This window comes from Astatotilapia calliptera, chromosome 4 (assembly GCF_900246225.1).
Source record: "Astatotilapia calliptera chromosome 4, fAstCal1.2, whole genome shotgun sequence".
Taxonomy (NCBI): Eukaryota; Metazoa; Chordata; class Actinopteri; order Cichliformes; family Cichlidae; genus Astatotilapia; species Astatotilapia calliptera.
The window spans coordinates 13,866,310-13,986,962 of NC_039305.1; the positions used below are offsets into that span (position 1 = coordinate 13,866,310).

General features: G+C 39.1%; 3 protein-coding genes across 4 annotated transcripts; 1 reads left to right on the forward strand and 2 right to left on the reverse strand.

Moving 5' to 3' along the window:
- The first annotated feature begins 36,153 nt into the window (after positions 1–36,153).
- LOC113020724 (ras-related protein Rab-26-like) lies at positions 36,154–106,094 on the forward strand. The gene is made up of 9 exons (XM_026164927.1): positions 36,154–36,743; positions 38,430–38,540; positions 72,640–72,681; positions 73,667–73,733; positions 78,622–78,674; positions 100,167–100,232; positions 101,313–101,369; positions 103,561–103,637; positions 104,153–106,094. The coding sequence occupies exons 1-9, from the start codon at positions 36,558–36,560 to the stop codon at positions 104,250–104,252; spliced, it is 759 nt and encodes a 252-aa protein (XP_026020712.1). The 5' UTR covers positions 36,154–36,557; the 3' UTR covers positions 104,253–106,094.
- LOC113020723 (uncharacterized) lies at positions 42,517–48,150 on the reverse strand. 2 transcript variants are annotated; one of them, XM_026164926.1, is made up of 9 exons: positions 47,938–48,150; positions 46,351–46,401; positions 45,065–45,183; positions 44,577–44,969; positions 44,278–44,497; positions 43,943–44,154; positions 43,683–43,830; positions 43,495–43,604; positions 42,517–43,163 (listed from the first exon to the last, which is right to left on the reverse strand). In XM_026164926.1, the coding sequence occupies exons 2-9, from the start codon at positions 46,388–46,390 to the stop codon at positions 42,852–42,854; spliced, it is 1,554 nt and encodes a 517-aa protein (XP_026020711.1). In that variant the 5' UTR covers positions 46,391–46,401; positions 47,938–48,150; the 3' UTR covers positions 42,517–42,851. The 2 variants fall into 2 exon arrangements, with proteins under 2 accessions (XP_026020711.1, XP_026020710.1); XM_026164925.1 differs by lacking the exon at positions 47,938–48,150 and having other exon boundaries at positions 46,351–46,803.
- Positions 106,095–106,688: 594 nt separating the features above from the next.
- LOC113020725 (arf-GAP with dual PH domain-containing protein 1-like) lies at positions 106,689–120,141 on the reverse strand. The gene is made up of 11 exons (XM_026164928.1): positions 119,769–120,141; positions 117,938–118,068; positions 117,403–117,494; positions 115,562–115,644; positions 110,914–111,026; positions 110,564–110,710; positions 110,160–110,243; positions 109,659–109,721; positions 109,471–109,542; positions 108,949–109,177; positions 106,689–107,848 (listed from the first exon to the last, which is right to left on the reverse strand). The coding sequence occupies exons 1-11, from the start codon at positions 119,857–119,859 to the stop codon at positions 107,820–107,822; spliced, it is 1,134 nt and encodes a 377-aa protein (XP_026020713.1). The 5' UTR covers positions 119,860–120,141; the 3' UTR covers positions 106,689–107,819.
- Between the last annotated feature and the right edge of the window lie 512 nt (positions 120,142–120,653).

Below are 120,653 nucleotides of genomic sequence, written 5' to 3' on the forward strand. Positions count from 1 at the left end.
GGAAAACGCGGGTCCCACTGTTCGTGCAGTGCTTCAGGTTGTTATTCTTTTTTCTAATATGTCATCCCGGTTCATGTGATATCGAAGAAACAACACATTCTGGGTCATTGTGGGTTTCTTTCTTGCTCAGATAACAGTTTGTGTGGGAGAGTGATCGCCATTAGAAGGTGGATCTCTGAAAATGCAGACTCTCAGCCATCTGGAGTTCCATCTCTACACATGTTTTAGAGTGTGGGAAGCTGCAAGAGTGTGTCACTGGTTTATATCAAATCACTAAATATTTCATCAACTCTGTGCTCAGTCGTGGGTGTGTGGAAGTTATTCTTTGAGTGGTTTTCCTTTTTTTTTTTTCTTGTGGCCAATTACTCTCCCATCGCTGTCATTTACCTTCATTTACATCAATTCATTTGTCATATTAAATTTGTTTAAGCCATGCAATCTGTGTCCAACCCACGTTTCTGGAGTTTGACAAAATGAAGCCATATGCTGTTGATGTGGTACTAATCAGATGCATTTAGCTTAGCGCTGTCTAATGTTAACCAACTCTAGGCAGCAGCAGAGGATGAGCCAGCTCCTATCTCTCTTCCATATCTTTGCTATAAGTGTAATGGTCCACACATTTCCTAGTGAAGCACTGGGCCTGATTGCCGTCATTCTCACATCTGCTTCCTGGAATAGCAGTGGGGAAGTCTCCAAAGAGCTCCCAGTGGAGTGTGGGGCATGTGTGCTCACATATGAGGCGAGAGTTTTGAGACGGGGGCTTGCCGGTGTGGTTTATTTTCAAAGGGTTGTGCTGAGGATGTGTTGAGAGGTTGAGGAGTAGAGAGAGTTCTCTGCACTCTGGTTTGGGTTTCACCTCCCCGGGACACAGCTGGGGAGTTTAGGTTAGGAACCGGGGGATGGGCCCGCAAGGATTTTGTGTTTAGACCAAAGCACAAACAATAGAAAATTTTATTTTCTGTGTGTATTTTAGAGCGACAACAAATAGAAAGTGCGCAGCCTTGTTCGTAATGTTATAATCTTACTGTGAAATGATTACCTAGTTCTTTTTGACATTTCTATGAACTGGTACACATAGTCTGAAATGAGAAAAAAACATGCAAACAACTAAACTGAACTCCAGCAGAAGAAGGAAGTAAATTATCCACACCAGTGCTACCTAACTGTCATATTTGCACCATTCATTTCCCTATTTTTCACCAGCCACAGTAATGTGGGCAGTGATAGGCATCGCTCCAAGTGGGCCACTTTGCATTAAAAAAAAAAGCTTTGGCAATATGGAAAATGCACAGAGGTAAACTGAACTTATTTGCTTATTCAAAGCTGTCACTCTCTCTTTTCTGGGCCGCGTTCTCCAGCAGTCATAGCAAACTGGAAAGTTTTGAATGCAAAATAAGATGCAAAACAAAAAAATTTGCATCACTGTACAGTTTCAGTACAGAGCTGCCTAGCCTCATATGTTAAACAGAGACATTATTTAAGATGGTGTATTTAAGTATTTAGGGTGATAAATGTCTAACTGAGTGTTCAGTGCAATCTTGAGTAAGTGGAGCATGTACTCTCATTAAGCCAAGTGTGCTCCCAGAAATGTTTTCTCTGTAGAAAAAATCACTTTAAAGGCGTCACAAGCAAGATCACTGCACGCAGAGCAACTTGTTGACTATAAATTTGAACTATATTAGTTTAAATTTAGTGGGCAGTTACTGAGTGGGATTATTTTAAATGTCTTTTGTGCTCATCGTCTGCTTGTCAGTACTTGTTTTTCCTTTCAGCTGCAATTCTGATTCTTTTCCACACTTTCATTTTTAAACTGTAAACATCCTATTTTACGCCCACCTCTGGGTTACTGCTGCCTTCTTGTACTTTATGTTGAGAATACATATCGGAAAGCAGACAGACAGCGTGTCTGGATTTTTTCCCCTCCCCTTTTTAATGATTCTTACTGTTTCTCTGCATTTGCTGCATGGTGTTGCCTGCCAAACCCCGAGAGTGCCACAGTGTGCTGCTAGCTGCTGGTGTTTTTTCAATCAGGCTGGTGCGGACCTGGGAAGCATTGTCCGTGCCTTGTGGAAATTCAGGTGCCAAGAATATAATTTTCCTTAAGTGCTTACAACTGTAAAAACCAACGCTGAGACTGAAAGCAATTGCAGATCATTTAAATTGGAGAAAAGGGTGAAGCAGCAAGTTCTTTAGTTTTCGTAGAACTCGGGAAACATTATGCAGTCTGTCTAATATATGTTTCATTTAAATGGTTTAATTTTTAACTTGGTAATTTATGTTGGCTGTGTGTGATTCCTCTGGGGGAAATGCCACTGGCTGTGGTTAAACCGAAGACTACAATTTGTAGGTGTATTGGGCTTTCATATCAATACTAATTTACCAAAGTAAAATATGGAATGAAAAGGACAGCAACAATCTAGTCTTTAACATCTGCCTATGGCTGTCACTTGAACTGATTGCCTCTGTTTAAACTAGTCTGTATGACTGTCTATAGCCTGGTTTTTCTTTGCTTAGAGGTGAACTTATAACTATGTTCTGTTTTGGCTCAGCAGGAGTTCATCACCCAGACTATGTGAGCATGACGTTGCACCTGTCAGAGAGGAAGGCTTCAATCATTTCTGTAGGCTGTAGCTAGGGAGAGCCTTCGGTCAGAGTCATCGTCCGGCCTCAGGCACGCCTGAATTTAATCATTTTTATTATTTTTTTAAAATGTTTTAAGTACAATAATGATAGAGAATTTCCCCTGTGATTCCCACGCCTTCTCACTGTTCCCACCGCTCCTTGGAGCTTCCCCTTTCCAACACTTTTCTATCTTTTTCAGACATCAGAATATTTCTCTGTTTTCCCTCTTAACTCATCTGACTATTAGTAGGATGATTACAATCTGATTCATATTTGCTGACTCATCTCTGCTGTTCTTGGGATTAGCTGGCTTGCCATTGGCTCCCTCAGGTCCGAAAGAGTGGAGAAGGTTTCTCTGGTCTCTTTCTTTCTCCGTCTTCCACCGTATGTTGAGTCATTCTCTGGGAAAAGCAAATCAGCGCTCCATAGAGATTACAGAGAATACGCTCTCCAGTTCTGTTGACGAAGGGTGAGGTTCTTCTTCTTCTCACCTCTTGAGGCAGGACCACACAGCATGTGAAAATCTGCTCCGCAGACACACCTCGGTTTCCATGTGCAATAAAACATACATGTTTTCCCACAACGAATTGCATCACATGACAAATGAGAGATGCAGACTCATCCGTGCTTTGTTGTGGGAATAACCTCAGAAATAATTCAATTTGTGCATATCTCAGGAAACAGGTAACAAATGGAAGACGGTGGCACTGCTGCAATCTAAACAACTGAAAGCAAATAGACATTTTTCCTGGAGTTCAGCAGCATTAGTATGTCAATTTTTTCCAAACAGAAAAAAAACTTCTATCAAAATCAGATGTGGATGTCAGGAGCCTACCTCAGTTACAAAACTCGCGAACACCAGTCTTTTTCAGTTGTATATGTTTTCTGATTTGTTTTCAGTTCCAGGAAGCTGCTCCAAATTTATATTACGTCGAATTTGGCCAGGCAGACTCAGATTGAATTTTGTAAAGTCATTTGTGTTTGCGTGTAACTAATTGCATTTGGTCGGCACATTCAGCCGCTTCATGTTTGTCAGTAATGATTCGAAGTGACCACCATGACATTCTTTGAAAATTCAAACCCTCGATTTCATTGAACTAATCTCTTTATACCTTCCACATTGTTCATTTTCCTTAAATAACTGTAACCGCTGAAGCAGCCCAATTACTGCAGCCAGTAATACAAAATCTTAGAATTTCTAAAGGTCTCTTTTTGCAGCTTTCTTTGTTGGAAGAAAACTGAGAAACCAACTTTCTAACAAGCAAAGAAGCAAAGGCCATCTCTGGTGTTTTTAGTGCTTCAAAATAAAATAAAGTCACAGTTTAAATGAATTCCCCATGACACCATTAGAGACCAAAAAGTGTCTTAGCCACCGTTACACAACTTTCTTTTAAAGTGGGAAGTGTAATGGAGGTGGTAAAAAGGAAAATAAGCATAAAAATATCACAAATACCATGTAATTGTGTATTAGACATGATGTACACTAAACCACTGTGGGTGTGATGGTGAAGCAGTGTTTAACATTTGACTTAAAATCCAAATAATGTGATTTTAGTTGGAGTTTTATGGAGTTTTATGTCCCAAGTGAATCGTCAATAAGCAGTTATTTCAACAGATCTCTACTGAAGAGTGGACTAGGCATGAAAAGGAGTGACTGCCATCATCAGGGTGCTTCCATTTATAGCCACCACCTCCTTATTTTTTCACTTTTTCTCTTTCACGCCTTTCCCTGTGTGTCTTTTGACCCCGTCCTTCACCCAAGGGACAAGGCTGAAGTGGCACTTCTTGAGTTTTGTTTCCTAAATGGGCTTGTTTGTTGTGTCTAGTGTCTGAGCTTTTGCAGGGCTGAGCTGAAACATAATATAATGCTGCACTGGGCACATGGCAAGTGGTGGTTTTTGGGATCCTCTTAGTGGCTGGTGGCTTTTTAATTCTGGACACTGCAGACTTCTTGTTATGGGCAAAGACTTCTCATCATGGGAACATGGTTTTCTGGCTTCCTCTACCAACTGTGACCTAAATTTTCCTTAAATACAGCTTACTGTCTTAAGTTTTAGTTAGTGAGATAGAAAACTTGTTGAAACGTTAGTAACAAAGAAGAGCATTATGGTTAGAAACTGACTGCGTGAATAAACATTCTACTACTGTTGGCTTTAACCCCCAAAAATCTATCAGATTTTCTAACTATAGAATCAAGACCTTATCTCAAAGCGCTCATCTTCTAACATCCACATAAATTCACTGGCAAATGCACAATAATTCCTTTTTTTGTTTTTATTTTTTTGCATTTTTTCTTAAAATTCAGTTAAAAATTGGGCTATATCTGGAATCAAACTTGATAATCGCTCTTTTGTGAAGCCCGTTTTAGGGAAAGGCCACATGATTGCAAGACACCTAAATAAAATTCAGTTTGTTCATTCAATCATTCATTCATTCAATAAAGGTGGCGGTTAAGAGTCTGACGCTTTTTTTTAATTCATGAGGAAATGGTATGATCTGCTTGGATCATACCATGTGAGGTTAAAGTGTGTTTCCTTGGTTAAAAAAAAAAAACATTTTCACGAATCTCTGCTGCAACATCCAGATGTTGGGATCAGTATTTGGCATAAACATGAAAGCATGTATCAATGTTTCCGTGCTGCTGGTTGTGGTATAATGTTCCAGGGGATATTTTTTGGTACATTTTTCATCCAATTGTGCATCAATTAAACACCACAGCCTACCTGAGTATTGCTGCTAAAAATGTCCATCCCTTTATGGCCAACATCTACCCATCCTGTGTTCACTGCTTCCAATAGGATAGCATGCCACGTCACGTAAATCATTTCAAAAAAGGCTTTTTGATCATAACCATAAATTGAATGTGCTTAAATGGCCTCCAAAGCCACCAGATGTTGATCCAATAGAGAACCTTTGGAATGCAGTGAGAGATTCACATCATGGATCTCTTGATGGGAAAACCACCAGTAGCTACTTGATGCTACTACGTCAATATCAATATAGGCCAAAATCTTTTATTAAGGCATTAGGGACTTGAGGCAGTTCTTAAGTCAAAAGAGGGTCCGACCCAGTACTAGTTCATTGATCGATGACTGTCTTGAATTGGATTGAGCATTGCTGAATCACTATTTCATGACAGCATTGTATCACAGTGTATCGCTAATCTGTAATTCCTCCTTATGAGTGTTTCCTATGATAGATTTCCGTGGCTGTGTTGTGATGACACTTTAACAGCAGCTTCTTCTGATCGACTGCTACTGTGGCTTCCTCCATCTACCTGATAGGCCACGACGCACACACACAGTCACACAAAATACTGTGGGTCCCCTGGTCTGGCTGGGCTGTGGGTAGCTTGTAACCGAAGTGTTTTATTAGCAACTGGTCCAACACAGCTAATTGCTTCCTGAGGGAACTGCCTCCCTTCGCTCAGTGAATGATGAACGGCCCACATTATGTGTCTCGACAACCTTGACAATTTTTTTTTTCTTCTTGGTCACAAAACTTTTTATTACACTGCGCTGCCACAAATCTTCAGTTTAAACATTCCTTCAAACCACTTTTAATTGTGAAGCACTTAAAGCATTCAAAAATGATTTTGTTGCTCTAATTAATGTTAAACAGTATATATATATATATATATATATATATATATATATATATATATATATATATATATATATATATATATATATATATTCCACAGTATGTATCCATGTAGATAAATCTCACCAGTTTTTCATTGTGCATTACACATCAGCACATCCTCAGACAGCTACACAACTGCACCCTTCTACAAATTTTATTGAAACTTGAAAAGAAAACAAGATCAGATTTGAATATTCGGTTACTACATTGCTTTCCTTGGTCAGTTTTTCTGTTGCCTATAAATATTAGTACCGTGTGTATGTTTCTTGTTTCTAAACTAGGTCATTCAGATTCAATAGAAGTTGTTTTTTGGGTGTAATCATATTTGTCACTTACTTCTTTCAAAAGCCTTTTATCTTCCCTTTCTGGAGTGAATACGTTTCTTTTTTCATAATCACTTGCTCAGACTATTAGCTTGAACAGATATCTTCTCTGTGATTCATCATTGTGTGCGTTTGTGCACGTGTTGTCTCATGACGTCACTATATATTGGTGGGCTAAAACCATGCATCATCTGGTTTTTGACCTGTTACTCCCAAAAAGAAAATCCCCAATATATGTTTGATCATTTAATGCGTGTGTGGGTTGACATCAGATTTGTGAGGGCTGAGAACTTCTCTTCTTTATTTTCTTTGTGTGTGTGTGAGCATGTGTGCGCATGTGTCTGCAGATATTTATTTAAAATATGCCTTTTCATCCTCTCTAAAGCTTTGTTCTTGAAAATCTTAATTACAAATGCCGAATTTCTGGTCATAAAAAAGCTCTTCTTTCCGGGCTCTTCTTGTTGCATGTTCTTGTCTCATATGTGTCTTTGATGATGCCATTGGGAGCTATGAGATGGGTTTCAAAAGGCTGCTTTCCCAAACAGGATATAGATGATGTGTAGGCCCATGATCTCTGAAGCAAGGATCAAATGGTGTTCTTCCACCCCCTGTGGCTCCCTCCATCTCTATAGGGTGGAGTCCGGATGGATGGCCTGAGAAGGAGGAGTGTGCTTTAAGGTCAAATTGTCATAGCTCCATCACCTTTATTTCCTCTGGTTTTCATAATATGTACAGTCATCTGAAAAACAGATGATGAGGTAGTACTGTTAAAAAACAAAGCATACCCTTACTGCTTCCATTGTAAGTTTTAGCCAGATACTGCTCATCAAATGGATTTGATCAACTAATCATCAGCAAGAGTGAGCATGTCTACAAAAACAGAGGTTTGGCAATTTGCAGTGTGAAACATTGAGGTCTATGTAACATAATGTTAAAATATTGATAAAAACTTTACAAATGATCAGAGGTCAGACTGTGCAGTGTTCACAGAATCTGCAAAACACCCAAGAGCTACATGTCAGACTCTACGGACCTCAGCTTACAACTTAAAATGTTAAAGTTCATGACAGTACAGTTAGAAAAAGACTGGTTGAGTAAGGCTTGTTTGGATTGGTTGCCAGGAGAAAGCCTCTTCTCACTGTTTGCATCTGAACAAATGACAAAAGTTTTAGGCTAATGTCCTTTGGATAGATGGGAATCAACTGGAGATGTTTGGTCACAATACACAGCACCATATTTGGTGGAAACCATACACAAGAAACCATACACAGAATTATAGGGGAGGTGATGATTTGGCTTGTTTTGCATCTACACGACCTGGGCACCCTCCCTTCATTGAGTCGACCAGGAACTTTTTATATCAAAGTCTTCAAGAGTCAATTGTGGTGCCATCTTTACAACTGCTAAACTTTTGACCAAAACTAGATCGCGCAACAGCACAATGGTCGCAAGCACGGCAGCAAATCCACAGAATGGCTGAATGAGAAAAGTATTAAGGTGTTGCAATGACCCAGTCAAAAGTCAGGCCTAAACCTGACTGAAATGCTGCACATAAACAAATGACCACGAGGGTCAAAGAACTGAAGCAACTTGACAAAAAAGTAGGCCAAAAATCCACCACAACAATGTGAGAGATTGATAACGTCAAGGTGGTTCTACAAACTGTTCAAACATGGGGTGTACTTAGTTCTCACAGGACTGCATAGATTCCTGTGAAAACTTTCTTTTTCACATGACTATGAAATCCACATTGTCTCATTCCTGATGTTTTTTTTAAAGGGAGTGTTCACTCCAAAATTAAATTTACATGCTTTTCCTCTGGCCTATAGCACTGTTTATCTAAACTGCTTGGGTTGCCTAGTGTTGGATATTTTGCCTGTAGGAAGGAAGGAAGTTAAATGACACTTGCTTGTCAAAGTACAGAATTCTTTTTTAATTAAATCAAATTAAATAAAATAAAATAAACATCTTAAAACCCTTTCAATACCAGGATACTAAAAAAAACTGATTCCATGGATGTAGTTGGTTGGCCAGTTTCAACCAACCTACATTCACCAACCAAAAGAAGTGTGCAGCTTGCTGATGTTACGATGCAGCTGAGAAAAATGGCGTCACTAGCTTGAATGCATGCTTTGTAAATGTGTTAATTTGCAGTCTGACAACTGCAAGATAAGCTGTGTTATTTTAAAGAGAGTGCAGACATCTCCACAGCACATATCCCAAGACTGGGGAAACTCCATTATAATCTAGTTGGATAAATACCACAACAGACCAGACGAAAAACATGAGCAAAACTGATTTTGGGGTGAAATATCTTTGAAACCAAATCATATCATCTTTCTTCATCATTCGGCACCTCGTTTTGACCCCTACACACAGAACTCTTTAATTATTGTCATAGTTGCATATATAATGGTAAATCATGGCTCTGAAGCCATGTTCAGTCAAACTGTGGTGACAAATGCATATTTCTGGTTTGGATTTGGAAGGAGCCCTCCTGTGTCTTTTCTCTGAAGTTCAGAAACGACTTCAAACACAGAAATACGTTATTGACATGGATTTCTTTTGTACCGTTTCTTTTCAGCATTTCTTTCCATAAACATGACTGAATCTGAGACATCTGTCTCAGTGTGGACTCATCAGATGGATCTGTCCTCTGCAGTGCACTCAACATGTGTTTCAGCATTTGTGCAGCTATTGCTTAACAGAGGACAGTGGCACTAGAACTGGCACTGACATCAGGAGCCGTAGAGCAAACGCAAAGACTCATTTGGTTCAGACAGATTTCTCTGCCCAGTGTGGTGGCAACACTTTGGGCAAAGCAATGGGATGTGGCTAATAGGAAGGAGACGGGAGGAGGAGGAGTCACTTTTGCATTAGCAGAATCACATTTTGAGATAGATGCAGCATTCCAGGACCTCTTTATTTGATTACTATAATGTCATAAATGCAAGAATGTACTCTGATAAATGGCAAAAGTAGCTGATGAATTAGTTATTCCCGTCAGCAAATACCCACGCTGGCTTGCCCTCCCTGTCCTCATCCCACGGGCCACATTGCCTCCTCAATCTGCAATATGGAGCATAATTATACTAATTTCTCTCTATTGCATTAGCAAGGGCCTGGAGAAAAGAAAGGCTTTCTTTCTAAGCAGGAGTCTTGACTATGCAGTCAGCCTCCTTCCATGCACCTCAGAGAGCAAGTACAGGGGGAGGCAACATGACCTCTGGTCACCCCCCACCCCCCTCCCAACACACATACACATAACCACCCCTTCATTTGCCTGTACTTCCCTTGCTTGCTTCATTCCCCCCAACTCTTGTCTCTTTTCCTCATTCTGTGTTTTGTTCCCACTGACAGCTTCATCTGATGTGAAATGAAACTTTAATACTCAAAACACAAAAGTGTTTCTGGTACTTGTTAAAATAAAAATTTAGTCTTAGTGTGTGTATTTCCGTGTGTGTATGCATTTGATGTTTCCTTTTCTGTCCTTAGAGGAAGAAATATGAAGTTTTAGTGGCTTGTTTTTATATGCCCTTGAAGACCTTTAACTTTTGTTTCAGCTTGTGTTCAAACAGTCCCACTCCATTAGAAATGTGTCCCTGCTCTATCATAGCAAGGCATTATTCCAAACAGCATAAATTCACATAAATTCATAGCAATCATAACATTAAACTCAAAGCTGGAAAATCTTTTTAGCTGTACAGCTGTTAGGGTCAGTTCTGAAAATGTTCTATTACTTTAAAATTGTCAACTACACCCTAGTCTCACATTAGAAACTATATTTTGAATTTAAATTTTGCTTTAGTGGATAGATATTTATACGAGCAAAAAATGATTTAAAAAGATTATACAAAGATACAATTCCTTCTTTCTGTGTTTCCTCCTTAAGAAGAACCAGTCCACCATGACCAGGTCACATCAGATCAGCCTGGTGGATGAGGGACTCTGGGGGACAGTGGGGTGCTGGTAGTGGGAACGCTGCCTCAGTTATGAAAGACGCCATTGTCCTATCTGGCTCGCCAACATAGAAAATGAATAAATCAAAGTGGAGAGATCAAGAGTGGAGGAGAAGAGGGGACGGTGAAAGGGGGGGGGGGGGGGGGCTATCTGACATCTGCATTTTTAAACTGGGCATTGAGCTCTGGAAGAATGTTGTTATCATCCACCCGCAATTGCTACAATGGTGAAGAATTCTGCATCGCATTATAGCATGTTCAGACATCTGAAAAGCTCTAAATCCCCTCTTTGCCTCACACTCCCTACACCCATGAGATGGGGGTTCTACTTATAACCAGACTGGTATCAAAGTAATCCCTGTTTTGTGGTCATGCCTTTGGTTTTAGGCTTTTTGTAAAGAATAGTCAAAAAAAATAAAAAGAAATTTTTTCAAATGTATATTTTTTTGTCCATAGATGCTATGCATTGTGAAATAATGGAATTACTACAAAGTTTGTTAGTGTAAATAGGTTAAAGTGGAGGTGATTTATATCCACGAGTCTGTAATGATCAATCAGATAGGTCAGCCAGGATGGTTGCAACAGATGCTATTTTTGCCTCCATATCAAGCAGTTGCAGTGATGCATGCAGACACAATTCTATTTCTGTTTATTTGATTGAGGGATTAGATTTGAAATCAAACAGCAGTTTTCACTGATAATGCATTATTTGGCGTTGGTGCTTTTAGTACCACAAATAGATAGCCTTTTCAGCGGATAAAGCTAACAAGACTTGGATTCATCCATTGAGAATCGTGCTAATGCAATCATCAGAACTCAATATAACTGAAAAAATGTGACTTTCTGGTCAAAAGATCAAAGGATGAACATAGTGAAGTAGCAAAGACAATTTCTTTTTTAAACTCTAGGTAGCCATGACTGTAATATATTTCCAATCTAGCTGAAAAATATTACATTTATTCTTTTTTTTTTCAGTCTCATGCCCTACTCACGGCAGTATTTGCATGCCTTTTTTGTGGATTTCCCATATTTAGCTCACTTTAAGCAACATCAGCAGTTGCTGCTAATCCTGGGGTTTGCAGAGCATATGAAATCCTTCCAAGTAAAAAGCAAAGTCCTTGCCGTTAGACATTTATACTGAATTCAAGGTCAAGTTCAAAGGGTTTTTTTTTATTTTTTTATTTTAAAAACTAAAATCCCTTATTTATAGCATGAGTCTACATCTGTGATAGATTCAAATGTGAGTACAGTATATCATTAGATTTGTATGTGTAGCATTTTGGGGGATATATTGGAGAATTGTTCATTTTCTTGTCTTCATTTCTAAGAGGGGGAAAGACTTTATACAATATAAATGGTTACATGTCAGTGAACTGTCACTGTCTGGTCACTCTACTTGTGAGGGGTGCACAGGGCAGCCAGTCAGTCACCCAGCCTCTGCCTGACCTCTCCAGTTGCACAGCCAGTCCAGACCAGTATACTGGTAGATCCCTTTAACAGCAAGACAGCAGCTGGCTTGCTGATTCAATTCAACATTTAACACAGTGGGACTTTGCTACTGCCTTCAGTCCCAGGTGTGTGTGTGTGTGTGTGTGTGTGTGTATCTGTGCGTGTGCATGTGTGCATAAATGATGACCACACAATGGTCGCCCTGTGTGACCCTGTGCATCTGTGTCTGCCCGGACAAGCTCCACTGTCCTGCCTGCCGCTGCAGTCTCTCTTCAGTGTTGACGGCATGCTACAGGTGCCCCGCACATCTGGTGCTTCACACGACCAAACACATCTGCTGAGGCACTGATAAGTTAAATTAGGATGGCCCTCAAAGGAATACACTATCAAAATCGGCAGGAACATAACAGAATGCTTTCAGTTGCTACTCTAAGACGTGAGAGAAGTTAAGTGACTTTTTTTTTCTTTTGCTGGACCACAAACGGATTCATTATTTGACCAGGCCACAAGTTCATGACCAGACCTCTGCTCATTAATGAAAGACTGTGTTTGGGGCGGGATTTTGAACAGTCATCACACTGTTATTTCATCTAACACCCCCCTCCCCCCCACACCACCACCATCTTTCAGTACCAAACACATTCTGCACATAATCAATGCTCTGTCTAACAGCAACCTCTGTTTGCTAACTCTGGACAGGCAGAAAAGTTTGGTTGAAAGAAGCCATTTATAGATGTTTTTGTACGCTAAGAGAATATTTGTGAATCATTTGGCTGCTTCTGAAACACAGTGGCACCCTACAGTTGTAGCTGCTCATTTGTGCTTCACTCTGCATACTGCTGTTCAACACATCTTGGCTGCAAATTAGAATATAAACCACTCGCTGGTCGCAAAATAAAAAAAAAAGCCCAGCCCAGCCCAGCCCAGCCCAGTTATGCAGTAAGCTATGCAAATAAATCATGTAAGTTAGTTTCATATTTCTAACAAATAAATGCAACAGACAGATCATCATCTCTGATGTGTCACACTGAAATGCAGACCAAAGGTTAAGCTGTTCACAGGTGCACTTCCTCCTTCACCTGCATGAATATTTGCATGAATATCCAATGAGGAACCATCATCTGCGCCACCTGTCATAGTGATCAGTGAGCAAAGCTTGTTGCATGCTTGGTGTTTAATCTCTTCCTCATTAACCTGTGGAACAGGTTTCTTTTTTAAGATACCAGAACTGCTCGGAGAGAAACTCTTATCATCATGTTTAAATGATTTGTCCAAGCTCAGATCACTTTAAAGGAAGTTTTTGCAGCATCGGTAACAAAATGTACGTTGTGTTTTAGGTTGTCATGTCGAGGGGGCTAAATATCTTTACAGAGTTACATTATGAGGGTGCTATTTTATGCAGAAGATATATTAAAAGGTATTATTAGGTTAAGATTTCGGTTAGGGTTGGTAAAAGTTAGGGCTAGGCAAGCAGAAGTTATGGTTGAGGTTAGTCGAAGTGTCCAACGAATTCATATCATTCATCATGTCCTGTGAAGTCATGAAAACAAGGCTTTTTATTCGTCTATGTTATTGTAAGTTCCAGGTTTGGTAGGTCAGGTCAAAGGACCTGACAGTTTGCTGGTGGAATACAGCCTCTAGGCTAGTGCAAGCCCCTTCTCACTCTGGGTGGCCTGTGTTTACGAGTTCCAGGAGCAGGTCATCACTGTGCTGAGAACATGGTCTGTGCAAGGGGACTGTTATTGGGTCATACCCGGAGGAGCAACCAGGAATTTTTTTCCTCGCTGTGCACGTCTTAATGTGTGTGTGTGCACACTGACTGATGTGTGTTGATTCAGACTTCCTGTGTGCAACAGTGCGGGGGAACTGGAGGTGGGGGGGGGAGCTGACCCTCGACCCTGACCACATGTCCCAGTCTGTTGGTTGATCATCCACACTTCCGCTGTGCAGAGGCTCTTTGGGCTAAAGAAACCTCCAAACTCATCAGCACCACTGTTATGATAAGGATGATCAGCAGCATTGTGCAAGTTCACACTTCAAAATAGCTAGTGAAATGTTTCATCACACTGAATAAAACTTTAGACTCTAGAGCCAACATTGACAGTCAAAAAGCAAACTGGTTCACTTTTATGTTTTTTAGCTGTTCTCTTTCAGTATTTCTCCACATATCCATCAGTACTGTTTCCAGTCATTCCTACTACCCAAACAACTATATAGTCACAGATTTATAAATTTAAAAAAAGCACAACAAAATGCAAGTATATGTTTTTATCATCTAAACAATGTAAATGGTGCTGGTGTACAAATTTAATGCAGTTACTTCTGTTGGATCAGGGTGTCGTCCTTTATTATTATTTCCTGCTGTCGTCGGTCTGTGATTGATGACACCAAGTCAATAATGGATGTTTCACAAGACTCTTCAGATGCTTCTTCTCATGGAGTTGTTTGAAACTCAATTGCTGATGTGGCTGATGCAGAGAAAAGTTTGAGTGCTTTACTAAAACTTTCTGGGAATGTTTTTCTAACAGTATAAGTGTAAACGGCATGTTGGATTATGGATTTTCCAAATTACCTCTTAAGAGCTACATATGTAATAGCCATTCCATTTTGTGAAGCCATGTTGAAAATCAAATGTTTGTAGTGTTAGAGGTCATGCTTTACAGTCAACTTAAAGGCCCAATGTCGCAGAGAAGCGAGAATGAGAGATCGTCTTTTTAACTCATCTCCCCACAGCTCATGTGAATAAGGTGTGAAAATTAGCTTGACTGGTTCCAAAAGTTAGGCAGTACATAATAAAGCAGCACAGATGTTGGAGGGGAATCTGACAACCTGACATGCAGTTTGGATAGTCCATAAATCCCGCTTATGTTTCAGCTCCCATGGCAGTGCCTGTCTGACAGTTGTGTGTCAGTGCTGTTAGACGGTTTTCCACCAATTTGCATGGTGAGTCACACACACTGTAGCTTGTAGCACAGCATATTTTGTCACTTTTTCTTTGTCACTCCCACATATATATTTTTTACTTTCTTGGGTATTTGTAACTTTAAACTTTATATATTTTAATATTTACCAGCCAGATAGCATAGCAAAGTCATTTGGTGGGTAGTTGGTGTTACAGGTGTTGGACAGATGTTGTTAAAGGAACTGTATTAAAACTGTGCTCAAAACACTTTTGTAATTTTTTTAGGTGTGTAGTGTGTTTAATGGATGATATCTAGCTTGGGTAAAATGGTGCTACTAATAAAAGTAATGGATTTTTAGACTGTTTTAGAAGATACTCCGGGAGATTTTACAGAAGTTTCCAACATATGCAGACAATTAATAATATACTCGAAGCGCAAGGTGGGTTGGGATCTGCCAAGCGAGTTAGCATAGCTTCCTGGCTAGCTTGATCTATTTCTTTTTAGCTCCTTAAGGTGACAACAATTAATCATACTGTCAAATACAGTAAATGTTTTCCAATAATAGGTCTACGTGTTTATTTTTAATTTAAAAAAAAAGTTTTTTCCATTCTGAACTTTTTATCTGTTTTAGCCATTTTCAAACCCCGTGTTGATTTTTCAAATACGAAGACGTTAATAATCAACCACGATGCTTGATCACTGGAGACCTTTTAGCCCCCCGGTTTCCCTGGGAACATGCTCATTCCTGTGCTCTCACTCACACAGCAGTAGTCACTGGCTCAGGTCAAACCAACCACAAGGCTTCCTTTGACTACGCCTAATGAGAAGACTATGGTACAGGATTGCAACCAACATAGAGAGGTTTACATCCATTACTTTTCTGCTTATTGGCGAGTGAATCACAGATTATCCAATTATGTACATCTCCGCTTTCCAAGGATTATGCCCACTCCCATTAGTGCACACTATTCTATTAATGTAGTTAAATACAGTTAAATTGTGTAATCACAGAGGCTGCAATTAGTGCAGTATGCTTGTCAATAAAGGGCCTAGTATGTCTGCTGGCAGAGTGCGCTCCCCCTACGACATCCCAATTACTGTAATTAAATGTAGGGGTCTGCATTTTAGTTTATTCAATTTATTTCGACTTATTGGCCCTGGCATTGACTGATGGGTGAAACAGCGGTGGTGTTTGGCTTAAACAGAGAGGGATCTAGTACGATGTGTGAGCAAATTGTCCTACAACTGCTAGGACAATCCACCCAGAAGGTCAAAGGGCAACACATATACAATCAAATGTTTCAGACACAAACACCAACGTTCATTTGCTTTCTTTCCTGAATAATATTCCATGTTTTTCCTTCAGAGCCTGAAATTTGCTTATGTGCAAAGCCAACATTTGTAGGTTGTGGGAGTGTGTTTGGAGTGGCATTTACTGTGTTTATTTGGTCAGGGGTGTCAGACAGATTAGCTGGTGTGTTACAGGTGCTATAAAAGTTGTTGCTTTGGACACGGCTCATGAACAGCATAATGACTCCGGGTTCATGTTAATCTCACCCTGCCTGGCTCCATCTTGGGCTGCTGGACAGTTTAGTTGCCAGGCTCAGCCTAAGCTAAGATGACGCATAGAACAGGACAGCGCTACAGCATTACGCCTACTGGCACAGGTTGGGGAAAAGGCCAGAGCGGGAGGGAAAAAAGAAAAGCCTGAACAAGGAAGAAGCTGAATACTATCATCAAGGTCCTTATTTTTTGTAGTTTTTTTTCATCCATTACTGTTCTCCTTTTTGTCATATGCTTTCCTGTCTTTTATTTACAGATGTTGTAGGTTCAGTTTTTTGTTTTTTGAAATAGTTTTAGATTTAAAAAAAAAAGAGAATGACTTAGCGCAGAGCAAAGGAGAGCACAAGAATATGGAGAAGAAAAGAGTAAAGGAGAGGGTTCAGTTGCTGTTTTCTGCTCGGGGGGAGGTAAGAGTGTTGAAGAGTACATGCTGTTTGTTTTATTGCCCTTTAGGGGGGGAAAGGAACACAACATTTGTGCTGAATACCAGGAAGCAAATGGCTTGTACCTTGTTTGTGGATGATATTCAACTCTTTGAAAGATCATTACAGGTCAAAGATTTGTTTCTTACTGTCACCCTAGTTTTCTGGTGCATCTGTCTTCCTCCTAGCTGGCCACTGCCTCTCACTATAACTTTTGCAATTGCTGTCTGTATTATCTATCTCCAGCTCATTCTTCAGTTACCTTATTCTGTTTCCCCTCTTTTTATAATCTTAATAAATTATAGCATGATGAGAGCATCAGACATGGTTCCCTAGTGAAGTAGGGCTTTCGGCCAGCCAGCACAAAGTTTGAAAACTTAGATGCAGTTTAGAACCACAGCGTTTATGAGGCAAACACTGGTGTAATCCAAGTAATTGTTTATTACAGACCTCAACCTATGTTATAAGTAATTACTTTCGGGTGCCCCTGCTCTGTAAAAATCAGTTTTGTTTCCTGTCTGGCTGCCTTAACACCAAAATCTAAGCTCCTCCTTTCAAAATGAATGTATTTTATTGCGCCTTGAGAATGACATTACATATAATTGTTGGTTTTCTGTTAGCTACACAGTTGTAAAATACATGCATTTGCTATTAGGGATCATTAGAGCTTTGATGGTGCAGAGCAATTCCTCAGTGACACTCCATCACCTGTGCCCATAAAATTCTGTGTGCCAAGTCAGTGGGGGAGGATTTTTAAATGTGGCATAGGGCTCTAATAGCCACTTCCTTATGTGAACGGCTGGCCAAATTGCAGTCATGAGCAACATGCACGACATAGCTCTTGAAACACGTTAAAGTGAGTTAGCAGGGATAGGGAGCACGTGAGGGAGGATACGAAGGACGGGAGACAGGAGGAGAAGGTTGCTATCACAACCTGTGGTCCTATTAGGCCCTCGCTAGCTCAAATCAGCAAGGCTGATGTCATATTCATGCCACACATGCATGTAAGTACTCCTCTCACATGTATACAGTAGGCATGTGTGCAGGGATAGCCAAACGTGTGCACTGAAACCCACACAAACTGTGATTACAACAATCACACATGCGCGCACACACTCAGCAGGGGGGGCAGATACCGTTCACACTCTGATTCACTCTGTTGTCCTTCTGTGCTATGTGAAACCGACTGCAACAACAAGTGAGCCTTCAAGTTACTGATACCTGTTCGTTTTTTTTCTTCTGTGTTCTGGGCTTAGTTTCCCTTTTTTTCTCTTTCTGCCTTTGTATATTTTCTTTGGCCAGTTTCTTATCTCCTACTCTTTCATGTTCACGAAGTAGCTAATAAACAGTCAGGGAACATTAAATACAGAGAACATCTTGAGTCGCCCTTCCTTTTGTTGAGACACCAGAATTCAAAAGACACACACATACACGGGATCATTCATACACACGCTGATAAAAAAGACTGTATGGATGACTGTGTACAAATACTGTACACAGAAGTGCAAAGACGCATGTGCACGATTCACACAGCTGCACATGCTTAAGCAAAGCCAGCATCTGTCGCAGATACATCCGTCAGTGCCTTCACATCTGTGTGCTCCAGCTCAAACCTTTGGCTCCAGCCCCCACACCCCACACACGTTCCCCTCAACCGGGTTTGGCCTCGAGCCACCCTCCCTTATTTCTCCAGCTGAGTGATACATACACTAACCTCAGACAGCCTTACAGTCGTGTAGCCTATTTAAAGTATTCCTAACGGGAATGTGATACAGTAAGTTTTATTTGAAACATCTTTTTTAATTAAAGGGGAGACGTGACAATTCCCTATAACTGCAGTTCTAATGGCCCTAACATGGAATGCCTTTTTTCCCCCCACTGTGACACATGTTCAGGGATTTTCTGGCATGCGCACTGAAGTAGCAAATGTTGTCCAGTGAAAAAAGTCCTTCATCTGTCTGAAACTTGACTTTTCTTTGTAGCAGCCTCATGGACGGGCATGAGTTAAATCACTGATACTGGCTCCTGAAGCCATTGTTTAGAGACAGTGACTGACATATCATATGCAAATCCAGAGCAGTTTCAGTTGTGAATCTAATTTGGATAGATTTTCATTTTGAGAACCTTTTTGATGTCTTTTCAAATGTTGTTGCTGAGGCATCGACAGAGGCTGGGTTTTGAATCCTGTAATGATGTTATCCCTACCCCGCGATCATCAGTCATGAGAAAGAGGGAGAGGGAAAGATTGCGAACAGTGTAGAGGAAATTGTGCAGAATGGATCCCATTGTCGTAGCCCCACAGGCCAGAGGGTGCTGTCTCATCCAGGAAAGTATCACCATTTGGACTACGCTCGTGGCCAATTGTGTTTTCTTGGGTGTCTGTGCAAGTGTGTGTTTATTTTTCTGTGAATGCTTGCGTTTGTGTGCGTGTTTGGCTACACGTCCATGTACAGTATGTGTTAATGTGTTTCTTCCCAGACATATCACCATGGCAACTGCTCTTTTTGGTTGTTCACATGCGATGTGACACCAGCTGACACCACCACATGAGCATGTGAAGCTTCTTACAAGCTCATTTGTAAACTTGTCTTTCATTACTGTTGCATCTAGAGGTATTTCCATATGTTGGCCGTGCAACCGGGAGCGTATGTGGAATTGCGTATGCGTGTTGGTGGGCGGATGGGTTTGCAAGAGATGGCTAATGTACTTATGTACTTGTGGTGAAATTATTACAGATTACCATAATCATATCTGGCTGTGACGTGACATTGATTTCCGGCCAGCTCTTTTTTTTATGCATGTCAGCAAACCCATTCCCTCTTGGCTCGCCCTTTTAAACTGGTGTCCATTGTGTGATCGTACCTGGTTTCAGGATATTTGAGCCAAGGGAAAAATCAGCCTTTAATAAGTAAAGGGAAAGATTTAAACTGCCAACATGGCAGTACACTGTTCAGCTGGCGAGCTGACAGCCAGCGAAAGAAGGATGGGATTAGAACCTAAGCAAAAATAAGAGGGATTTTTCTCCCAGGCCTCCTGTTGACAGCATGTAAGAATGTACATGTGAGAATGTGAAGACGCACTGCACCAACGCAACCTTGCAAAGTATGGAAAACATCCCGATAACAGGCTTCCAGGTCACGTGACCAGTAGCTACATCAGTAGCCACATTAACATTAGGACCCTTACCTATCTTGTTATTCCCCTACACTTTTGCTGCTGTGCTTTACCGGGTGCTAGTAGTTGTATGTTTTGTTGTATGTGAATCACAAGTCTGAGCTGAGTGGAGCTTGGTAGGGAGGAGGCTCCAGCATGTTGGAAAGCACAGAACTAATGGCGCCAACTCCAATGAGAGAAGAATTATAGCTCCAGCTTCCCTGAAATCAAATAAATAATCTTTCCCTTATTTATTTACTCAGACTCTCTTTCTGATTTGTAGCCTCTTCATTATTCTACTTGAGTAATTGACCGTGGTTTTCTTGTCACACTTTGCTTTCCCTCCTTGTACAAACTTCACTGCTGATATTCAGACACACACCTGTCACCTGTTTCTTTCATTTATATCGACGTCTGGATATTTCGTCATTAAATTAATTGCAACCAGCCGGTCTATAGCAATGTAAATTCATTGTTAGGGCATTTATGCAGCAGCAGGCTTTGCTATTCCTACGCATGAGCACCGACAGAGGCAAAAACATTCAGCCAGCCTATAAACACGCACACACACACACACACACACACACACACACACACACACACACACACACACACACTCACACAGGTCCCAAGTAGCAACAGTGTTGCACCTATCAGAGCCTCTTGGCCATGTGTTGAGTGCAATAATGGTAAAGGCAATGACAGGCTCAGCTCATACTCTCAGTAAGGCTCCCCAAGTGCTAGGTGTGGAAAGGTGTCTGGCAAAACGCCTGACCACAGCACTCAAAGAGCACTTTGTCTGCACACCTCACACCCACCGTACCTGCTCATGTTGGGGTAACAGCCCAATGTTGTCACACAGTTGATTTAATAAAATTGGATCCTCAAAATGAGTCTTCTAGTGTTTCAGGGGCGCAATATTCGTAATGGAAACATATACTCCGCCACCCGTACCCCCACTTTGGCTTTACAGGCACCCTTCCAGAGTAAGAATGAGCAGGGGAGACCCGGGTAAACGGATACTTCCCCACTATGAGCCCAGTAGTCTGGGTATGGCACAAGTAAACCCACATCCATTGCAGGCTCATATCTAGCAACAGTCCTTGGCATTGCTGGAGCTCACAGAGTTGTTAAATGATGATTACTTAAACAGAAAAAGTCCCAAATGAAAATAAAGGTAGCGGCAGTGGAGCTGAGGTGTGGCTGTGGTTTTGTAAGTTGATTTTGGGATTTTCGGGGAATCTGTTTAGTCTCACGTAGCTGAGACTAGTGCACAAGCTTTGAGAATGTTTACAGTAATTACATTTTATAATAAGTCCAAAGCCAAGTTTGATTTACTGAATTTATGCATATTTTTCGCCAAAAGCTTGGAATGCAGGAGGATGATCAAATTGCCAAAAGGGTTGGCAGCAGCTGAGCTTGTGAACACAGAGCAGTGTGACATTATTTCCTGGAAATAAATTTACTTTGATGACGCATTTTTAAATAAGACTTAAACACATGAAAATAAATATGAAATGGAAAATATGTTCTTCATACGCTCTGTGTGAAAAACTTTTTTAAGGTGCAAAGACAAGAAGATGCTACTTTTGTAAGAAAAAAAAATTAGCCTGACTCTGGAGCTCCGAATCAATCAGTGCACATATATGCTATCGTTTATCTGGAAATCTACAATCGCTACTGGGTGTTATTACTCAAAAGGTAATGTATTAAACAAAAACATTATTTTATTTTATTTTTTTAAACTGATGCATTAATGAAATGCTCTTTGAAGAAAATACTAATTGCATTGCTTTTGCATTAACTCATAACATGACCTGAGATGCTCTGTCAGATAATTACCAGGTAACAAGATAAACCTTAGGCTACAGTTTCACACACTAGCACAAATGCCTATCCTAATGAGGACACACACAGAGAATTGTTCTGTTTTAAGTTTTAACACATAGCTGACAGCAGGCCTGAAAACCAGACCAAAGATCCCTTGACAGCTATCACCACGGCAGTTCTGCTGTAGAAAACAAACACTGGTAAAAGTGGAGGCTAGAATGCTACAAGCCTAACATGTTTCCTTTTCTTTGTGTTATGATCCTGCCTGTGCATATGCTTGCAAAGAATCAATCTAGTGCTATCAAGAGTTGGTTTTGGCCTGGACACTGTTTGCACTTTGCGGTTATGTTTTTAATCTTTTGAGCAATAAACATAAAACTATGTCCATAGCTCCAATAGTTTTGGACACTACTTTTCTCCTCCCTGCACAAAAACCAAAATAAGTTGATTGTAACACAAGTGTGTTTGAAACCCTCTCCCCAAAAAAGCATGTTTGATGACTTAAATCATACAGCCAAACAATCAATGAGCATATACAATGGCAAGGCAACCGTTATCTGTCTTTTTCAGTTCAAAGGAGTTCCTTTAAGAGTATTGATCAGATTTTACTGCACATAATGATCACCTAATTGGTTCACCGAAACTGTGCTCAAGGTCACAGTTTCCCTTTTATGGGCATTTTTCTATTGTTTCCTAATTATAACCCTCATCCTCCTGACATAGCTACTAAATAATATTCATTTTAAACCATTTAGCAAAGTCATTAACTTAATATTCTCAATGTTAAATTAGATTTTTTTTTTCCTTGCACAGCATTGTATCCTGTTAGATGAAGATAACGTCCTGTTTGTTACTATCATGGAGAGAGTCATCCTATTCGTTGACGCCAACATTAGAAAGGCTTGAATGGAGCCTTGCTACCAATATAGTCAGAGATATGAAATGCTGATACATTCCTATATTTTCATGGTTTTCTAGCCCTGAAGCCATTTGGAGATGAGCTAGATCTGTGCCATTTTTTTTTTTCCATTTAACCTGTATTTAACCAGGTTATTACCATTGAGATCTAAGATTTCATTAACAAGGGACACCTGGGCAAGAAGGGAGCAACACTGATACACAGAAACACATCATACTCAATTAACAACATTAAAACTCACTCACATAAAACACTTGCACACAGACAAGTTAAACTGTAATGATATCACCAGATCTTTAAACATCTTTACTGTAAGAAGGGTGTGAAGCAAAGTTCAGATTGATATGACAGTCGTGTTGATTTCTCAGCTTCATTTCTCATGTGTGTGCAATATAACAATGTATGAAGTATTTATCTACTTCATACATTACAGTTATCTGTAAACTGCAATGAGCCGGATGAGCTATAGTGTCGTCTACATCCTCTGTTGTTGTTACTGCACCTAATTTAGCGCAGTTTGCATGGCATTTTTCTGTAATCACATTACAGAAAAACATAATGTGACGACAATAACATCTTGTTTTGTAACTTATTACACTGCTTACAATTCAGTCTGCTAATTCAGCAGTAATGGTCCTAAAATGTGGAATAAATTAGGACGCTGCTCAGCATATTTCTGGCCACTGTTAGGATAGGTGGCATTACACATAACAGACTCCCAGTTTCATGTTCTAATAATATAGTGATTTTATCAACAGATGATGATCCATATGTCTTTTCCACGCTATTCTTCTATATATATATATACTGTGTCTTGGAGTGATTTCCTCTCTCTTGGAACACACTTTTGCCAGCAGCCACCCAGCACTTTATATAGCCATTTGCACATTTGACAATGTAACTGCAACATGTTTTTCTTTATCATTTAATCCTTAATGTTACCAGAAATGCCCCTGGTTCCTTCAAGCACTGCTGTGGCTCAGGAGGTAGAGCAGGTTGTTTAATACGGTTCGTGGGTCCATCGCCACCTTGTTTGAGAGAGATCACCTTGTCCATGAGTGCTATAAAATATTTTGGTTATGTTTAGGTTTTTTACACACAGATAAAAAGAGAAAGCACAAAGTTACATTTTTATACAAAGGCCAGTCAATGGAAATGATTGCAGGCAAACAGAAAAGCCACTAGTGGGGTAAACAGTTTTTTACAGCCACCATAAAACATCTAATGTTGTATAATGTTTAATAATGCGTGACATTATTAAAGTTTCATGTGAAAAGTGTCATTTAAATTTGAAGATCTAGAATAATACATACATTGTTACCATCTTAAATTCAGCTCTTTGAGTTTCAGGATTTTGGTTTGTTGCTATTTAATATTCAAAAACAAAGGCAAACGCTGCCACTCATAGATGGCTTCTTTAGGTAAATACACTATGCTTTCTCCCATCTTGTTAAATTGTGCAAAATATTAACACACCCATTTTTTCCCTTCTTCTGTGTATAACAACACTTATTTTTTATTTTCTAGTTTTTCTATTACCGTAATACTAAATATGATAGCAGCATAGGCATTTTAAAAAACTACAATTATTAAGCCATGCAGTCAGATTACTCTCACAGGGTGGGGGTAGCATAATGGTCACTTGGTAAACAGGTAAACACCCTGCTGAAATGTGTATTTGTTTACCCGCCAAGGTGTGTTGACACGCACATATTGCCACAGGGCTCTTAGGAAGGGGTGGGGTGTCACAGGCTTATTTATGCATCCATGTGTGTGGTACGGGGTCGTTAAAAAACACACATTATGGATGGAAAGTGGGTGTAACAGAGACACCTTTTTAAAATGAAGGAAAATGGTCCTTAACTGCTGGAAAGTTTCCTCAAAACAGTGTAATTTCTAAATCAGGTACTTTTAAAAAATGGTCTTAATTTACACATTTTCATTCCAGAAAATTAGGTTGAAGCAGTGAAGAGTCTTTGATCATGTGATTGAGATTAGAAATAACAGGGCTGGCTGTGAGTTTCACACAGCTTGTTCCATAAATGGAAAAACCTTATTCACTCCAGAGCAATTTGCTATCTTTAAATGTGTTCATCTTAAACTCGGTCTCTGTTTTGTGCTTACAGCATGTTCGAATGCACATGCACGTCCATACATCACAGAGCCATCTCCAGCCACAATGATGTAGATGGATTTGTGAGGTTAAATCTTGTGGCCTTCAACGTGGAGGTTTACTTCCATAATTACACTTTGCAGGGTTATTCGTGTATTTTATGGGTCTGAACTTGTGACCCTGGATGCATCGTGGAACAATTTATGATTTCTATTTCTTTCCCCCTGTACATGATAAACATCTGCAAACCTCCCCAGAGCTGGCGACGATGACAGCTTACAGAGAAAGAGTTTTTTTTTTTTTAAATGAGAATAGCAGAAATCTCTCTTTTCCTCTCTACCTCCCTTGTGCCTTCCTTGTCCTCTTATCCCTCTCTTCTTCTTCACTTCCATGTGTTTCTGTAGTCTTTGGAGTCTGGAGACAGAGTGGGGGGACAGATCCTGCTGCACATCTGAAGTTTATTTGGTCTCCCCCTAGGGAGCGTGGTGAATCTCTGCATTTCAAGGAAATTGCCAGCACTTTTTGGTCAGCTTGGCACACTGTCAAACACACAGTACACACACACATTTATATATATATATTCTCACTCCCAGTGGCAAAGTTTCTCCAGCTTTGCAGCCCTCAGCATCCAGTCCATATTATTTTAATATACATTCCCGTTGTTTTAACATTTATGTGAACACACGATGCTTGAATTGTAATTTTGATACCTGCATTTTTTGTTTTTTGTTTTAAAGTTGCACTTTTGAAGGTCATAAGTAAACAATATATACATCGAGTAAGCTGGTGTCAAAGCAGATCTAAAAGCTGCACAAAACAAATGAAATTCAGATTGAAAAGATGAGATGGATGCTACCAAACTGCAGTAGATTGCTCATATTCTAATGTACAAATACTGTATAACCACACAATAACATACAGTACCGCTGCCAGCTTGCCACGCTGCCATTTTTCTCATTTTTCTTTGTTTAAATGAGGAACACAATTAGTTGTTTTTTTGTCAGATGGACACGTTGGATTGTTGCCAATGTTTCTACCTCACTCCTACCCTCATTTGTGCTCCAGACTTCCAGCTGGTGGAGGGTGGACACGAAGACAAAAATTATGCCATCTCCCTGCTCAAACACTGACTTCTTCCATTTCCTGCTATCCTCTCTAGATCCAGCACCCATCCCCCCTCTCCCTGCCTCTACTCCCCACCTGGCTGTCATTGAGGTTTCCATCTACGGGTGGTGGGGGCTTCAAATGCAGAGGCAGACAATCAGACGCAGGTGTCTCCTCTAGTGACCCGGATGTACTTATCCCCCGATGCCTGGTGACCCTGACAGGAAGTGATTCACTGGCCAAGTGACCTCCCCTGGTGGCCCTTCCTGTCCCCGTGTTGCCTCTCAGGAAGGAAGGATGCGGTTTGTTGTCCTCAGGCGCCTCTCTCTCACTCTCCTGTCCTCAGCCTGACGAGAGAAACTCGATTATTGATTCCAGGCTCGTCTCTCCTCGTCCTGTCTTTTTTTTATTCTTCTTTTTCTGTCTGCTCCATTCTTCATCTCTTTCTCTCTTGTCTCAGCACCCACTTTATTTTCTTTTGACATCATCCCTTTCTTCTTTTGTTACTTTTTCCCCGTCCGTACGAGATGTGAGTAAACACTGCGGACACAGGCAAACCACACCGTCCCCGATCCCATTCAATTACACTCAGGGGGCTAACAAGTCTTTTGATTTATAGGCTCCGCTTTATTTTATTTCTGACACTGATTTATTTATTTGTTTTACTGTTATTTTATTGCCCATACATTCACATTAAATATGGCAGTCAATTCATGTGGTGGAGAACTTCCAAGGTCAGGCTTCTGGGTTTAGTCTGCTCTAAAATGAAGTGCATGCACACTGCAGATTAAAGACACCATTTGGTCATATTTAGGACGGGGACTTCCAGGCAGAGACAGAGACAGAGACCTCACTAACAACATCAAACACTGTTTTTGTTGTTCTTGGCTGTAGATTAAGAACAGGAACTTAAACCAACAAGGTGGAAAGGTCATGAAAAATCATTGCCATTGTTTGTTAATCTTGTATCTGTCAAGCAACAATGTCCAGGCCAGGAAAAACCTTATCTCCTGAGGACTTTCACTGCTTTCCAATGTGAGCATAGAGATTAATTTATAATAATTTGTTTGGTGTAACGATGGCGACAAAACCGTTTTTATGTTTTATTATAGTAGAATATTTCTCTTTGTCACTTGTTAATTAACATTTTGTAATTTCTGTCTTCAGCTGTAATAGTTTTATTGTTTTTGGCAATGTGCCTTCAGTATGTTTATGGTTTTAATTATTAAATGCATTAACATCAAAAAATAATAAAGTTAAACCTTTTGTGAGCTTGTCCTAATTGTGTCCTAATTGTGTCTTTTTGTAGTTTTAATATTAAGGGGGGAAAAAAGTAGAAACAGAAAAAGCTAACAGCAGAATATGATTTGTATCAGTTCAGGCAGCTTCAGCTGTAACTTATCATTTATTAGTTAATGCTTCTTTACTTTCTTTAAATACAAATTAAAATATAATTGTCACTCCTGTCATAACAAATACTATAACAACTAACAATTGTCACATAATGAGAATAAATTTGTGTTTCTAAAACATTTGGATCTAATTTTTAAAAAAATGACTGCAAAACCCAGCAAAACTGAATTATGTCTAGTCCATTCTCGTTTTCTTTGTGTTGTTAACGGAGACAATAAATGGATTTAGCTGTTAATGGGGTGCTCGATTCTTTGTTTTCTAAACGGCAACATAACGTGTTCCAAAAGAGACGGGAGAATAACAGGACAGCAGGGAGAGAGTGTGAAGTGAGATGCTGTAGTCCCACAGGTGTTTTTCTCTCCTCTGTAATGTCAGTCTGCAACTTTATTGCCACCTAGTGGGAGTGGATGTTTACTGTTTTTAGACCATGGCGGTTTTAATTCATTTATAGCTGTTAAACGTAGATGGTCTGTTTAAAGTTGAGGTAAAGCAGTGAAATAATTAAGCCCAGAATAAGTGTTCAGATCAGCAGTTTCTTACCATCATTGCCTATGTCAGCAAACTGCTGGTCTGTGACAGTGAATTTTTCCAGCTGAGCTCCTCTGTCAAGTCCTCCAGTAAATCTCCAACCAGTGAGTTCACATCTGGAGTCTGAGTGGGGAGATACACATCAGCGGGCCTTCGGGCGATGAGCTGGGGCTGAGGAGCACATCTCCACAGTTGCAGAGGATCAAGAACACTCAAAATGAATAAATGTCAAAAGGCAGTACTTTTGTAAGAGCGGGGAGGAGAATACACAAAGGAGGGTAAGGGTACAAGGACAGAAAATCCTGTAAAAGCAAGGGAGGATTTATTTGGCTACATTTGTCTAATTGGTTTTACGTTTGTGTCCACTGGCAACTAATGAAGTGTGTAACTGCTGAGTTTTATGTAATTTCTGCATTTTTCCGAGAGACGCAGAATGCAGAACTCAATTGAAAAAAGGAGAGTTAAATCAGCTAATTTAAAACCACACGTAGCACATCCTGCCACTCCTTACTGTATTTAACAGATGTTAGGCAAACTGAATTTGAACCTGTTTCATCCATTTAAAGCTATTTTAGGTTTTCACACTCTAAACGTCAAGCTTACATTTGAAGATTTTTAAAAAATGCTTTCATCTACTTCTTCCATCTTCATACCTATCTTCCATCTCTTTTAACCCTATCAAGTTATAAATGGTCATCCCTCTGACCTTCACCATTCTGTTTTGTACATCTTTCTTCAGCCATAGCTAAGGAGGTATGCAACAACAAAGCTCTGCTGTGGTCAGACGGCATCTGTCCTTTTAATAATCCTGGTTTTATAACTACACATCAAAGCGTTAAAGGCTAACATAATTGAGTTAACGAGTGTGTTTGGTATGTAAACCGATCCATTTTCCCTGTTAGGACTGTGGTCACAGTGTGTTGACCACAGATAGAGACAAACAGAGAGAGAGAGAAGGAGTGAGAAGGCCCTAAAGCCTTGCAACAACTGTAGATTCATGCTGTGGGTCTGGCAAGCTCCACAGCACTCTGGGCCAGCACCAAGCTAATGAAAAAACAACACAAGGGTAATGCTGGTGTGGAGTTGGGATCGCAGCACCGCACACACGGCACAACTGCCCCGGTCAGCACTGGCACTGGCCGCAGCGCCAGTTGTCACGGCCTTAATCCTGCCTGCTGAATGACCTCATCATTGCCTGCCTGCCTTGCTCAAACAGCAATAGAATGACCTCACCGACTCAACACACTCACACAATCACATGCAAAGTAGGCTAATAGGCTGGTGTAATATCCAAAACATGCAAAACCAGAATAGATTAGACTTCTTTTTTCTTTTCTTTTTTTTTTTAGATCATTTTAATGTTCAGCGTGAGAGTTCTACCTCCAGCTGATAAAGTGGAGGTGAATTAGTTTTATTTTGAGTATTTGGGGTAAAATTTATTCATTGTTTTTTATCATTCAATTTAAGCCCATAATAAAGTTTTGGCAGTAAGAAATGTGAACTCATTGAACTAGTAAATGAAACAGGATGAATACATGTTTTTTAAAGATTAGAGATAAAGTGTTGTGAACGAGTGTTTGCCCCCTTCCTTCTTATTTTTCCATTTTTGTCACAGACCATCAACTACATTTTATTAAACAAAGATAACCCGAGAAAATTGAAAATGCACTTTTTAAATGATGATCTTATTTATTTAGAGAAAAACTTTATTCAAGCCTACCTGGCTCTATGTCAGGTAGAAACACATGATGCAAAACACACTCTCCTCTGCAGAATTGTTTTAATTCGGCCACATTGGAGAGATTTTGAGCATGAACAGTCTGTTTAAGGTCATGCCAAAGCATCTCAATTGGATTTAAGTCCAGACTTTGACTTGGCCGGACCAAAACCTTCATTTTGTTTAGCTTTTTTTTTTTCAGTTAGCAATTGAGAGACAGACGTGCTGGTGTGTTTCAGCTTATTGTGCTGCTGTACGTCCTGACATTCTCCTTCAGGTACAATTCTTGGTAGAGAGCAGAATTCATGGTTCATCCATTTGGGCAAGTTCAGTCCAGGTGCTAAAGCAGCAAAGCAGCCCCAGACCATCACACTACCACCACCATGTTTGACTGCTTGACTATCGGTGCGATGCCATTTTTATGAAATGTGAGATGGGTTGCTTTTTGAGATCTTTTAGGCTACTTCACTTTCTCAAACAGGTTCTATTTAAGCAGTTTGTTAATTCAACAGGTCTGGCAGTAATCAAGTCTGAGTGCTGCTAGTGAAACTGAATGCACCTTTTCAAAAAGAATGGAGCTAATCACAGGTAAATCATGATTTAACAACAGGGGGCAGTCACTTTCTCACACGGGGCCAGGTAGGTTTGGATAGTTTGCTCCCTTGAAAAATGAAATCATCATTTATGAACTGCATTTTTGATTTAATCTGGTTATCCTGGTCTAATTGTAAAAGTATCTGATGATCTGATATATGGGCAAAAAAATAAGATAAAATAGGACAATCAGAATCATGGCAAATACTTTTTCACAGCACTCTATACTTGTGCAAACTTTTCCTTGAGCGTCCTTGAAAGTGACAAATACGACAAAACACATGATGCAAGTTTACATTTACTGCACTCGTATTAAATAAGATCCTGTCCTGCACATACAGCCCAAATGATCATGAACATAGCTATTAACAGACATAAACACAGATGTACCTGCTGTCCATGAACATATATCCACACACAGACACACTTGTCTGTGATGAAAATAAAGAGACACTTGCTCTGTTGGCACCTCCTCCAATCACACAGGCCGCCTCCACTCCTTCATCCCAGCTGTCACAACTGCAAAAACTCTACAAATACACACGCGCACTCTTGCATATTCACACTCACCCACACACACCACTTTTCCTGCTCACACCTTTTCCCGCTCACCATGGCTCTCTCCAGTTGGTGCTCGTGTGCCCACTCTCAGCTGCAGCTTGTATGTAAAGTTTATGTTTGTGTGCATGTGCCATGTCTTTTATTGACGTGGTTCCAGCTGCGTGCAGACACAAAGAACCCACCTCTGCTCCTGAAGCAGTAGAGTGGACAAAGAGTTGCCGCCTTGAAGTTGTGAAAAATTACAGCCACCTAAAAGTCAGTCTGCTCTGTGTCTGAAAGAGGGGAAAGTATTGAAATGGCATCGGGTAATTTTGCATCTCCTTGTTGTGAATCTCTGCTTTTTCTCTGCTTTACACACCCTTATATTTTTGCTCCATGTGTCCAACCTGATACAGCTCACCTACTGAGCTAATTTTGGGCCACTGGATCTTATGATTAGTGCGTGTGAAATCACTCCTGTGCTTACTATGCATGTTTTCGTCTGTGTGTGTGTGAGAGTGAGTAAGTGCAACAACAAATGCTTCCTGTTTGACAGCAACACCATGTGCAAGGTCATAAATCTGATCACCAGAGCAGCAGATACAGTGACAGTGTTGCTCGCAGGAAGCACCCTGGATTAGCAAGGATTTATGGATGGACTTTGGATAACACAACCCATCACTTGTGAATGCACCCAGTATCCTGTTTCTTAAGATGGCAGACTGGGATTTTTGCAAGTGAAAAGAAAAGTGTCTTGATACTTCAAATCCACGAAAATAGAAAATGCTCAGACTGAATTCAGCTTTAGTAACTATCTGCAATTGAATAGGGGAACTGAAATAAGGAGCAGATATCTGGGAGGGGAGTTGGGCCTCTGTTAGTGATTATTGCCCATGTGGAGTTTTTTCCATTTTGGTACCCTGGCTCAGACTCTTATGTCTGGATCTTTTAAAGGGTCCAGTGAGGTTTGGGCATGTCTGATTTTCAACACTTCAGATTAAACTTTTCTACAGCTCCCTGAGGCCTTACTAATGCAGGCCCCCTGTTGACTTGCAGCAAAATTGAAAAAGAAAAAAACACAACTGTGAAAACTAGAGGTGGAAATTGCATGTGTGACACTGGGATGATGTGGTGACGTCTTTGGAAAGGTAATAATTATCGTTGTCACCTTCGTTTTTTATGATGCCAAGGAAAGAGAATTAAAACATTTTCAGGATGACAGGTTTGAAGCGGATGCTTGGCTTAATTTGTTTAGCACATTAAAAGAATTGAGGCATTGAAGGACATGATTGTGCCATGGCAATTTCAAGCAGCCTTAGCACATTGTTTCTGCAAAGCACCGTTTCTTTGCAATTTCTCAGCTAAAGTACACAAAGGTTTATAAGTAGAGAAAAGTTAACAAAATGACCTTATCCCTGCAAAGAAACTGCATTAAAATTCAACTGAAATATCAGGATTTCACATTAGATATTCATGGTGTTAGTCAGACTATCCATCTAAAATATTTTCATTTGTAGTGAACCGGGCCAGAATCAGCCCGCCAAAGGCTGTCAAAGTGAAGAAGGGCATGAATTTTAGACTTTTAACTGTATTTTCAAAGGTTTTACAATTTTTTCTACTGATAAAACTAAAACCATTCATGTCACACCAAAGTAAATAACTAATAGATAAACAATGAAATAGCAGAAGGTTCCTGTTTTCTATAATATTATCTAATAAAGAAATGTGTGATTTTTAGAAACAAAGACAAAAAGAGGACATCAACACATCTGTATAATTGCCGGACAGTCAGCACAAATAGATAGTAGAACTTTTTTTTTTTTTTTTTACAGTTTAGGCCCAAAGCAGCATTTCTTTCTCATGTAGAAAAACTGAGATGTACTCCTGAAATTGCACTTGTTTTTTATTTTAGAATATGTCTAAACTTATTTGCACTGACATAAAGAGGAGTTTTTCTGACCGTTACAATGCTTTACTCTGTTGGGAAACCTCAGGTCTGTCCTTGGTAATATGCTAACACACACACACACATAATTATTGCAAACAGTCACAACAGCACTCCCTGATGGCCGAAGCCTCCGCCCTCCTCCAGAAGGGCAATTCACTCCCCCACACAGTGCCCAAACCATTAACCCAGCCTCACTTCAAAACATGATTATGCCAGAACAAGCCTGATCCACAGAGGCTGACACCCCAAAACCCAGGCAGGACCCAAGTGATAAACTTCCAGCTTACTGGTGCCAGAAACCACAGGACATCCTCAGTCGTCCCTGTCCATACTCCAGTGGATCAAAGCTGTTTTCCTGGCATGTGGAAGCGCTCCTGATAGGTGATTTTAATATTGTGGTTTAATGGTCTATGAATTTGAATTTATTTTTGAAAATCAGACAAAGTGTCTTCAATATTTTTTTTAAGAAATCAGAAAAAGAGTCCTAAAATACTGACAGCTAATGGAAACCTGGAACACAGAAAGGATTCATAAGTAATAAATGAAAAAGGTTGGGGAACATCGCTACATAACAGTGTCAAAATAATCCAATAATACCTCTTTTTAATGTGTGTGTCCTGTAAGTATAAAGCTGTTTCCCTCACTAACTTATAACATGTGGCAAATGTCATGGAGTAAAAAGAAGGATAAGACTTATGGAATTATAGTTGAAGTAAAGCATTCCTTGAGTATTTAAATATCTATAATAAAAACTGTTCTGTTCATATTATACTTGTGCACTCTTTCTTAATGTTTTTTATTAAAATATATTTGATATAACCACATACAAACAACTAGCACCCACCCATACTTTTCTCTGAGACACACATATACACTCAGTGTGTTTTTCTCATTTAAGTTGCCTCGGGGAGCGAATAAGTGCCAGGCAGTACCAGTCCACTGTCGGCTGCTCTCGCCAAGGCCTGACAAACAGGGGTTCGGGCTGGCAAGATGCCCCCTGCCCCCTCTTGCAGCACTCAGGCCACAGGCAGCTGACAGAAGAAGCAGCCAAAAGATCAACAGTTGCTGTGACTTTGGTTGAGCGACTGGCCAGGCTGCTGCACGCCACCCAGCACACACTCAGGGCACCTGACCCTGAGTAAACTGACAAATGCCAAACATTTGGGTGTGCCTGCAGAGTGATGTGACCCTGAGGGTTCGATGACCTTACTGCACCAGGTACCCAGACACATACAAAACTACAGGTATTATTTTAACACTTTTCCCCCCTTTTTTGTCTGTCTTTCAAGCTCTCGACCAGCTATATTCCACTTGCAATCTCCCACACAGTAATCATCATGGAGCAAATCTAATGGCCCTTGCACCAGGGAAAGCGTGCTGTAATTTGTGCCTGATTACCATGTTTATGTGACTGGATGCTGTTTTACAGTGCGCGATACTTAAACAAGTGCTTGAAATTAACGTCTGGTTTGTTACTTTCAGCAAAGAAAAAATACACTCGCTTCATTAGGTTTCTCTGAACTGCCTCCACATTTTGCATTCATGGGCCTTGGCACAGAAACTCATAAACATGCACAAGCATATGGCACCCTAACTATACATTACAGCCTCTCGATGTAAAGTACAGTCGTTAGACATATTTAACTTATCTTGACAAGGATGTTAATTTTCCTGAAAGCAGGGATGGATTCCAGTGACCTTCCCTATTGACGTCCCTAATTCCCTCCAAAATGCCCAGCTGTTGCCACAGCAGACAGCTGCTTTGGGGGCAGAAGGAATCTCAGCTGTTGACGGGAGCTGTGCAAAAAGGTTGGTGGATTTTCGGGTTTGTATTCCCCCCAAATCCACTTACTGCCCTGCATGAAGCTGGGTGGAAAAATGCTGACAGACAGCAAACTGAGGGACGGAAAGCAGAGGCTACAGCTGTCCGTGTGTTTACAACCAAACTACTCTGTTTCTACCCCCAGCTCAAAAACGACTGACTTTTGAGTTGGGGGTCAAATTAAGAGACATCCCCAAATAATCTGTGGGATATAATTTGGCTTGATGGGAAATTCAGTATTGGGGATTCAAAAATAAAGAAAGGAAGAGATTAATTTGCCATTTTAGCAGCAAAAGTTTACTACAGTTATGTCAAAACCACTTAGGGATCAGCTAAATTCCAAATGCAGTGATTTCAATACACTGATCCCTCTATACATGTGACTCATAACCTGTTTAATGCTCTGTTGTTTCTTTCTGGGTTGATTTTCAGTTGTAACTTGCATATCTAAAATGTGACTTCCTCTGTGGAAAATTCAGCCTGATATTACAATTACGGACGCACACTGAAAAGCTGAGGGGATAATGAGAGCTCACTTTGACTCCCTGATGTGGGCATCAAATAATGTCTCTGGGCTATGATTGCCATTAATAGACTAATGAGCCTGGACAGTCTGGAAAATGAACGGAAAGAAAACTGCTGCGGAAGCCATGCTGCGGAAGGAAAAACTATTATATGAATTAGAAAGGGCATGGGTTAGTTCAGAGAGGATCAAGTGACCATCATTTACCATTCTTGATTATGGAGGCAACTGAAAAACCTACTGTAGTTTGGACAGAAGCAACCAGTAGTACTGATATATAAGCCAGACTCATGCAACAGTAGCAACTCTTTTTATTTTACTCCTAATAGTGATCTAATATAGTCGTTTCTCAATTTCTAAAACTCACACATTTAAATCAATCATATTCATTTTCTAGAAATCAAAGTATAAAGTGCAACTGTAGGTCTGAGTTTTAAGCTCTATGACTTTGTTTCTTATTGCTATACCGCCCTCTTGCGACGCATTGTTGAAATCACGTTTCAGCTGTTTTTCTTTTGATTATTCATGTATAAGAGAACCTTTTAAAATTATTTGTACTGACCTGCAGCCACACGCCATGTATACAGAGAGAGAGAGAGAGAGAGAGATACATACCAAACAAACAAAAAATCTAAGCTAATCATCAGTATAATACATGGAAACGTTGGCGCACTCACCTTAAAACGGCTTCTGTAACACAAAGTAGGGTAAGCTTCTTACTAAAAAAGCAAAACTAGCTGCTTTAAAAGCAGTTCTGTTTTAAAGTATAATGCAAATTATTATGAGGCTTTACAACATATCACCTTTATTACATAAAAATCAGACTGCTGACAGAGAAATATCTGAATGCTCTGTACTTTAGCACACACTGACCCAAAGTCCTGCAAATATCAAGGTTTCATTGAACGCAAAACTTCGTTTTTAGGTGGAAGAATTCCTTGCACACAAATCTGTAGCAAAGCTGTGCCGCTGATATTTTATTTTTTTATTTTTTATTTTTGTTGTTGTTGTTCCTTCTCTTCTTTTTCAGGACCACGGAGAGCGCCCCTGACCCCGTCGATTGGAGGTTATGCGTTTGGAAGTCACGTGATTGTGTTTAAACCTGAAAATCCCCCCTCCTCTCTAAATCGACTTCAGCTCTGCCCCCTTCGGCTTTGCCGTTACTACGCGCAGTGCTGAAGCTGCTGTCCTGGAAAGAGCAACCTATCAAGAGCAGGAAGCGGCAGATCAACAACGGAAGCGACAGCGATTTGCGACAAATTCACTCCTACTTTGAGTGGAAAGGTGTCGAGGAACATGCGTTTAACGCACAGGTGAAAAAAAATCACCTGATTTAACTTCTTCGCTGCTCCAACTTTTCAGCCCTACCTTGCGCAGATTCCGGTTAGATTTGCTTTTTGTTTGTTTGTGTCTGTTGAGAATAGTTTTTTTTTTTAAAGAAACAAACAAACTATAAAATCTTGAGACATGTCTCGCAAGAAGGCAGTCAAAGGCAAAGCAGCGACCAGCAGCCCGTCCGCGGGCAGCCCCTCCGGGAAAGGGACCGGGAAATCTGCGAGAGGAAGCCCGGGCATCGTTCAGATGAATGGTGTAGTCCATCCCAGCAGACCGTCCATCAGCAACAGCAGCGAGTTTTATGACATCGCTTTCAAGGTAAAGGTGTCCACCGATGTTACTCAGTCAACCCAAGTCACGCAAAAGTCGACTGTGTTGGAGGACTTTGCATGAAAACATGAAAGGGTGCGGTGGGGTATAATTTGGGAAACAACACACCTACGAAGGTCAAAAACTAAATATCGAGCAAATGATATGCATGCTTTTGTGTATGTGTGTGTATTTTAGGCACGATAAACCCGATTGTAGTCTACTTTATCCCTGCTGCTGCCGTTGTCCTGCCCAGCTTTCATTGTCTTCCGTTTTACCACCACCTTTATCATTTAAACAGCAGCGAACCCGCGATAGCAGCTGTGTCAATAAACAATCGATAACCCGGAGAAGGGGCGCATCGCACTACAACAGCCAACCAACAAATTATTTGCTCCTTCCGTGCAACCGGTTAATAGCACGTTTTCCTCAGAAGCAGGATGAGTTGTTGGTATACACAACCTAGTGTGAGGGTACTGGGTGTGAGCTGCCACTTCACCTCAACACAAACACAGATTTACACCCACAGATTCCCTGTGTGTACTCCCAGCGTAGCTTCAAGGGGCCCTTGCCACCTACTCCGTGTTTTTGAAGCAGCTGTTTGATGTGAGAGGAGAGATGGCTTTGTGTTGCTTTTTTTCCATTTGAAAGAATGGATTGTTCCATGTAAGCCACTTAAATGAAGGGCTTCTACTTCCATATTTTCAAAAGGTTGGATTAACCTGTTTCAGTTTGGGCTCAGATTTCTACTGGTGAAAATCTCTACTGCCTGGCTTTTCTTCAGTAGCATCATATGCTGCCACACTGATTTCCTACAGCTCTGACAAGTGCTTTCGAAATTCTCTCTAATCCTTCTCTTTTGATTTCTTTTGATAATTCAGCACTGGATTATAGTCCAACCTGTAGATTCAAGGTTAGCAGCAGGCTTTTGAGAGATTGCACTGTACCTATATCTGATCGTGCTCTAAAAAGTGTCATTTGTCGGGCATTTTGCCATGTTCCATGTATTATGGCTCTCTCTGGTCAATAATCACATTAAATATAAGAGAGACAGAGAATCCAAGCACCTTCTCTTACACACTCCTTCAAAGGTCTGAATATGGGTGAAGCTTCTGAGGGAGGGGTCATAAAAGAAACAAGATTTTTAAAGATAAAAAGAAGTGGGAGCAACTCCTTTTTTTTTTTTATTCTCCTTCCTGGTTCTTTCGTGTCCTCTCTGCTTCCTCTCTACGGACCCAGGAGGCGCTTTTAATTTCCATACTCCAGGTCCCAAAGTGCCTCAGCTAAACTGATAATAGTAATCACATAAAACCTTTAACCTAATCACAGCTCTGAATAAAAAGAGAAATGTACAGCTCGCTTTTCTGCAATAAAGTTAGCCGCGTACGAATACATCATGCACTTACAGAAAGGCTTTAAGGACATCAACTGGCCGCAGCAAGGAGTCACACATTCATCCACGTACACCTTCTTCCGTGGCCAAGCACCAGAATACCAGGACTGATTTAGCCGAATGATTCAGATGCGGCGATGACAAACAATCAGACGCTGATAGTTAATTAAACAAATGAGCAACAGCTCCCTCCTGTTCATGCTAATTATTTCAGTTATTTCTGGCATTTACTTTTTTTTGGGGGGGGGGGGATCATATCCCTCGCATGCCTCTAACTCACTCCTGCTGGAATACCTGTGCAGGTGATGCTGGTTGGAGATTCTGGTGTGGGGAAAACCTGTCTTCTGGTCCGATTCAAAGACGGCGCTTTCCTGGCCGGCAGCTTCATCTCCACTGTGGGCATCGACTTTAGGGTGAGTTTAAATCACGAGAGCCAAACAAAAACAAACATAAACCAATTCCCTGCACACATGCACTTTCATACACACTTTCAGATTGTGTTGTTTCTAAATGGGGCCATATTCTAATGGGATTTTCTTTTTAAAGCTATTTAGTCACTTTACATGTCCCAGAACTCTGACTATCTCCTGTGTGAGATGTCTCACAAGATAAGATATTGATTTCTTAAATTAGTTCGACATGCTTTAGTTTTTTAGTCTCCCTGGGCAATCACAGTGCCTATCATGTGCCAGTTTCATGGTCCCACATGGGCAACTATAGAGAAATTTATCCATGTCTTCATTTGATCACATTCAGATGTCTATGCATGTGACAGAAACAGGTGTTCACTTAGGTGATACTGAGAATCATATTTGCAAAAATGTGCTACTTTTAATCATTAAGTCATAAAATGCTTTGTTCCGTTTGATGCACATAGATTAAAATAAAAGTAGAAACAGCTATATCTTTTTGCTGTATATTCCTTTTCTTGATAGAATCAGACAGATACAGTTGTGGTCAGTTTACTTGTTATCAGAATGATTGTTGTAATAATTTTGGGTGCTTTTAAAAGATTTGAACTGTTCTTTTTCCAGGATGCAATAATTATGCAGCACACATCTTTAATTACTTTTTAAAAAAACAAGAATTGGGTGTGCAATTTGAAATTTTGGGGGGGCTTTTCTCTTCTCCACACACATTTTAAAGTATACATACAGGCTTAAATACACACACTTACTAATTGATGCTGAAGGCAATAAAACATTTTTTAACTTGACAAGGCCCAGGCTTATTAACATCATCGTGATCATGATTGACTGCAACTGGTAGGTTCTCTTTGCCAGCATAAAAGGATTTGTTTGACAGAATTTATTGGACTGATGTACTCAGAACAATGGGAAAGTCCAAGCAACTCAGTGAAGAGCTAAGAAGGAGAATTCTAGCTTTACTTTTGGTCACAATGACGAGATGTATGTTTAAAAGATGATAAAAGTGAGGCTTTCGCCAGCTGTCAAGCAAGGTGGTGGCACTGGATCATTGCACAAGGTGTATGGAATAACGAAAAAAGAGAACTACCTCCAAATTCTTCAATTTCACTTCAAATCAACAGCTAGACAGTTGAAACTTGAGACGATCAATAAGATTATTGAATGGCCATCCTAAAGCTCTGACCTCAACCCTACAGAAACTGAATTTGTGGACTACGCTAAAAATCCAGGACTGTGATGAGAAACCAATTGATTGAAATTGCCCCTACCATTTCTGTCAAGAAGAACATTCATGCCCATGATGAGTGACTGCAAATCAGTTCAAACTCCACATGTAACCGAGAATAACGTAAAAATAAATCTTTACATGTTCATGCTGAGATATTTTTTGCTTGTTTTTGACTAATTAGGTTCACTGGCGATAGTTCAGCAACATGGCTGGGTACAAAAAGCAGTTGTAGGAAAGTTTGGTAAGGTTTGCCGTTGTGTTAAATGTACCCCAAAGCACTTTACACATCCAGTCATCCACCCATTCACACACTGGTGATGGCAAGCTACATTGTAGCCACAGCCACCCTGGGACGCACTGACAGAGGCGAGGCTGCCGGACACTGGCGCCACCGGGCCCTCTAACCACCACCAGTAGGCAATGGGTGAAGCGTCTTGCCCAAGGACACAACGACTGAAACTGTCCAAGCCGGGGCTCGAACCGGCAACCTTCCGATTACAAGGCGAACTCCCAACTCTTGAGCCACAATCGCCCCAGTTTAAAGAGTAAACTGAAATTTGTCGGAGAATTGAGATGTGATTAATGTGACTGCAAGTCATCACTACATCTACAAATTCTTTACCATAGAAAGACACAAATTTATATACTGTAAGCACTTTCCCCAGAAAGTAGTGTCATCAATACTATACTACTGTAAGCACTTTTTTATTATAAGCATGTGCACACACTGCTGATCTACTTGTAGCAGCTGTGTTGCTTTCAGTCTGTATTATGTGTTTAATCTCTTATTTCTCTAAAATTAAAGCTTTTTAGTTTTAGCTTGCTTTGTAAAATCACCGACAGGGTTTAAATGCAATTCTGTTTATGTCACAGGTTGCACGGCTTCCCAACTTTTTTGGGGGAACAGGATTATAATATTACATAAATGTACAGCAGTCTAGTAATTTATGTTTGTGTGTGTCCCTGTGTGTGGTAAACTAAATATCCAACCATTGTATAGTCCCGTGTGGGCTGGACGAGTTTGTGGGTGGGTGAGCGGTTGAATTATTTACTTATGCAATGTCTCTTATGACACTTATAGCACCGTAATGCTGATGCACATTTAGGCCTCTCCAAGTACAGAGGAGGCCTCTGTCTGCTACATTTAATGCTAATGGAGGAAAAAGAACCGGACGCATAAAGTTTAGCACTTACTCAGCTCTTTTGCCTTATTGACTTATTATTTAATCGCAGTGTAGCACAGAGCTGTATTACGTGAATAATGATCTCTCGTCAAAGCTCCCTTTGTCTTCTACATGGTTTCACGTTAAGCAGTTCAGTTCTTGAAACAGATCGCCCAGGACTCACGAGGATCGTCTGCAGTTCTATTTCTCTTATTATATTTTGTTGGGGTTTTTAAAAATTTACGTTTAAAACAGATCACCGAATGATTATAATTACATAATCTCTTAAAACTGGACACGGATATCTATGTAAACATGAATGTGAACTTGTTTAAACAGTGACAACAGTGAGCAGCTTATCTGTTTGTTTTTAAGAGAAAGACCAGGACTTTGTTGAGTTGGAGGGAAAACTTGAAGGTCTGTGGTGTTTGTCTTCCCATGGAGAATACACAGAGAAAGGAAGAAGGATGGGGAGTGATTCTTATTTTTAGGACAGACAGTTTTGATCCCCTTTAGTTGGTGGGAAAGAGAGGCAATTTGCTTCGTATGGGGATTTGATCCAGTTCTCACTTCAAAGCTCTCCAGCAAGACGCAATGTTTTCCTTTCCCCTCTTGTTTATTGCATTCTCATCTCATTTAAACCTCAACATGTTCTCGGGATTAGAGTTGCACTAGTACACAGTTTGGCTTAAGATACAGTGAGTGTGAATGCAAAATGTGCTGCATCTCTGCATTTGCACTGCAAAAACCCACCTCCTTAATACTAGAAAAATACACTTATTTTTGGTGAAGATTTGCTTAAAACAAGTGAAATTATCTGCCCATGGGGTAAGTGTTTTTTTCTTAATAAGATTTCTTGAAATAAGAACAATATCTAGATTTAAATAAAGCTAAAAATAAGTATTTTACACTCATTCCAGGGAACAAATCAGAACATTGAAACTTAAAATAAGCTTTAACCACTTATTGTAGGCCACAAATAAGATAATAAAGCTAAAAATAAGTCTTTTACACTTATTACAGGCAACAAATTAGAACAATTGAAACTTAAAATAAGCTTTAACCACTGATTGTAGGCCACAAATAAAGAAAATAAAGCTAAAAATAAGTCTTTTACACTTATTACAGGCAACAAATTAGAACAATTGAAACTTAAAATAAGCTTTAACCACTGATTGTAGGCCACAAATAAGATAATAAAGCTAAAAATAAGTCTTTTACACTTATTACAGGCAACAAATTAGAACAATTGAAACTTAAAATAAGCTTTAACCACTGATTGTAGGCCACAAATAAAGATAATAAAGCTAAAAATAAGTCTTTTATACTTATTCCAGGCAACCAATCATGGCTTGAAACCTAAAATAAGCTTTAACCACTTGTTCTAAGTAAAATGTTGAAGAAATTAAATCTGAAAATAGGCATAAAACACTTATTCTAACAAACAAATCAAGGCAAATAATCTAAAAACTAGTACATTAAATCATTTTTAAGAAATTTCTTCTTTTTAAATTTAGCTAAACACTACTTTAAGATTATATTGCTGATTAAGGACAAAACAAAACTGAAACAGAGTAAAAGTGTCCATCTTTATTTGTCCACTTTAACAATAACCTGCAGATAATAAAGATACAATTGAACAGTACAGGTCCAACATTATGAGTTTGTTTAAGTGGTTTCAACATTTCAACAGCCTTAGAGGTTTCGCCATTGCCCCATTAAAATTGACGAGTGACATAGGAAGACCACAAAGATTCAAATTTCTTCCGAATGACACCAAATACCACAAAACTTGTCTGGGTGAGTAAATGAACATTTTCCATTTTAGAAATAAGACCCAGATTGAAAAAACAAACAAAAACAAAACAGAAGTGCCCTCTCCTAATCTTATCTGAAATTTACACACTACTTTCCAATAAATGCATGCCATTCTGCCAGGGCTTTTCTGTAAGATGATGTAGTGTCATGCTCATGAATGGCATCCTGGAGAACTTCTGTCTGAATGACAGACAGCAGGGTTGCCACGCATTTGGGGTAAGTCAGATGGAGTGCATAAAAGTATGCCATCACATATATCATAGCCTCACCAATTTTTTCTTTGTCAAATGTTGTAACTGGTAAATTACCAACAGCAATGACACACTTGCAGCCATCGAACATCACTACTGGACATGACAAGCTTCGTTTCTGGAGGACAGCATCTGGATCTTCTGTAGGCTGCAAGACACAAAAGACATGACAGTCAACATCTTATGTTAATTGTATGTTTTTTTTGCTGGGAATTGGTCATAACGTTGGAGATGTCATTATCTTGTTCTTTGTTGGTTACACACATTTTATAGTAGTTTTGACTTATGGTTTATCAAGCGACTCCTTATGTGACCACACTCGTGTACATTAAATACGTTATAAATTAATGAAAACAATAAATTATAGATTTAAGTCTTTCGGCTGAAACTGAAAAAGCATTTTTGAGTCATGTTTGACCGAAATATTTTGTTTGCCAAATTTTCTGTAGATCTTTATAAGCAAATTTTATAAAACTTACCTTCAGGACATGTAGAAATGCTTCAGAAGCATTCCCCATCTTCTTTGGTGGATGGGCAGGTGTGGGAAAGAGGGTTGGAAGAGCCTTCATCAGTGCAAGGTGGGCTTCAGCTGGACAAAGCAGAAACAAACCTTCATAAACATAAATTTTAAAGGATGAGAACTTTGTATTCAAATGGTAAAACTTACTTTTGTCCATGGTCATTGGTGGATTCATTGCCTTCTTTGACACACCGTAGAACTCTACCCTGGAGCAGAATTCTTCCCATCTCAGTTTTACTTGACTGATGAACTTGTTGTTGTGGGGATCCAAAATTCTGCTAAGCTCACCCAACGCCTACAATAGGTTTAAAAAAATAAGTAGACAAATAAAATCAAAATAACTTTACTACCACACCAAATATATTTGAAATTAAAGTGATTATTTATTAACTCTTCCAAAAACTTACATGATGCAATTCTTTAAAGCATGGATATGCATCCAAGATGAGGCAAGCTCTGTTCTCCTCTTTCATGGTGTCTGAGTCAATGAAGGATCTTCTGGCTTCAAACTCGAGGTCTAATAGCTGGGACACATCTTCTTGGTTTGGTTTTGCCTTCTTACACATTTCTTGTAATGTTTTGTAATGTCTTGCTTGTATTTGCCGACTATCCTTGTCAGCTAAGATAGAGAGAAGTACAAGAGCATTTTGGTTTTTCATTGTTACTGAAGTAGACTTCCACAAAACATTAGCTACTACTGGCTGTGTGTTGATAACCATTTTACAAAATTACTAGTACTCACATGAAGTGGAGGCATTGTCAGAATTTCTGACAGGTGATAACAGAGTAGATGCACCACTGGAAGAACTGCGATCAGCATCTTCATCATCAGCTTCTTCATCCCTTGGGTAGAGGTCAGTGAGCCTTCTCTTGGGCCGTCCCCTCTCCGGTGTTGGTCCTTGCCTTTTTACTGGGGTTTTCATATTTTGCAGCCTTTTTTGTAACTTGGCATTAATGCTCTCCTGGTGAAAATACATATATATCATGCCCCCTGAACAAAACAAAATGATTTATATATGAGACACAAATACAAGAACTTACGTGTTTTACGCTTGCATCATTATCCTGCAGCATAGGATAATATTCCACAACTTTTTTAGCCATTGCAGTGATTTCGGTCTTAGAGGGGTATCGCTCCATTTGGCCTTGGCTTGCTCTCAAAAGGGACACCATACTTGTGATTGTATTTCTCACCAATCTGCATCTCAGTTCTTTTGACATGACGCATGCCTGTTCCCTGCCGGAGCAGGCCAACTCCAGGTAACTCTTTCGGCATTGCTCCAACTCACTGTCGGTGTACAGAACATATTCCGGAGGACTGGGGAGCTGCAAGGTTTTCAGCTGGCTTACATTAGCATCAGCAGTTGGAGGGCCTGTTGCAACTACCCTGGGTGAAGAAGTTGTTTCAGGTTTCTGTGGTAGCGGATGGTCTTCCTGGTTTAGGGTGAAAAAATAAAAATGTCAAGTACTGCTAAAATAAAAGCATACTTTCTGGAGATTAGTTGAACTAAATATTTTTTACATAATACCTCAGGATGAATTATTGACCACACATGTTTTCTTCTGAGAAAGTGCTCAGGCCCAGAAAAAAGGTCCCTCAGATCATCACGGGTCAATGTTAAAAGCATGCGCTCGTCAATGCTTGCAGCTAACAAAAAGACAAACACCAGTTAAACTGTGCAAGCACATAACTGCACAAACATAACTGTTTTTTTAATATATATATATATATATATATATATATATATATATATATATATATATATATATATATATATATATATATATATACCGAAGAATCCATAGGTCCCTCATCCTATTCATCCAAGAATACATTGGGAAGATGGCCCCAACTGACCAAGTGCTCAGTGAATACCTCAGGCAGCAGAAACCCAAGAAAGAGGAGGGAAACGAGGAACCATCATGGAAGGACAGGCCCCTGCACGGTATGTACCACCGGCAGATAGAGGAGGTGGCTGATATCCAGAAATCCTACCAGTGGCTGGACAAAGCTGGACTGAAAGACAGCACAGAGGCACTAATCATGGCAGCACAAGAACAAGCTCTGAGTACAAGATCCATAGAGGCTGGGGTCTATCACACCAGGCAAGGCCCCAGGTGCAGGCTGTGTAAAGATGCCCCAGAGACAATCCAGCACATAACAGCAGGTTGCAAGATGCTAGCAGGCAAGGCATACATGGAACGCCATAACCAAGTGGCCGGCATAGTGTACAGGAACATCTGTGCCGAGTATAACCTGGAAGTCCCGAGGTCAAAATGGGAGATGCCCCCAAGGGTGGTGGAGAATGACCGAGCTAAGATCCTGTGGGACTTCCAGATACAGACGGACAAAATGGTGGTGGCTAACCAACCGGACATAGTGGTGGTAGACAAACAGAAGAAGACGGCCGTAGTGATCGATGTAGCGGTTCCGAATGACAGCAATATCAGGAAGAAGGAACACGAGAAGCTGGAGAAATACCAAGGGCTCAGAGAAGAGCTCGAGAGGATGTGGAGGGTGAAGGTAACGGTGGTCCCCGTGGTAATCGGAGCACTAGGTGCGGTGACTCCCAAGCTAGGCGAGTGGCTCCAGCAGATCCCGGGAACAACATCGGAGATCTCTGTCCAGAAGAGCGCAGTCCTGGGAACAGCTAAGATACTGCGCAGGACCCTCAAGCTCCCAGGCCTCTGGTAGAGGACCCGAGCTTGAAGGATAAACCGCCCGCAGGGGCGTGCTGGGTGTTTTTTATATATATATATATATATACACATATATACACACACACACACACACAAATATATTATCAAATATAACCTTTAAGGACAGATACTGTTACATCATCCAGCTTCTCCATTGCTCAGTCACCTGCAAGACAAATGTTTACAATTAGTGTTATGTTAAAAACATTTGAAAAGTTGAATCTTAATTGAGTCCCATGAGAATCAAATTGATTCACGTCAAAGAATCGTTTTGATTGTTCAACATTTTTACCCTTTTTAAAGCTGTTATAGAAAAGAAATGTCCAGACAGCCCGGCTGAGGTCTGAAAGGGTTATACAATATTGCCCGGTGAACTTTTACTCACCCAGATTTGTGTCATTGAATTTCATCAATAAGATTATGCTGACTAGGGCTGCCAGATCATGCATCCATTGGACGTAAAATGTACAGCTTATTGCACCAGCAGTATCTGCTCTTACATAACGATCATTAGCTTATAGCTTTAAATGTTTAAGGTATGTGCTAACTAAAAATAAAGGCAAGATGATAGTTTATTACATTTTAAAGAAATTTGCAGATTGCTCATTGCTATCTAAAATATAAAAGGACACCGGAGTATATTCTCCAGCATCTCACACTTCTGATAATCAGCTGTCTGCTTGACGTTTATTCAGCTGTGTAAAAACTATAACTTTAATCTCAGCCAAACCGATTTACTCAGGAACAAATAAAATACTGAAAAAAGCCAAACAATAACATTTTTAAGTTATTTAAGTGACTTATATATCATGTTCACCTGAGTAGTGAAAGACGGCGGTGGTTTTGAAAATGGTTCGCCCGGAGTCCGGTGTTCTCACGGCTCTAGTGAGCGTTAAACCCCGGCTAGCTATCGAGCTAGTGGGTAACAGACGTCTCCGAAAACGTCGGAGCGCTTTTGAAAATATGTGGTGTCTTGATAAACTGTCCAGATATTTGAAGTTTACACAGCTACATTCTCGCCTGAAAATATGTTAAACGTTTATTTTGTGACCTAGAAAGAGTAATAAGAGAAATTTTAAAACTAACTAGCTGCCGCCATTTTTGGAAACTGAGCTAGGCCGCGCTATGAATTCTGGGATACAGCTTCTTCTTCTTCTTCGGGGTTTAACGGCAGCTGGCATCCTTGCACATACAGTGCTGCCATCTTCTGTTTCAATTTTGAATCGATACACAGCGCTACTTGTTTTACCAACCAGCCTGATTCCTGAATAACACTGTTTTGAGCCCACTTTAATAAATCCAATTAATATCAAAATATTAATTTAAACCCACACCTTGTGAGGGAATTCAAGCAGCTAGTAAATCAGTCAAAGCCAATTGGAAAACCCTGAATGTGGTTAATTAGCTCTCTTGCTAATTGAAAGAAATTCTCAGTGTGCCTATTAACTTAAGTTAATACAAACGGCTAATACTGCCCCTTATAAATAGCATAGCTAGGAATTCTCACAACATTACAGTAGATACTTCACTAAATAATGTTCTCTGAACCACATGCGAGGGCTGCTAAGCTAACGCTAGCATCCGTTAGCATGCTACATTACTCCTTCCCGCGCTCAAATTAAATTTATTATTCTGTCCGCTTGACTTTAAAACAGTGATTAGACTACACACTACTTACATTCGAAAAATTAAAATTGCTTACCTCTCTTTCTTGACGAAGTTTTCTCTCACAGTTTTTCTTTCAATGCTCAGGTGCAGAAGATTACTGTGACTCCAAATTCAAACGGAGTTGGGTAACAACTAACATGGAACACGAAGGGGGTGCACATCTCAATTTTTGCTTCTATATACAATTTAGTGGTTTGTACTAGGGCTGCTCAATTAATCGAATTTTAATCACGATTACGATCTGGGCTTTCAACGATCATTAAAAATGACTGAGCCGATTATTAGCCCCTCCCTCATTTATCCGCGACACCTTAAAGGCCGGTCCGTGAAAATATTGTCGGGCATAAACCAGTCCGTGGCGCAAAAAAGGTTGGAGACCGCTGATTAAGAGGACCCGAGGGAACAGCTCCACACTGCAACATATTTTTTGCTTGACTTTAGTCTAATACAATGGCCTGTTGGAGGTGTGTGATTTGCTTCGTCTTTGTGGCGTTAACATTGAAGTCTCTCTTAAGTCACATTAATACTGCACACAGTCGCAGTCCAGATTTCCGTGTCATTTGTGGAGTCGATGGATGCGCCGAGGATTACCGTGTTTTCAACTCGTTTTACCACCATCTCAGACGCACACATCCACAATACATCTCCACTGGGAACCCGCCTACAGGATGGCTGACAGCTTCATCCGATGCAAATGTATTAGGAGGCGAAAATTTTGGTACAGCCATTTTTGCCGACTATACTGCCGAACCCAGACAAACTGTTAGCAATGGCAATGGCACTGAAGTAGAGCCACCACCACTAGACCCCCCAGTAACATCGGAGGTGTTGGAGGAGGAGCGACAGGAAAGTCAGAACGTGATGGAGCAAGACGCGGCTGAGCTTCAAACACCTCGTCAGAATCAGGTAATGTACTTTATGTGTTTCTGTGTGTACGCGCGCGAATTTTTAAATGTATGTGTGTTGTTTAACCTTAACCAAGCACAGTTACCCCAATTCAGCTTTAGTAAAACCGTAGTAAAGCCTAACTAGAGAAAATGTACTCAGTTCAAGTGAAAATTATAGTTTTAAAGTTATGTGTTTTCTAAGATAAACTACTTGATTAGAATATTTTAATAGGTATGAAGGCCAGTGCTGAATTTCAAATGCATGAATCCGCTGAAATTCAGGCTTGCACAACAATGTAGGCTTAGTTACCATACTTAAACATAATAAATAAACTTATTTACCAGTGTTGTGTACCTGCCTTGATTGTTGTTAGATGCTCCATGAACCAAGCAGCTTTCAAATTTTTCTTTCAGTTAACTTCAGAGTAGATTCCATAAAGATTGGTTAAGTTTCATTAAATAACTCTTAAATTGTTCATAACATTTGCAGCTTCATTAGCTATCCATTGTAGTATGAATCTTTTAATAGCAAAAATGTACAACAGTTTGGAATATTTCTTTGTTTTGTTTTGCATCTGGTGGAATTTGAAACACATTCTGAGTGAGTCATTTTTCTTACACAATTGTTTTTCTTTTTGTCCTGTAGGGTAAAAGAGAAACTGTTGATCTTGCCAGATGTGCAGCTGCATTTGCTATTGGTGTGCGGAAGCAATGCCACCTATCACAGGTACTGCTTCATCTGATATTATGGGGGTGTCATTGTTAACTTGTTAATAAGTCTGGTTCAATGTAAGGCTGCAACTAATAATTTTTTTTTCATAATCTGTCCACTATCTTTGCAATTAATTGATTGTTTTTCATCGCTGGTTTTATTCAGCTATTACTTTCACCTATATAAGTTATTAAGAACAAATGTACATTACGAAGAAGTTAAGCACAAGAGTTGTGCAGTTCACTGCAATGTATGTAACTCTGGGCACACTCAACAGTTTAAAATAGGCTTAACAGTGTAAAATGTGTTCACTTTTAGGCATAAAAGACAAATGAAGTAGAATTACATAAAAAAAATAAATGAGGTAATCATTTGTTCACTTTTTCTGTTGTAACCTTTCATGCTCCTCCATCTTGCTCGGTGCAATGTGTTTGTGCCACGTGAGTCATGCATGTGGCATGTCATGCAAAACAATGCCAATTATTGGCTGATTTCTTCTTCTACTGCTCCACTGGTAAATTACAACATTCAGTGGCTCATTAATTTGAGCTAAAGAAATAGAGTTGCATTTTGCTTCTGTTATATTTTCTATTTACGCTTTCATGTCTCTGATGTGTTTTTTTTCCCCCATCAGAGGAGTGTCAACAACATTGTCCTTGGTGTCCAACAGTATCAAACAGCTCTTCTGACGTCCTTGAGGGGAAAAATAAAGACCATCCTTGAAAGGCAACCTGACAGCAATGGACCTTTACAACAAGAAGTTCTTTCAACACTGGACAACTTTCAGGATCCCTTTCCCATATGTGCAGCTTCAAACCTACAGGACCGTGTAACACAGATGCATTTCAACCCTGTCACACCTGAGGAGATCATCATTTCCAATTATGCCTGTAGAGTTAAAAAGGGAGAATCGAGAGTTCTTGCAATCAAAAACAAGTCTTTCTACTACATTCCTTTGATTGAAAGTTTGAAACAGCTATTATCCAATTCAAGACTATTTGACATGCTCAGTGCTGGACCTCAGAGTTGCCCCAACGCCAGTTTTTTGTATGGCATTAATGATGGAATTATTTTCAAAACCCACCCACTGTTTTCAAAGAAGAACTCTGCTTTACAACTGATACTCTATTCTGATGAGATAGAAATGTGTAACCCCCTAGGGTCACGTGCGAGTGTAAATAAACTACTAATGTTTTATTACACCTTAGGCAACATAGACCCTAAGTTTAGATCAAAGTTGGCTTCCATCAGACTTCTCGCAATCGCAAAGTCTAGGGACATAGATGAGTGGGGGGTAGATATAATACTGCGGAGAATCAATGAGGACTTGAAGTTACTGTACGATGGTGTTATGATTAACACTGTCAATGGGGAATTTTATTTAAACGGAGCAGTTGTTGCTGTGTGTGGAGACACTCTTGCCCAGCATGAGCTTGCAGGATTTAAGGAAGGAGTTGGTTTTGTGTATAGCAAATGTCGTCATTGTGAGTGTACTTTTGATGAAATGCAAGAAAATTTCAATGAACATAGTTTCACCAGACAGACATTGGACGGACACATTAGGCAGTGCATTGAAATAGAAAGGGCAACTACCGAATTTTTGAAATCCTCGCTCAAAACGACTTTTGGCATAAATAGACAAAGCAAATTAGTTGATTTCCCAGGTTTTAATCTCATAGAGCAGATGCTACAGGATATTATGCATGTAATTCTTGAAGGAGTGGCACCAATGGAAATTAAGTGTGTGTTGAAATACCTTGTTTTATCTGGAAATTTGGATTTGGACTTGTTTAATTCTGCCATGCAGAACTTTCCTTTTTCATCAGTGGACATACGTGACAAGCCTTCACCAATTAGTATTGCTACTTTAGCTTCAAGTGACAACAGACTCAAACAATCCTCTGGACAAATGCTTATATTGATCAAGATTTTGCCATTCTTATTGTACAGTGTTGTAGAGAAAAATCCCTTTATCCAGTTTATTTTGGATTTAATTGAAATTGTTAAAATACTTTTTGCCCCAGTTGTGTCTTTACAAACTGTGTCCAAACTAAAAAAAATGATAGAAGATCATCTTAAACAATTCAGGCAACTAATCCCAGAAAAAAATGTAATACCAAAGCAACATTACATGCTGCATCTTCCCTCTCAAATTATTGCCCTGGGACCTGTAATACGTCATATGTGCATGAGATTCGAGTCTAAACACAGTTTTTTTAAACAATGGTCATCCAAATTAAACTTTAAGAATGTGTGCAAGTCTCTTGTAAACCATAATCAGCTGCTGGAGTGTTGCCAAAGTGAAGCAGGAACTGAGCATCCGATATTTGTAAATGAGAAAGAACTAGGTCCTGTATCAGAGGTTGCTAATATGGACCATTTGCAATCAAAGGTTGTAGAGTTTTTGGGGATTGAAGATGCTATACATCATGCCGTTAGAGTAAAGTGGCTTATTTTACATGGAAACAAATACATCTGTGACAGGTCTCTTATACTCATTTCAGCAAATGGTTTAAACCCTATCTTTGGACTTGTAAAAAACATTTTTATTGTTAATAGTGTACTTTATTGTTTTGAATACCAGGTGTATGAAACCTTGGGTTTCAACAAAGACTTTCTTGCCTATGAAATTGCAATTCCCAACCTTGCCCAAGCAACTGAACTGACTGATGTTGAAGACCTACTTGATTTTACGTCATATTACCCAGTCAATTTCAGAAACAGTGTCTATGTTATGACAAAATATAACCTTGAAGATGTCCTTTCTTTAAAAACCTGAAATAAATACCTTCCAATGAGTGACTTTCTTATTTCAAGGAAAAAGGTGAATGTTTCTTATTTTGAGATAATTTTTGTTTTACACTCTATCTAAAAGCTATTTTTGCTTGAAATAAATGTAAAATGGTTCATTTTTAGATATACAGACTAAATAAGGAAAAAAAGTAATATATACTTGAAACAAGTCTAATCATCTAACACATGAGACTGGAAACTAGCTTGTAATGTTCAAAACAAGATGGACAAGATAATCTGGCTAAAATTAAGACAATAAATCTTGTCAAGCTACAAGGAATTTGCAGTGTGTGTTTCGCTTCAAAAATCCATGCAGGATGCTTATAAAGGATTAAATTACAGATAAGAGTGAAAGGTTAGACCGTACCTTGCTTACTGTCATAACACAAATGGGAAGCAGACATAGCTCTCTATTTCACACTCATGGCAATGATATGATATCAACCCTACCAGGTTAATAGGGTGAATTCAAGTCTCTAGCTGCCTAATGAATCACACCAAGAAATGTTTGTGTCGCAGATGTATCACTGGATCCAGAAATGCGTAATTCTGTCTTTCAAATGCGTTTCTACTTTCACATCACTGTTTTGCACATGTAAAAGTTTTTAGGAACTAAAATTTTAACCAGAGAAGTTCAGTTTTCAGGGTAATGAACTGTCTCTTGTTATAGTTCAATTGAAATTGAAAATTTGCATAAAAGTGGGACAAGTGATCATCTTCAGAGTCAGTGCGTTGACAGTTAATACAAGTGCTAATGGATCGGGACTTTGCAGGTATTAGTGTGTGTAAATGACTTGTTACCCAAGCAAAAATAAATTATGACAGATATTAAATTATTGTTTTCAGAAATCACACAAAATAAATTTTGATATTTTACTTTCATACACTGTGTTGCTAAAAGTTTTTGTCTACTGTCTGATGTCAGCCCACCCTTTGCTGAAACAGCTTCAACTCTTCTGGGAAGTCTTCTATCAGGTTGTGGTTAGGACTAAACTGTAAAGGCCACTCAAGTTCTTTCAAACTAAACTCATTCATTCATGTCTTTATGGACCTTGCTTTGTGCACTGGTGCGAAGTCATGTTGGAACAGGAAGAGCTCATCCCCGAACTGTTAGCACAAAGTTGGGAGCATGAAATTTTCCAAAATGTCGTGGTATGCTGAAGCATAGGAGTTCCTTTCACTTGAACTAAGAGGCTAAGATGAACTCCTGAAACACGACCGCACCACAATCCCCCCTGCATCAATCTTTACATTTGGCACAATGCAGTGAGACAGCACAGTTCTCCTGGCAACCTCCAAACTCAGACTCGTCCATCAGATGGCCAGACAGAGACGCGTTATTTGCCACTTCAGAGAATACGTCTCCGCTGCTCTAGAGTCCAGTGCCGGCATGCTTTCTAGCACTGCATCTGACATTTTGCAGTGTATTTTATGACGTAAGGTTTGGACACAGCTGCTCAGCCATAGAAACCCTTTCCATGAAGCTCTCTACACACTGTTCTTGAGCTAACCTGGAGGTCACATGACGTTTGGAGGTCTGTAATGATTGACTGCGCATCAGCATCCCCTGACCCCCGCTCTACCACTTCCTCACTGAGTTGCTATTGTTTCCTATCGATTCCACTTTGTTACAATGCCACTAACAGTTGACTGTGTGGAATATTTATAAATTTCTCAATGAGAAATTTCACGATTGGACTTGTTACACAATGGCTTTCTAACACAGTACTGCTGAGTGACACATTCTTTCACAAATGTTTGTAGAACCAGTGTGCATGCCTAGGTGCTTGTTTTTATACACCTGTGGCCACGGAAGTTACTAGAATGACTGGAATGGGTGAGTGACAGCTTTTACAATATAGTGTATGTTTGTGATTTACACATTTGCCTAACAAGCAAATGATTCCTGGTTTGATCCTGTGAGAAATTTTGGTGTCGCATCAGAAAGGGCATTTGACATTAAAATCTGCCAAATTAAACAGTCTACCTAACAAGAGGCAAAGCAACTAAGGAAAAAAATCACAGCATAATAACTGGAATATTATTACAAAAAGTCAAAACAATGGACAAACAAAAAAACAGCAAGGTTTTTGTTTCAAATTCTTCTGGAGACGTCTCATCTTTTTCAACTCTCTTATCAATCTCCCTCTGCGCCATCTGTGAAAATCTACTGTCCTGCATTGTTATATCGCTGAAAAGCATGTGAAGCTCCTCTTGGTTGTGACTTGAGCCCAACTAGAATGGCCATGTGCATGTAATATGCCAATATTAGGAGGTGCACAACACCAAAGTGCAGAAGAAAGCATGCACTGTGCACAAGGATAACAGAAGTGAGCATAAACTACCTGTATTAGTATTAAGTCCATCAATCTATCACCAAACAGTATTTAGCATGTCAGCCTGTACGTCTCTGTCTGTTGCAATGAGATTTTCATGCACTGAGAAACCAATATCAACTGTAATTGTTCACATCCATCATACATTAAGTTTTCCTTCATTTTCCTGTCACTTCCCTCACTGGCATCCCGTTTGGCATTTCATGCATATTCTTGCTAAAAAATAATGTTTTGTTTATCCTTTTAAATGCTGGAGCCTGAAGGGATGCATTTTTTTCAGGTTTAACTCAATCCCACAGTTCCAAATAGCAACAGGGAATTTATCTGAATTTAATTCAGTTTTATTTTTATAATGCCAATTTACAACAACAGTTGCCTCAAGGAGCTTTATATTGCAAGGTAAAATCCCTACAATATTAGAGAGAGATCCCCAACATTCAGATAATCCACTATGAGCAAGGACTTGGCAACTGTGGGAAGGAAAAACTCTTTTAACCGGAAGAGCCCACTGCCTTATCGGGCTCAAGAATGGGCAACCATCTGCTGCGACCAGCTGGGGGATAAGTGGAAATTATAAAAGCTAGAGAAAGAAAACAAAAGTTAACAAAATGTATTTATAGCTTAGATAAGAAATGTTGTCTGAATGAAGAAACAAAGGGAAATGATGCCAGAGAGAAAAAGAAACACAAAATGCTCAAAAAGAAGCCATTACTCCAACAAACCTTCCTTTTATGCCTGTACTTGGAAAAACAACCTTTCCTGCTGCTTCTTTTTCACAATGTATTTCATTTAAGGACAACAGAGAGAAGGAATACTTCAGTCCTTCATTTGACAGAGTGGTTGAGAGAAGAGCATCACTTCTCACCTCTAGTAAGAGACAAGGGAGCTGCTCTCAGCTGTCAGTTATGTCTGCTGCACCCAAAGTGATAGATCTCTTATGCAACCACAGATTTCGCCTCGGCTGGGCAGTAGTTTCATTTTTCAGCATGTATTTCTATAGTAGTGAAATGAGATATGGGATGTTTATATGAAGTTTATATGGATATAGTTTAATGTTGTATTACCTAACCTGTTCTTCTGTAACTGTGTGCTTGTGTTTCTGTCCTCCCTCACATTCTCCGAACAGCCAGAGCCCAGTTGAAGAATTCATTATTATCTCAATATTTAAAGCTATATGTTGACTCAGTGTGACAGTAATATGTGTGGGAAGAACACAGGTTCAGCGGCCATTGTTTGGACTATGTTTCTCTTATCCCCTTGCACTTACGGTGCTAGAATTAGACAAAAAGGGTTAAACATACTGAGCGGAAACACCTGATCAGTGAAATTGTCATTTTTAAGAAAATGTCTTAAAAAAATATGTCATAAGACCTATATTGCCTATAACTCCTGACTAACGTTTTCTCATTCAATGGGCTTAAAATTAATGTTTCTTTTTCAGTTTGTGGTGATCTGCAAATTGTGCTTTACAGTGTGTGTGAATTTATGAATCATCCTTACCGACTGATATGCATATGTCTGATCTCTGAACAAAATTTCCAGGGGGCTCATCTCGTACTGGCATGTGGGCTAACCAGTATACTGAAAGTTGCCCAGTGAGCTAGGAACAGATCATTTTAACTCTGGGGGTTGGTCATATGGCCTTATGTCACTATATTTCAAAGAAACTTGCAATAATTATATAATTGATGATTTATATTTAAAGCGTCCTTATTGGAGATTGCAACTTGCAGGCATCAGCATCTATAAGTGAGCTGCTGTCACTGATGTCATATTACCTAATTTGAAGTGTGAATCTACTGAGGTGCCAGCAGCTGGAAGGTTATATTGCAGTATTAGTGACGCATTATATACAGCTTAATGCTTTAGTTTAATAGTGACAAAGTTAATGTCAAATGTCATTTGGATCCCCCCTCTCCATCCCCACACACTTGATTGTGACCACAGCTGGCAAATGCTCTAGCAATACTCAATGAGTTATTTGTTGACTTTTGGGGTATCACATCACCAGCTGCTAGCATCCCTTCTTCTTGTGCCTTTGTAGCCTTATTGTAGTTGCTGGTGTGCCTTTTTTCCTTTAAGTAATGAACAGTTGCAAAGAATGTTGCTTTGCTGGAGGTTTTTAAAGTAACCTCCTTTATAGCTAGTAAATTGCCATTGGAGACTGACACCCAGCTCTCGCTCTCAGACATAGCTGGGCTTGGTCATTATTGTGTATGCACACAGATTTTTGTACAATACAATACAACTTTATTTATATAGCACTTTTGAAACTGAAGGTACACGAAAGTGCTTCACAACAAGGTTAAAACATAAATCAGCTGGTTCTAACATCACATTTTTCTGCTCTGCTGGAGCACTTAAAGCACTTTAAAGAAGCAGTTTTTTCTATGTATGTATGTATTTGGCATGCAGACTGGAGCAGTCAAGGATCAAACCACTAACCTTCCAATTAGTGTATGACCTGCTCTACCTCTTGAGCTACAGCTACCCCATATAATACTGGTATTTTAATTATACCAGTATTATCGTGGACTTTATGATATGGCACAGCCCTAATAAATATCTTTATTTCTGAGGATTAAATCAGTTACAACTGACCACAGACTACAGCCCAGAACAGATGAAATATCACAACACAGTCTCAGTTCTCCAGTGTTCTAGTAGCGCTCTGTCTAGGAGTGGTCTATAAAATGTCCCTGACACATTTAAGAGACATGGATCACATCTTGAATACTAATTAATGTCTTCCTGCTTGTAGTCTGTATTGTACTTAAGACCTTTTATCAGTGCAGTGCAACTCTAGGCAAGATTAATTCATGCTCTTCGGCTACAATGGATGAGTCCATGGTTATCACTGCGTTATGGGATGCACAAATATCGTTGCAGTAGCCCTGTCCTGGTAAACACTTTAATGCTCTTGTCTAGTGGTGTGCGTGTAAGAGAGTCAACCATGTTTTTTTGTGAGTCATAGAAAACCAACCTCTTTCTGAGCTGGATAAAAGAATGAAATGAATAATAGGTTGTGTTTTTGGTGGGGGGGTTAAATAACACACCATGTTACATAATGCATTTACTATACTTCAAAATAACTAAAACACAAAGTACTGTCTTTGCCTTCGTAAAGCTGCTTTCAACCGCTTCCTTATTGACAGGGCGTGGCCGAAGCGGGTGGCTCTGCATGTTTGATTTGGCTGGTGTTTATGGCGGATGCTCAAGGAGGATCTCTCGCTTGTTACGCAAATATGTAAACCAGTACACCGTGGAGCCACCTGCCCCTTACTGTATACTAATCATTATTCTTATCTGTAAATGTTCTCTAATATCCTCCTCCACTATCTTTTCCGCTTGCCTACAGAAGTCACCTGGCACTTTCTCATTTGTACTAATGAACCTCAGACTCACGTGTGTCAGGATTTTCATACCTCACTGATGACGGAGAAGTATGTAAACATCAAGCTTCCATTTTTAAGTGCAGCAGGCGTGATTCGCACATTCACCAGGGAACAACATTGATTCATATTTCACTTTCCGCTGATGTTATTTGTGGTAGTACTTAATATGTGCAACATATGGGGGTGGGGTCTATGATGCAGGCAAACTGCAGAGACTTCCTACTATTGTTATAAAGACAACGAGAGGTAGGCTCACTTTTATCTAAGTTAATGTGGATAATGGAGACATTTTTGTAATTGAAGGATTTCTTACAAAAGCTGGTATAGTCATTATCTTACACTGTGTCCATTTACCTTCATTTATCTCATGGGAATTGCCCAGTTAATTTTACTGAATTAGTCATCAGCAGCAATTTATTTATAATTTATCTTTTTTCATCTGTGAACAGAGCAGATGTTGAATAATTCAAAGAAGTCTAGTCTTATTATGAAGGTAGTGCTGAGGATTGTCTGTTAAAGTGTGTGCATTTACGTGACAGTGAAGATGGGTGTGTTCCTCCTGCCAATGCAGAAAGCACAGAGATATGACAGAGGCAGCGGCAGCACAGAGAGCTGAGAGAGAAGGTCAGTGGTGTTACAGAGGATTTGAATCAGCTGTAAATTATGTTGTCATCTTGGCACAGGAACAAAACGTATCAATGAGCATGAATATGTTACATAATGAGGATGAAATGTAATGATTAATAGGGATTAGAATATTTCTCTGTGCTTTAGTCATTTCGTCTGTGAAATGTCAGAAATATCTATATTTTAAAGCAGGACCTTGAATGAAATGCACTGAAACCAAGTCTTATTCGTGTCTTAAAAGCGAGGAGTCTTACCACGATGCAGAGGCCTGAACAGTACATGATTATTTTAAGTTGCTGCCATGGCTCAGACTTGTTTCAGCACATACCATGTCAAAGCAAATATCCTGGTTAGATTTTTTTTTCCCCGGCTCAGACTGTGATTGGTAGGTATTCACTGTTACTGAAAGGATTGCGTTGCTTCTGGTCGAGTCACTTGGCAATAATAATTTGGCCCTTCCAAAAGTCACTCAGGTCAGCACGCCTGCCTATTTTCCTCACTTCCCATGGGCTGAGAATGATAACGACTGTTCTTTTATGTGGTATTCAGACTTGGAAAAAGCACACATTCTGAAGTAGAAGTACAGCTACTAGAATAAAGAAATACTCCAGTAGAAGTTGATAAAAATAATAATAGTAGATGGATGAAAACTTTAGTCATTTTTTAATTCTGATAGTTGTAAACGAAAAACAGAAATGTGTTTTAGAAAAACATCTATAAAACAAAAAAAATGGCATAAATATTGATTAGGCAAATCTGAGATGGTCTCAGGGACAATCCAGCACATACTGTAACAGCAGTGTGTACAATGCAAGCAGGCAGGGCATAACCAAGTGGCCAGCATAGTGTACAGGAACATGTATGATAAGTATGGCCAGGAAGCCCCATGGTCAAAATGGGATAATAGGGTGGTTGAGAATAACGAGTTAAGATCCAGACATAGTAGTGGTGGACAAGCAGAGGAAGAAGACTGTAGTAGCAGAGGTAGTTACACGAAGTGATAGCAACAAGAGGAAGAAGGAACAAAAGATACTCGAGAAACCCGAGAAGGGAGCCAGAAAAGATGTGGACGGTAAAAGCAATAGTGCTACCCTTGATAATCAGAGTACTTGGAGTAGTGACCCCCAAAATGGGTAAGTCGCTCAAGCAGATTCCAGGAATGACATCTCTGCCCAGAAAAGTGCAGCCCTATAAACATCAAAGATACTGTGCAGGACCCTCAAGCTTGAAGGATAAAGACCACCCACAGGGCAAGTGGGAAATTTTTATATATTTTATATATAGCTACAACAGAACCGAAAGGGAATTTACAATGGAAAATCCCACAGTATCAAAGCCTGAAGGCGGCTCATCAGATCATAAAGTGTGATCACAAGCATGTTAATTGTTTTTTCACCACTGATAGAGCCATGCACCATGAATTTGTCCCCCACAGTCAGACTGTCAATGCAGAGTTGTAGAACGTCCTGAGGCATGTGAAGAACATTTGCCACAAATGACCTGAGATGTGATGCGTGCCCATGTATGCGCCCACTCACTGTTTTGAGCAGTGATCGCAGTGCATAAGATATCAGGTCCTAAAACACATGCTCAGTGCAGCTTTACTACAAAGATGCTGAATGCTTAAAGCGTTTTTTGTTTTTGTTTTTTTTAACCAGTTCCCTTTTGATTTAAAGTCATTTCATGTCATTGTGACCTTTCTAATTCTTAATGGAACTAGAAGTGTAATAGCTGATTTACTGTCTGACCTCTCACTCCAATAATACTGAGCCAGTCAACACACCTTTATGTGGTTGTCTTCGGTAGTTTGCAGTTGCACTGGAAGGCATATTTTAATCTGTGGTCAGTTGTTTTGATAGCAGCTTTATAGGTAAATGGGACATGCTCAACAGTCGGTTTATCAATCTTAAATTGACATTTTAGTGTGATTATCAGGCAGCGTTATCTTTCCAAGTAGATAATTGTGTTACGGACACACACATATGTACGCAAAATGTACAACAGCAACCTGATAACGATGCTCAACAGATGTGACGACTGTTAAGGAACCAGGGGAGATAAACGCAGGCAGCAGACTGTGTGTCTTACATCAGTGTTTGCACATACGCTGCAGGTGGGCTGTTCTAAAGCAACATTTTTTATAAAAAATAGGCTGCAAAGAAAAAAAAACGCGCAATATTTTTAGCAAGCTTTAAAAAATGCAAGTGAGATAATAAAGAAAACATTTTTTCAACATTAATCAACATTAGTTCATCTGAAACAGTTTCTTATGACTTCATTAATTGACCTTTTTTCTTTTTCTATTGAATGTGTGAATTTGTCACATTGTAAAATGACACGTTAAGTAACTGCAGAAAGTACATTTTCTTTACTTTTCTTTATATTTTCAAATCTGTTCTATTTTATCCTTTAACTCCACTAAGTTTGAGGATTTAGTATATCATTTTTAAATATAGCTAATAGTAAATTTTACAGATTCGGATAATAAAAAGTATAATAGATGGGATGTGTGGCATCAGCACTAATGCAAATGGTCTGTTTTGAGCAAATAGAGTGCTGACCATGAAGCAATGTTGTTGACTCACCAGTCATTGAATGTTCTTACCCTGATGCAGGGCTATCACAGAGAGACGGACAACCATGGGCAATTTAGATTCACCAGTTAAACTGAAACCAGATCCATTAATATTATAATTAAAAGTAATATATATGATTATTTAAGAACTTCTCAACAAAAATAATTACATCCCTCTGAACACACAACTTTCACATGAATCAACAGACACATTCATGCTCATGGTGTGAGCCACCGTCCTTAACACCGGTGAGTCATGAGCCAGACCATCTCAGCAAAGGCACTCTGAAATAGACTAAATAAGTACAAGTATGATATGAATCATTTTACTTTAATGCTGGATGTGTATGTGTGCGTGTATTTACCCATTATTGACTGCAGGTTGCCTTTGACTTCTGTCGTCAGTGTACACACTTCATAGCTGCTGATTGTTGACCTTACTGAGTGCATTATTATGCACTGCATTTTAAGTGTGTGTGTAATGGCTAAAAACTGTTTTATGCAAAGTAAGATGAGGTCATCATCTTTAGATGGCGTTGGGATGGTGACTCATGCAACAAGTGGATGTTAGTCATCACATCATTACAGCAACTCAGTTGGTCCTCAGGAGAAGTAATAACATATTTTTGATAATAATTTTGCTCCAGTGATGTGAAATACCCCTACTTTCTGTTCTGTTGTGTTTTTGCTGTTGTTTTTCTGGGGGAAAAATACATGTAATTGTTTGCAACTCCTGAATGCATTACACATCTTTACTTGTAATATTTAAGTTCTTTAGATGATTCAAACCTTTTCTAAACTTCTGCTTCTGCTGTTTTCTCAAGTGGTCAGAATTTTGTATAAAATGTGAGAGTCTATTGAAAGAAAGCAATGAAAAGATGAAAGCAAGACAGCAGGGAGAGACGCATCTTTGGCATGTGAGAGGCTGATAACGGACCCATCATAAAAATCAAGCTGTGGCTTGATGATTGCATCTTCTTTTCTGAAAGCTTCCGCTTCTCTTTGATGTATCACCTGTCAGTGTGCATGTCACTGACAGTGCATTGCCTCTCTGATAATGGTCTCTTTGCATCTGTCTGTCAGTAGTTTCCAGCATCTATACTTTTTTTATTATTTATTTTTTGGTAGTTTGTGTCAAGATGCCTGAGTGATTTCTCCATTATCCACTCTCCCGCCTGCCAGTTTGTCTGCCCGCCTGCCTTTTCTGAGTAGGTGGAATTAAAGTGCCAAGCATAGTCATGCACTGCAAATGGCAGTAATGGTTTTTGGTTTTTTTTTCTGCTTTAAAAATAATTTGAATCAAGATGAACTGGGCCCTAAAATGCATATTTGGACACATTAAAAACGAGAACTAAAACAGAGAACCAATATGCATGAATCTTTATAAGTAAAATTTTGTGCAACTGTTGGCAAAATGTTACCAAAGTTAACTGAGAAGAAGGTTAAGGTTGGTGGAATTCCTTATGTTTTGCATACTTGTAGAGAAGTAAGCAAAGGGCGAAGATCAAAGATTTGGGCACTACAAGAGATTTGATGGCTCAGAAGAGTTTTATAAAGATCACTAACTTAAACTAGAGCTTAGACGACATTTGAGGAGTCACTCTGCAGTCGTGGGTTCCTCTACAAAGCTGCCTAGCATTCGAAATGTATTTGCTGTAACTGACACCCACAAAGCTGGAGAAGACAATTATACAACAAGGAGGTGTTTTTAGCAGTCATAGTGAATCTTAAGTGACTGTTATTAGAAATATTGGAGCTCTGGTGCACTGGGCAGCAACACCTGCACATAGAAGACCGAGTCATGAGAAGAAAAGCTCAATAACAGGAGTTTGCAAATAAATATCTAAATGAGCCTGAAGCTTTTCCTGTATTCAGAAGTTAAAACTGAATTTTCCATCATCATATGTTTGGATATAAAAAGGAAGAAAGCTACACCCCATGGGGGGAATTGATCATTCGTTGTTTGTGTTGCAGCCATTGACGTGAGGTACATTTCACCAACATCTTCTGGAAGCAAATATCACACTGTCTGTATTTTAAAGGTTCTGCTTTTGCCATGGTTTTCACAATCCTGGGACCTAAACGCCATCAAAAAAAATCTGCCGCCAGACATTAGAAGAGTAATACATATGAGAGGCGCCCAAGAATCTAACAGAAGTGCAATGCTTTTGCAGGAAAAGTAGGAAAAAAATCCCCCAAACAAAACTAGAAGTGAAATACTTCTAAATGCTACAAAAAGATTCTTCACGCTGTGATTTTTGCAGAAGGTAGCGCTACTGAGATCTACAAAACTTTTCCTTTTAGGCTTTTTCCCATTTTCTTATTTTGAAACTGTAAAAGACAGAGAGAAAAGTGTTTTGCTCAAAAAGAGCTTTTTTGGAAATCGACTCATTATTCGCACCCTGGGTTGTGACTGTAAATGCGCATGAAAATACCTCTTTGCTTGCTTGTCACTGTTTATGTTGTAGGGCTAAGATATTTAGCTGTGTTTTATATGAGTCCCAGTCCCTGCTAAATGAAAAGTATTGGGCGAGGGTTCACACCTGCCTGGAGATGTTTGTAATTAATGGCAAGCAGCTTTGCCACCTGCTGCCCTAATGTCACTCCGATCTAGAGAGGCGAGCCCTGAGGAGCACGATGAATATTTAATGATGACATGAAAGAGGTGGGGGGTGAATTGTTTGACTGTGGAAGCATCAGTCAACAAGCTATGAGAGACAGAGATTGTTAAGCAAGATAAAGCAAAGGAAGATGCACAGCAAATCCAGCATGTCCAAATTAACACTGTCAGATTTGACTTCAACACTATTAAAGTGTCTATATGGGTCCACACCAGAGAGTGTTAATTTAACTCTTTTTGGAGAGTTGGTACGTTAACTCTGATTTAGTGTTAAACACCAAATCTGTCTGGAGTTGATCATTTAACACTTGGTGTTAAGAGTTTATATATTAACTCTCAAAGAGTATTTTAGTTTAACTACGTAAGAGTTATCTTCTAATTCATTCTAAAAAGTGGGAATTTTACTGTTCTGATCTTCTAGAAATTTCTTTTGGAAATAAACATTTACTAAAAAGATGCAATGGTTGTTGAAAAACATTTATTCTGAACTGTGCACCACAATTTCAAAACATTTTCTGAAAGATGTAACAGTGTACATGTTCTCACTTTCATTAGAATTTTGTTTATCAAAAGGTCTGACATGGTAAATGCAAATAACAGCATCTCATCACTTATTTCTTCAATACAATATGCATGTCCTTCATTCATCACTTTGTGGAACTTCAACGCACTTCTGCTCTCCCCCATATTCCATCTTCACAAGCATATCCTGTGCGGAGATCGAATAAAAATTAGTTGACATTAATTAATGGCACAAATAATCCAGTAAACAATTGCAGCCCAGTAAAAAGGAATCCTCTTTGAGCCATTACTTGTGTAAAGTATTTTCCCAAAAGACAAAGACACAGGCAACAGGTAATACTGAACTAAATGTAAAACCGCAACCTTTTTCATTTTTACCTAAACCGTGTGCACAAAACTCTGGAGGGATCGATGCTAACGTAGAATCCAGTCAGGGCGTCTGCTACTGCTGTTTGCTCGTGTTTGTTTTATGGGCGATCGTTTTCAGGCTTCAAGCAGCACCATTATACCAACATTTCACATTCTACACATTGTTTTAGGTGTATTTGACCAAAGATTTGACTGAAAATTCACATGCAAGCTTTTTTTCAAGGCTGTGGTATTTGCCTGCAAACAATACCTTTCAGCTAGCTAAAACAGAATATTATGCTATCAGCGAGCAACATGGCTAATGCCTTTCACACAGCTTTGTCTCAACTCCAAAGAGCCACAGAAGTAAAAGCTAATAACAATTGAAACAATCTTTGAAAAAATGACTTACCAAGCATGGCAAACAACTCAAACATGTAGAGCAAAATGTTCTGAAACGGCTTCACTTCAGCTTCGATTGGAGCCGTGCTGGGGGCGGAGTCTGTGAATTTACTCTGTTGGTGTCATAGCCCCTGTAGGAGTTCAGAGTTAAGAGGTCAAGAGTTAATGTTTCCATTGTAACACCTCCAGATTTGACAGAGAAACACTCATTTTTAACACTCGATTTTAACTACTATCATTTTACACCTCAGAGTTACATTAAAAGAATGTGACTCTGCTTAGAGTAAAATTAACTCTACTTTTGCAAGAAGACTATTAACACCAAAACATTTAACACTTTTGAATTTGCTGTGTGGTCATTTTGTTCTATGTCTGTCTGTCTCATTTTTGTGAGTGTGATATTTGTCAAATCTCAAACACCTTGAGGGACCTTCTTGTGGTTTAGTTGAACTCCAGAATGAACTTGTCAGAATTTGTTGTGGTGTCATGTGAAGGTCACGGTGACCTAACAAAACACATTTTTGATCTGCTTTGCAATTCAACGACAGGGGAATTATTATTTGTGTCATCCCAGCATGTGAAAATACCAAGAGATAACCCTGACAGGGGACATGTGTTCAAGTCTGTGTAGATTTGGTGTATTTTTGTATTTTGTTCCATACTGAACTATGTTTTGTTTTTGATGATTTGGTTCATGCAACCAAATCAAGGAGCAACATGGGGAAATCAATATCATTAATAGCAAAGTAGTGATATCACAAATCTAAAAGTTTTCACAAAAATTCTTCTTGTTTTGCCTGAGCAATATAAGCTAAAGATGATGCATCAAGGGCAAAGTATGACTTTTTTTTTCTTTTTTAAATTGGAAAAGTCCTTCTCTTATAAGAGTCCTAGATATGAAATCCTGAGGCTTTACACTTCTTGGAATGCAAATCTAAAAAGTTAGCCAGGAAAAAAAAGTGCCTTAAGTTGATCTACTGGGACTACATGCCTCCATGTCGTGCATTTTAACCAATGCTGTACTGACAAAATTGGAATTTATTCTTTGCCAGATAGATCCCAGGCTCTTTCCTTGATGTATTTTTGTTTTGTTTTGTTCACCTGTGATTTTCCTCAGCACATTGAAGAAGCATACTTAATGGCAGCAGTAATAACAGTTTACTGCATTTTGCAGGTTTTCATCTGAAATGCCCCCGAGGCCTTCTGCTCTTTCAATTAGTCTCAGTCTCGAACTTCGTCTGGTCACCCAAGTGGAAAAGTCAATAACAGCAAAGGTTCCCGTTAACCCACTGAATATATACAGTCACAGGTGCTTTAACGGGTGGACTTTTTCAATCAAAGTCATGCACAAAAATGTACTTCTTATTTTCAGACACCTCATGTTACTGCTTCACTGCTTTGCAGACATTTGGAAGCATACAGGTAAAAACATTATTGCCGCAGCAGCTATGGCCTTGCTGTTAATTGTGCAAGGTCAGCAAGTTTAGCCCATCCATGAATGAATCCCATATTGTCTATAAGTTGCACAGTGTTTGTGTGTCTGGTGTAATGTGATTTATTGTGTTTTCTGTGTCTTCAAGAGGTTTTTTTTTCATTGCATTTTAATAAAAAGTCCAATATTTTTAAATTGTATCTTGTGGCTTAAAAATGCTGATCAAGCTCTACTCTGAATGTGGAGGAGAAGAAAGGATCTGTGTGTTCAGTTATGCTTCAATAACATGATATTTATAAAGTATCATTTATTCCCTTAAAAAGTTAAATGTGTGCAGTCAGCCTTAAATAACAGAGCTCTTGCTGTGCCCAATTCACTCACACTCCATTATGATGATTACACTTTACGCTGAGATACTAAGGAGTTACAGATTGGCATAAAGTAAATGTCAACAATGAAAGCTAGCAATGTAAACTTGCCACCAGCTCAGTCCCTATTTTGACTTCTGACTTCAGAGCTGCCTTAATTTTCCGTGGAATAGATTCAACAACACGCTCAAAATATTCCTTAGAGAATTTAATTGAGGTACTGTTATGTAATTTACTGATTAGTTATGTGTGTCAAAGAGCGGCTGAACAGGTGTACCTAATAAAGTGGCTGGTGAGTATGTATCGTCTTTTGGCTAATCCAGTGTGCTGAAATCAAATTTCAATTTGAATGTAATGTTGATTTACTCTCTTTTACATATGGGTTGTATCACCTGTCTCATGCGTAACCTTTTTGTAGACATCATGCTCCTGTTAGCAGTCTCATGCTACAGTCATTAATGTTTTATTGGCTCACACTTCAGAAAGCTCCTCATACATTTGTAATTTATGATCCCTGTAAGGTGCTGTTAGTCATTCTGTACTAATGTGTACGTTCTCACTCATGAACCATTGGGGAAAAGAATACATCCAGCATCTGACTGGTCAAGAGGTTTGCATTTGAAGACGTCCTCTGCTTGGAGGGTGATTGAAGCTGACCTAAAAAGTATAGCAAGCTTCTCAACTTCTCAAGCCTCCTGTGAGCCAATTGTAATTACACAGAGCAGAGCTGTGTCAGGCTGTAAGTTGTAGCTTTAGAAAAGTCTAAAGGATGGTGGAAACTGTGTCTGCCAGAGTGGGATTGACACTCTTTAATCTACAATACCTACATTTTCTGTCCCACAAAATGTGATTCTGTTATATAAGCTGCTCAAATATATTATATTTTATCCAGCTCACTGTTTCATTACATTCTGTTCTGCCTGATTTTCCTATTAACAAATCCAACATAATTATCAGTGCAATCAAGCCTCAAGAGTAACCACCCAAAATACTCAGCCCAGTGTTATCGTGAGTCTTTTTTTATGGGTCACTAAATATTCATGAACCCTCCAAGCACATTACAGATAGTTTTTAGACACAACAACAACAGGGACGTGGTCCTTTGAGACTAATTCCTATCAGAAAACACTTAGAAAGTAGCTTCAAGCTTGAGTTCCCCATGAATATGTATGGCGTTCCTTCTTTGTGACTCTCAGGGAGGTAGATCAACTGAAGACATTAACAAGGACCATATCTATTTCTAAGTGCCCTGCTGGAGGATTAGCAGCATCTAGTCAGGGCTGAATATCTTGGGTTTCTCCTCAGGGATCAGGGAATTAGAAGGTCATCAGCAACTCTCAGAATATCCCAGAGGGGATGATGTTAGGAGGAGGCTTTTCAGCATTGCCACAGCACCGACTGATATAATGCACATTGGCATAGTAGAACAATGAAGGGCATCTTGACCTCCTCTAGCAGACATTAACTCACAGAAAACAGAAATTCAATGTGAAGAAATGCAGTGCTGTGTCCTATGTCTCTTTATATTTTCCTTCCTAGTAGCCTGTCTTTCTTTTCGTTTTTCTTTGGACATTGGCTACTTTTTCAGTTTCAAAATGGTTATTTAATTTTTTTTTTAATTCTTTGTTAAACCACTAAACACTGACTTATGAATCATTCAAGCATAAAAAGCACCTAAATTGAAATATTTGCCCCTGTGACCACAGTAACAGTGGTGTTTTAATGCATCTGACACACACACACACACACACACACACACCATATGGCTATTTCTCTGAGGACATTAATGAATGCACTCCTAGGCCACTAACTCTCTGCTAAAACCCACACTGTACCTCACAAAGAGAGCCATATGAGTAAAAAAATTAATGATCACGAAAGCTTCAGATACATATAGGTAACATAAGGGATGACTTACATGTTTAAAATAACAGAATTTTTAGTAACAGGAAATAAAAAAACAGATGGAGTAAGAAGAATTAAAGTAATAAGAAATCATAGAAAGGGTTTGAAGGGAGGCATGATGTAAAGCTAAGTAGGAAATATAAATGAAAGAAAAAGGGATGGAGATGAATAAAGAATGAAGAGAAACATGGAAAAATTTGGAAGGGGAAAAAGAAAGTAATTAAAGAGAGAATAAGTGAAAGAAGAGTAAAAGAAGAGAAAAGTAAAATGTGGAGATAGATGCAAAACTGAAAGGAAATAAAGTAGGAAAAAGGAAACATTGGAAAAAGTAGGAAAAGTTAATTCCTTGGTTCTGTGTGTGTGTGTGTGTGTGTGTGTGTGTGTGTGTGTGTGTGTGTGTGTGTGTGTGTGTGTGTGTGTGTGTGTGTGTGTGTGTGTGTGATTTCAGTTTTAGGTCATTTCACTACAACTTGTGATTTTAGTTGAAATGTTCACTAACCTTGAACTTCTTTCTGGTGTAGCAGCTGATTTAAGTTTGGGTACTCTCGAGTAATAAAATACGTCACAGATGTCAAGCAGTGTGTTTCAGTGTACAGGGAATTTTTTCATTTGGACTACCTGGTATGAGTTTTTCCCCTTTTTTGGATCCATCACTTGAGTTTACAAACATTTTTCAGCATTTGGTAAGCTAGCTATAGTTTCAACTGAGGAGCAGTGAATCGAGAGCTAGATTACTTCCTTGTTTCATCTCGGGAAAAAATATAGCTGATTTCCTCCAACTTGTACAGACTCTTATTCATTGCATTTAATGTGTTAGATGCCCTGTCGAGTAGCTACAACCTATAATCAGTATAAAGTAAAATCTTTATTTTATTTTTTTGTCATTAACACTGTGAGTTGAGAGTTGTTTTTTGTCTCAGTAGTGCTTCTGTTTTCTAATCTAAAGTAGGGTAATAGCAAGAAAAGACAGACAATAAACAATGTATTTTAATGTTGCTCATATTTATCTTCCTCCATTCAGTGTTTACCAGGTTCAAATGAACTATAAAAGTCGTCTGATCCCTCCAAGCATCTGATCCCTTGTTTTAAAGAAAACTTTGATTTTTCCAAAATGTTTCCTACTGTTTGCATTAAGTGACTGAACAGTCAGTGCTTATCATTTTTCTCCAGGTTTCCCAGCACAAAGAGGCTGAGATGAATATTGGCACCTCCATGCCTGAGAAACATGGTCTTTAGGTAACTCATACAGAGTGTGTTACCCACTCTTTATGAGCTACTGCCTTAGGTGGAGGAGTTAGAGTATATCAGGGTTTTGTTAATGTGTGGCAGAAAAGCAATGGGGCATTGACAAATGGATGGTAGCAGCATATTCAGTGACACAAACAATGTACACGTATACAGTGCAGTGAAGAAAAAGCTGAGTGTGTCGGTAATGCCGTCGATTTACCCTTGACCTATGCCCACAATCTGTGGGTAGTGACGGAAAGAATGAGGTCGTGGATCCTTAAAATACAGGGAAGAGCTTCCTCCAGGTTTTGTCGGACCTCACCCTTTGAAATACTTTGTGGGGGGACTTTGTCTTTTAGTAGGGACTCACTGCAGAGCCTTCTGTATAAAAATGAGCCAGCTACTGTTTTGGTTTGTTTTGTTTTTTTTCCTTTTTTTGCATGGAGATTCTGGGGCAGACCAAGGACACCCTTGACTGGCTTGAGAATGCTTCAATTTTTCTGAGAGCTAGAGGAGGTGGGTGAGAAGAGAGAAGTCTGGGCAAAGCTTCCCAGACATACATGGATGGATGGATGATGGGGTGGCAATGGCAGGTGGTCAGTTCTCCTACTAAAGTAGATCTAAAGATCTAGTCTAATGACTAAAGTCACTCAAAATATAGACTGTAGAAATTGTGTCCCATAAGTCTGAGCTTTGTGGTGTTGGTGAAATGTCTTGATGACTACTAGAATAAATGTTGTGACACTTCTTGCTGACTTTTGTTCCTCTCAGGAAGAAAAGTACTAACTCTGGTGAAAAGTATCATTTTTACTAGCTGGTTTTTTTGGGGGTTTTTTTTTAAAGTCGATGATTCAACAAGTGTAGATGGTTCACCACCACGTGACTGGTATGAAGTTCTTTTTATGAAATGCTGTTAGTTTTACCAGATATAGCAAAATTTTAACTTTTGTCTCATCAGTCCACAGAATACCTTCCCAAAAGTCTTTGGGATCATCATGATGAGGTTCTTAGGTCAAAATTCATGATTCAACAATAACCTGAACACGATACAACACGACTTAGGCTACGTTCACACTGCAGGCGAAAGCTCATCAAATCCGATTTTTTTTTTTACCCATATCCGATCATGGTATGACAGTGTGAACGGCACAAACCCGATATTTTCAAATCCAATCTGGGTCACTTTCGTATGTGGTACTGAATCTGATACATATCTGATGTTTTAGAAAGCGACTGCTGTTTGAATGGTCATGTCGCATTAAAGCAGTCTTTTCCGTCACTGGCACAAGACAGACGCTAATTGTCAGCGCCCGATAAGATCGTCAACGCTTCCTGGCCATCCAGTGTAGATGTTAGTAAAACTGTTGGGAAGACATTTTATTTGTACCGTATAATCTGCAGATACTGACAGAAATCTGCAACTATCCTTTGAAGCACCGCTCCTCTCTAAAACAGCAATAAGGATAAATATTAGGCCATATGTAAATAACAAAATAACTTTAGAACTTAAAGCAAAATTGTGAAACGTAAAGTCTGAAACAAGTCTTTATATTAAGGGCCATCAGTCAAACAATACTGTTTGACTTCTAAACAGAAGGCGTTGTGTGTGACGTCTTCTTTTGCACATGCGGGCCGCTTTGAGGGTTCACACTACAGCACGTTTGCTGTCCCATTTTATTTGTAGTGTGAACAAGCAGACAAAACAATTGGATTTGATCAAAAAATCAGAATTGAGCATTAAGACCTGCAGTGTGAACGTAGCCTGAGACAAGGTCTGCAGTTCTTTAGATGTTATTGGAATAAGGTTGGTAGGGCAGCCAAGGCCTGTCAAGGACATTGTTTCTTTAGATCATGGTATGACGTGTTCCTTTTTTAGATCTTTTAGCTTAGTTCACTTTGTCCGAATGGTTTTATTTATTACTTTATTTACATGATGATCATGGAAGAAAGCGCGCGGAAAAACTGTGACGTTTACTCTTAGGTCAGGTGGACTACACAGTCCACAGTACGTCCACAGTCAGGTGCACATATGGACTACAGTGACTAGTGTTGATCATTGGGTTAAAAATAAATATTTCTGTAAATGAGTCATGATTTTTTTTTTTTTTTTTTTTTTTTTTTTTGAACCAAATCTTTTTTTGTATAATTTTGACAAAACAGAAACCTGATGGAAGGGTGTGAAACCGGCTGTCAAGACCAGGTCAACCTCAAACCTGCCAGGTCCATTTGGCTGAGCATCACTGAGCTGTGTGTTAGAGCAGATTGAATCAGATCAGAGGAGTGTCTCCATAAGATTAATAAAAAAAAAAAAAAAGGCAGGTAAGGAGAGCAAAGGGGTTAATCCTCTGGAGGAAAAAGGCGAGGCTGCTTCAAAAAGGGGGCAAAGTAAGGTGCACACATGCAATATTGATTGAGTGGAGAGGAGACTGTGGAAGGAAGAGACTAGAGGATGCTCTACACATACACACATCAGGGTGCTTGTGCCATATACAGAAAAATATTGTTGCAAGTTGGAAAACATGCCTAAATTTAGGTACTGTCATTTACATCACTGCTTACCTACATCATTTCTATCTTTCATTTTCAGAATAAAGTCCTGAACATTGATGGAGTCAAGGTGAAGCTCCAGGTAAGAAATCTAATTTATTAAGATAATATTCTAAAAACATAGTCTGGTATATAACCTGTCCCTACAAAGGTGGAGATTATTGACAGACATCTTGAAATGCCATATTTATTTACTGTTAAATAAACACGTTGATAGGTTGAAGTCATTATCATAGGTCTGTCATAGCGAGTAGAAAACATTACTGCCATTGGAGCCAAACTCTGGGGAGATACAGCGCTGATGGGGGAGAAAGACTTAATGAGCCAATTCCACTGAGATTGGAAAACTTAGTATCAGCCAGGTGATTTCTGTTCAGTGTTATGACCCTGACTGAGGTAAAAAATAAATCTGACAAAAGAAATTTTTACTACTGTATATATCCAATCTATGGTATGAGCTTCAAGCTGCAAATTGGGTAATATTTCTATGATTATGGACCAAATTACAAATAGAGGTGGTTGCAGTGACCAAAGATGTTTTGGCATCTTTTAGTGAAATGGCCTGTGACTGGTTTGGTTTAACCAATCATATCAATATTTTTACAAACCTTGCTTCCAGCAACAACTTTTGATACTCAGTATAGACAACCTCCCTAGCAACAGATAGAAGACTGATGAAACTGACTAGCTGGTGATATGAGCTTGAATTGGAATTAATTTACACAGTACCCACATTTTTCCAATGTACAGAAAGTTGACTTTAATTAATACCATCGTTTTTTGTTGTATGTGAAAAGTACAAAGGAAATTATTTGCACACTAGCCAGAACAATTCTGCCGGTGTTGTTGAGAGCTACCAGTCCTTTTCAGTGCTGTGTTAGTAAGATAGTTTGAGTCCCATAGATCTAATTACCATATTCTATGCTTATCCAAAATCACAGAGTGAATTGAATGGGTGGTTTCACAGTGAGTGCCTTCCAGCTGAGTGAGCAAACATAAGGCTTATTAAAAAGACTGAAACTACTTCTTCTATTTCAATGATCACCTCTCTCTCTAATTATCTGCAGATCTGGGACACAGCTGGACAGGAGCGGTTCCGCAGTGTCACTCATGCCTACTACCGTGATGCCCACGGTGAGACACACACAAATACACACTTTAATATCTTTTCCTGATTATTATACTAATGATTTAACTTTGTTCTTGTCAAAATGTGTTATTATATGCAGCTGCCATTCAGCCATTATGCAATGAAAGCCAGTGAATTTGTATGCAAATTGCGAACTTTATTTTTCCTCCCATTACATGAATATTTTGCGACTGGCATTGGATTCGAGTTCATACACTGCACACAATGAAAGGGAGTGTTGATGTTTTCAAAGACAATGCATTGCCATCAAACTAAACTTTTACAGCAGTTGTATTTCACAGCCTTTTTCGTATCAAAGCTTTTGTTCCACGCTGCAGAATTGTCAAGCGCTGAAGCTTTATAACACTTCAGCTGAGATAGAAGGGCAGCAATTTCAGGATTCGGGGACTCTCTGATGATGTGTAATCAGTCATCACATATGGGTGTGAGTCAGCGTGTGTTTATGTCTACTTTGTATTCATCTTGACGGCATTAGTCACTATGTAAGTTAATTAGAAAGCTCTTAGTTGTGACATTACATTGAGTTATCATGGAGTTGGTAATCGTGTTAAAAGTCTTTTTTGGAAGTGTCTTTGATCAAATGTGAATAACCTGGTGCATGATACACTAAATCTGAACAAACATACTCTGATTTCTCAGGCTTTTACCTATCCAGGATCTTATCCTTACTAAATAATGTTCACCAAGGAATTACTAAATAAAAATTACTGTTTAATTCAGATTTCTAAGCAGACCTAACCTGTCTTTGAGTAAGTAAATATCAGCTCTGCTTCTATGTTTTGTTTTGTTTTTTCTGCTTGATATTCACTGAATGTTTCAGTATGTGTTTGTGATTTTGTGCACTTATGTGACTGCATCACTTCCTTTCATCTTATAATCTCTGGTCATTTGGGGATTCTTGTGGGATCAACCATCTGGGTCAGTGTGCCTGTTTAAATCAATTTAAGTTTGTGGAACTTAAGCTGGGGTTTGGTTTGGTGTATGACCAACTATCCATAAATGATAGAACAAAATCATCTGTTTCCGTGTATTATCTATGCTAGGGTTTGGCGGTCAGCCTGCGTAATTACACCAGTTTCACCGAATCGTCTCTGTCTCCTGTAATAAGGGGACCCTAACAGACTTTTAGCAGGGTAAGTTCCAGGCAAGATGCCCTGGGGACATATCTTGTTTTCTCAAAACCACATCACGCATGTCTGGAATGTAGCCTTACTCATCTTTGTGTCGGAATTCTGTTATTTTTCCATTACTGCCGTGGAGCAAATGAGAGAATGTTCCAACATCCTAATCAACTTTAGGTTCTTTTAATGCCGCTCTAAGAGCGTGTGTGAGACAAGAATTTAATAAAGCCTGAACTGCTATTGGAGAAAAATATCCAGGATGTGATGTGAATATTAAATTTTTTTTGTGGCCACTGCAGCATTAATAAAACTGTGACAGGTTCATTGAAATAGTGTAGACTTTTCTTTGCACAAAACTCTTTCTTTGTGCCTATTGGCACACACCTTCACACATCGCTTCAAAACTCATGTTGATACCAAGCCTATAAGTGCTGCTGACTGAATCTGTGCAACGTTGTTTAATCTGAACAAACTCCCGTTTCAGGACCAGACTGTCAGTCGATTTTTGAAGTCTCTGAAGCGTTGTGCAAAAGGTCTGCTGTAGTGGTTCCCCAGCTTTCCAAAGCTCACACAGTTTGATCTCCCTGTCTGTCTTCATGCTGTGTTCTGTGCTTCCCCCAAAGCCTGCAAACAAACCAAAGTTATTTCCAGCAGTGTAACTTTTTTCTGCTTCTTCATGTAACCAGGCAGCTGTTGCAGGTTTTGTGTTATTTCTGACTGTTTTGAAGCTGCTTTATACGTCTGTCTACGTCAATGTACTGCTAATGCAAAGAGACCTTGGGGCAAGGCTATGACTGAAATGGTACATAAATGTTTAAGTGCTTTACAGCACAAGGCGTTTTATTTTAATTAATTTTGCAACTATATGCAAGCTGTGTACCACAAGATTAAATGTTTATAAAACATGTTCAATTTTCTTTTCCAAATGTTAAATCTTTAAAGTCCTGCATTAAATTGACTCGTCTTTAAGGTGGTATCCATGGGTAGCTTGGCACCACTCCCACAGCTCCTGTGTTTTGGATCACTCTGTGGAATTCCTGTTCTGAAATCTTGCTTACAGACAACAAATATCAACTTTTGTGTCAGATTGGTCCAACCACATTGTTGAAGATCATCACTGAGAAAGAGAACTGCTTCTCTGACTACAACCTAGAGACTAAATCCCAGCCTTCAACTGAAGAGCAGAATTCTCGAGCCCAAAGACAGCGCTCATGCTCTGTATTTATTTCTGCATGCACAGGCACATTCATTGTGAAGTCGTCCACCAGGGTCAGACTTTTAATGTTTTCTTAATGCTTCAGTTCTACTGTAACATCACAAGGCATCATTAATAAAGCAGTTTGAGCCTAACAAACATCATCACTACTCACCAACCTGGCGTCTGTATCATCTTCCTTAAAATGCAGTCATAATATAGATGCAGTCAGAATGGAGTGATCCGAAAACTGCAGCGATGCTTGAAGCGGTCAGCATGTGCACAAGGAGACAAGCAAATTAGATATGAATTTTGGTGGAGTTGCAGATCTTTTTGACCAAACCTTATACTATATCCAATGCCAAAATCCACACAAGAAAATTGTCAAAGTCCCCCAAAAAACTGATCAGACCCACAGGAAACTGTAATTGTTTTATGATTTATTTGTGACATTTTGGCATTTCCATGTATTTCCACTTCATTCAGTTTGGAAAAGTCAAACAATTCCTTCTCCTCCCTGTTTACACTCGGTGGATTTGCACTCCTTCATGAAGCTGAAATGGACAATTATAAATGAAGCCATTTGTCAGTGAAATAATATTTAGGCTATCGGAGTAGAGCTGGAGCCAGGGGCTCCACAGCTAAGGTAGCAACGCAGAGAGAGAAGTGTAGGAGCATAAAGAGACTCTGAATTAGGAATTGTTCTGCAAGAGGACATGGAGAGAACAGCGGAATTATTTTAGATGTTGGTGGATAGGCAGCGTATTTGGTGTGTGGGAGAAAAATGCAGACAGTCATCAGGTATTTTTTTTTTTTTTAGCTCAATTCAAAAGAAATCTGTGGTTATTGTTTCAGCACTGGGACATTTCCTGTAGTTAAGTTAAAGCAAGGCATACAAATTTTATCTACACAAGCACTGCATTAAAACCAAGTTATGAATTAAAGACAGACAGACACAGAACAGAAGAGGTGGGCTAAAACAGAAGACTGGTGCATTTCAGTATTAAAAACTTAATTTGTCCAAGCTACATCTCTAAATTATATACAGGCCATTTGGTGTAGAAAAAGGGATTAGTTAATCCAGTTATTTCAGACTGCATAAAAAGTAACTCCTCAGTGGGGAATCACACTTGGAGCTGCCGAACAGACTCTTAAATACACTGATAAGCTCCAAATGCCCTCAGCTGTCTCAGATGGAAGGACACCAATCTTCTGCAACATTTTTACCACTGTCAGATCTATGTATGCCTGTCGTTCACTTTTTTTGCTTTGTGATGGACAATTTTATACCAGCTTTTACAACAAAACCTCCAAAAATGCTCCTATTTGGTCATCTGTCTTTTTTATAATTTATAAATAATGGAACACCTTTTAGAAAAGAGTACAAAGTCATGTACAACCTTTCCCCAAAAACCATTTATTTCTATTACTGAGTCCATCCAGAAATGATGAGTGAGGAAAGAAGTTGTATTTGTATGTGTAGTGAGTCCACAATCTCAAAGCTGGTTTGGACGCTGATTCAAGGTGGTGTACTGTTCACTTGGACAAGAAACTAAGTCAATGGGCCATACTGGAACTGAGTCTAAATACACATCAGGGAGTAATGCAAGGTCCGATAGTAATGGGACAGGGAAGAGAATGGATATAAGAAAGAATAACCTTCAAAATATAAGAGGAATCAACAGAAATAAAGAAATTCACCTACACAAACAAGAAGAGCCAGGCAGGCAGAAAAACATCTCAAGGGTAGAGCCAATAAAAGTCTAAAAATACAAATTTTACAGCATAAACTGTGACGTGAAAGTTGTGAGTATGCTTTCATAATAAAGATTCTTCCGTTACCTATTAGTCTACCTCTGTCTTGGAGCCACAGTGATGGGAAGTGGTCCCCTATTTCATCTTAATAGCTTGGCTGTTTTTCTTTAATTGTTGCTTTTTATCAGTTCTTTATCCTCACAATCTCTTCATTTAAAGCTTAGCTTGACTGTGCCATGTGTTCTACAGTGCAAAAACCTTCAGATTTGTGAGGGGAAGATACTAACCAAACACCTGAAGCTGACACCTGCTGGCATTTTAACATTAGTAATAGAAAAAAGCTGGATAAGATGTTGAATTCAGATAGCAGAAAGATATCCAATAAAACAGAGACTTGCAGGTTATGATTTTAATGTGTCCTGACTTCATCCACTTAGTGGTGACCAATTGCAAAGGAGTGAGAAACACCTGCAGCACAAGTCTGGCAGACCTCAGCTTTGTTGCATAGCTGTCAGTCCTCATCGTGTTCATCCCTCCTTGGGCGCTGCCTTTCTCAGCTGCAGTGTCTCTTTTTCTTGAGTATCTTCAGGTAAACTGCTACATAGAGTTAGAACAGCTTAGGGGCTCTCTGTATTTCATTTATATTCATTAGAATCCTTGAAAATATTAAACTTTTATATGTTTTTGTTTGCAAAATTAAGTTGGTACTCACATGAAGTTAATGCATCAAGGTTAAAGACAGTTGTTTTTTTTTTAATGCCACAACTTTCTACATGGCATCTTTTGCTTTGTTTCTTTCAGCTCTTCTCTTGCTGTATGACGTCACCAACAAATCATCCTTTGACAACATACAGGTTAGTCATTCTCTTGATTAAATAATTGTGTCCATAAAACAAAATAGTACTCACTTTTATGCAAGTACATAGTATGACTGCATCACATGTCCATTCCAAAATTCACCTTAAAAGTAGTGCATGTAAGTGATCAGAGTCGAGGATGAGAGGAAGCTGCTAGTGAAGATGTCTGGGGTGGGTCTGGGACACGGGTTTCGATGCCTGACGTGTGCTTTTCAGTAGTCTTTAAAAAGTGAAAGGATGTGGCTGGATCAGGGCCACAAATGTCAAAAAATTATCTGCGACATCTCTTACATTATTCATCGTCACTGGAATAAGTGGAAGTACAATCTGACTTTGTAATGCTGAACAACATCATGACCAAATGGTAATCAGGAAAATGGAGATTGATTACTATGTCATTGTAATTTGTGGTGGGGTGGTTGGGGGAAGGCATTATGGAGTTCTTCCCATACTGTCCAGTGGGAAAAGTATGAATGAGGTCTGTGCAAAGGGGAGACTTGAATGAAATAACTAATCGGATCAGGAATATGAAGGAAGACTGAAAGTTAGGGTAGCATGGTTACCTTATTGTCTAAACTTTGTGATATTTCTCAGGAATAAAATTCAGGACGATTTAATTATTAGGTGAAAAATATTTTTTACAAATGTAGTTAACTTAGTTTCTTTTATGAATCACTAGGGGGGCATCTGTCGGCTACACTTGGCCTTATCGTTAGGCATCTAGGCCAGTACCGCTAATAATGGCCAGCAGGTCAATATTAGTATTTCTGCAAGGTCATCTTAAAATTCTCTTTTTGTCTACTAGGAAGTAATGGATGCACTCGGACAGCAGGAGCACTCAGAACAGATTAGTTGATGAAGGATTAAATTAATAATAATCACATGACCACTTGTGTATATGAAACCATTTATTATTGTTTGTAATGAGACCAATTCAATCCAGAACTTGTTGTGGGCTTATAGTTTTGCTTAAACACAGCAGTTAGATCCAGTCAGTCTCATATAACACTGTTGAAATCCCAAATTGCAGCATAGTGTTTTCTTCCCTGAACTTTCTGTATTGATTCATAGATTTCAGAACAAAACTGATATTTTCTGTCATATAATAATTATGTTATATACTGCATTAAAAGAACAAGCAAAACTCTTTCAGTTAGAAATCAAAAAAGAAATGCCAGCAGCACAGCAGGGGAGGACATGAAAAGATGCAAAAGTCTATAAAGAAAACAATTTGTTCCAATATTTAAATGGGAAAAATAGTTTTCACTGATGTTAAGAGCACAGGCTAAACAATTACTCATTCATTATCAAAAATAAATTTAAATTATTTGACAATTTGACACCAGTAAAAGTGAAATAACTGTCAGAAAGGGCTGCAAAATGGCAGCTTTTACAGAAACCTCTATTTCACCATTTACCCTCCTCAGCAACAACAGTTGTCAAAAGAGGTAGAGCTGTGTCAGCTGGTGTCACTTTGTAATCATAGCACTTGTTCCCCTCTGTGTAATAAGTATAACCTGCAGCACAAGGGGACACAATTTGCAATTGCTTTAATTTACAGTGACCAAAAAAGGATTCATTCAGTGCACCAAAGGGCTTGTTAAGGCACGAAGAGCCTGTTTGTTACCAGCCTGTGCTAGAGAAATGTGATGTGCCTATCTGCCCTGTGAGATCACTGAAGCAGGAATGATGCTTTTCAAGTCCAGATTTGAACAACAGCTAAAGTGAGAGGGGGGGTTATGTGAGTGCAGAATGCAGAGAGGAAGGACTGATACGTTGGCAAAATAGTAACACAGGGGAGTACGAGTAGCAAACTGTCAACTATCTGACACAAAATCTAGCTAGAACAGGCCTCTGGCCCTTGTCTTCATGGTCCAACACACAGTGCTACGGGCTATTTTTTTTATATGGAAGTCTTTACTGTCCCAACAATCTTCACCCATGGGTATACCTGCATACTCTAACCTGCTGTGTATCAAATTTGACTTTTTAACCACATATTTACTGTATATATTTCATATATAGATATATTAGCACAAAATAACAAATTGCTAAAGAAATTTCTTAAACCCAGTGTAAGACTTTCTAAATTTATTTAACAAAGATAAAGGACAACACTCAGATTTGAAGACTGCAAACTGATTAGAAAATATTTAAAAGGGAGTGCAGCAGGAGTGTAAAATGGATCTCTGTATTAATTGTGACATTAATTGTGCCAAAAGTTTGCACTTCTTACTGCATTACTTTGAAAAACTAAGCATATATTATTCAGTGAAGTGCATGTACAAACATACCATATTTGAGAACGACTATAAATGAGCCTGGAAGCACTTTATTTTAGTAAACTAAGTGAGACGGGTTGTGTGGACTTATTGTTGTACTGTTGTGAGAGGCTGTGGAGCATTTTTGTGTTTGTTTCGATTATTAGCTTATCATTTACTGTTCGGGCCAACTTGGATCAAATTCCACAGTTTGTGGCCTATGAGCAAATATAAGTTTGAGACCTCTAGCTTAGTGAGCTGCAAACATTATTACATGTATACATTGTAAGCTTGGTGTAAAATGATAGATGAATGGTGTCAGTTCACTTCAGGTAATGGATCTGTGGATGTGTCAGGTTTCATAGCAGCTTGTTAAAAAAACAAATGTGTAAAATTGCCTCAAAAAGGTCAGAGAGATCACCAAAGGCAGTTTGATTTATTCTTTGGAGAGTATGGATATCTGCTTTTTTTTTATGGAGCTACAGTCTGAGTAGAAAACCAGCCCCTTTACGTGATTTAAATATAACTCAACAATTTTCCAAGTTGAACAAATGGAGCAATTCACAGTATGGCCTTCCAAAAATCAAAATCTGCCACTGTTTTCGTCAAGTCTCCCACTTGTTTTTGCTCTTACCTAATTAAAACTCCCTATTTGTCTTGTTCATACGAGACTATTTTTACTTTTTAGAGTTGTAAATTAGGGCTGAACGATTATGGAAAATAATCTAATTGCGATTTTTTGCCCCAATATTGCGATTGCGATGCAATATGCGATTATTTTTTAAGGTCTTTGTCTTCTGTATTATTAAACAAAGACAAGCAATACATCATATAGTATGGCCAATACTATATTACATTAATTTTAAACTGTTCTTTCCTGGAAGACAGACCTCTGTTATGATGACATGAGGTGATGCATGAATTGATGACTGACATTTTTATTTAACTTCTTCAATCACAACAGTATATTTGAACATACACAATAGTTTATTTTTAGCTTACAAACATCTGAGCATAAAGTGCTGACAAGGAACCCTGGTGTAAACATTAAAATGAAAGTCAGTACAATGTGCAGATTGCAGAAATATACATAAAAAAAATCATTGGCTTTACCACACTCAGTTTTTCGACATCTGTGAACTACTAGACAGTCATTCAATTAAAAAATAATATTAAATAAATAAAACTAATAAATAAAAAATACACACATCTTACTGATCTCTGTAGTCAGTAACATTACACATAAAGTGCAAACATAATAGCAATTGTATAAACACACACACAAACACGCCTTTAAAATTTAAAGGCGTGAAATTGGACGGTCTAGCCTTCTGATTAGCGTCACCGCTGTCTCGGTGGAGTTTAATAAACTCGGCCGTCTGCTTCTTGCTATCTAAAATATAACCAGACACTGGTGTAAATTCTCGACTGTCTCATACTTCTGTTTAATAAGTTTTCTGTTTGACGTTTAGTCAGCTGTGTGAAAACCAAGGAGGAACCCACCCGGGGGATTAATAAAGTTTTATTTTATCTAATCTAATAACTTTAATCTCAGCCAAACCGATTTACTCACGAACAAACAAAACACTGAAAAAAGCCCAACAATAACATTTTTAGGTTGTCTAAGTGACTTATATATTACGTTTAACCCGAGCAGCGAAACTCCGCGGTGATCTGAAAATGATGTGCCGGGAGTTGTGCCGTTCTCGGCCGCATCAGTAACCCTCGAGCTCCCGGCTAGCTGTCGAGCTGGTGGGTAGCAGACGCCTCTGAAAACGTCGAAGCACTTTTGCAAATATGGGATATCTTGATAAACCGAGCAGATATTTGATGTTTACACAACTACTTTCTCGCCTGAAAATATGTTAAAAGTTTATTTTGTGACCCAGAAAGATTAGTATGAGTAATTTTAAAACTTAGTAGCGGCCGCCATTGCTGGAAACTGGAGTTTGGCTGGGTAGTAATTTGGACAGCCTTCGGCGCGTCGCTGTGACGTAATCGGTCTACAAATGCGGCCTCAGGAGGATGCAGCCCATGAATTGTATAATATAATCGCAGTTAGGGCTGCCACAAACGATTATTTTGATAGTCGACTAGTCAGCGATTACTTTTGCGATTAGTCGACTAATCAGATCATCATCCATTGAACATACAGCATACAGCTTATTGCACCAGCAGCATCTGCTCTTATATAACTATCATTAGCTTTCAGCTTTAAGTGTTTAAGGTATGTGCTAACTAAAAATAAAGACAAGATGATAGTTTATTAAATTTTAATGACATTTGCAGAGTGTTTCGGTGGAGTTTAATAAACTCCTTGCTATCTAAAATATAACAGGACACCGGAGTAAATTCTCCAGCATCTCACACTTCTGATGATCAGCTGTCTGCTTGACGTTTATTCAGCTGTGTAAAAACTATAACTTTAATCTCATCCAAACCGATTTACTCAGGAACAAATAAAACACTGAAAAAAGCCAAACAACATTTTGAAGTTATCTAAGTGACTTATATATCATGTTTAACCTGAGTAGTGAAAGACGGCGGTGGGTTTGAAAACGATCTGCCGGGAGTCTGTGTTCTCACGGCTCTAGTTAGCCTAGCCCCCGGCTAGCTATCGAGCTAGTGGGTAACAGATGCCTCCGAAAACGTCGGAGCGCTTTTGAAAATATGTGGTGTCCTGATAAACTGAGCAGATATTTGAGGTTTACACAGCTACATTCTCGCCTGAAAATATGTTAAACGTTTATTTTGTGACCCAGAAAGAATAATAAGAGTAATATTAAAACTAACCAGCTGCCGCCATTGTTGGAAACTAAGCAGGGCCGCGATGGGCCGCGCTATGAATTCTGGGACACAGTTTCTTCTTCTTCGGGGTTTAACGGCAGCTGGCATCCTTGGACATGCAGTGCTGCCATCTTCTGTTTCAGTCCATTATTACACTCTTAAATCCTACTACTGATTCCTGCGTCTTTTGTGATCTTACAAAGCTTCAAACGACGCGTCGACTATTAAATTAGTCGTCGACGATTTTGATAGTCGACGTAATCGTGACTAGTCGACTAATCGTGGCAGCCCTAATCGCAGTATAATCGCAGCCTTTGCGGTTAGAAAATTGCACTTGATCATGTCGCGATATTATCGCAAATGCGATATATCGTTCAGCCCTATTGTAAATGTAGGCACAAATAGTATGATAAGCAAAGTTAAATGAACAGCTTGACTTTCTGTCTATTTTTGGTTGTTTCACAGCTTGGTGGAGTCCCCACCACCACCACCGCCCCCGAGATTGTTGACGTTTATTTAATACAGTTATAGTCTCCTACTGATACATTTACACTAATCCTCTGAGGCACAGATTGACAAGTCCTTCCCCACCCTGCTCAGCCTTCTCCCTCCCTGTTTCATATCCTTCCACCACTCTCACACTCAGTCAGTGTCTATTACAGGCAGGAGATATGTTGGCGGTAAGCTGCAGATTCCTGCTGGCATACTGCTGCCTAACGAGCACTAACTCATGTTAATGAACACTAATGGTGATGAATGCCACTCTGAAGGAGAAGCAGAAATGAGATAGGCAAATAGTTCTCCTTTTCTCGTGCCCTCAGAACCGCTCCCCTCTGCAGTGTTTCGAGGACACAATTACAGCAGCACATTAACATCATTCGAGCTGTCCATCATCTCTGAGAGAAAGACTCAACATGTAAGGCAATAGAAGTCCAATCAGTTCATCTCATGAATGTTCCAGCCGCTGTCACTTGGATTATGTTTTAAGTGGTTTGAAGATAAAGTCAAATTCATCCACAAATGATTTCTTGTATGTGCGCTGCATCATAAACATCTGGCTGTTTCAGAGTTACTCAGGTGTTTCACGCCGTCCTGGCAAGCGCTATCAATCAGTGGTTTGTTTATATAATACACAGTGGCAAGTAACACAAGTCTTTATTTTTGCAGAACTACACAACCCATTTAGTAAGATGATGAATGCCTTCTTGTCAGAAGTGGTGCTTCAGGGAGACTATAAAAGTCTATTTAGACCTCTGCCGCAAATTATTTGTCTGGGCTTGTGTTTTAAATAGCAGCCTGGCTCCTGTGGTGCCATCGTTCAGGAGTAAGATCATTTGCTCTTTGTGGGAATTAGAGTGTCCTATCGAAATTATTCACTCCTGTCTGTTTGTCTGTTAACCATCTAGTCATGAGAGATTTCTCCTCATCATTAACATCTGGGGCTAACAAAAAAGTTGGTCTTAAAATAGATATTCAGTTATTATTAGACCATTATAACAGCATGAGGTCAGGGCAAAATCGATTAACATTGGTAGGTTAACATTTATGCTTTTTCTTTTGCAAGTCTATATTTTTATTCTGGGATTCCTCTAAAGAAACTTTGCATAATTCATAGTTTTAAAAAATGTCTCACAGCCTCTCAGTTAATCATCTGTCCTAAACAGAGATGTTTTAACTTCTCTCTCTTAAATGTCCGCTTTCTAAGTAGCTGCAACAGAGGCAAACTAACTGTAAGTGTTCTTAAGACCTATTTTCTCTTTGTTAAAACAAAATCCATACTTGGATTTACACACTGCAGTCGCTTCAACACTTTTTCTACCTGAAGGGAAGCGTCTGTCAGTGAAATAGTTACATGGCTGCTTGGATACATAAAATAAGTAAGTTTACTTAACAGTTATATCTAACATAGCCTCATTAACTTTCTGTTACAGTTACCAGTTTTACACATGTACAGTAAGCTGTGTATTAATTCAAGGAATTTAAAATAAATTTCCTTTACATGGAGCCAATTCACAGCAGCAGTTGCCTCGAAGCACTTTATATTCTAGGATTAAAAGCTCTACAATATTAGAAAGAAACCCTGAAAATCAAAATGAGCAAGCAGTTGGCAACAAAGGGAAAGAAAAACACCCTTTTAACAGGAAAAAACTTTCTGCATAACGATGCTTAGGGAGGGCCAGCCAGCCACCAAGACTGGTTTAGGATGAGGGGAAGAATGAAGACGAAAGACTCAGTGCATTGTGGGAAATGACCCAGCAGCCTACACCAACTAAAGCGTAACTAAGGGAGGATTCAGGGTCACCTGATCAACCCTAACTATATGCTTTATCTAAAAGGAAAGTTTTAAGACTAATCTTAAAAGTAGAGAGGGTGTCTGTCTCCTGAATCCAAGCTGAGAGCTGGTCCCATGCTAGAGTGACCTTCAGTCACTCTAGGAACCAAAAGTAAGCCAGCACTGTGAGAGCGAAGTGATCTGTGAGGATAATAAGATGCTATGCAGTCTTTAAGATATGACAGGGGCCTGATTATTTAACATTTTGTATGTGACGACGAGAAGGATGTAAAATTCAAGTCAGAATTTAACAAAGGGCCCATAAAGAGCAGCTAAAATGGTCCCTGTCAAAATATGACTTCTGAGATTATTCAAGTATTCTGATTCTGATACTCTCGCTGCAGCATTGTCGATCCACTGAAGGCTTTCAGGCAGCTTTTAGAGCGAGCTGATGGTAATAAATTACTGTAGTCCAACCTAGAAGTAATAAATGTGAGAACTAAGTTTTCAGCATCACTCTGTTTCTATTTTTATTTATTGCACAAATGATACAGGCAGGCCCTGTATACTTGCTTGATGTGCACGCTGAAGGGTATATCCTAAACAAAAAAGACTCAGAGATTCCTCACAGTGGTACTGGCCAAGGTAATGCCATCCAGAGTAAATATCTGGTTAGACACTATGTTTCTAAGAAGCAACCAAAGGGTCACTAGTTTGATTCCAGCCAGAGACACAAATCCCTTCAGGGTTGCATCAAGAAGGGCATCTGGCGTAAAACTCTGTCAAATCAAACATGCAGGGCTATCCACTGTGGCCACCCCTTGTGACAAGGGAGCCTCCGAAAGTGACATTTGAGTTAGACTCAGAAGTCAATGGACTGGAAAGAGAGAGACCAGGTGTATTAACAACCAACATGGCTTGCATTTATTTCATGGGATCTATACCGCTTCTAATCCTGCAGTTTTATTTCAAACTTAAAATATTAAATCCCATAGCTTTCTGATAACCTTAGAATTGATCAGTCCCCTGACAGGGATCAAAATTAATCTCTCCAAAGGCACATGGTGTCTGTTGGGATATTGACTATGCAGATCAGTCGCTCTAGCCTAGATTGAAATTCATTTTCCGCAAATGAAATGTAATGTTTCTTATTGAACAGTCTGGCTTTGGTACTGATCATTGAAAGATTAATTACCATCTAACTGCACTCGCACTGCCGATGTCCAAATGCCTGATCATGCTTACATGTCTGCATTGTAGAAACACAATGAAAGCAACGAGGGGGATTAAACCTTCATCTGTCTGTCTTCATTCATCTCTCTCATTGCGTCCCCGGGGCATGGATTGGCTTCAAATGAAATGGCCGCCTGCCTACCACATTGCTGTTCACTAAATGTCATGGCACCACTGCACCAGATGGTGATGAGAGAAACTGTCATTAAATAATGCAGTGATGTGAAGTCAAATACCATTCATTTCACAATCTGTGGAGACTTTTGGCATTTGTGAAACGACCTGTTTCAAGCTTCCAGGTGTTTTATGTTGTTGTGCTTTGAAATCATCCTGATTATTCTGCACAGTCGGTTCCTCTGCAACCTAGTTACCTTGTCGCTCAGACATCACCTTTAAATTGGCGTCCTGCGTGGAACATTATTAGTATGTCAGCTCCATTGCTTCCGCAGATTACTGTAGTCATATATATGATGCAGCCAGTGGACCGTGGATCTGCCAGGGCAAAGCGCCAGAGGAAAAAATGATGTACCATTGTTCAGGCAGCTGCTTTCTGTGGACATTTCCATTTACTTTGATGTCGGCCCCAAAGTGACAAAACAAATGGGGGCACTTACAGTACGTGCACACAAGCAATGTAAGATGAATGAAGACTCAAGATTTAAGTCGCTTGCTATTTGTTGTTGTTGAAGCAATTCCAGAAGAAGTGATATGACCAGAACCCCAGCGGATGGATTTATGTTACAGGTGCCTCGTTAAAATAGCTTCAAAATCAGTGATTCTATAGGCCCTTTTTCTCTTCCTCATCTCACCATTTTTTGTTATATAACACCACATTTGTGCACCAGAAAGCTCCTTTTATGGTCGTCTGAGTGTATTGAAACTCTGCTGAAAGAAGCTCTTTACCTGTGAGGGGGCTGGCAGGTCAAAGGTCAAAGCCGTTTATCATATATTTTCCGAAGAGAAATATGATTCGTTGGCTGCCACTGTCTCTCCTTTAGCTTCCTCAAAAAGCATCATTACCCACTTGGAAGTTAAAGTAAAGAAAACAACTTAGTCATAAATGAAAGTACTCAATTCTCCTGTTATTATATCAACATTAAAGATTGTACAAGAAGTACAGGCATGCCTTTGCTGCATTCACACTTTCCTTGGCATAAAATATCTTCATCTGAAGGGATATATAGTTTATTTAGGATTTGCTTTAAGGAGAAAAGAAAAGAAAGAAAAAACCCAAACAAAGGGTTGAAAAAATTGGGGAAGGTTTTTTTTTTTATATTACATTTTGTGTGAAATGTGTTTGCCCAGGGTGAGTCATGCACTTACCTTACACATTGTTTGTCTGTGTCTGTATCGTTTTATCTTCAGATAATGTCATTTTCTGTCACACTTTTGTCTTTTTTGGAGGGTTGTATCGCTACCCTGCATGAACAAAGGCAGAGGTGTCATTGTGTTTGTTGTGGTTATTCTGGCTTTTTATCACATTGGTGCTGTCCTTTTATCATCCAGACAGAGGGACCTCACACTGTTTGTTTTTCGATTATTTGTTTAAGCAGAAGAGAGCTGTCGTTAAAACACACTCGCACACATACATGAATTTGTGATGACGTGAATTTAGAACAACACTATTAAATCAGTCAAAGCACAAAAACAAACAGCAATCAAAAGGAAATTGTTAGCACTTCACGGGCTGATTATCCGTTGTTTCTGGAACAGCTTGTGGCTCTTGTTTTTAAAAAAGATCTCTTTTTTTTGCACGTTTTTAAAGATACCAGAAAGTAAACACTGGATTCATTTAATACAGCGTTTAAGTAGCTAACATCTTAGTATTCGTGCAAAGAAAAGCAACCCTCATACTATAAGCCAGACATGGAGACACTGTTTTTTCTCGCTTAGAAAATGAAAACAAAATTGCTGAAATTTACACAATAATTTGGTTGACCTGAAAGTTGAAAAATTAATAGAGGATGTATAAAAGAATACCTCTCAAAGGCTTAAAAGAACCAGAAGATTTAAACGTTTAATTACAGTGCTATACGTGTTTGCTACCACCTACAATATGTGTTTACACAACACAGCTTAGATTTCTCTTATTGTCTCATGTGTTAATTAGCCTGCAGCATGTCAAGGCAGTCGTACCGAATCAAAGATGTTCTGTCTTTAAAACAGAAGTATCTCAGCATAGGCCAAAGTCTTCCCACACAGACTGACCCCATATCAATGTCTCAAAGTCAGCTAAATTTATATGTGGCTTAAGGTGTTTGTGGAGCTTTTCTACACGTTTAACTCTTTGTTTTATCACTTCCTATCAGATCAACTTAAATAAAATATGTCCTTAGATTGTTCTTTATTTTTCATCTCGACTAATAATAAAACTAATTTTGGCCAAAAGTTCAATTTTTAAAGTTGACAATAACTAAACTATGAAAACGGGCACAAAGATAAACCTGATGGAAGACACAGAGGGAAATGGAGATGAAGGCTAAACAACAAGGGAGAAAGGATAACCTGAAGCTCTGAACTATAAGCAATAATAACTAAAAAACAAAAACTAGACTGCAAAAGGTATTAAAACTAACAAAACCTTGGAATAAAAAGATGGCAAAACCAACAGGGAATAGCTACTAGAACAACAAACTCCATAAATAATAAGTAAACCAAAAGTCAAGCAGAACAGGCCCTAAAAGTTCATAATATGGCACCCATTCAGTTTTTATATACCATCATGCATGCCATTAAATTTGTTTCTCCTCCACAGACACCTACTCCCTCCCTAACCCTGGTTTTGCCCACAGTTTTCTTTTTCTTTTTCTACCCACTTCCACAAAGTCTTTCTTATAGGGGTTAATTTTATACTGTAGGGTCTTTACCTTACAGTATAAAGTGCCTTAAAGTGATTATTTATACAGCACCAACTCACAACAACAAACTTGAATGTATTCGAATTGAATTGGATAAACAAAAGAAATTGAATTGAACTTAACTGGTGGATTACCGCAAGTCAAATTCCTGTCATGAGGTAATATTAATTCATTGTGATGAAAATCTAGCAAAGTGCAGATAAATGACTTTTGTTCTTTTTCTATTGCAGCTTTGGGAACCTTAATCCCCTTTGCAGTGAGTCAGTATTTTACTGCCACTTGGCATTTTGAACACTCAATTTCTTTCTCTTCAGAACATACTGAAACCTTAAATTACTGATTTTTCTCTTCGTTAGTCATGCATGCATAATTTGAAGAAACACAGGTCCATTTACAAGACTGGTGCCATCGAGTGCACTGACAGGGTTTAAGAACTGATTTAAATTGCTCCTCCAATAACTTCTTTTTCATAACCAATTGTTCAAATCCGGGTCCTGAGGGGACCAGAGCATACCTCAGCTGTCATACCAGCCGAAGTAGGCTACACCCGGGATAGGTCGCCAGTGTATTGCAAGGCTACAGAGAAACAGAAAACCACTCACATACACACCTACGGCCAATACAGAATCACCACTTAAACTAACAAGCATGGGAGGAAACCTGAGACACAGGCAACAGTGCTAACTACTGCACCACCTTGATTTGAGAATTTGTGTGAACAAATGCAGTAAAACATTATTTGACTTTACCTTTTCTTACTGTGAACTGAACAATCAGCCAATCACAGAGAAGCAAGGGAGTACATATAAACACGTAGACCTGGTAAAGACGACTTAAGTTTAAAACAAGATGGGGCTAAAAGGACTTAAGTGGCATGAATGATTTTGCCAGATGGACTGCTATGAGTATTTCAGATACTGATCTACTGTGATTTTTTTTTTCCCCACACAAGCATCTCTAGGCTTTACATAGACTAGTCTGAAAAAGAGGAAATATCCAGCAAACCACAGTTCTCTGGTCAAAAGTGCTTTGTTGATGGTAGAGGTCGGAGGAGAATGGCCAGGCTGCTTTGAGCTTACAGAAAGGCAACGGTAACTCAATTCAGTTCAATTCAGTTTTCTTTCTATAGCGCCAAATGACAACTCTATATTGTACTTTATATTGTAAGGTAAAGACCTTCTCTACACAGATGGTCTCCACAGTCACACAATGTCAATCGAAATACCTTTCTATCCAAAAACCTTGAAACGGAAGATTCGCATCATATAGTTGCTGCAACAAATCTGCAGCGACTGTGTCAATATGAGCCAAAATCTCTTAGGAACATTTCCAGCACCTTGTTGAATCTGAGCTGCAACACATTGAGGCAGTTTGAATGCAAAAGGGGGGTCCAACCCAGTACTAGCACGGTGTTCCTAAAAAGGTGGCCAATGATGAGTGTGTGTTTTTATGCTTGTTGTGCTTACACTTTGAGATCTTGCCGTGAAGAGCAAGAAGCTTTTACTATATGCATTTTCTTTTCTTTCTTTCTTTTTTTTTTTTTGTTCTAGATCAATAGAACAATTCAGGCAATTCAGAGGAATTTATGTTCTACGTAGAGGGCCAAGCTGAATCCCATAAATGTTCTTAAAGGAGAGATTTAAAAAGTGGAAAGCAAGAGAAAGTAAAAATGTTATATACTTCACTCATATGTCATATACAAGACTTGATGCCCCATTTCCCTGTTAAATTACAGTGTAATCTGGTATATCTCAGAACAGCTATTTATAACTGTAAAATATAAAAGCACCATGCAATATAGAATATAACTTTCAATAAGGATAACACCATGTGTCTGGCTGCCATAATACCATCATATTAGTGTTCCTGCTGTAATCTCCATCTACAGTATATTGTTGGTTGCTTGTACTCATAAAACCTAAACATGAGCAGTCTAATGAGTGTTTGCACTCATCAGCCACACTTCCTCCGGTGACAGCAATATTTTACAACAAGCTTTCAATTTTATTAACTTTGCTCTAAAAAATGTCGTGTGACTTCTCAATGAGATTATATAGTTGATGCTTGTTGACATTTAGTGCTGTTTAACTGGATTCATAAAGAGCAGCACACTGCTGTACATGATTTCAGCTGCAGTTTGGTGCGGTGTATGTCAACTTGGAAACGAAAGAGACAAAAGTTAAGGTCAGCAAATGTGTTTATCGGCTCGAGTGCAAAAACAACTTGGAGGAGAGCGTCACTCTTACTCATGCTCATATTCACTACGACTGCCGCTTTTCAAAGCACATCAGTCATCCCGACATGTCTCACACCCATGTTTGCTGGCAGATGTACACGTCAGCTGCTCTTTTATAAACATGAAAGCCTTTCTCTTCCCTGTCAGGCAACAGACGTCAACTTACAGGCCTGTCGTTGTCAGTGTCTTTTTCTTTCTTTCTTTCTTTCTTTCTTCTTTTTAATTGTCAAGTTTTATAACACACCAGTTGCTTGTTAAATTGGTTTTATTCACTAATCTAAATAGTGTATTCCCTTACAGTCTAAATCTACCGAAGATGGCACATGCAATGAGTTATTCATAAAAGCCAACAATAAATTTCGCCAACAATAAAACCACTTTGTATTATTATTGTTGTTATTATGCATCGCACGTGCATGCAGATTTGTTTCTGCGTGCACGTGTGACAGGATTGCCCCAAGTGTGACAGGATTTCAGTGTGTCCTCCCCGCGTGTCAGGCGGTGCCACAGTGTCACTGTTTAGCACAGCTGCATAAACCTCCTCTCAGGGGAGAAGCCCTATTTTCTCTTTGCGCTCCTGTGGGTTGGTTCATTTTGACTCTGCCTGTTGTTGAGAGCAGATTTCTCCCCTCTCTTGTCTCTTGGTGTTACACTCTGATCAAAGCTTGGCAAGAATAGCGTTGTCACCCATAGCAAATCTGCTTAGACAAAAGTGCAGCAGAGGAAAAGTTGGGTCAAACTTCGAGGCTCCTTGAGGATTGTCACCTTCATTATTATATGCAAAGAGATTCTGCATATTGTATTGGGAGTAACTAATGTGTTATTGGTGTTAATGTATGGTATTTATTACACAGGTTTTGGGGCTTTTATTGTTCCTTTATTTTGGAGCCTCAGTTTAGCATTAGAGCAGTAACTATTTTGTTTATTGAGTCAGAAGTCACCAATCTAAAATGAGAATTTTGTCATCAGTATCCGTAGACCGTGTTAGGGCATCATAACATCACACCTCCTCAACTAAAACACAAAAAACTAATTCAGAACAGTGGGTTTGAATCCACTGGACTTTCTGTGTGGAGTTTGCATGTTCTCTCCAGGTACTTCGTCTTCATTTCACAGTCCAAAGACAACTTTTTATGTAGACTAATAGATCAATAACTCCAAATTTTAGGAATCCTAACTTTAAGTGGTCCGTAAAATGTATGGATTATATATTCTGAATTTGAGCAGGCTGAGGAATCTTGTGATGAATGCTGATATTGTGAATAAAAATGACATCACCACCCCACACTACTGCAGTTGTAGTTTTTAATGGGTTGGTTTGTTTTTGCTGTAAGACACACAGCTAATCCCACAATATTTTAATACGGCAGTAGCATATGTGCGATTTTATTTCTAAGGAAGAATTCAAATTTCCAATCAGTCTTTCTAAAGAAGAGAGAGAGAGAGAATGAACAGCTGACCAGGCTGGTCCAGTATCCTGGAGTAGTACACATACCTGCTGTCTCCTGTGACAACAAAAGAAAAACAGATGCAACATCAGAAGTACCCTCACATACCTCTGCCAGTGACAACTTGTCTTTGCCATTGTCACAACGCAGCCACCAGCAGCTGTGTGCCTGGCTTCATATTTTCCTTCCTCTTTGATATAGATCCTTTGGTGTTTGACTTGTCTTTTACTGTCCTTTTCTCCATCTTTCTAAGAACATCGTTACTGGCTCTTCAATTGTTTGATTAACCCTGACACTTGGCATTGCAGCTGTATGAAATATTTGATGGAAAATAGCAGGTAATAATTTGTTGCCTGGAGCATTTTAGAAACCAGTGGGCATTTTAAATTCATTAGAGCTCAAGTGAACAAAAATCAGAGGTGCTATTTATGAAACATGAATCATGTTTCTTGCTCATTTTGACTGGGTTGCTTACAAACAAACAGAAAAGCACAACAAAAACAATAGAATCCAGTTCCATCTGATTTGTCACATAATTTATGGACTTTTTAATGTCAGAAAAACAAAGAGAAAATGTATTACCTCCTCTCGCGCCATGCCACGATCTCACTGACATTTGGTTCCCTAAGCATTTGGCCAGAGATCCTGGTATTAGTCTTGAATAAAAGATGAAGTGAGCCCTGAGACTTCCCCAGCAGCCGCTGACAATATTATTTGGAAGCTGGTATTTATCTGCTTAATATTTAATTTAGATAAATAAATGGATTCTTTTCAAAAAACGTTGCACTATCTGCACATATGCCTTGATGCTGGTAAGAACTAATGATAAAAGGTGCTTAATGTATGTAATGTTATTATTTAGTATTTTTTTGATTTAAAAATTGACTTAATTATAGTATAAATTATGTGTGTAGTTACACTTAGAGTGCTTTGTTTGCTGGAAAAGATTAGATTTATTAAAGTATACGAAGCAACAACAGAAAATTTTGTTTTTTCACTTTCTTTTACTTTCAGTTGCTTTCACAGTATCTACCTAAAAAGCTTGTGCTAGTCTTCTTTCTTTTCTATGTTGTGCTATGTCTAATTCCCTTTCATCTCTACAATGAAGGTAAAGCCACTATAGCCACATGAATTTGTTTTATGCCCGGTTAAATTAACTGCTATTGTCCTTTAAGTCTGTTTAATATTTTATTCCTAGCTTTAGCCCCAGGCATTAGCAGACTACTCCTGCTAACTAAAAGTGATTTGGCAATCATAAACTGGAATCCTTTGTAGTTTTTCCAGCTTTATTTTTATTGAGTGATGTGCTGTTACAGTTGTTACACTATTAGTTTTACAGTTAAAAGCTCTTGTTGCATACAGTTAGGACACACTATCTGCCTTGAACGTTGACCTTCTTGTTGTAATGTTTAGCTTCCACTGAGATTTGTGGGTCAGAAAAGCTCAACTTGCCTGTATCCTGTAGCCAGATGCAGTAGGACTTTCTGGTATTCTTGGAATGCATTTCACATACTGGACACTAAATCACATTTTCTGGAATACTAAATGCTATGTTAGTGGGACTAGAAATGCACCTAGAATCTATTGATTTGCCACATTGATTCATTTTGTTTTCTGCTGCATCATTGCATGCATATTTCCTCTGCTGCAACGAAAACACAAAAGAAGACTGCAGTTCTCCAGGATGAAAGTGACAAGTGGCATCATGATCAATGATTACATCCGTGAAATGACCCATGAGGCGATGTGCTATGAACAGCCAAATGATCTGAATTACAAGCTATGGTTCATCACCAGTAATCACAGCATATGGAGAGAATCACTCAGAGGCAGGCTGTCAGATTTTATCCTGCAGAGGGTTGCTTGTAGTTGTGGGAGGATGAAAGTTTGCACGGCCGGGAGGTAGATAACAATAACCAAAGGCCAAATGCATGATCCAATATTTTGATAAATATTGTATTGAACAGAGGTTACATCATACAAACATAAGCGACTTTCAAAGGATGCACAGAATTCAAAGATGCTTCATTTTCAGAGACAAGCAGTTGTAGCAGCTGACCTAAGCAATATGTGAAACCTTGACAAAAAAGTTGAATTATACATGAAGCAAGTGATTAGCTACATGGAAGGTGTTCCTCTGAAACATTTCCCCCCCTCAGTACTATGCTGAAGATCACTGGTGATGCAAATTCAAATCCAGCCCAGTCTTTTTTATCTTTCTTAAAATAGCAAAGGGCTCAGGGCTCTGATTAAAGAATCTTGGAGCCACCATCAGCTTTCTCAAATCACCAGACCTCGCTGACCTCATTAACTCTGAAGCCCATCAAAACACAAATGAGATTCAGCATTGATTTTGAGACAACCCATTAAACTGGTGAGATGACAAAGGCTGTACCGGTGAACAAAGGGAGTCTACTCAGTAGTTTCTTTGTGTACAGATGTAGCTTAAATAGCTTTCACTCAGTTTACCAGTTCCCACAAAACACTATTTGAAATGTAAGACTAATTCTTTTTATGTATGTCCCAAAAGGAGCTGCTTGGCCACGAAGAGCCGTACCATGAAGCTCCTGGCCCACAATCTTCTATTTTTTTTCTTTCTTTCTTTTTTGTGCTGATCTTAGTGCAAGTGGAGTTTTGGAACTGTACAGTTATTGAGTCAACTGAGCTTTGGGGACTTTTACACAGTATACGCCTCAGTACTTGTAATCTTACATGGTCTTTCTTTTTGTGGCTGTGTTGCTGTGGTTCCTAAACGTTTCTACTTTGCAATAATACCACTTACAGCTGATCATCTGGGATTAGGGAAGGAAGGGAAGAAATTCCAGAAACAACAAGTCAACATCTGAATTCAAAGATTAAGAAATTTGGTCCGTTTATTATAGCTAAGATATTTTTGGCTTTTGACTCAATGTCAGGATATTCCAGAAAAATGTTGAGTATAGACAGTCGATTTAGAAAAATAGAACAATAGATGTTCTCCTCCCCCTTTTGAGGTGCCTATAGCTCAGGGGAATAAAGCTGGTTATCTACTAATTGAAAGGTTGGTGGTTCAGTTCCTGGCTGCTCCACTTGCCAAAGCTTTCTTGGACAAGATATTGAACCTCAAGTTGCTCTCTGATGTGTTCAGTGGGGTGTAAGATAAGATAAGATAACCTTTATTAGTCCCACACGTGGGAAATTTGTTTTGTCACAGCAGGAAGTGGACAGTGCAAAAGTTATGAGGCAAAAATTAGAATACAATAAGAATAAATACAGTACACAACTGTACAGAATAGAATAAAATAAAATACTATATACAGTAGAATAAAATAAAATAAATATACAATAAGATAAAAATAGAATACAAATACTATATACAACTGAGTAAAAATACAACGATGTGGATGTTAGTTAGAAAGCTCTTAGGCATTGGGTTGTGTGAATGTGCCAAGCTGTATAAAGCACAAGTGCTCCAGTAGAGTAGAAAAGCTCTATATAAGTCATTTATCATTGACTCATATTAAAAAGTGGACAGTATGGTGGGATGGCAGTAGAGTGAAATCCACATCTTTTTGAATGCAGCTGCGCATGTGAGCCTGGTCATGTTCTATTTCCAGAAGCACGTTGGTCACAAGGTGAGGCAGGCAACTGCTTGGGGCCTTACCCCCAAAGGATGGTAATGTGCAAAGTATCCAATGAGTAGGAGAGACCTGACCTCCCTTAGGGGCTTAGTTTACTTTGACGTTTAATATTTGTTAATTGACCTAACAGAGCAGGCAAGTGTGTTTAGCTCTGCTGGCCATGATGCGACTGAATCTAATGTGGGCATTGCTGGGAGTCAGAGATGAGTAACTGGTTTATTAGCATATCTAACAGGCTGAAATATAATAGAGGGTGGTGGTTACAGTATTAACACTTTTTTAACCAGTATACTTAGTCTTGAGCATTGTTGCTGAAGTAAAATGGTTTCTTCCATTCTTCCAGTCTTACCTGTCATTTTGTAGGACTTTTGGCGACAGTGCTGTCATGTTATTTATAATGAGCTCTAGTTAGAAGGCTCCCCCGTGAATTTTCACCACTGTCTGTTTCACTACTGTAGCTTAAACTGATGGGAATAATTATGAGGTATACACTAGAGGGAACGATTCTTAGTTGGCCTCATTCAGTATGATAATCTCACCTTATATAATTTGAAGTTCATTTAATATACTGGATGTAATCTCATTAAATATGATTTGAAGTTCACTTAATATGCTACATGTATCCTCTGTGGGAAAACTACTGTAGCTGCCTTTATTGTGTGCCTTAGTGAGTGAACTCTGTTTAACCCTGTGCCTTAAGAATTGCAAGCCTTATTTGTTGGCCCCAGCACAGTAGACAGGCCTCGGAGGAAGGCTGTCATACAGTCAGTGGGCAGAACACACTGGGAAGCATGCTGAACATATTGGGAGTTCCCAACCCTGATGGGAGCTGTTGTGTAGTTGCCATGCTGAATGCAACAGTAAGGCCGAGTTATGCCTGATTAGTACTCAAATATTGTGAGAGGACCGGTCTACTTATTCCATGGTGGAGGAATTTGGGATCATTTTTGATTTTTTTCTAACAATTCATATCATAATAGTCTACAATTCATGTTTGCAGAAGGCTACCCAGATGTATTCTGAATGTCTTGATACAATTTAAAACACATATACTCTGTGTGGTATATATTTTTACGAGACATAAATAACTTAATTCAAATTATTTAATAGACTAGTCGCTACCTGTCCCCTCAGTCATGGCCTCTTCATGCTTATCATTATCAGCAGTGTCAGATGGGTTTATCTGCTGCTCCAAAGCTACCACAAAATTCTATTATAGGGGAGTTATTCAATATCACATAGATCCTACTGGAACCTTTAAATTAAGTTTTTTTTTAACTTAAAATGGTAGGCCATCTGTGATTCATCTCGTACCTACTGGGCTGCGCAAAATAAACTAGGCTAATAACCTCAGTTATATGTATTGGTATTATATCAAACGTTGTACTAGCCTTGTAGCCTAAGCTGATAACACAAAATTTCATCCACATTTCCTCGTTCCCAGCTGCAACTGGGATCTGTCTTCTGGTAAACAGGTCGGTTCACATAGCATATTTGACAGCATCTTCCTCCAACGCCCCTATGAGAAATCGCTCAGATGATAGAATTCATCTGATTTACTATGATGCTGTTAGATGAATGGAGATAGTGGAAAAAATAAAGTAGTTGTCAGAACTAATTTTTCCCACTCATCCGTCTCAAAAGAGAGGTGAACATAAACCAGCCCATCAGCAATCAGCCCGACTGTCCTGATTAGTCAGCTGTCCCTACATATTGTGACTGATTAGGATTCACATATCGTCTGTGCTTGTGTACAATATATTTGTTGTGTTTTTTTTCTTTGTAACAAAGAAATCGGAGCCAGTGGCTCCTGTCTCCCTCTGCCTTTTGCTTGTCCTTCGTCTGTCTCTCACTCACTTTGCTTGCTTAAGGTTTGACGTCCCGGGATCACTTTGTTGTCGCTTTACTGTTCCTTCTGCTTCTTTTCTTAGGTGACTCTGCTTTTATCAGGAGAAGCTCAATAAACTGCATTGCAACAAACTCTGCTTTTCTCCAAAAACCTGAATTTTTGTTTTAGTTGTTTTCCTTTTAAAAGACATCAAAAAAGCTGAATCCAAAACTGGGGAGACAAAGTTTATCATTTAGGTTCCAGATTTTTGAATAAACAAAACTGTTGCATACCAAGAAGTCACATCAAGGCGACACATACGGTTTATAGTGGATTTACATGAAACCTGCTTATAGTCTCCCTCGGCCATATGCTGGCACACAGAGACGCTGAGAAATTCCTTTACAAATGCAGTGTCATCAGCAGACTTAACTGTAGTTGTCTGAGTGGGACCACTAAACAAAAAAAGGATTGATCACCTGCAGAAACTTATGCAGAATAACTCGCTGTGGGTACAATTAGGCATTGTGCTGAGACGGCGGGGAATATTTCAGCAGGTGTTTGTTTGAGCTAACTAATTGCTCATTAACAGTGAACGGACGGTTCAGCAGCTGTCGAAGCTCACACAGTAAGAAAGGCTGTTTGTTCCCCTGGATGACTCTCTCTCCCCACGGCACATATTACAGTTAAACCACGATGCAGCTGATTTTGACTGATGATGATATTTTTTACAATCTTACTATACAGTTTGTTAAAATCTTAAAATATTGCGATTCCCCAGATCCTCTGTCCTCTTTCTTTACCCTTTATTTTTGTCACTCTTTGTGATTAGATTTAATGTTTGAGCTTGTCCTTGCGAAGTCCCAGACAGGGTTTGCTTTTTCGGAGTCCTTCCATATGCATACCACACATTTATCCTTGTCTCTTCTTTTCTTGTGTTTATCAGGCATGGCTGACTGAGATCCACGAATACGCCCAACAAGATGTAGTGCTCATGCTGCTTGGAAACAAGGCAAGGCACTGAAATTCTTTCATAGCGGTAACAGTTTTTTACACATGCTTTGCAATACCGAACTTTTCTAGAGATTACCTGAGTGAGCTGCCAGCTCACATGTACAAAACCCATCTGACAGGGATATGATAGTGGCACAGATAATTGCCCTTTGGATACACAGTGAGTGGGCATGTGGAAATACTTTAAACACATGTGTTACATGTTTGAAAGGACAGCTTTGGGCAATAATCTGACCTGATTTGTGCTTAAAGGTACTCAATCTGACACTCACAGAAGTCCCATCATTTTTATACACACCCATTACTGTGGCACCTAATGTAAATTCTTCCACTATCAAGTTAGCACCTGACAATGAAACTGTTGGGTCTTGCCTTTGGTTTAAAGCCTTTAATAGGGCTTGGAAGTGAGGGACAATATAATGCACACTTGATTTTTGAACTGGATTTTGTATTTTATGGGATTTGTTAATAGCGACAAATACCAAAACACACACAAAAAAGTTCTCTAATGTTGCATCTAAGAAAATTCAGAAAAAATAAGTATCGTTGTATTTCTAAGTATCAGTAATAATTTGCTGCTCCAACAGACGCATGCTTAGCATCAACTGATGTCTGTGCTTAAGCACAACTACTTGCTAAAGCTGTTTGAAGCTCAGTCAGTTGATTATTGGTGACATTTGCTTAAAAACCTGTTTTTTTTTTATGTATCCTTTATTTAGCCATGAGGGTCCAGTTGAAATACAACATCTCTTCTGCCAATGAGTCCTGAGTCATTCTGTGTGCGCACACATCTAATAACTGTCAATCAAATTTGCAAATATTAGCGAAACACATTTTCTGGAACTGTCATTCTTTCTAAGCAGAGAACAGATGTCTTTGGCTCAGAGCTCTGTCTACTTTCAGTCACCTAACGTGCCATAACAGCCTTTTAATAGCATCCCGAGACTTCTTAGCTGCCATCGGATCAGAACGAGGCTTATATATGGCAAAAAGCCTGCAATTGGTGAAAGCATATTTGGCGCTGATGCTGATGGTTGCTTGATGCTGGATTGTAACCTTGTTTTTCCTGTCTCATCAGGCTGATGCCACTCATGACAGGGTGGTGAAGAGAGAAGATGGTGAGAGACTTGCTAAGGTGAAGAACTAAGATGCATGGGGATTTGTTTAGCTGTGTCATAGTCTGAAGGTCCACACAATATAAACAGAAATTTTGCCCCAATCTTTTTCTAAACAGTGAAGACATTAATTTTTCTGTATATGTGCTTTTCCAAAGGGATTTATATGGCTGATTGGATTTTTATGGCAAGCATGAGGATTATAAATATTACAGAAATGTGTGATTATCTGGAGATCCGTTTGCATTCTCACTCTAGCTCTTTATCTGAGATTTCCTTCTGCTGTTAGGAAACGGAAGATAAGACTCGGATGTGTTTTCTCCCCCATAGATAATAAAAATGTGATAGTCAGTATTTACTCTGTAGAATTGTGTCTTATGGCTCATCGTGTTTTATGAGCTTCTGCATAACATGTATCGACTGTCAGTCATCCCCAGTTTTATAGCTCTTTCTTCAGTGCGACTGCAAATCCTTGCACTGCCTCAAATCCAAGTGCACTGAAAAAAAAGGTAAACTGCCAAGCAATTCTTTTTAGAAATGGCAGCAATAAAGTGCCAATAAGTAACTCGGGGCTCAGCCTGGAAGGAAAAAGACACATCAGTTATCATCTCTGTTTGCTGATACAAATTTGCCTGCAGAGGGAAAGCATGGAGATGGCACCGAGCTGGATTATCTACAAGTGAACAAGTGTGAAGCTGCTGGGCACTACATTTTTATGCAGTTTTTATCCACCAGTCACAATTTGTTCTTTCAAGCTTAATCCTGCTGTGTTAACTTTTTATACATACACTTATAGGCCATTTCATGAGGTTTCTTATTAACGCAAATATCTAATGCAACTCGGTACATTCAGGCATGTAGACATTGTCAAGACAAAGTTCAAACCGAGCATCAGACCGGGAGGTAACTTTGAGGCATGGTTGTTAGTGTGTTTTCAGAAACTGCTGATCTACTGGAATTTTACCACACAGCTCCCTCTCGAGTTTACAGAGAAAGGTGTGAAAAAGAGAAACTATCCAGTGAGCGCTATCTTGGTAAAAATGCCTTGTTTTTGTTAGAGGTCAGAGAAGAATGGCCAGACTGCTTGGAGCTGATAGGAAGGCAACAGTAACTGAAAAAAACACTTGTTAAAACCAAGGTGTGCGGAACAGAATCTCTGCGTGGACGGCATTGCGAAATTTGAAGTAGATGGGCTACACTTGGAATGGGAAACTGAGGCTACAAATTTTACAGGCTGACCAAAATTGGACAGCAGAAGATTGGAAAAAATATTTCCTGGTTTGAGTCTTGATTTCTGCTGCAACATTCATTTGGTAAAAACTAAATGGCTCCTACCTTCTATAACCATTCAGGCGTCTGTTGGTGTAGTAATGGTCCACGGGATATATTTCAGCACATTTTTAATTCATCCATCCATTCGCTTCCGCTTATCCTTTTCAGGGTCGGTGGGGGGCACTGGAGCCTATCCCAGCTGTCTTAGGGCCAGAGGCAGGGTACACCCTGGACAGGTCGCCAGTTTGTCACAGGGCTAACACATAGACAGAGACAACCAATCACACTCACATCTAATTTAGTGCTTCCAATTAACCTAACCCCACTAACTGCATGTCTTTGGACTGTGGGAGGAAGCCAGAGCACCCAGGGAGAACCCATGCAAACTCCACCCTGGCCTGAACTCAGGACCTTCTTGCTGTGAGACAATAGTCCTAACCACCATGCCACCTGTTTTTAATCAAATCAAGCATTTTTTTTTTTTTTAAACAGCACAACCTACCTGAGTGTTATTGCTAACCATATCCTGCCCATCTTCTGATGGCTCAGACTGGTTTTTGGAACATGACAATGATTTCACTGTGCTCAAATGGCTTCGAAAGTCACCAGATCTCAATCCAATAGAGCACCTTTGGGATACGGTGGAACAGATGTTTTGCATCAAATCACAAATCAAAATTTAGGAAATTCAGACCTTAGCAATGTTTCAATGCAGCACATGGCTGAATGTTTGCCATAAATGGCAAACAGATTAATGGACAGGTTTGCAGTTTATTATGACTGTAAACATCTTTCTCCAGTGTCTTGAGCTCCTCTGCTCAAAGCTGCTTCTTAAAAAATTAAGAAAGAAAAGATTATTTTTTTGAGGTTTTAGTACAAACATCACAGAGAGCACAAAAAAAGCACTTTGCATTAAGATTCATTGCTTTGGCTCTGCAGGAATTCGGAGTTCCCTTCATGGAGACCAGCGCCAGGTCAGGCCTCAATGTAGAGCTGGCTTTCACTGCTGTGGCCAAGTAAGTATATTTCTCTTTGCAAGTGTCAGGGATTATATAAAGGATGTATGAATATAAAATGTGGTTTTTAATTTAAAACATTTAGTATTTTCATATAAACATGGATGTCAATGTGGAGTCAAAAAGATTTGTTACTCGTGTAAATGCTTCCTTGAAGTTGCAAATGTTTCAATAAAGATCTGAAGTACAGATTTAAATAATAGTTTTCCCTTACTAGTGTTTATTTTTGTCTTTATTTGGCTAAAAGAATGGCAGAAAGTCAGGTGGTTACACAATATTAAATTTTTTGCCTACCTCTGACTTCTGCTTGTTCTCCCCTTTTCTGCACGGGCTTTCTCTCACAGTCCAGTTTTAGTATTTCAGTCTGAGCATTTTCTAATCTGTCCATAGGTATGAATGTGAATCTCCTGTGTTAGTTGACTGACAGCCAATTCAGTCAACTAACACAGGATTTTCAAAAATAGGTTAATGTGTGTAAAGGTCCTTTACCTCAATATCCTCTTCCTTTTCCTCAGGGAGCTGAAGCACAGGTCCATGAAGGATCCCAGTGAGAAGTTTAAGCTCCATGAGTACGTGAACAAGGAAATGAAGGGCACTGGCTGCTGCCGGTCTTAAAAGCCTGCCCCAGTCACTCTTTGGCTCTGTGTGTGTGTGTGTGTGTGTGTGTGCCACTTATTTCCATACTGTACATGTTCATATCTGGTGTGATCAGAAAGGAGGAGTCAGCTCCAGCGAGGTATAAACCCGTTCGACCTTCTGCTCGTCCATTTTCAGATGTCATTGTGTCAGTACACACAATCTCACTGTTGTCCTCACTAGTCTCGTTGCCTTCCTGCATCATGTGTATGTGCGTCTTGCTTTTCCCCACCCATCTCCTTCTGTAGCTGTAAATGTAGCCCAAGGTTATAATTGGCAAAAGGCAAAGATGGCACACCTCAGTTATTACCCTTTTTCAACTGCAGCTACACAATTATCTTCACCGTTGCCTGGTGTCCTTCTTTTATTTTGAAGGGTCTTTTTTGTTTTGTTTGTTGCAGAGATAAAATGCATGTTTTTAAAGCAGTTTAATTTCTGCATATAATTATTGTGTTAGATGCAACTGTCATTTTCTTCAGATGTTACGGATGAATGTTCAAATAGTAAATGTGTAGTGAAGTGTCCTCTGTACAGTTTGTGGTCAAATCAATGATTCAACAGGCTCCCTGGAGCCGGGTTAGCTCACCAGCATAAATTTAGTCTGTTTCAGCTGTGGATTTGGGGGTGGGGGGGATTTGTATTATTTTAACACAAAAATCTAGTAAAAGCAAATGGGTGTCGCTATTTTGGATACAATGAGCATTAACAGCATTCAGATATGAATCCATATTAATATAATGTTTAAACAAATTTAGACATTTGAGTTTTGAAGAGCTGTAATGCAACCACTGTTCCTGATCTGTATTTTTTGTTAAATTATTAAAAACAGATAGTCAAACACACTGTATGCAATATACAGGAATATAAAATTGGGCTTTTTTTGGTCATTATGGTGTAAATACTACTTTTTTTTTCTGCATGTAAAATAGTTTGGATAGAAGAGAACAGCACTTTAGATAGGAATAAGAGCATGGGAGTGAAGTGAGAAATAAAGAGCTATAGAGACCTGAAGTATTGTACATGAAACATCTGTAATTTTTTTTTTATTTCTCTGTTTGTTTCTTTTTTGTTTGTTTTTTGAAATCCATGCAAATCATGACAGTGTATTTAAATGCTGAGTTTTGAGCCACCTCTCATTTCTTTATATTTTGCAGGGAAATAGCTGCAGTGATTTATCGAAACGTGCAAACATACATTGAAATACTGTATATAAGTCAAACACAGAGATCATAGAATTCTAACAAGCTGGAAGTCTCTTCAGATAATCATTGGGAATAGTTCTTTAGGGGTCTTGAAGGACATTTGAAGCTCTTCTTTGGATGTTGGATCCCTTTTGTTCTGTTTTTTGTCAAGATGATCCCTCACTGCTTCAGTAAAGTTGACCTCCAGTCTTGGCAGTGTGTTTGGGATCATTTCCATGCTAAAACTTGAAGCCAACACCCCTGACTTATATGCAGCATCAGACAATGACAGAGCCTCCACCATGTTTTACACTTGGCTGTAGATGCTCACTGTTATCTCTTGACCTCCTTAACACATATTAATCAATTTAACCAAAAATTTCAAATTTGCATTCATCACTTCAAACCTGATTTTCAGTCCATTTGTTAGATAATATGATATCACCACCCTGACCTTCAGATACTGTTCATCTGCTTCTTCTTCTAATTGTCCAGTTTCCTCAGTATTTTTAAGGACATCTGCACACTATACTGAGATAAGCTAGGTTTTCAGCTATAGCCCTTGAGAAATCAACTCAATCTTGTTGATGCAAAAATAATATTTTTATGCCCATCTTTGTTTATCTTTGGCATTTTTGGATTCAACTAAAGAAATGGGAACAATTGATGTGTTTTTGCAACAGTAACATCGAAGCTAAAGATACAATTTTTAAAAAAGCCTTTTGCCTTCATCCTTTGAGTTGCATTAGTTTGTGCCTTTTTAAATGCTTCAATAATTTAAATCATTTTTTCTATAGCAAAAAGCAACAAAATGCTATTTTGTGATGTCAGGTACAAGAATTGGACTGAAAATGGGTGAAAATGCAGCCAATCTCCAGAAAACAATAACAGAAAACCTGGAGAACTAATCCTCAAGACCACCTTAAAAACAAGAAAGTCTGGGTCTTTGGAAGTAGATTAAAAGGAAATGACCGATGACTCAAAACCTTTGCACAGTACTGCATGTATGTGTTTTCTGTACATTCGTATATAAATTGGGTATATAGTGCCATGTTTTCTTAACATTTTGAGCAGTATGTCACCTTTAATCGATTAACAGTATTTAACTTATAATTAATATAAGAATCACAGATGACATTTTATATACTGTTGCTTAGAAAGACTCCATCTCAGTCACAGAAACCACATACTGTACTGCACTTACTGTACATGCCCATGTTTCTTTCTTTTAGCCTTGAAGTTAAGAGTATTGTTTATTTGGTTTACTACTTTTCAGTGTGTAACTTCTTTCTTGTAACTTAAAACTACAATAAAAAAAATATGTATACATCATATTTCTCTTACACAAATTCTCTTCTTGGACAGTTACACAATACAAAGCATGCAATTACAGATCACTGAGCGCAGCAGAGAGCATGTGCGTGTTCACGCTGATTGACGTCAGCTCTTCAGGTTTGAACAAATTGTGCGACAGTCCAATGACAGTAGTGCTCAAACCTTGTTGTGCCTTTTTCCTAGGGCTGCTTTCACAAATCACTTAAAGTGTAGACCAGCAATCACTGGTTTGATGAAGTTAAGCTGCTGGAGCCTTTTTTAGTCTAAAGCCTTTCCTATGTCTCCCTCTGCTGGATAATAACTCATGACATAAAGGAAATATTTAAATAGTTGTGTATATATAGAAGAAGCAGTAAGGCTAGGCAGTACTTAGTTGTTACATTGATTACATCTGTGCTAACAAAAAAAAAAGCAAAAATTGTTTATTCTACCTGTGTGGCACATAGAAAATTAGACAGTTTAAAAAAAATAAATACATTCAGAATTACACATATTTTTACAGAAAGTCTAATATAAAATAATGTATGTATACCACCTTAATGATGTTAACATGCAGTTTTATGTCAGATAAATCTGTTTTGGTCTGCATATAATTGGTCAGAAGTTTGCAGTTCATACATCTGAAATGTAATCTTGTTACTGATGACAGAACACTACACTGAAATCTCGTGAGCAGCAGCCGTTCTAACTCCAAGTTTACAGACACACACACATCTGCACATTCAGTGTAAATGTCCTGTTTCAAGTATGAAAGTAAGTCAGACCACATAGCAGATGAGTTAGCTAACATTCATGGCTCCCCACGAAACGTGTCTGGCACATCATGTAGGTGAGGCTGACGAAGACGACAGGCAGAGACAAAAGGGTAACTGCTGGAATGCCAAATAATCAAAGCTGTGTCACCGTGAGGCTGTTTTCTATGTGAGCCTTCAGTTTTCGTAAGTGCTTCTATTACAAGATGTCAAGGTTTTTTTCTTCTTCCAGCGGCAGTTTCTATATTCCTCACCCTGCACCAAGTTCTTCGTCCTCATCACGGTTTGTGCTTAAAATATGCCTCCACTGTAGAAAAGGAGAAAGAAAATAGAGCCACATGAGTTAAGAAAATAGTGGCACGTTCTTCTATGTATTAAAAAACGATTTACAGTATTGTGCAAAAATCTTGAGCCACTCCTTATTTCTTTATATTTTGCTTCCAAGGACCCGACTTTGTTTCATTCTTTCTAAAGATCTTCTTTTGACATCAGCTGCTTTTTCACTCACTTTAAGTCCAGGTCTTGTTCTTGACCTGAAGAATATCTTATGTTTTGTTTCGCGAAACCATTCAAGACTAACCTGTTACTCTTTCAAGCATTATAAGGCATTTAGGACATGAGCCGGTGCTGTCTCTGCACATAACAGACTAGAACCAATTTAAAATTTGTTACTTTCTTTTGTTGAATCTTAACAAATGCCAAAGATAACACAGTTTGACAGGTACAAAATAGTATTTATGTACTAATAAGGTGATTCCCAAAGAGCTTTGAGCTAAAAAGTGTACACAACAGTGTAAGTTTCTACAACCAAGCTCTGTCATGGTTTTCAGCCAGTTGTGTGTCAGATTTTGTCAAAATTGGTGGAAATATGAGCCTTGCATCAGATTGGCGATCTGTCCAGGGTGTACCCTGACTCTTGCCCTATACCTGCTCCAGTCCACCCACAACCCTAATAAGGATGAGCAGAAAAGGATGTTTGGATGGATGGACGATGGAATTATGAACACAGAAAAGTATCTGATTTTGATCCACTGTGCAATACTATCTAGAAATTGTCAGATTGGCAGCAGCTTCATTTTTCACTGCAAGTGCAGTAAAAGCATACCTTTGATAGAAAACACACAATGGGACAGTATCAGCCATGGATTGGCCTCCCCAGAGCCCGGAGGTCAACGTTACTGAATCAGTGTGAGATCATCTCAACAAAGAATGGAACAAAAGCCAGCCAACATCCAAAGAAGAGCTTTGAACATCCTTAAAGAAGCATTGAGAACAATTCCTGATAACTATTTACACAGCACTTTTTTGTATCTTTGCACATTTCCTAGCAAAATATTAAAAAATGAGGGGTGGCTCGAGACTTTTGCACAGCACTGTATGTGTTTTGTAATTTTTTTTTATTTTAACCTGCATACTCCTGAGGCAGCATTGGTCTGTTAATAACTGTAAGGAAAGCAGTGATCCATTCTTTCTGCTCCACTTCGGTCTCACATGCAAAGAGGAACTTCCTATCTGGGGTCACTATTGTTATTCCAAATGGCCAATGGTAACCCTGGATAGTGGAAGGGAGGTTGGGAAGCACAATGTAGCCATTTTCCTGACTACCGATGAAGACCTCACCACGTGCATAGGCATCCTACAAGCAGAGAGAGAAGCAGTTTTAATGTATGTAATGTAGTTTTATGTACCTGAATCAAACTTAAATTCAGAAGAGTTAATGGATATGGAAATTGCTTCATTAAAGTATAAAAACACACAAAACGTGTGAATAAAATCAAAGGCGCTGTGCTAAAGGCTACTTGCACAAATTCTGGGTCGTGGTCTCTTAAAAACAAGAATTGACTGTAGAGAAACATCACAGCACCATCTGCTGGTCACAGTGTGTAATTAAAATTATTTTCATATGTTTTACTGGTGAAACTTTACTACCAGTGGATCCTTGAAATACAAGAGCCTCCTGTCATCAATCGTAAACCACCTCTTCTTGAAGCCCTCTGTGTGCTGCAGGACAGAAAACAAGACATCGAAGTCATCTTGACGGCATCACTGTGATTTTTTTATTTTATTTTTCTCCTGTGCTATATGATCGGCAATTTATCTACACAAAACAAAATCACCTTTGGACCAGTCTTCTCCATGTAGCCCTCTTTTAGGTAGTTTCTGGTTACCTTTGGCAGCAGCTGCACAAAGAAAAAGAAACATACTCAATCATTTCAGGAAAACGTTTGATTTGTTGTTCGTTTCTTTTTTAACTGTATATGTGCGCATGCTTATATTAAACTGACTACTGGTTTGCAGTTAAACCACATTGAGAAGTTGTTGTGATTTAGTGTTTTACATAAATAAAACTGAATTGAATTGAATTTGACATTTTAGAAATAAATACAGTTTACCGAGCTGTACTGAAGTTAAAAACACCTGCAAAAGGTTTAAATTAAACCTCTACATGAGCTTAAATCATGAGTACAGCAACCAGATTGAAGCACAAAAGATGCCATTATTGTGTGCAATATTACCTTCATAATGACAAGTTCAAAAGAAAAGGAAAAACTTGTCTTCAGCCACCTTAGTTGTAGCTGCCTTCATGCAGGAGCCCATATATGAGAGCACTTACTCACCTCAGAGTTTAGAGCTAGAGGAAAAGCCACCTGCAGGTAGCGCAATCGAGCTGCTCTGATCCCATTGAACCAGTCCACTATTTCCTTAAGAGAAGGACATAAGGAAGTATAATGGCTAAGTTACACATTATCATGTCATTTAAACCATTGGTCCCATCCCCAATTAATTCCACTAACAAGGTAACTTCTTAAAAATGCTTTGTAAGAAAACCATCTGAAACTAAGCTATTGGCAAATATATTGGTCACTATTTTTAATTAAACAGATCCCTGTGATGCTCTTACTAAAGTAAATTTGTTACATGTTGAATTGTAATTGCCAACCTTTTCCTCTAGAGGGACACATTAACTTTCCCAAGCTCACGATTTCCCATCTGAAACACCAAACGGGGCATGTCAACTCACCTTTCCATCCTCGTGGTAAACAAAGACATTCCTAGTGCTGTTGTCCTTTAAGTAGGTTATCTGCAGGCCATGGGCAGTGCCCATTTTGGATGGCTGGAAAGTGGCATTCAAAGTATTGATCTTCATAATCGCTTTAGGCTCTTTGGCCTGCAGAAAGTAAAGACTTTTTGTTAAACATTCTCGCCATTATCAAGGCTGTTTTTGCACATTATTAACCAATTGTAGACTAGGAGATAACCACATTTGCCAAAACACACAGGCTCCTTATTTATACAACTTCATATATTACAAAGAGAAAAATCAGGACATGTATGAAGTGATAGAGTGTAAGCAAAACAGACAGAACTCACGTCATGCTTGTTAAAGTATTTAAGCACACCCTCTCGCTCGGACAGAATAAATTTTCGGCTTAGGTATTGTCCATTGTCTCTGCCACGTTTCCACAGAAACCCTTCTCTGTAGCCTGCCAGGAGGAGAGAAACACAGGTTGGGGGTGAAAGCAAAACAACTTTTATTAATGCTGAAAATCTCAGACACACATCTAAGAAATGTCCACAAATAAACAAACTGTTATTAACTTGATAATCAGATAGATAAATGTGCACTGGGTGATTTAGAGCAAGAAGAAAACTGTCACTTTTAAGGCTGATCCATTTACATTATAAAACAATGATAGCCTCTCTGCATATACTGTAGCATTGGCATTTGTTTTGGACCTTTGTTTCTGACCCTGTTCAGTGTTCAGTTCCCATCGCTTATGTTCATGCTATGTTTCAAATAAAATCTAAAATTATATGGTTTAATTTGCTTTGCCAGGTTAACTCCTACTATTTTGATATATTTAGACAGAAATTGTTCTGAAGAGTTGCAGCAATTGCACAATACACAAAGCTTTTATATCCACTTGCCATTAAAAAAAAAAAAAATTGACTCATGCCGCCTTACACTCATGGCTGACACTTTAATTCCAGAAAGCAAGTACGGAAATCCCTAAACCCACATTGTCTTGCTAAATAGGTTTAAACTAATCCAAATGCTAAAGAAAACATAAGTTATATTATTGCACAACCACGTCTTGTGGTTACTCATCCGGTGAATTAAACGCCTATTACACAATCGCTTGAAGAGCTAACCAGTAACAACATTGGTGGAGGCCACTGAAAGACATACTGATGACCTTGTGCTTGTGTGTGTACCCTTTTAGTATTTGTGACCACTGTTCTAAGAACCTCAGTAATGGCTTTTACTATACATAAATAATTAAGCTTCTACTGATCTACAAGCCTGAAAATTACTGAAACAAATATGCTAGCACACACACTAAGCACGTTTGTTTCATAGCTGTAACTGAACAATCGGGAGCAGTGAATGACTCCACTTATTTTTAGTCATACCTAAATAATCATGTCAATCATTCACCTATTTTCTCCTCCCCACAAACACATAGACACACACACAGTAGTAGATGGTCCTATTCTTGACCATGGCCACACACAAAACCGTAATAACATTATTCTCATACAGACAATTAAAACTGAAACACTAAGGAAATATAAAATGCACCCAAATAACAGAGAGCTAGATCCTGATGCTGAAGTTGATACGAAATCAAAAAGCACTTGGGTATTGTTCCTCAGCTGTTACTCTACCAACACTGTGATGCTACAACGCAATCGCCATAGTCACACGTGAACTACAAAGTTTCCCCATTTTTACATGTAGCACTCAAAAGGCTAATTAGGCAGCCAAGTGTTTAAGGGTGCATACTACGTGAGCAAATGGTCTTAATCAAAATTAAATGGAAATCTGACTGGATATGAATAGCTGCATGTGTTCCTAGTAATATATTACATTGATTCGTCAGAAACAACGAAAACTACTTCCCCCGCAAGAAACTGTACCAAAAAAAAAAAAAAAAAAGCACCTCAGTTAATTGCTGCTGCTGCATGAGGTTAAATACATTGCTATAGAGGCCAGAGGCTTCAAAATAAGAGGAGGATGTGCCAGAAATTTATACAGTAAATTACAGTACCTAGAATTATGGTACACCTGCATCTTTCTTCACTTTCCTACTTAAATATGCATTTTGAGTCACAAATAGAACCTGTTGCTGTGGCTGAGCAATAGCTTCATCAATAATTTATGAACCTGAACCTGTTTTCTTCCACCTCTGGGATGGGGTCAAACCTTCCACAACGACAGAACAGAGGAGAAGAAGAGAAATGATTCACTGAGATAACAGAAAGTTAAAGATTTGCAAACACTTGGAAGAGCAAAGGGAGTTTCGGATGGCAGTGTCCGTCTCTCTCCAGATCCTGCACAGATGAATACTGCATGTTTTGGCATAAAATCTATGTGCGCTGTTGTATACAATGCTCATGCACAAAAGAGGGCATTCTTCCTCCACGGCAGGCACGCATATTCACATGCTCTAAACCTCTGCACAGCACAACACAAGGGAGCATTGACAGAGAGACAAAGTTTGACTGTCATGAGACTATGATAACAGGGCTTTATATTCTCTACCTGCAACTGAGAAGACTTTTAGTTTCTGCATGCAAACATCCATATGTGTGCCAGGATCTTAGCCCAGACTCAAATCTGCGGTCTACATTTTAAATATGTTCAGCTGACCTGACTAACACGAGACCAGAGCAATTAGTTACAAACCTTCCTGCTTGCCTTGCACATCTACTCTGCAGCACTAACAATACAACGCACAATACACTTCAGATTGTATATTGGCACACAACAAAAGCAAATCTTAAGCTTTATGCTAATTTTTAAATGCACGAGGTTCCTCAGAGACACCCAGTGACAACCTCATACGACTTAGTTAAAAGGGAACTGTGTTGATTTTACCCATCACATTCTGCTTCCTCATCATGTGGACTACAGCATGTGAACCTACCATCTGTGATGCTGCCCTACTACAAATTCTAAGACACAATCGCACACACACACCTTCTGAAGGTGTGGTTTTGAGTAACAAAGTATTGTATTATATAATGTACAATTTTTTTTTAAACTGCTTTCTGTCGGGTTGAACAAAATTTAACTTGCCTTGTTTCCTGTTTTCCAAACAGACGTTACCAGGGGAAGCAGTCTTTCAAGCTTGATAGTATGTATGGTTTGTGACCATCATTTCTTATCTGGGTAACATATACACACGTCTGACAGCTTCCCATTTCCTCAGACTTTGCTCAACTCTGAGTAGTTGCTAAAGAGAAGAGTGGATTTCTCAGAACTTAGCAGCATTGTAACATTGTGGGGTAGGCCTATCCTTTATGTGTGGCTCTTTTAAATAAGATCCTATGAATAGGTATGAACACACAACACAAGATCCCCATTGCCCTGAAAAACAAGACAGCCTGCTCTGGAAAAAAAGGTCTAATCACAATAAAAATACTTCAAATTACTCCGTTCTACTAAATCATTTATCTCAAAGAGTGCCGGGTTAACTATTCACACATTAACCTCAACTTTTTGCCCATTTTCAGCACTTATATTCTGTATCTAAACATTTCATACAGTGTCCAAAAAAGTTGTAAATATTAAAATAAATAATAATTTATTGTCATTAATACAACTACGCCTATCTTTTTGGCACCGAGTTTGGTGAAAACCATACATGCAGTGTGTATAAAGGTCTTAAAACAATATATAAATAAATAGTTACCAACAGTTCAGACATTGGTTAGAAAGAATAAAGATGTATAAAGATAACAATCGAATAACTGGAGTTTTGTTTTTATATAAATAAAGTTTCTCCTGTCATCGGTGTTAAATATATCATCTGCTTTAAATATCTTAAAGTGCATTTTATTGCTTTTAGCATGGATTCAATTCAAATACATTTTCTGTTTGCTATTTTATTTAGGTTTTGTGAATCGACTGCATACTGCCCTTGCGACTGTAGAAAAAAAGCAATTTTTATGCCATGATTTAAACAGCATAGGGATTTTCTGCTACACACCCAGCGATGCAATGCACCTCATTTTACAATCATGGCCATTGTGCAACTCAACAGACGATACTGACGATATGAAATGAGAACTCTAAATGTAACGTCCACTAATGAGGGTGTGTCCATATTATTCAGAGAAGTGAATAAGAGAAGATTGTTTTGGAAACGCTACATAATCTTCGCATCATAATCTTAGCTGTGTCATACATTCGTGCATGCGAAAATCACAATAGTCATAACAGGCAGACTCATAGTAGTCCAGTCTTGGCATTTGCACACTCATTGCCAGTCAGTGGCAGAGGCGTCCGTTATTGATTAACTGAGTCTGGTTTCCACTGGTGCTTCTTTGTCTCTTATGAGACTGCATTGGGCAATTAGCCAGACGTCCATTATGAAAGGGACATGATTCAGCACAAAAGGCATGGATAAGTGTTCACACATTAAGTTTGAGTTTAGATAAACTAAAATGAGAAAAGGGTGTTTTGGTAATTAGTGAGAAACGAGAATAAAAAGGATCTGTAGGGCAGAAAAAGACCGTTTTCTTCACTTGATGACATACCCTCATTGTCTCTGCAACATAAGCCATGCTGACACACCATCTATCTCTAAACAGCTGACTAATTGGGCTGGGCTATGTAAATGAGCACTGGGTGATGGTGCCTGGTGGACCATGACTATTTATTTCCTATTACACCCTTTGATGCCATTACCAAGTCACATAGTACCTCCTGCAACAACAGCACCTGCCAACATCTCACCAATTAAGCTGATATATCTCATTTCTGTTTTTATGCCCTTCAATTATTTTCTTTATTCCCAAATTCCTGAATTATTACTTGAAGTGGAGGTGGTAAAGTGGCGTGTTTTCTGTCCTCGATCCTTGTTTGGGTTAATAGATGACGCTTTCTCGCTGATTCAATCAACACTGAATGGGTGGTGCAGCGTAAGACGCAGAAATACATCTTCTTTTGGTCATGTAAAAGGGTATAACTATATGCATATAACTGTGCACAGGTATGTTGTATTCTTACCTGCCGAGTAGGGTTCCTGCTTTTCCACGCACAAAAACTCCTTCCTCTCGTACTTGGCTCGGATCCACTGATCCCGCAGGACCCTGCAGAACGGAGGCTGTTAGACACTCAGCTCTGCCTGGGTTTGATGTTTACTTCATGCCTCAGCTAATTTGTTGTAAACATCTCATTAACTTGCGCAGATGCCGACCCTCGTGGATTCATTTTGTGCAAACATCTATCAAATACAACCTCATCATCTTGTAATTATCATTTGTGTCTCCCTTGTCCTGTTTCAAACATAATAACGATTAGATGGTGTGTGATGTTCTTTAGCGTCATATTCTTCTCCTTTTTTCCATTTTCTGTATTTTTTGGTTCCCTTAATAATAATAATCATAATAATTGCACTTGTATGCATCTTCTCAGTATGTTCAAACTGCTGCGGTATTACTGTGTGTGCAGCTCTTCACTGTAGTAAATGGATCTGCCTTTTTCATCCCTATTTTCTTCACTCATCAGTCACCCCTCCAAAACACAACACATGCCCGTTTAGACTTTCTGACATGACAGGTCACTGTGGTGCTGTTCAAAATTGTTATTTATATCGCTGAACAGTTAAGAAGAAACCCTCGTGCTGAATTGCTGCTTCCTGTTCATACTACAGGAACTGGGCATTCTTATCAATGTCATCCTGCCAAACCAAAACCACTTGTTAATGAAGACATCCATTTTCCCAACAGCTGCAGGCTTAAAGGCACCATTGCTAATATTTACTGCATAAAATAACAATTAATTTAGAGCATATATAGAGAGAAATTTACTAGTTTTAATAGTTTTCAATACTTATTACTAAAAACAAAAACAGTTTCTGTCATATCCCACTGCTTTGTGCTTATCCATGTTGCAGTCATAATAAGAAAATGGAAACCTTCTTTCAATTTAAAAGGTTTTACATATCAAGACATAATAAAAAATAATCTGGTCCTTAGCCTGTGTTAAAATGATCATCATCACCCCTTTGTCACTGTGCTCGACTGTTGGTTTGGTGTGTTTGTGCTGAGGTGCTGCGTTTATTTTTTTTTACCAAACATAGTTCTTGGCATTATGGCCAGACTTTTGACTTTTGGTTTCATCTGTCCAAAAGGCATTGTTCAGGAAGATTTCTGGTATGCTCAGATGCAACTTTGCAAACATAAGCCATGAAGGCGGCATCAAGGCGACCCTTCTAAAGTGCCATATTTCTTTTGTTTTTCTAATTTTCTACTGTCATGTACTTTAACATTTAACATGGTTGGCAAGAGGTCTTACAATGTTTTCCACTTGTGAAGAATCTTTCTCACTCTAGGAAGATGGACTTGAAATTGTTGGAAAATGACCTCATAACCCTTTCCAGACTAGTGGGCAGCAACAATTGCTTCTATAACATCACTGCAAATGCCTTTCATCTTGGGCATTGTGTCAGTGCGTATCTGAATGATCCAGAACAACAAGCTGCCAAAACTTCTTTGTTTGAGGTGCTCACACTTACTGATGATCAATCAATCAAGTTCATTTGATTAGTAGAACCTGTGTGCTACCTTCCCTCTCAATCCCTAAGGTTATACTTTCATACGGCTTCTGCAATTTGGCTTAATCTTTGTTAAATATACAATGGCACAGTGCAGTATGTCGTGTATTGTAGCTTGTCTGAGGTTGTATTTACCAAATTTCAAGATTTGCTGAGGAACATAATATTTTTTTATTATGTACTAATGTGTAAAACCTTCGAAGTGAAAGAGGGTGTACTTTCTTTACATTTTGACTGCGTATTTAGAGGTGACTCAAACATAAAGTGGAACAAAAGAGGATGGATTACTTACGTGCAATCCTTGAAGGTGGGGCAGTAGTAAAAGGCAGGAACTAGCTGTTCATATATGGCTTTGGCAGCATTGTTACCAACAGAGTCCATAAACTGTGGAGGAGGGGAAAAAACATTCACTCTATAAGGAATATCTGTTTGTGTTCACAGCTTTCTGTAGATATTCAAAATGCTGTGCTTGGAGCTCAGTGTTAGTTTGGCTGACTCTTTGCCCAAAGTTTGACTGCTGCACTTTTGTGTCTTCGTATTTAAAATTGAGGATGCTGCTCAGCACGCAGAGAAGTATACACAGACACGCCTTTGCATAAGTACACAAAGAAGCTGGTTGTGTCCGTCAGCTGCTGGCCCATTTCTTTTAGTCCAAGCTTAATTCATATAGATGACCTTTATTATTTTTTCAAGCAGAGATGCAGGGGGAAGTGTGGGAGACAGAAAGATAGCTGCTCATAGATGCTTGAGAGAGATGGGTGCAGATGTGATTTCAAGCCTGATTGCTGATCCCCACTTACTAGAGGATCTCCTACTGGGTTTCTCACCTCCAACTCAGAAGGGGTCCAGGGATCCAGAATAAGAGATTTGACCTTGCTGATCTGAGCAATGTTTCGATGGAGGCCTGAGCAGCTGTGACACACAAACACGCCAAGGGTGTACGATGCCCACTCTGGGCCTGTAATGCAGGATAAAGAGGTATATGACCACACACACACAAAATATTTTACCTTACGTAACTGCCACACTGAAAAATTCCTGACAGACACTAATGGTTCCAAATAGTAACTGGGAAAAGTGGTTATCACAGGCAAATAGAACAACCATTGCTGTAGTTGATTAAGATTTCAAATAAACACAAATATGTTACAAATGTCGCCTGAGAAAGAACAGAAATCAGCACAGGCAGAAGCATAACAAGATTAAGACAAGCCAACGATAAAAGCTTGGTTGTTTCTCGGTCATTCTGCCTCTTCGTCTTTAACATAAGCAGATGATCAGCGCACAGCATAAATAGATTTCCACATATGCTCACTATAGTATACACAGGAAGTTACTAGTGCGCAATAAGCTTGTTTCTAGGACCTAAATTTAGGCAGCCTAAATCTTCAGTATTTATATCAAGACCCCGTGTTTTTAATAAGCGTCTGTATGCAGGAATAGATACATAAATACACATCACATTCACCTTTAACATGAATGCTTAAGCAAAGGTTTAAAAGTTGAAAAGCAGGGAAAGAAAAAACTTCACAAAGTTTTATGTATACCACACACTCTTCTTTTTTTTTTTTAACTCATGCAGTATGACAAGCTGCACTAAATGTTTTTAAATTTAGTACAGAGAACAAACGCTGAGCAGGGTTATAATACAGTGAAGGTGTGAGGAGATGCAGATATATTTCGAAGTTTAATTTTTAGCGTCATTGCACTGACCAGCGTGAGGCTATATTATACCTGCCATTGTGGTTATTTTGTAACTGAACCGCAGAACTGGGGCAACAAGATTGGTGTCAGCATTCAGCAGCCAGCCTTTAAACCGTCTCTGAGGAAGGCAAAGCCGCACACATGCAAGAGAGCATGAGAACAAAGAGCTCGATTACTTCCTCGAGCATAATTTAAAAACTGTGCACATGCGAAACCGTGTATCTGTAACACTGAGACAAGATGCTGCCGCGTGGTTAGCAAGTCCCACGCCGACTCACCCTCTCGGTCTAACACTGAAGTCATTCTACACAGAAAGTGTAATGCACGCAGAGCCTAAAAATGTATGAGTGTGTTCAAAACTTAGAGCTGAAAGAAAGGACTCCAAGAGAACTGCAGCCGTGTTTATTACTGGTATTTTAATATGATGCTCTCATGTGCTTGTCGCCTTCCACACAAGAGAATCTTGAAGGCTGCAGAGTAGATAAGTGAAAGTAAATTTCACAAGCAACACCTTTTTGAAAATGCATGCATGCTCTCATATACTGAGCTGCAGATTTGATTAATGTTAAACAACTAGGTGTGTTCCTCAGGGTGTGTGACCACATGTCTGCAAGCTGAAGAAGAAAACCAACCACGTACATAAACACCCATTTGGCTACTTAGCATGAACAGTAAAAATAATAATAATAAAAAAATTTTTTTACTGAAACTACTGAAAACCTCCGACTGACAGTATTGGTTGTTGTTGTTGTTTTTTTATCAGAACTCACAAACGTATTGCATCAGTGTGAAAATCTTCATTGTGTCAACTATCGCACAGGTGTCATAACTGCCCGAGAAGAGAAACTAAAGCAGTTACGTTCGTGTGTCTCAGTTGGGATTGCCACAGAATGTATGAACACTCTTAAAACTGGATGTCCAGCATCTGAGAGTGACTCCACTCCTCCAGCCTACCTGCAGCTCCACAGTCGGCACAGTTCCCATTCCCAGGTTTGTCCAGAAGCGCTTTCACACGCTGTCTGATCATTTCGTGATCGGAGGTCATTTAAGTTTAACCTATTTCGCTCCGACGCCTGATCAACCCCTAAAATCCTCCAGCAGTCTTGCATAGAAAGTAGCCCAGATACTGTGGCCGGACGAACTGAAGTAAATTCGCAGGGCGTCAGAGCGCGCTTGGCCAAACAGGAGCGGTGTCGAATTTAGGTGGTGCCTCGATGAGAAGAAGAAAAAAAATGAAGCACGTTCAGCGTTGTGTAGATGCTTTAACACTGAAACAGCAAATGCAAACACAACTCTTCTTTGTTTATTTGGAGGGAGACCTCCAGTGGTCATAATGGAGACTTACGCAGAGTGGAACCACCCATATTTGACCTCTTCCTCGCTATTTCACTTCACTACAAAATGTAGTCTGCCAGATCAGTCATTCAAATCTACTAACAAACTCGGCAGGACCGGTCACACAGAAAAGAACAATTTAGATCAAGGTTTGATTAATTTAAATATGCTAGGGACAAACTGATTTTAATGTGTATAATAACTGCATTTCTTTTAGATCTGTTCCATTAGACTGTACAGAGGTACATTGTAAGCTGACTCACTGGCACAGTTTACTGGACATCCTCATTAATAAAATTCGTTTCACCGCACCATTTCCTGTTAAAGAAGATTAAGACTGCATGAAATTTACTATAATCGTGATAGAAAATTTCATGGGAAAAGGGAAATATGTGAAGAAGGAGCCTATTTTTTACAAACCCATCCAACTATACCAGGAATTATATGCTGAAAGGAGGTAATAAAGGAAGTAATGAGGAAAGTTTCCTCAGTATTTAGAAATTT

Excerpts from the sequence above, each read along its gene's own strand:
- LOC113020724 (XM_026164927.1), top strand. The coding sequence starts at position 36,558 with ATGTCTCGCAAGAAGGCAGTCAAAGGCAAAGCAGCGACCAGCAGCCCG. Across the intron at positions 38,541-72,639 it reads CTGTGGGCATCGACTTTAGG|AATAAAGTCCTGAACATTGA; the intron begins GTGAGTTTAAAT and ends TTTCATTTTCAG. Across the intron at positions 101,370-103,560 it reads ATGGTGAGAGACTTGCTAAG|GAATTCGGAGTTCCCTTCAT; the intron begins GTGAAGAACTAA and ends TTGGCTCTGCAG.
- LOC113020723 (XM_026164926.1), bottom strand. The coding sequence starts at position 46,390 with ATGGAGAAGCTGGATGATGTAACAGTATCTGTCCTTAAAG. Across the intron at positions 45,184-46,350 it reads AACAGTATCTGTCCTTAAAG|CTGCAAGCATTGACGAGCGC; the intron begins GTTATATTTGAT and ends TCTTTTTGTTAG. Across the intron at positions 44,155-44,277 it reads TGACAATGCCTCCACTTCAT|CTGACAAGGATAGTCGGCAA; the intron begins GTGAGTACTAGT and ends TCTCTATCTTAG.
- LOC113020725 (XM_026164928.1), bottom strand. The coding sequence starts at position 119,859 with ATGACCTCCGATCACGAAATGATCAGACAGCGTGTGAAAGCGCTTCTG. Across the intron at positions 109,722-110,159 it reads CTCTAGCTCTAAACTCTGAG|CTGCTGCCAAAGGTAACCAG; the intron begins GTGAGTAAGTGC and ends TTCTTTGTGCAG. Across the intron at positions 109,178-109,470 it reads TGTATTTCAAGGATCCACTG|GATGCCTATGCACGTGGTGA; the intron begins GTAGTAAAGTTT and ends CTCTGCTTGTAG.